Source organism: Dipodomys spectabilis, unplaced genomic scaffold (genome assembly GCF_019054845.1).
Source record: "Dipodomys spectabilis isolate Male_0828 unplaced genomic scaffold, ASM1905484v1 ptg000095l, whole genome shotgun sequence".
Classification (NCBI taxonomy): Eukaryota; Metazoa; Chordata; class Mammalia; order Rodentia; family Heteromyidae; genus Dipodomys; species Dipodomys spectabilis.
This window is the reverse complement of record NW_024870772.1, coordinates 29,398,620-29,542,798: the sequence shown is the minus strand read 5'-3', so window position 1 is coordinate 29,542,798 and position 144,179 is coordinate 29,398,620. Positions and strand designations below refer to the sequence as shown.

Here is a 144,179-nt window from a genome sequence, read left to right as displayed (position 1 = left end):
AACACCTAAACTTATGGGGGGCCCATGAATAATAAATCACACTGAGTAAGAACTCTTCACTAATAAATGCATTTAGTCTTCCGTTCAAGTATTTCTAATTTAACAAAAGAAAAATGGAAAGTGTATAAAATTTGATGTATTATAAAACTAGTAACAGATCCATGATTTAGACACAACAGAGTATTCTAAGACACTGGATAGCACCCCAATAAGGAAGTCCACTTCTCTTCTCTCTTTAATCATCATAATGATGGGCAGATTCTGGAGAAAAGCCAAGAGAATCAAAAAGCCAAATCAGAAATGATGTTCTTGGGCAGTTCAAATGAGTAAATCTCCACTAGCACTGTCTTCCTCCAGATCTGCTATGTACCATAAGAAATCTAATGCGTGTGTGTGTGTGTGTGTGTGTGTGTGTCTGTGGGTATGTGTGTGTGCTTAAATTTGTCTTATGTTAACTGCTGAGAAGAACTTAAATATTTAAAGCCCTGAATTCAAGCCCAGTACCCCCACAAATGTTTGTGCACACAAACTCTCTCTCTCTCCCTCTCTCTGTCACTTAAAATACACCTAGAAGCAAACCAGAAGGTTTGGTCTCAGCTGTCCTGTTAGCCTCGGCCAGTCAAAGTCACTGGGTTCCTGTTTCCCCTATAATTGGGCCACAGTAACAGCTCCTACTCCATTTGCAACATCCCTGACACTGCTGGCTCACAGCAAGTGCTTAGTAAATGTTAGCTGTTGTTAGTATTTGCAAATGACACTTAGATACTCATAAAGATACTGCACCATTGTGGCTATTGTCTAGAGTATACTCCAAACCTTAGTTAAATCAGTTGAAAATTAAACTGTTCAGTCTGCACAGTTCAGTGTCAAGGTCTCTGCTCAGTGAGTGAAGGGTCTTGGGGGTGATTGCCAGCACCAGCCACACACACACTCACACACACACACACACACACACACACACACACTCTCTCTCTCTCTCTCTCTCTCACACACACACACACACACACACACCCAGAACAAAGCCACCACATTAATTCACACAAAACTGCATAGAACACATACAATAGATATTCCTAGATTGATTCATTTGCTAATTCCAAGACCTAGGGATGATATTTTGATTACTGTGCTTTTACCACACCTTCTTGAGTAATGTATCTGGGAAAGAACAACATGCGGCCACAATATACCAACAGCACAAGGACCTGCACATCTATCTTAATTCTCAGTTTTGAAGGAGGAGTGGGCCCTGTCACTGATCAGGAAGAGCCCAGGACACAATCCAATCTTCATAGTTAATTTCAAACCGGTTAACTGAGAGAAAAATATGAAATCTTGCACAAGTTATTTCATTTAACTGCTTCATAAGTGGCTTACTTATCCACAAAATGCCTATAACATTGGGTGTACATAATGTTAAGAACTTGGTAATACTTTTAAGATGCAGAAAACAACTGTAGGTTAGCTTGTAAAAGTCAAAGTAAAATATTCTCTCTGCATGTTTATCCCTAGAACGAGTTACAACCTATCAACTGTGCAAGTTATAACCCTGTTTTAGGCTTTCTAATTTCCCTTACTAGTACAATTTCCCTTAGCAGTACTATTAACTTGGTAACAATTTTATGTTGTTATTTATGTAAGCATCATTAATATTTTCAAATTTCACAAACCCCATGAACATACTGTAAAAGCATATTTCAATACATTGGGACAAATTATGCACTTAGGTAAATGCAACTCCAAAGGAGTAATTAAAAAAATCCATCACTCATTTCCTTCCCTTTATTTCAGGGGAAGAGTACAATAGTGGAGATGGAACCTGGAGCTTTGCACTTGTACATGGCAGACAAATGTCCCACTCCTGAGCCACATCCCAAGCTTCTCCTTTCTTTTCTAAATGCTACCTAAATGAACTCAGAAATGAACCCCAAGGCTTATGGCTACCTAATCTTTGACATGGGAGCCAAAAAAAAAAATGGGATGGAAGAATGAGAGCCTCTTCAGCAAATGGTGCTGGCAAAATTGGTTACACACCTATAGGAAGCTAAAGTTAGATCCTTAGGTAACACCCTGTACCAGAGTCAACTCCAAATGGATCAGAGACCTCGAGATAAAAGCAGATACCCTGAAAACATTACAGGAAAAAATAGGAGAAATTCTAGGGCTTCTTGGCACAGGACGAAATTTTCTGAATAAAGACCCAGAAACACAACAAATCAAAGAATGGTTGGACAAATAAATGGGATTGCATGAAACTGCAGAGCTTCTGCATGGCAAAGGACATAGCTAGCAAAATCAGTAGAAAGCCCATGGATTGGGAGAAGATCTTCACTAGCTATGCAACAGACAAGGGCCTCATACCTAAAATATACTTAGAACTCAAAAATTAAATCCCCCAATGACAAACCCTCCAAGAAACAGCTACCCCATTAAAAGTGGGCTAAACACTTAAAGAGGAAATAAGAATGGCCAATAGATACATGAAGAAGTGCTCAACTTCTCTGGCCAGAAAAGAAATGCAACTCAAAACAACCTTGAGATTTCACCTCACCCCACTTAAAATGACTATAAACAAGAAATCTAATAACAACAGAGGCTGGAGGGGATGTGGCCAAGAAGGAATGTTACTGCACTATTGGTGGGAGTGTAAACTTGTCCAACTACTTTGGAAAGCAGTATGAAAGCTCCTCAAGAGACTCCACATAAAGCTCCCCTATGACCCAGCAATCCCACTCTTGGGCATTTACCCAAATGATCAAAACAAGGCCACACTAAAGCTACCAGCACAACTATATTTATCCCAGCATTATTAACCATAGCTAAGAGAGGGAACCAACCTAGATGCCCCCAGTAGATGAATGGATCAAGAAAATGTGATACATATACACAGTGGAAGTCTATGCTTCCATTAGAAAGAATAACATTGCTCCATTCATAAGGAAATGGAAAGTCTTGGAAAAAATTGTATTAAGTGAGGTTAGCAAGACCCAACGAAAAATAGGTTGCAGGATTTCCCTCATTCGTAACAACTAAAATATGTCTATGATATTCTCAACAGGAGATCTCAATAACCCAACTGCTTAGTGCACAGAACCATATATAACGAAGCATATCAACATGAACTCCAATAGATGGAAACAAGAGGTTCTTATTAGGCCCCATATGTAGTTTATTGTTTTTGTTTTGTTATTTCCTTTCTCTTCGTTCTCTGTACCTTGTGTCTTGTATATAAGATTATTCAATATGTGGAAGGGAAAGGGAATCACAGAAACAGCAGGTCAAAGGATGAATCAAAGCAACACTGATACTCACATGACACTATGTTGCATATGAACATTACAAGTTGGGGGAGGAGGGGCACAGGGAGAACTAAGCAGAGAGTTAATGAGGGAGGGGGAAACAATGATCAAAAACAAATGTACTCTCTGCTCTCTCTGCTCTTTTCTATCTCTTCTCTTTTCTAGCTATTTTCTCTCTTTTCTAGCTCTTTCTCAGCACTTTCCTTTCTCTTCTCTTTCCCAGGTCTTTCCCAGACCTTTCCCAACGGTGTGGAGGGCCAAGATGGCCTGATGCCAGCCAGGACAATGAATAAACCTACTCCATACTCGTATACCACATGTGTGGTGCAGTTCTTACTCGGCTACCTCTGTTTAAAAACCTGACAACAACAACAACAAAAAAAGAAAAACAAATGTACTCATTACCTTACTGATGTAAATGTAACCCTCTGCTCATCACCTTTTCAATAAAAATAAAATGTATTTTTAAAAAATGAGTGCTGCAAATGTTAGTGAAATACAAAATATGTCAAGGAATATAAACTTTCAGGATAACAAGGACAGTAACTTTAAAATAAACCAGTACTTTCATTAAATGGACATGAAGATTATTAATGAAATCATGAGGTGGTCAGACTACATTTACAAAACCAGAACTTGGGTGTGAAGTTCACCAATACTCAGCTGAGGCCAGCTGAGCAAAACATAGGGCTTATGGTTTACTTACAACAGTTTTCTGTTTTGAGTATTTCATTGTAAGCAATAAAAACAAATATATGTTGGTGTTGCTCAATGGGTAGAACACTGGCCTTGAGCAAAAAAAAGCTTAGCAAACAAAAGCAAAAGGTAATGGGTTCATCCCCAATCAAAAGTAATATAGTTTGTCAATGAAAATACACTTTTTAAAAAAAAATCATTTTTCACTCTTAAGGAAAAACAAAAAAGGCCAAAACCGATTTGCCTCTGATCATATAGTATTCATTTGAAAAAATGAAAAAATATATGTACAAAAAGACTTATAGTCGAATGGTCCTGTAGGTGCAGTAGCTTACCTCTATAATCCTAGCTACGACACAGGAGGCTGAGAAAGACAGTATTGTGGTCCAAGGACAGACAGCACAAGCAAAGTATTCCCAAGATTTCAGCTCACTAAAAAGCTGGATGTGGTGGCTCACGTCTGCCATGCCCGCTCTGTCAGAAGCACAAAGAAAGAGAGTTGAAGCACAAAGAAAGAGAGTTTAAAAAAAAAAAAAGAATACCGCATGAATTTTGTAGTACTGAACATGTATGTTTCTCTAGTGTGTGCGGGCAGCTGTGTCTGCACCAGTAGTGTTGAGGCTTGAACTCACGTCTGGGCATTGTTCCTCGGCTTTTCAAACTCAAGGCTGGAACTCTACCACTTGAGCTACATCTCCTATTCTGGCTTTTCCTTGATTAAGTGGTGATGAGTCTCAGACTTTCCTGCCCCAGCTGGCTTTGAACCTCAATCTTAGATCTCAGTCTCCTGAGTAGCTGGAATTCCACGTGGGAGCCCCCAGCACCCAGCTTTCTTTTCTGTCTGATAGTGCTGTACCCAGACAGCACTGACTGCCTTCAAAACATGAACAGGCTGCTAGCTAGTGGCTCTTGTCTGGAACCCTAGCTATGCAGGAGGCTGAGAGCTGAGGATGGAGGTTCGAAGCCTGCCCTAGCAGAAGCGTCCATTGAGATTCTTATCTGTAGTTAACTGAAGAGGAGAAGGGAGAAGGGGGAAGGAAGAAAAAGGAGCAGAGAAAAGAGGCTAAGACAGGAGGAGGAGGAGGAGGAGTGGGACTGGAGGAGGAAGGAAGAGGAGGGAGAAGCGGGAACACAAACTACCGGGGCCCGCCCGAGCCAGGCCCAGGGGACCCCAGGCCCAGGGGGCCCACGGCGGGGTGCGGCGCCTCGCGTGGACACGCAAGGCGGGGGCCGTTGGGGAAGCCAGGACCTGGACTTGGCCGAGTCTTGCCTTGTGCTGAAGAGAGCGTGGCAGGGAAGACGCGGCATCCTCCTAAGTCTACCCAGAACCTCAGGTAACAGACATGAGGGCATGGCGGTTAGCAGCTGAAGAAAGCCAAGCCGCTGCTCCCGCCATCCTCCACGCAGAGAGGGCGTGCCCCAGGGCGCGGGGGTGGAGCCGCATGCCTAGGGGCGGAGACAGAGCGGCACAGCCCCAATGCCAGGGCCTCTCCTAGGCCGGGTGAGATAGGTCCTGCCAATCACTGGAGGCCATCTGGAAGGAGCCTAGAGGAGCTGGTGCAGCTGTGCTCATCTCCCAAACTGTGTGTCTGTGTTTGTGTGTTTGTGTGTGTGTTTATGTGTGTGCCTGTGCGTAGGTGTGTTGTTGTGGGGCATGAAATTAGGGCCAGGGCTCTGTTCTTGAGCCTTTTTGGTCGATGCTAGCCATTTCCAGCTCTTTGATGCTTAGGAAAGTAAGTTTCTTAAGAAATTTCCTCTCAGATGCTGCTGGGTGAAATATTTGGTATATGTCTATTATATCTATTTGATCTATGCAGTTGTTTAGATCTGCGGTTTCTCTGTTGAGTTTTTGCGGAGTTGATCTATCTAGTGGGGAGAGTGGTGTGTTAAAGTCCCCAACAATTAATGTCTTTGGATCTATGTGGGATTTGAGGGAAAGTAGTGTTTCTTGGATAAATTTGGGTGCTCCTTTGTTTGGCGAAAAGATATTTAGAATTGTAACATCCTCCTGAAGGAGAGATCCCTTAATTAGTATGTAGCGACCTTTTTTATCTCTTCTCACAAATTTTAATTTGAAGTCTATTTTATCTAATATTAGGATTGCAACTCCCGCCTTTTTATGGGGGCCATTTGCTTGGTAGATTTTGTTCCAGCCTTTAACATTGAAAATGTGTTTGTTTTTACAGGCAAGATGTGACTCCTGAAGGCAGCAGATAGAAAGATCTTGTTTTTTAATCCAACTAGACCATCTATGTCACTTAAGTCCGTTAATGTTAAGAGATAGGACTAAGAGGTATTTGGGAGTTCCTGCCATGTTATCCACCTTCTTGGGGGCTGCGAAAACTGGGTTCTTTCTATGGTTCTTGGATTCTCAGTTTGGGTCCAGTTTCTTGGCCTTTATTGTGGTCTTGTTGGTTTTCTATGTGTAGGACGTCTTTAAGAATCTTTTGTAGGACTGGTTTGGTGGAGATGTATTGTTTCAATTTTTCTTTGCTATGGAAGGTTTTTATTTGGCCTTCAGTTATGAAGGAGAGTTTAGCTGGGTACAGTATTCTTGGTTGATAGTTGTTTGTTTTTAGGGCATGGCATACATCATTTCAGGCTTTTCTTGCTTTGATTGTCTCTGCTGAGAAATCTGACATGATTCTAATTGGTTTCCCATTATAGGTGATTAATCTTTTCTCCTTGACAGCTTTAAGGATCTTTTCCTTGGTCTGAATTGATCCTGTGTGGATTATAATGTGACAGTGGGATGTCCTATTCTGGTCTGGTCTATTTGGAGTTCTAAAAGCTTCTTGTATTTGAATAGGCCTATCTTTTTGCATGTTTGGGAAGTTCTCTGCTAGGATCCTGTTAAACAAATTTTTCCTAGACCATTAACTTCTGTTTCTAGGTGCTCCTCTACACCCATTATCCTTAGATTATGCCTTCTGATGGTGTCTTCCAAGTGTTGGATAGATCTCTCATATTTCTTGGATTTATCTTGGATGGTTGTATGTTCTTTCTCTATAATGTCTAGGCTGTCTTCAATCCCCGAAATTCGATCTTCTGCATGGTCTAACATGCTGTTGAGACTTTCTACTTTGTTTTTTTATTTCTTTTCCTTCTAGTTGGTCAGCTTTGATGGCTTCAAATTCTTTGTTGAAGCTTTGTTTTAGATCTTGTATGAACTTCTTTACTTCCTTAATTTGGTGTTCAGTGTTTATTCTCAAATCACTTAGTTGATTGGTTATGGTTTCCTTGGACTCCCATTCCTTCTGTTGGTTTCCATTCAGCATTCCCTTTGTGATCTCCCTGACTTCCTTCAGCTTTTTGTTAATGGATTCCATGAATGCCTTTAGTGATCTTTGTGTATTCTCATCCTGCTCTCTCAATTCCTGTATTACTCTTTGATTAGCTTCCTCCGGTTCGTGCGATTCCTGTAGTTCTCTTTGAGTGTTCTCAGCCTGCTCACACCATTCCTGCCTTTCTCTTTGAGTATTCTCAAGCTGCTCACGCAAATCCTGTATCAGTTTTTGAGTAGCTTCCTCACGCTTATAATATTTCTGTATAAACTTTTGGATTGCCTCCTCTCTCTCCCTATCACGTTCATACAGTCCTTTGTATGTTTTCAATCTTTTCATTTATCATGTTTGCCAGCAGTGTTTGTAGAGCTATTTGGGAACTCTCCTCTGGATTATTCATTATCTGTTCTGTCCCCTGGTTATCATGAGTGGGAGTTGAGATACCCGGATTTGCCATTTTTCTTGTGTTTTTCCGGCTTACTCTGCCCATTTAGGGTGAAATTAACACCAGTTTTGTGCTAGAACACTATCTTAAGGCAAGCATTAACCAAAGTCTGTATTTGTATGAGTCAAGCAGAAAAGGTCAGATAAGATGATGTTAGGAAAATGAACCCTAAGATATGTATTTTAAATGTTTTTTTGTCTTTCTTGCATTTGTTTCTAACTCAATTAGAAGATTATTTCTTTCCTTTATATGTCCCTCCCCCACAGTATAACCCCTGCTTTCACTGTATTTGATGTCGGTATAATTTGTGGAGGGGAAGGGGAAAAACAAGTCGTTTAAATAAGGATACAGGTGGACCTGTTGCAACAATGAGAAGAACAAGTTGTCATGTCAAAAACGAACTTTACAACTTGGGGGGGAGGATTGGGGGGAGGGAGGATGGGAAGGGATGGGAAGGGTAAACAAAGGAGGAGGCTACAATCCTTGATAAGAAATGTACTCACTATCTTGCCCATGTAATTGTAACCCCTCTGTACAGTGTTTTCACAGTAAAAAAAATTGCACAAGCACAATGAGAACTATGAAATAAATTTAACAAGGGTACTAGAAAAAAAAAAAAAAGAAATTTCCTCTCAGGGCTAGCTTTAAATCACTATCCTCACAATCAAGCCTCCAGACTAGCTCTGATTACAGGCAAGAGCCCTGGTGAACTGGATATTGGACATTTTTAACCAAAACTACTTCTCTCAGTCTTCCTAATAAAGGCTTCAAACTGGGAACAGGGATGTCCCTATTGCACAATGGGGGAAACTGAGGCACAGATAAGGGAAATAACTCATGTGGCACTGCCAGGTAGAGATGAACAACTTTGCTTCTATTAAACCTGGTCTCTTTGACTTCCTGCAGGCTCTGATCCAGCTCCAGATTGATCTGTGGCCTTCTGTTCCTGCACTCCCTTGGTGGGGTACCCGTTAACACTGTGGACACTGGGGTGGGATCCTTCTCTGAGAGGTTGTCATAGGCACTGCAGTGTGCGGAACACCATCCAGGGCCTCCATCTTCATGTAAGAAGCACCTAGCCCTAGGTGTGGCAGCCAAAGTGTCCGCAGATGTGGCCCAGAGGCTCACATGAGTTCTGGGTAAATCTATCCCTACATTAACAAAGGGAAATTGGACAAAAATATCTTTTAATATGCAACCAATGATGTCTCCTATAGAAAGAATGTTATAATATGATCTCAAAGTAGCCTTAAATAATAATAGCAGGAAGAATGTGTTGGGAGAAAAATTTTATAAGAAAGGAATTTGTTCTCTGAGCCTAAGGTGGAAGTTTGGAACCACCTCTCATTTGCTGAACAAACTATGGTTTTACATGCTATTCTTCCAACTACTGTGTAAAATTAAAAATAGTAAGCAATGTAAGTAAAATATTTTTTAATAAGACTAGATAATATCTAGAGTGACATAAAATGATTATTGCTTAGACAAGGAGTACACTGCAGTATGATAGATTATAATGCAACTTCATGTATAGGGCACATTCCTATCAATGGTATGTTAAATCCTCTACTTCAAAATTAACATTAATATTATTAATATTCACAAAGTTGTTATAAAGAAACAATCACTTTAAAGGATTTTTTCCACATGTTCATTAAGTTCACAAATAAAAAAAATTGCATTGGATAATAATATTTGCTTAATATATAAAAGATATACATATATAATTATAAAAATAATAATTCCAGAGTTAATGATTAAGGAGTATATTCAATGATAAAAAATGCTTTCTCTGAAATCCCGTTAAAGTTAATTAGAGCTGGAATATTTAATATTAATGTGGCAGTGGTTTTGCTTTACTCACAAGCAGACTTGCATCATTATTACATCCTAAATTCAGCAGGGGAATACTGAAGATGAGGAGGCAGTGTGCAGACTTAATTGTGGGCCTTTGTGTGAGAAACACATGACTGCAGTTAGTACATTGGGAAGTGCTTACAGTCTACAATTGTAGAAAATTTCCATCATCTCTTAAATTCTACCTCTTCAATACCTTTCATCTTAACACCAGAGGGCAGAAATTAGGACTTTCAACCCATTTGAAACTTTTGGTACAGTGTGCACATTTGGTTTCTGTGAGCCATTGACTAGGTGCTTATTGTTACAAGACCGATAATGTGAAGGTAGTAATTGTCTTAACATCTGGAAGATCTTTTCTTATCTTCTAAAATGCTAAGCACATTTTCTCCTCTGACTTCAAAATAGAACACAAAATTCTACCTCTTTGCAAAATATTTACTAACAAGAAAGAAAATTTAAAATATGGCTCTTATGTGGTTAAACACTCACATTTAATTGACTGATGTGGTTCACTGACCCAGATTTTAAATAGACAATTTTTAAAGCTGTATTTTTTAATTCTAATTGTTTTCCAAATTTCACCTTTTGTGGAAACACCTTTTTTTTAATTGTGAAATACTGTACAGAGGGGTTACAAATGCATGGGCAAGATAATGAGTACATTTCTTTATTATTATTATTATTTATTTATTGTGAAAATACTGTACAGAGGGGTTACAATTACATGGGCAAGATAATGATTATATTTCTTTCTTTCTTTTTTTTTTTTTTGGGTCCAGTCGTGGGGCCTGAACTCTGAGCCTGGGCACTGTCCCTCAGCTCTTCAGCTCAAGGCTAGCACTCTACCACTTGAGCCACAGCACCACTTCCGGCTTTTTTCTTTTTGCTTATGTGGTGCTAAGGAATTGAACCCAGGGCCTCATGCATGCAAGGCAAGCACTCTACCACTGAGCCACCTTCCCAGCCCCAATGAGTACATTTCTTATCAAACATTGAAGCCTCCTCCTTTGTTTCCCCTTCCCATCCCATCCTCCCCCATCCCTGACCCCCCATATAATCCTTCTCCCCCAAAGTCGTGAAGTTCGTTTTTGACATAACGACTTGTACATCTCATTGTTGCAATGGGTCCACTTGTATCCCTACTTAAACGATTTGTTTTTCTACTTCCTCTCCACAAAATATACTGACATCAAATACAGTGAAAGCAGGGGTTATACTGTGAGGGAGGAACATACGAAGCAACAAAGAAATAATCTTATAAATGTGTTAGAAACAATCGCATGAAAGAAAAAAACATTTGAATACATATCTTAAGGTTAATTTCCCTAACATCAACTTATCTGACCTTTTCTGCTTGACTCAGACATATACTAGATATTGAAAATAAGGGAAACCATGGCACCTATGTTTCTTTGGGCCTGGCTTACTTCACTTAATATAATTTTTTCCACACCTTTCCATTTCCTAACAAATGGGGCAATGTCATTCTTTGTGATGGAGGCATAGAATTCCATTGTGTATATATACCACATTTTCTTGATCCATTCATCTACTGAGGGGCATCTGCGTTGGGTCCATATCTTAGCTATAGTAAATAATGCTGCAATAAACATAGTCATGCTGGTAGCTTTAGTGTGGTCCTGTTTGTGAACAAATTTGGTAAATGCCCAAAAGTGGGATTGCTGGGTCATAGGGGAGCTCTATGTGGAGTCTTTTGAGGAACCTCCATACTACTTTCCAAAGTAGTTGAACAAGTTTACACTCCCACCAACAATGCAGTAAGGTTCCTTTCTGTCCACATCCCCTCCAGCATCTGTTGTTATTAGAGTTCTTGATTTTAGACATTCTAACTGGAGTGAGGTGATATTTCAATGTTGTTTTGATTTGCATTTCTTTTATGGCTAGGGAGGTTGAGCATTTCTTCATGTGTCTATTGGCCATCCTTCTTTCCTCTTCAGAGAAGTTTCTCTTCAAGTCTTTAGCCCACTTATTTATGGGGCAGTTGTTTCTTTGAGGATTTGTTGTTGAGGGATTTAATTTTTTGAGTTCCAGGTATATTTGAGATATGAGACCCTTGTCTGTTGTATGGCTAGTGAAGATCTTCTCCCAATCCGTGGGCTTTCTATTGATCTTGCTAGCTATGTCCTTTGCCATGCAGAAGCTCTGCAATTTCATGCAATCCCATTTGTCCAACCTTTCTTTGGTTTGTTGTGATTCTGGGTCTCTATTAAGAAAATTTCGGCCTGTGCCAAGGAGACCTAGGGTTTCTCCTATTCCATCCTGTAATGTTTTCAGAGTGTCTGCTTTGACTTTGATCCATTTGGAGTTGATTCTGGTGCAGAGTGATATGTAAGGATCTAGCTTTAGTTTTCTACAAGTAGTTAACCAATTTTGGCAGCACCATTTACTGGAGAGGCTGTCTTTCTTCCATTCTATTTTTTTAGCTCCCTTATTGAAGATTAGATGGCTATAGGTCTGTAGGTTCATTTCTGGGTTTTCAATTCTATTCCATTGGTCCTGAGGTCTGTTCTTGTGCCAGTACCAAGCTGTTTTGATTACTATGGCTTTGTAGTAGAGTTTGAAATTTGGTATTGATATTGTCAAATGTTTTTTCTTTCATGCAATTCTTTCTAACACATTTATAAGATAATTTCTTTGTTGCTTTTTATGTCCCTCCCCCACAGTATAACCCCTGTTTTCACTATTTGATGTTGGTATATTTTGTGGAGGGGAAGGAATAAAATAAATTGTTTAAAAGGAATACAGGTGGACTCATTGCAACAATGAGATGTACAAGACATAATGTCAAAAATGAACTTAACAACTTTGGCCGGGGGTGGGGCAATTGGGGGGGGGTAAATGGGATGGGTAGGGGAAACAAAGGAGGAGGCAACAATGCTTGATAAGAATTTACTCATTACCTTACCCATGTAATTGTAACTCCTCTGCACGGAATTTTCACAATAAAAAAAAAACTATACAAATTTATCAGATATTGGAACCTGTCAGTTTTATTACATTTAGAGACTTCTCTGATGAGATCCCTGGAGTTGTTAATGAATGTGACTTTTTGAAAGTATAGAGTGAAATATGTCAGACTTTATGAAACCATGAATATATTAATAGACCGGTGTATTTCAAATGATCACAACATAATTATAAAATATATGAATAGAATATCCATTCTATATACATGATCAAATAGTGAATGTTAGGATGGTGAAAGTATTAATACTTCATTGGTATGTTTGCAGATTTCACTATGCCATGCAACAATGAGCATTTGTTGATTTTGTTGTTATATAAAAAGTGACTATCTACAGTCATACTTAAATATTAAAGAAATTTGTAAAATATAAAATGTTATCAGTACTCATTTAAAAAATATATTATTCATAATATTATGGAGATATGTTAGACTGTAATGAGTTTATACTTATCAATTTAAATAAATTCATATTTGTGTAAATCTTAAAGTTCATTTTGTGTGTAAGCATTCACTATACAAAGCAGTTACATTGTAATATTTCTACATATTTTACATATAGACATATACAACTATAGACTATATGTATATATATATGCACACATATATAATACTGTGATCACAGTCTTAGTCTCTCTTAGTCTCAATATCTGCTAAATATTTTAAAAGCAATTAATGGAAATTATTCTATTTTCATATATACCTATAAATAACCATTACCATATTTAACCCACATATCCTTACCCCATGACACCCTCTCCTTAAAATTTTTATTTTTTTCTGTCTTTTTATGATTTAAATTTTGCATAGGATAAAAGAAAAGTCATGTTGTATTTATCTTTCTCAGTGTGACTTATTTCACTTAACATTATAATGCCTGAAAATAATGTAATTTAACTATATGGCTGAATAAGGTTCCATTGTGTATATGCATATAGACATATGTATATTCATATATATGTAAATAGATAAATATACCTATGTATATGCATACATACATGCATGCATGCATGCATTCTTGCATGCAATGATATTTTCTTTATCCTCTCCTAACTTGCTGATGGACACCTAGGCTGATTCCATTGCTTTACTATTGTGAGTGTGTAAACTCCTCTATTGTACATTGACTGACACATCTATAGACATATGCCGAGGAGCATTAGAGCAGGATCATTACTTTTCATCTTAGCATCTTGAGGCACCCACTTTGATTTCCATAATAGCTGAACTATCTTACATTCCCAGTAACAATGGATAAGGCTTCCCTTTTCACTTCATCCTCACCAGCCAGGATTGTTTGTTTCCAAACAGATTGCTATTCATTCTGGGATGAAGATGGAAACTCAATTTCCTACTAATTTGTCTTTCCCTTATGGCCTCTTTCATTTCTTTCTAAAGAATTGTGTGCTCAAACATTTTACACATTTGTAAACTGGTTTATTTCTTATTTTCATATTTTAATTTTTGACCTTTGCATCTTCCATTAATCCCTTTTCAGAAGAATAATTAGCAAAGATTTTCTCCAATTATGTAGAGAATTACTCTATTGGTTGTTTTTCCATGCACATACAGAAGCCTTTAAATTTGATGCAATTCAGTTTTCAATTCTTGCTCTTCCTGAACTATTGCAGTTGTGTTTGCCTTTGTTTTGCTTTAGTAGCATGAAAGTTTCAGGTCTGACATTCACGTTGTGTGTGTTGGTGTAAGCAGTGTGAGAATCCCTTCACACAACTCTCCCACTCACCATCAGAGACATGAAAGAGTTCCAACTAAAGAGAAAAACCTATGTACATAAGGTGTGAATACCTTCTCTGGTCTAAGCACCTTCCAAATCAAAGATGATGGAGAGAAGTCATATGGGAGTAAGTAATATGGGAAAGAATTCACTCCTTGCCCTTCCCCATGCATTCTTAAAAATTCTTGAAATTCCCACTTCGAGAAACCTAATATACGCAGTTTGGGGGGCCCTTCACTTGTTTCAATTCCCTAAACCATGGCAATCTACACACTGGAGGGAAAGTGACTGGAAGCCTGGAGAGAAAGCTTTCACTCATATGCCTTCTTTTTCCTCAGCATAAAAGAATTCGTGCTGTACTGTGATCATATCAGAAGACTTTTCCTTCCCAACACTCAGGTAAAGGTGTTGTGTATAGATCTTTAGTTTTTCTTTTGGTGCCAGTCCTGGGTATTAGAACACAGGATAGTGCCCTATCCTCAGGGTCCTCCTCTTATTTTTTATTTTATTTTATTTTTTCCAAGAGGCAGAGCAGGCACCAGAGCACAACACAGGTCAGTCATCACAGAGCTGCTCTCTTCCTCTTGTCTGGGCCTCTTCTGAAATAATGTATTGGGCAGTAATCTTTTCAGATAGCAAATTTTATTTACTTGGTTATTTGTGTTATTGTTATTGTAAAGGTAATATACACAGGGGTTATAGTTATAAAGTCAGATAATGAGTACATTTCTTGTTTTCTTTTGTGATTTTTATCAGTCATGGGGCATGACCTCAGGGTCAAGGGGCTGTCCCTGAGCTCTTCTTTTCAAGGCCAGCAGTGTACCACTTTGAGTCTCCACTTCCAGATTTCTGGGGGTTAATTGGAGCTAAGAGTCTCCTGAGCTTTCCTGCATTTTCTCAGATTTCAGCCTCCAGAGTAGCTAGGATGACAGAGGTGTCACCATTAGTGCCCAGCTGTCAGTGCATTTTTTTTGGACAATGCTACCCCTCCCTTTCTAATTCCATTTATGGTTTGTGCTGACATGTGTACTTGAACTCAGGCCTTTGGTGGTGTCCCTTAGCTTTTGCTTTCAAAGGCAGTGCTTCACTCCTTGTGCCAGAGCTCCATGTCTGGGTTTTGGGTATTTTGGACTTAAAATTCTCATGGTCTTTTCTGATGGCGGGCTTCCAACCACAATCCTCTGATCTCATCCCCCTGAGTAGCTAGGATTACTGACACCTGGCACTCTGGAGAGCAAATCTTGTGTCAGTAGCATGGATGGGCAGAGGGGAGAGAGCCCCTCTTTCCCCCTGGGCCTTGGTGTGGCCAGTCTAGGGAGGTGGGCTCCTGAGTGGTGTTCACCTGGGGCCAGGGCACCAAAATGCACCTACTCTCAATGCAGAAGGCCCTCTGGACCACATCTGCGGACACTTTGGCTGCCATACCTAGGGCTAGGTGCTTCTTACATGAAGATGGAGGCCCTGGATGGTGTTCCGCACACTGCAGAGCCTATGACAACCACTCAGAGAAGGATCCCACCCCAGTGTCCACAGTGTTAACGGGTACCCCACAAAGGGAGTGCAGGAACAGAAGCCCATAGATCAATCTGGAGCTGGATCAGAGCCTGCAGGAAGTCAAAGAGACCAGGTTTAGTAGAAGCAAAGTTGTTCAACTCTACCTGGCAGTGCCACATGAATTATTTCCCTTATCTGTGCCTCAGTTTCCCCCATTGTGCAATAGGGACATCCCTGTTCCTGGTTTGAAGCCTTTATTACGAAGACTAAGAGAAGTACTTTTGGTTAAAAATGTCCAATATCCAGTTCACCAGGGCTCCCGCTGTAATTGGAGCTAATCTGGAGGCTTGGATGTGAGGATCGTGATTTAAAGCTAGCCCTAAGAGGAAATTTCTTAAGAAACTTACTTTCCTAAGCACCAAAGAGCTGGAAATGGCTAGCCTCGACCAAAAACGCTCAAGGACAGAGCCTTGGCCCTAACTTCATGCCCCACAACAACACACATATGCACACACACGTGCGCGCGCATACACACACACACACACACACACACACACACACACACTAAGACACTCAGTTTGGGAGATGAGCACAGCTGCACCAGCTCCTCTAGGCTCCTTCCAGATGGCCTCCAGTGATTGGCAGGACCTATCTCACCCGGCCTAGGAGAGGCCCTGGCATTGGGGCTGTGCCGCTCTGTCTCCGCCCCTAGGCCCGCGGCTCCACCCCGCGCCCTGGGGCACGCCCTCTCTGCGTGGAGGATGGCGGGAGCAGCAGCTTGGCTTTCTTCAGCTGCTAACCGCCATGCCCTCATGTCTGTTACCTGAGGTTCTCGGTAGACTTAGGAGGATGCCGCGTCTTCCCTGCCACGCTCTCTTCAGCACAAGGCAAGACTCGGCCAAGTCCAGGTCCTGGCTTCCCCAACGGCCCCCGCCTTGCGTGTCCACGCGAGGCGCCGCACCCCGCCATGGGCCCCCTGGGCCTGGGGTCCCCTGGGCCTGGCTCGGGCGGGCCGCGGTAGTTTGTGTTCCCGCTTCTCCCTCCTCTTCCTTCCTCCTCCAGTCCCACTCCTCCTCCTCCTCCTCCTGTCTTAGCCTCTTTTCTCTGCTCCTTTTTCTTCCTTCCCCCTTCTCCCTTCTCCTCTTCAGTTAACTACAGATAAGAATCTCAATGGACGCTTCTGCTAGGGCAGGCTTCGAACCTCCATCCTCAGCTCTCAGCCTCCTGCACAGCTAGGGTTCCAGACAAGAGCCACTAGCTAGCAGCCTGTTCATGTTTTGAAGGCAGTCAGTGCTGTCTGGGTACAGCACTATCAGACAGAAAAGAAAGCTGGGTGCTGGGGGCTCCCACGTGGAATTCCAGCTACTCAGGAGACTGAGATCTAAGATTGAGGTTCAAAGCCAGCTGGGGCAGGAAAGTCTGAGACTCATCACCACTTAATCAAGGAAAAGCCAGAATAGGAGATGTGGCTCAAGTGGTAGAGTTCCAGCCTTGAGTTTGAAAAGCCGAGGAACAATGCCCAGACGTGAGTTCAAGCCTCAACACTACTGGTGCAGACGCAGCTGCCCGCACACACTAGAGAAACTTACATGTTCAGCACTACAAAATTCATGCGGTATTCTTTTTTTTTTTTTAAACTCTCTTTCTTTGTGCTTCAACTCTCTTTGTGCTTCTGACAGAGCGGGCATGGCAGACGTGAGCCACCACATCCAGCTTTTTAGTGAGCTGAAATCTTGGGAATACTTTGCTTGTGCTGTCTGTCCTTGGACCACAATACTGTCTTTCTCAGCCTCCTGTGTCGTAGCTAGGATTATAGAGGTAAGCTACTGCACCTACAGGACCATTCGACTATAAGTCTTTTTGTACATATATTTTTTCATTTTTTCAAATGAATACTATATGATCAGAGGCAAATCGGTTTTGTGCTATTTTGTTTTTCCTTAAGAGTGAAAAATGATTTTTTTTTAAAAAGTGTATTTTCATTGACAAACTATATTACTTTTGATTGGGGATGAACCCATTACCTTTTGCTTTTGTTTGCTAAGCTTTTTTTTGCTCAAGGCCAGTGTTCTACCCATTGAGCAACACCAACATATATTTGTTTTTATTGCTTACAATGAAATACTCAAAACAGAAAACTGTTGTAAGTAAACCATAAGCCCTATGTTTTGCTCAGCTGGCCTCAGCTGAGTATTGGTGAACTTCACACCCAAGTTCTGGTTTTGTAAATGTAGTCTGACCACCTCATGATTTCATTAATAATCTTCATGTCCATTTAATGAAAGTACTGGTTTATTTTAAAGTTACTGTCCTTGTTATCCTAAAAGTTTATATTCCTTGACATTTTCTGTATTTCCCTAACATTTCCAGCACTCATTTTTTAAAAATATATTTTATTTTTATTGAAAAGGTTATGAGCAGAGGGTTACATTTACATAAGTAAGGTAATGAGTACATTTGTTTTTCTTTTTTTGTTGTTGTCGTTAGGTTTTTAAAAAGAGGTAGCCCAGTAAGAATTGCACCACACATGTGGTATTCAGGTATGGAGTAGGTTTGTTCATTGTTCTGGCTGGCATCAGGCCATCTTGGCCCTCCACACCGTTGGGAAAGGCCTGGGAAAGACCTGGGAAAGAGAAGAGAAGGAAAGAGCTGAGAAAGAGCTAGAAAAGAGAGAAAATAGCTAGAAAAGAGAAGAGATAGAAAAGAGCAGAGAGAGCAGAGAGTACATTTGTTTTTGATCATTGTTTCCCCCTCCCTCATTAACTCTCTGCTTAGTTCTCCCTGTGCCCCTCCTCCCCCAACTTGTAATGTTCATATGCAACATAGTGTCATGTGAGTATCAATGTTGCTTTGATTCATCCTTTGACCTGCTGTTTCTGTGATTCCCTTTCCCTTCTACATATTGAATAATCTTATATACAAGACACAAGGTACAGAGAACGAAGAGAAAGGAAATAACAAAACAAAAACAATAAACTACATATGGGGCCTAATAAGAACCTCTTGTTTCCATCTATTGGAGTTCATGTTGATATGCTTCGTTATATATGGTTCTATGCACTAAGCAGTTGGGTTATTGAGATCTCCTGTTGAGAATATCATAGACATATTCTAGTTGTTACGAATGAGGGAAATCCTGCAACCTATTTTTCGTTGGGTCTTGCTAACTTCACTTAATACAATTTTTCCAAGGCTTTCCATTTCCTTATGAATGGAGCAATGTTATTCTTTCTAATGGAAGCATAGACTTCCACTGTGTATATGTACCATATTTTCTTGATCCATTCATCTACTGGGGGCATCTGGGTTGGTTCCCTCTCTTAGCTATGGTTAATAACGCTGGGATAAACATAGTTGTGCTGGTAGCTTTAGTGTGGCCTTGTTTGTGATCATTTGGGTAAATGCCCAAGAGTGGGATTGCTGGGTCATAGGGGAGCTTTATGTGGAGCCTCTTGAGGAGCCTTCATACTATTTTCCAACGTGGTTGGACAATTTTACACTCCCACCAACAGTGCAGTAACATTCCTTCTTGGCCACATCCCCTCCAGCCTCTGTTGTTATTAGATTTCTTGCTTATAGTCATTTTAAGTGGGGTGAGGTGGAATCTCAAAGTTGTTTTGAGTTGCATTTCTTTTATGCCCAGAGAAGTTGAGCACTCCTTCATGTATCTATTGGCCATTCTTATTTCCTCTCTAAGTGTTTAGCCCACTTTTAATGGGGCAGTTGTTTCTTGGAGGGTTTGTCATTGGGGGATTTAATTTTTGAGTTCTAAGTATATTTTAGGTATGAGGCCCTTGTCTGTTGTATGGCTAGTGAAGATCTTCTCCCAATCCGTAGGCTTTCTACTGATTTTTGCTAGCTATGTCCTTTGCCATGCAGAAGCTCTGCAGTTTCATGCAATCCCATTTATTTGTCCAACCATTCTTTGATTTGTTGTGTTTCTGGGTCTTTATTCAGAAAATTTCGTCCTGTGCCAAAGAGCCCTAGAATTTATCCTAGTCTTTCCTGTAATGTTTTCAGGGTATCTGCTTTTATCTCGAGGTCTCTGATCCATTTGGAGTTGACTCTGGTACAGGGTGTTACAATAAGCATCTAACTTTAGCTTCCTATAGGTGTGTAACCAATTTTGCCAGCACCGTTTGCTGAAGAGGCTCTCATTCTTCCATCCCATTTTTTTTTGGCTCCCATGTCAAAGATTAGGTAGCCATAAGCCTGGGGGTTCATTTCTGAGTTCATTTAGGTAGCATTTAGAAAAGAAAGGAGAAGCTTGGGATGTGGCTCAGGAGTGGGACATTTGTCTGCCATGTACAAGGGCAAAGCTCCAGGTTCCATCTCCACTATTGTACTCTTCCCCTGAAATAAAGGGAAGGAAATGAGTGATGGATTTTTTTAATTACTCCTTTGGAGTTGCATTTACCTAAGTGCATAATTTGTCCCAATGTATTGAAATATGCTTTTACAGTATGTTCATGGGGTTTGTGAAAGTTGAAAATATTAATGATGCTTACATAAATAACAACATAAAATTGTTACCAAGTTAATAGTACTAATATGGGAAATTAGAAAGCCTAAAACAGGGTTATAACTTGCACAGTTGATAGCTTGTAACTCATTCTAGGGATAAACATGCAGAGAGAATATTTTACTTTGACTTTTACAAGCTAACCTACAATTGTTTTCTGCATCTTAAAACTGTTACCAAGTTCTTAACATTATGTACACCCAATGTTATAGGCATTTTGTGGATAAGTAAGCCACTTATGAAGCAGTTAAATGAAATAACTTGTGCAAGATTTCATATTTTTCTCCCAGTTAACTGGTTTGAAAGTAACTATGAAGATTGGATTGTGTCCTGGGCTCTTCCTGATCAGTGACAGGGCCCACTCCTCCTTCAAAGCTAAGAATTAAGATAGATGTGCAGGTCCTTGTGCTGTTGGTATATTATGGCCGCATGTTGTTCTTTCCCAGATACATAACTCAAGAAGGTGTGGTAAAAGCACAGTAATCAAAATATCATCCTTAGTTCTTGGAATTAGCAAATGAATCAATCTAGGAATATCGATTGTATGTGTTCTATACAGTTTTGTGTGAATTAATGTGGTGGCTTTTGTTCTGTGTGTGTGTGTGTGTGTGTGTGTGTGTGTGTGTGTGTGTGTGAGAGAGAGAGAGAGTGTATGTGTGTGTGTGTGTGTGTGTGTGTGAGTGTGTGTGTGGCTGGTGCTGGCAATCAACCCCATGACCCTTCATTTACTGAGCAGAGACCTTGACACTGAACTGTGCAGACTGAACAGTTCAATTTTCAACAGATTTAACTGAGGTTTGGAGTATAGTCTAGACTATAGCCACAAAGGTGCAGTATCTTTATGAGTATCTAAGTGTAATTTGCAAATACTAACAGCAGCTAACATTTACTAAGCACTTGCTGTGAGCCAGCAGTGTCAGGGATGTTGCAAATGGAGTAGGAGCTGTTACTGTGGCCCAATTATAGGGGAAGCAGGAACCCAGTGACTTTGACTGGCCGAGGCTAACAGGACAGCTGAGACCAAACCTTCTGGTTTAATTCCAGAGCTCAGGCTATTAACCACTACCCTGGTTTGCTTCTAGGTGTATTTTAAGTGGCAGAGAGAGAAAGAGGGAGAGAGAGTGAGTTTGTGTGCACAAACATTTGTGGGGTACTGGGCTTGAATTCAGGGCTTTAAATATTTAAGTTCTTTTCAGCAGTTAACATAAGACAAATTTAAGCACACACACATACCCACAGACACACACACACACACACACACACACACACACACACACACACATATTAGATTTCTTATGGTACATTGCAGATCTGGAGGAAGAGAGTGCTAGTGGAGATTTATTCATTTGAACTGTCCAAGAACATCATTTCTGATTTGGCTTTTTGATTCTCTTGGCCTTTCTCCAGAATCTGCCCATCATTATGTTGATGAAAGAGAGAAGAGAAGTGGACTTCCTTATTGGGGTGCTATCCAGTGTCTTAGAATACTCTGTTGTGTCTAAATCATGGATCTGTTACTAGTTTTATGATACATCAAATTTTGTTCACTTTCCATTTTTCTTTTGTTAAATTAGAAATACTTGAACGGAAGACTAAATGTATTTATTAGAGAAGAGTTCTTACTCAGTGTGATTTATTATTCATGGGCCCCCCATAAGTTTGGGTGTTGGGTTTTAGTCCATCCAATGGAAGACAGACAGGGTCCAAGGAAAGGTAAGTGTACCGCTTGCGGGTTTCCCCAGCCTCCCTTAGCTGGGGAGACAGTCAGACACAGCAAGGAGTCAAGTCAAGCAGTGTTTATTACCACACAGCAAGCACTTTCATTAAAACAAAAAACTGCTTGGCATGGAAAGGGAGGAAAAGGAACCAACCAATCACTGTAGAGTTCCCCCTATCATGCGCCTAAGCTTTCTATACTTTCCCTGCTGCCCCCTAGCTGTTCACGCACTGATGTCACTTTGCCTGGTTGTGGAATCCAGTCAGATTTTAACATAAACACCTTGGGCTCTGCCCACTCAACTTCCTCTCAGTGCCATCTTTGCTGCCCCTGTGCCCCACATATAGGTATTTTAGTATTTTTATGAATAACTCTTTAATGTAGTTGTTGAAGTATAGTAATAAATTTGCTCTTCTATTCCACTGAAATATGTTTTTCCTTAATTTTTAGTGTGTGTGTGTGTGTGTGTGTGTGTGTGTGTGTGTGTGTGTGTGTGTGCATGATCTGTGCTTTTTGGGTGAAGGGTAGTGTTCTACCACTTAAGCTACAGCTTCACTTCTGGCTTCTTTGGGGCAGTTAATTGGACATTAGAGTCTCAGACTTTCCTGCCCAGGCCGACTTTGAAGTGTGATCCTCAGATCACAGCCTTCTGAGTAGCTGGGATTGCAGGCATGAGCCACTGGCACCCAGCTGAAACATCTTTTGAAAATCTTTTGTTCATGATCTTTAAGTGGTACAAAAGGGTTCCAATTCAGCATGTCAGTTTATGAGTCTAATGCATCTTTTTTTTTTTTGGGTCTGGTCGTGGGGCCTGAACGCTGGGCCTGGGTGCTGTCCCTCAGCTCTTCAGCTCAAGGCTAGCACTCTACCACTTGAGCCACAGCGCCACTCCAAGCTTTTTTCTTTTTGCTTATGTGGTGCTGAGGAATCGAATCTAAGGCCTCATTAATGCAAGGCAAGCACTCTACCAGTGAGCCACCTTCCCAGCCCTCTAATGCATCTTGATCAGTGCCACCCTTCCATCATTCTTCCTCATCTCTCCCAGCCCCATTATCTCCTCCAATTACCTGGGTCCATTTTGACATAGTACATTAGATGTTGTGACTTTATTTCCCACCTCACCCCTTCCTCTTTTTGCATTTATTAATTCTATGTAGGGCATCTGGGCTGTTTCTAGAACTTGGCTATAGTAAACAGTGCAGCAATGAACATGGAGGTGTAAGTATCTTTATTGTATGCTGATTTTCAAACTTTTGGATAAATTCCCAAGAGGGTTTTCTCAGGATCATAGGGTAGATCTAAAAATATCTATCTCATCTGTGACCTATTTTTAAAATTTAAGAACATGTCACATAGTGTGTTAAAAGTAAATCAAGTGTAGAATATTAGTGGTCGAATGATGTAAAGTGTACATGCATGTATACTTTATGATGTAAAGTATGCATGCTTTATATTTTAAGAATCCTAGGGCTGGGAAGGTGGCTCAGTGGTAGAGTGCTTGCCTTGAATGCCTGAGGCCCTGGGTTCGATTCCTCAGCACCACATAAGCAAAAAGAAAAAAGCTGGAAGTGGCACTGGGGCTAAAGTGGTACAGCGCTATCCTTGAGCTGAAGAGCTGAGAGACAGTGCCCAGGCCCAGAGTTCAGGCCCCACGACCGGACCCCCCCAAAAAAAAAAAAGAATGCTGAAGGAAAGGTTAGACAGGGAAGCAAGTAAATGAGTATTGTGCTAGTATTTTGGAGACGTAAAATTGGTAAGTTCATAAACTAGCCAATTCAAGATTATGTAATGTGTGTAGATGTTTCTATCTGCTTTAAAAGGAACACATATATGCAGATATTTTTGTTTTGCCAAGAGAAATTAATTTGAGAGTCATGAACTAAAGTAATGCTTTGCCCTCTCAAGATTCCAACACAATGGCCAGATTTTGTACTCCCAAAGTCGCTCCCAGAGTACATGCACACAAATTCTGGAAGACAAGCAACATAAAAAAAAAACCAGAGTGAAACTGCTGACATGAAGAACAGGACTAGGTCAATCTCCCAGTAACATCATTTCTTTCCAAATAAAAGGGAGGAAAGAAGAGTGCTAATACAAGTCGCACTGATGGCTTGATGATAAAGCATTCCCGTTAGATGGCTTTGTTTCTTCTCTGAACTGAGGCTCCAGCTCATCAGCTAGAGGAGCACAAGCTGAGCACAGTGGACAAGTAGTCCTGTGTAGGGTGACACACAGGCTTGAGTACAGAGACATCATGTCAGCTCCAGAGGCAGGAAGCTTTCTCTGGTTTTGCCCAAGTTATGTACCTACCACATGGCTGTTAGGTATTTACTATATATGAAATGAGTGAAGTGGATAAACACCTGATTTCCACATGACTGTGGTGCTAGTAGCATTGCTGTCTTATATGCTGCAGTATTAAAGGCTGCAGTATTTCCTAAAGGATAGTCTGGAAAGAGGCAGGATTTGTATTTGCCTAGGTAGGATTATGAATAGAATAGGGTGGAGATATCTAAAGTATTAGTGTGTGTTCGTTGGGTGTATGTGATGCTTGCTGTTGCTTGATATATTCCCTCAGTGGTGCTCTACCACTAGAGCCACAACCAAACTCCAAAGTTTTTACTGGTGAGTTGGAGGTAAGAGTGTTACGGGTTTGCAAGCGCTTTTTCAATCCTTAGTCCTCAGATTCAGGCTCCAAAATAGCTAGGATTACAGGCTAAAATCTCAGTTAAAAAAGTGTCAGGTAATAACAAAGTATTCAACAAAATGAGTATCAGGAAGCTGAAACTTACTTGGGGGAGGAGGAAGAGAAATGTGTGTGAACATAAATGGAAAGGAGGGTATTAGGGTGAGCAAATTCCATCAACATATTCAATGTAGCAGTTTAAGTAAGGATGGTAGGGATGGGAGGGGAACGAAAGGAGAGAATAGTGTAAAGGCTGGCATTGACCAACATGAATTGTACATAGAACCTAACTTCTAGAGTTGTAACTGTGTGTGTGTGTGTGTGTGTGTGTGTGTGTGTGTGTGTGTGTGTGTTTGAAGTCAGAATAAAGAAATCCTTTTTTTTCTTGGTGAGGCCCAAGATACACCCCCAACTACCTTCTACATTGAACTTGTGTCCTTCAACAGTTTTCTCAAAGAATTATGTTCTTCAGCACTACTGTTTTGGTTGCCTGCAGTCATTGCTCCATTGACCTCTGAAAATGTCCCTTAAGCTAAAATAATTTTTGCCATTTCTCTCCTGTAGGTCCTGTTCTTCCATGCTATGTGGTAAAATGGGTGGAATTTGCCTATGACTGGCTGACTACTTAGTGGATTGTATCAAATGTCGAATTCAGGTGCATTCAGGCCCGATTTGTTGCAAGCTTTCTTAGTGTTTTGAAACCTGAATGTGAGTGTGCTGAGTGCAGAAGCACACTAGGTGCACATAGTTGACTGGTTATTTTGTTTTTGTTCTTCTCAACTAAGTCCTCACCTGTTGGCCAGGTGCCTTGTATGACCCTTTGTTCTAAGGAGCCTAAAAGGATTTTTGAAGATGTGGACTTCATCCAGAGAAGTACATGGCTTAAAGGTAGCGTCACCTGCTCTGAGGAAGTACTGAATCTCTCTCAAGGGTCCTCTCGGCTCTAAAGAGCATAAAACATCCGTACTGAGGACATTCCTGTAGTCAGAAATGAGCAAGTAGCTTCTGAAGGTGACTTGCTACTGATGGTTAGAGTTTGACAGGAGGATGTTGACTTTTAAGTGATGCTTGTTAGAAGCCCACCCTATGGAATCAGAGAAAAAAAATGATCCTTCTAACAGCCACTGAAAACCTTAGGTTAAGGCCCAGCACATCTATATTACCTCTGTAATCATCGCTTAGGAGGCTGAGATCTGAGGCATGTGGTTCAAAGCCAGTCTGGGTAGGAAAGTTTGTGAGAATCTTATCTCCATTTCCCTAGCAAAAACCTGGAATTGGAGCTGTGGCTCCAAACCTCTAGCACAAAAGCTCTGAGATAGCAACCAGGAACTGAGTTCAATTCCTAGTACTGGCAAAAACAAAGAAAAAGCACAACCCCTCCCCTGCCCCCAAACACTTGGGTTAGCAACCTTTGTTTTTTGATTTCAAGAAAGCACAGAGCAGAGACAAAGTTGCTTAATTCATATCCACAATACCACACAAACATCTTTGTATTATTACTAACTCTTGACATCGATAAATTTGCAATACAATTTGTAGTTTTACAGAGTGTGCATGCTTCCCTTCTCCAATTCATCCTCATAGCCAGCTGGGCAGCAATTATACTAGAAATGGCCCTGCCTCCATTGTTGGTGCTCTGGCTGTAACCTCTGGCTACACAGTTCCCTCTTTCTGGCCATGTCAGGCTCTGGCACTGGTCAGTCCATATCCTAGGAGTTTAGTAGGCATGGAAACTGTTTGCTAGCTGAGCAAGGATCAGCTTTTCCAGGAGGTCTGATATTGTCTTGTTTTGGCTAGTTGACTTAAGGATCCCTGGAAGTAAATTCTTCCATCACTTGTTGGGTTTTGTACTGCTGTTATCTGGATTTGTAAGGACAAATCTTTCTACTCTGTGTAGCTATCCCCACTGAGAAGGAGAATGTCAGGGTCTTTTGTCTTCTAGGAATAAGGTTATGTTCTGGATCAAAGCCCACTATGATTCAAGGAATCTCTGCCAATCGCTCACTGTATTTTGGCCTATGAATATAGAAGGACATTGATGATGAGTCAGTCGGAAGCACACTGAGGAATTCAGGGGAGCCTAGATTCATGCACAGTCATTTGAGAAGTACTGTTCATTTCCTGGTTTTACAGAGCACAGTAATAATGTAGAATTAACTTGATTTCTTAGGAATTTTGTCTATGTCCTCCCTTCTTCTGCCCTAAATCTTAAAAGTTTTGGCAAGAACCTCTATGTTACATAATAAAATTTGTACAAACAACTGTACTGCAAGAGAAAACTTGCCACATTTTGTTGCCCTTGATGGAATAAACAATGTATATGGTGGCCTGATCCACCTACCTGAAGGGCCAGATACACTTCTAACAGGGTGTGATTTCTGAATCAAGGTATGTTATAAACTCATGCAGTTTGCATAGGTACGGACCGAGAGAAACACCTCGGGTTCATTGTTCTCATTGTAAACAGAAAAAGTGGCCGAAAACCCGGAAGTGACCATTTTTCATGCAAAAGGTTATAAATGATTGCTTTACCAATTCTAGAAGTAAGGTCCTTTTTACAAATTCTCCTGAACTCACCCATGTACTAACAGGTTACTGTTTTTATGATGGAAGTAAAATAGGCATCTAGATTTTTCAGAGATTGTGTCTGAACCCTTGGAGTGGTAGGCCTGCGGATTATCTCCAGATTTTGTACTCTTCAAAATAGTAAGATTCATCTTGTAGATGCATTCTGAATGGAGTCTGCAGTCTTGACTGGATTGCAGGCTGTGGCCCAGCCATGTGGTCTTTGCAAGGCAGGCTAGCTCTCACCAGCTTCCTTTCTTGTTCCTCCCCCAAAGATCTTCACTGCCCTATGCTGTGGATTGAGGAAGTTGCACAGAGGCTGAACAGGCTGTGCGGCAGTGCTCTGATGGAGACCTACATGACTGCCAGCCAGCTGCTCTTATCTACGTAGTTCCATTATCCTCATGAATTCTTTATAGAGTGTACTTTCTGCAGTGCTGAGGTTTCAGGATTAAGTGGCTTGCTTACATGGGTTTCTGTCAGTGGGGGGCCGTGCACGATGGTGGTCCTCTGGGATTTATTGCCTTGTGACACCATAGCCGAGGTCATTTATGCAAACCCATCCTGATGTTTGCACAGCGATGGAATCACCTAGTTGTTATTGGGACTTAGAAGGTGCCCCGGTGAAGCAATGTTAATGAAAGCAAATCGATTCAAGTAAGAATATCATTCCAGTCACATTAACATAGAACTGTTTTCAAGGGGAATCATGGGCTTCAAATAGTGGCCCTGTGAAGGGACTTAAAGTGCCAATCTGTACTATAATGAAAGTAATGAAGACTCTATGTGTCCACATGGCTAAGCACTGTTTATACATTAGTTCTTTACAGTGTTTCTGAGGCCTGTGTGCAGTTGGCTGCGAGCAGAGTTGATCGAGTTTCCCATAATGAATCTAGATGACTCCATATTTCTTTGAATTGATTTCTGATATTACGAAAAAGCTTAAGTAAATGAGATGTATTCTTGTGTCTCAAAATCCCTTTGCCCTCCCATGTCTGTGTCATGTGTAACCAAAGAAGGCTTGTCACATAAAGCCCTTGTGTAGTGCCTCATGTTGGGGTTGAGTAAAAAGGGTGTAAACCATCTCTGTCCTTTGGCTTTAAAACTTTCCTGCTAATCTGATGTAGGTGAAGAGGTTGTTTGTGAATCACACAGTTAATCTGGTCGTAAATCAGACATGTCCAACATAAAACAGAGCAAAGAAAATTAGGTGTGTAAAAACAGAGGAGTGCACGCGTAGTGGTAGCATCATAAATTTCAGAGAGCTATAAGCTGTTTCAAAGTTCTTAAAACTTGTTCCGCACTGTTCCTATATATGGTGCGTTCCCAAATGATCTCAATAGTAGACAGTGACAGTGTGAAGCGCATGACTTCAAGAAAGACAACAGGGAAGCTGGGCCCTGCTCATTCATACCTATAATCCAAGCTACTCAGGGGGCTGAGGTCTGGAGGCCAGCGGTTCAGTGCCAACCAGGGAAGAAAGATACTCCGGACTGTCTTCGTGAATAAACTAGCAAAATGCTGGAAGTAGAAGCATGGTTCAGGTGGTAGAGCATCAGCTGAAATTAAGGGTCAGAGTTCAAGTTGCAGAGCAAGCATGCGTGCACACACACACACACATGGGCAGATAACAATACGTAATTTATTTAATATGTACAACACTTAAACTAATAGAGGCATATAGAGGTGGTTTCTTATGAAAATACTTCTTCAAAGATAATTTCGACAGCAAAATCGGGACGATATATACTCCAGTTGTTTTTGTTATGAGGATTATCCAACTCATTCCTTGTTAAATAAAGTCTAAGGATAGGAAGAAAAAGCGTTACGTTTTAGTTTAGGGCTTACAGAAAAGTCATTCAATAGAACACTCTTGTTTAGAAAGAGACTTGCTGGCTGCAACCAGGATCTAAGCCCCACTTGTTTTCATTACTTGGCCCATTCTAGCTCTTTGGTATGACCTACAATACGTTAATCTTCAGGAAAGAACATATCAGTCACAACATGCCTCTTAAGGAATTAGTGACACTGGTTTGAGCAAACGAAGTGTTTATAATTGAAAAAGTTACCAGCACGAAATACATTGGGCATATGATGACAGCCAGTAATTAAATACTATTTTGTTTCTTTTGTGTGGGTAGTGGGGGTAGGGGTTAGTGGGCCTTGTGGTCTCACTTGGCTTTTACTGCTCAAGCTGGCCCTCTATCACTTGAGCTCCAGTTGCATTTCTGGCTTTTTCACTGGCTCATGGGAGATGAGAGTCTCACAGACTTTTCTGCCCAGGGTAGCTTCATACTATGATCCTCAGATCTCAGCCTCCTGTATAGCTAGGATAACTGGCCATTGAGCCAGTGGTGTCCGGCTATATCTCCCTTATGTGATGAAGTTGCTATTTTTGTCTAAACAACCACCTCATCATTGTGAAACAGCTTTACAAAAGCAAGGTATGAAATGATACCAGTTTTTCCAGAAACATATACCAAAGTTGGATCAAATGTTCTTATAATCTGTACTGGGATCATGGTGGTAGAAAGGACAAAGTTATGCTTTAACAAGAAGCAGTTTGACAGGTAGCAACAAGTAAAGGCCCTATCTTTGTTGAGGTCTTAGCTCCTCACACACTTTGTATACAACTAGAGAAATTGGTTTAAAAAAAAAAGTTCCCATAAGTGCAGAGTTTACTTTTTACCAAGTCAAAATGTTTGTGAGTTGCAAATCTGTAGAAGTGAGACTTTCTTGGTGCTGTCTTACTAGACTTGAAGTATTATTAGGCCCAGTGTCGATTTGAAGAACAGAGTGACGCTGGATGTAACAAGTAGTATCATTCACACATAGATGAGGACACAGTGACAGACACTTCATCTCTGATCTGAATGATCTTGAAAGTGTTTTTTTTTTTTATCACCACAGGACAAATCCTCCTGAGAAGATGAGAACTTGCAGGTTCAGGAATGAGTTTCTAGGTAATGTAGTAGGTTCTTGGCAATAATGAATCAATTCAATCGTTAGAGAATGGATTTCTATGGGAGGCTATCTGATGAAGGCTTTTGTGCCTTGTTAATGCCTATCAGGTCTTAAAACTTCTGTCCTAGATGGAAATATGCCAATAGCAGCTTGAAACCAGCTAATGCCTCCCTAGGCCAATCATACCAATCATGTCCCAGTCAATTGGCACCTCAGAGGACCTGCCATATTCCCGGAACTGAGCAGATGTGCACTTGCCTGAGAGAAATTGATCATCCCTACAGTTAGAGTAACTGCATTTTAAGTGACACATTGTCCTATTGTAGGGGCTTTGAGGTGGTTGCTCAGGAGTTATGTTTGTAGAAAATGAACTGAGGACAGTGGGCAAAAAGATTTGCCAATATACCTTAGAAACAGACATGAGAGTGAAACAGTTTCTATTGGATTACATTATAGCCTTACCTGTTTCCCTCTATCATGGAAGCGTGGAACCAGAAAAAGAAGGCGCATTCGTCGTAGTGGTTAGGAAGATTCTTAAAAACACATGGTTAAAGATAAAGGTGATTTTTATAACAAAATGGATACCACCAACTAATGATTACAAAGGTATTGAAGTTCCCTCCTTATTCCTTTATGTATATGTCAATTGCAGCATTGTGTTACAAAGCACTCAGAGGCTATAGGAGAAATCTTTTCACAAAAAATAGAAAGTGTCAAAATTAGTGTCATGAAATATAAAACATGCTCACTTCTATTTCATAAAAGACATGATCAGAGTGAAAAAAGAGCATCAGAATGGAAGGAAATATTTGAAAATCTTGTATCTGGTGAACATCTTGAATTCACAACCCTTTTGATTCAAAAACCAAAGCCAGATAAAAACATAAGCAGACCAAACAACTCCAAGGGTTTGAATGGACATTTCATTTCCTCAGAGAATATATCCAAATGGTGGCAAGATTGACTTCTAATGTCACACGCATTAGGATCACCATGAAAATTAAGGTAAACCACCAAGCACTGGAGTCCCTCAAGCCTTGCTTACCCAAATGCTAAAAAAAAAAAACCCAAGTCATGGAAAAAGGTCTGGTGGTTCCTCAGGAAATTCAACATAGAATTACCATACGGCACCCAGTCCACTTGTTAAATGTTTTCCCCATGAAAATATGGATTAGGATCTTCCAATCTGACTGCACAGTCCTAAGTACCAACTAAAGACCTGACCTGGACACACCCAAACATATACTGGTGAATTCTTCATCGATTCTATTTCCTCTCCATTCATTTTGAATGTATGATAGACTGGCATTGCAGAAGCAGGACACAGCACCCCCAACTGTTTCTGACCCACATATCTGGCCTCTGCACCCATCTTCTGGTGACCAACTCTCCATGTGACAGCAGATACAATATACTTGCTGTAGTGACCCCATGTTCCCAGGGACCTGGGAAGGTTTATCCTAGTGACTACCTGTGTTTACAGCACTAACCAAGGTCTCCCCACCACTGGTCAGGTATCAGTTTGTCCTGGGTGGCTCTTTCCACTGGCCATGGGAGATACGCTGCCCTGTCTTTTCTCTGTCATAAACTGTTTCTCTTATTTCCTGTGTTTTGTTGTGCGGTTTTATTGGTGCCTTATCTGACCAGCATGCACACCTGCCCTGTTTTCAGGAGTTTTCTAGAGTGATCACTTTGTTAGAAAGAAAGTAAAAACACAACAAGGCAGAGAAGAACCATTGGTCATCTGCCAGCACAAACCAATTTCCTGTGAGAAAGTCGAATGGTCACCACCAGTGGGGCACTTAGGCATTAAACTACTCGCCACCAGGGTAAACAACCATCCTATGAAAGACACCTGTACAGCATCCACAACCATGTCACCTGGAGCCCCATCAGAACAAAGCTAGAATTTATGATCGTTGTCCAGAAACAGTCCTTGAGACTATGCTCAAAGAAATAGAAGACACATCTATTTCTCTAACCAACAGCTACTTTGAATAATGAACCATCGATATTAATGATAGCTAGCTACTCAAGAGGCTGAGTTCTGGAGGGTCCAAGACAGCTTGGACAGAAAACTCATACTTTGTTTCCAAAATTACCAGTAAAAAGCAGGGCTGGAGGCATGGCTCAAGTGATAGAGATTAGCCAAGCAAGCCAAGCGAGCAAAAGTGTGAGGCTTTGAGTTCATAACTCAGTATGACCCAAAACACACCAAAGTGAGCTAAAAATTTCTCAATTGTTACAAACGTGCCTTTACATCTTAACCCTTGATCATCACTAAAACTAGTTCTTCCCAAGGTTCCCTGACCCAGGGAAGAAATCACAGTTTCTGCTTAGAGACCACTATCTGAGCAAGATTTCACAGTGGTTCTCTTATCCAAGGGACAGCATTCCAGTAGAGTGACTACCCCCAGTGGTCACCTGCTTCCGCATATTTGCCATCTCAATACCCTTCAGTAGTGGGTAAGCAGGTAATGAAGGAGGCATTGAGAATGAAATTTAAGTTTCTTACTGTTAGTTGTGACAGATGACTTCCTAGAGAGTCAGTACAAACAGAAGAACAGTCATGGCATTTTACTTGTGATCAATAGAAATTGCACACTGTTATAATAATGAAACTAATAGATAATGATAGCACATATCAACTCACAGGAAAGTAAAATGTCTGTCACTTTGGGGGATGTGTGCACACTTTGATCACAATGGGTTTAAAAGATACACAGTATAACTGTTCATATTGCTGGGCAGTGGAAACAATACCTTTTTGTTTTTAGCATGTTGGTTTTGAAACTTAGATATCAATTACATACACTTCAGAAAAAAGTGAAGAAAAGTATTTATGTGTAGTAGAAATGGTGATAGTTTTGATTTTGTTTTCCTCCCCTTCTCTAGAAATGGATTGTCCAGAACTGCAGCAAAGGCAATCTTGAACCAAAATCATTCAAAAGACCAGACGACAAGAGAATCAGAGAATTCTTGATGACTCACCATTGACAGAAACCTCACTTTGACATCATTTTGTAAGTCCGGGCAGTTGGGGACAATAAATATTGCCCTGTTTTTTTCAGGATCATGTAAAACCTATGAATGAACACATGGAATTAGGAATGATCAATGTAGCTGTTGATAACTATTCATTTTCCCTCATCCAAGCATCCTAAAACCAATATGTACTCTTAGTTTCACAGGCCAGTCATTTCCTATAGAAATAAGTGGTAATGATTTTTTCTGACATTGTAAAACTATTGTTTACATAAGCTCTAAATGTCTGAGAGTTATATTAGAGCACAGCTGAGAAGTTTTTCTACTGGGGGTTTTACCTAGTGAACAATAGAGTTGACTGTGAATTATTGGATTTTACCTTCTTTCAAGAAGGCACTTTTATGTTCAATAGTAAAGATTATTTTTTTCTTTTTTCTTCTTCTTCTTATTGTGAAAATCCCATACAGATGGGTTACAATTAGAGGGGCAAGATAGTGATTACATTTCTTATCAAGCATTGTTGCCTCCTCCTTTGTTTCCCCATATTATCCCTTCCACTTTCCACCCTCCACCCCTACACTACTCTACCACCCCCTTCCCCGTACCCCTCACTCGGCCAAAGTTGTAAAGTTCGTTTTTCCACATAACATCTTGTACATCTCATTGTTGTAATGGGTCCACCTGCAACCCTATTTAAAGAGTTTGTTATTTCCCTTCCCCTCCACAAATTATATCAACATCAAATACAGTGAAAGCAGGGCTTATACCCTGGGGGAGGGACATACAAAGCAACAAAGAAATCATCTTATAAATATGTTGGAAACAAATGCAAGAAAGAAAAAAAACATTTGAGTACTTATCTTGGGGTTCATTTTGCCTAACATCAACTTCTCTGACAGTTTCTGTTTGTCTCAGACATATGCTAGTTATTGCAAATAAGGGAAGCCATGGGACCTCTGTTTCTCTGGGCCTGGATTACTTCACTTAATGTAATTTTTTCCAAGTCTTTCCATTTCCTAACAAATGGGACAATGCTGTACTCTAACTGAAGCCAAACAGGAATCAATAACAGTTTTAAAAGTGCCTATGAACCCAGATACCAGGCTCATGCCTGCAATGCCAGCTACTCAGGAGGCTGAGCGTCAAGATTCAAAGCCAGCCTAGACAAAATAGTCTATAAGATTCTCATTTCCAATTAAGCTCCAGAAAGCCAGAAATGGAGGAATGGTTCAAGTGGCAAAGCACTAGCTTTGAGCACAAGAGCTCAGGGACAGCAGTTATGCTCTGAGTTCAAGCTCCAGAACTTTGTGTGTACGTGTGTGTGTGTGTGTGTGTGTGTGTGTGTGTGTGTGTGTGTGTGTGTGTGTGTGTGTGTGTGTGTGTGTAGAGACCTTATAAGAAGAACCTGGGAAATATTTTTTAAACTTTTGGTTCCAAAGGAAACTTGCTAATTTCTTCCAGGAAAGGTCTACAGTATTGATCATTTCTCCAACATTTCAGTTAAACAAGGTTTCCCCTTACTTCTGGAGGTAAAGAGGTATCTCCTCAGTCCATATGCTGTCTCCCAATGTCTCAAGGTGACATCCTACAGAACATCTGAGTTAGAGTCCCTGATGACATACATTACTGAGTGGAGGGTTTCTGCATCCTACTTTGGAGTTACAACATTCCACTTTTACAAGTGCCAAGGTGATCTTCAAGAACCCTAAATTGGAGAATCAGAGCTATCTAAAAAATTATTTTTTAAGAAGATCAAAAGGAAGATAATAGAGCAAATGCTAACCAGATGTAGGTATTTAAAACCTTGATTGGTTCCTGGGTACATTCTTAGCATTTGTGGGCAAGTGAAACAAAGGAGCACTAAATGGAAACATAGTTTGAGAAATGTCTTACGTGAACTGTTTGGAACTAGGCTCTGCTTTGCATCTGAACTAAGCAACTGCAAGTTGGATGGTGACCAGAAGGCAGCATGGGTCTGTTTGTGGTGAGTGATGGTTTGGGTTGGTCAGCATGCCTGTTGGACTGGGTGCTTTGCAACAAACACTAGACTTCTCAGTTCATGTGCTTTTGCTCACCGTGCATGTTTGTAGAGTGCAAGTAAGCACAGTCCTGTGCTGACGTACTATTTCAATATTCAGGTCCTTCCCGTCTCCTTGTCCTATCCCTGAATAAAAGGTTAAAAAAAATAGACCTGTTAGAGTACAGAGCAAATTGTCTTGCCAGTTAACAGTATGGACTAAAAAGAGAAAACAATGCCAGCTCACATTAGAGAAGATGAGAGAGAAAGAGACAAAAACATACATGTTGCATGTTCAGCTTCTGAAAGATAAATTCTTACTGTTTCAGCTTTCCGGAAAAAAGGAAAAACATATAAGGGAATTACAAAGATTCTCACTAATGAGATGCTTTCTTGAGACTTGTATGATAGTAATGTAAGTTCCACTTGCCCTAATTTAAGTCCACTTTCTAAATCCATCTCTAGAAAAACGGAGGGCAAGTATTCAGAGCAATAGTCTTATGGCCCTTTCTTTCTTTTTTCACCTGTATTTTTATTATCTTGAAGCAGTTGTGCAAAGGGGTTACCATTACCAAATCAGTTTATTAGTGCAATGCATCTTGATGGATATCAACCACTTCATCATTGTCTCAAATCCCTCCCAACCCATCCTTCTCTCAAGTTTACTAGTTTCATAGGGCACACATGAAATATTATGACTGTCTTCCCCTCTACCTGTCCTCATTCCTCTACTCTCCTCCTTTCTACCTCCCCCCCCCCCCCCACACACATGCTTTTCAAGAAACTGGTGTTTCCTGGCATTCACGTTGTTGCACCATGAGCTCATTTTTCTAAGGAATTACACCATTTGAATTCTATCATGCAAATACTATACTTCCCTTAATATGTTTGTGTGCACATGTAAACAACCTCATATGCATTTACTGTTGATTTATAAGAGATCTAGCTTCTCCATGTGAGAGAAAACATGCATAATTTGTGTCTTTGGACCTGACTTACTTCCCTTGAGTAGGACTTGAGCTCAGGGCCTCATGTTTTCAGTTGTGACTGCGAAAAGGTGGAACTTTACCAGTTCTACCTCCACTTTGGACTGTTTACTGATTAACTGGTGATAAGAGTGGTGTCTATATGGGTTGGCTTTAAATCACAGTCCTCAGATCTCAGCCTCCTGAGTAGCTAGGATAACCAGCTTGAGCCAACAGTGTTCAACCTATGCCTTTTTCCTCAGTTAAGATGGCCCCGCTTCCTTTAGCATTTCCTCCAAGACCTGGTTTCAGATCCCACAATTCACTTTTTCCTTTCAACCCTGCCAATTTCACCTTGACACAAAAAGGCCCATTAACCATGCTTGATTGCTCTTCTCATTTTGTCTGGTTTTGGTTTCTGTTAATTTCATTTGTCTACCACTATGTGAATGAGTTTTAGAAGGAAGCAAAATTTTATGTTGTACTTCCCTCGCTCCTGTTTGGTTGCACAACTTCTTTCTATCGATGTGATGTCTACTACCAATGAATCAAAAGTAGAACTAAGTCCAATTCTTATTGCATAATAAGAACGTGGATTTAAGCTCTTAATTTCCCCCATATGTAAACAATTTTAAACCACATAAATGTATTTCATCATGTAAAAGGTAGAAGGAAAAAAATGAAGTGACAATTCTGTGTCTCACCCATCTTCTACCTGTTTAGGTCTTTGTCCCCAAAGCAATAACCTCTCTCACTGTTTTTCTAGGCCAGCAGGGGCAATGTGAGACTTGATCTCAACAATAGCTAGAGTGGATAAGTATCAGTGTTTCATGCCTGTAACCCTAGTTGCTTGGAAGGTTGAGTTTGGGAAGATTACAGTTTGAGCTAGGCCAGTGGAACAACTTTGTGGACATGGTGCTAAGTGCCTATCATTCCAGGAATAATGAGATGCCTAAACTAGGCAGCCTCATGATTTTGAAAGTAGGCAGTAACTTGTTGGTAGGTAAAGGACTCTAGTAAAACACCACTTTCTCCCAACTCTTTCCATATTCATGGAGATTCAGGTGTGGAAAGGGGGTGAGTACAAGTGCTGCCCCTTAGGAAGCTTCTCTGCAGTACCTAATTGTGTGCTTGGAAATGATGTCTGACTTTTCCATTTCCTGTTGCCAGAGTTTGAAGTCAAGGCTTTGAGCTTGCTCAGCTTGCCTAGCTGACACTCTTTCACATGAGTTATATCTCCAACTCTACTTCCTTTGCTTGGAAATGGAAACTCAGATTTTTCTGCCTGGGCTGGCTTTAATCTGTGATCCTGAAGATGTCAGCCTTCTGAATAACTAGGACTTTAGGCTTGAGTCTTAGGAACACCTAGCTTTTGAATCTATGCACTTATATCTCTTTTCTGCTGACAACCCACGGTGAATGCTAGCATATATCCTGGCCTTATGTGGCAACAAATAAAGTAAAACGTCTTGATGGAGGTGGTAGTGATGAGATGTCTGGAGGAGGAGGAAAGAGAGAAAAGAAAGATCAGAGTGCTTAGAAGAAATCTTCTCTGGAAGGAGTACAGGAGAAAATGATACAGGGCCTGCATTGCTGAGATGAATTAGGAATGAGAAGTTGGTCTGAGAAAGAAGCAATCGATAGCGTTCATGAGTCTTTTCTCCTGTAAAGGCTCCACCTTGAAAAGTGTAACTTAAGTTGAGACCAGGAACAGTGAGAAGAGAAGGTAAGGAGATGGAGCCCTCCCCTCAAGTGGAAATGGGCAAGGGAAGAAGGGAAGCATCTGAGAGTAGCTGTCATGGCAGCTCCAGAGGGAGGAGTTCTCCCGTGGAGAAATTTACACAGCTGTGAGTTAGGATCATCTATGTACATAACCATGAGCAAACTGCTCTCAAGTAGTAGAACATTCATCCTCTCAACCCATCCTATCATTTTAAATTAAAGTGCTTACCTTGAATGGAGTAAATGACAATCTTGGTAATTTTGAGTATTTTCTTCAATGGTAGCTGCCAATTACATACATTTCGGATGGTTTCGAAATAACCAACATATCGACTCTGTAAAGCAACCAGAAGCCTCAATTGCATTGGAATGCAAGGTTAAAGTCAGTATTCTAGTCTCTCTCTGTTACACCATGTCCAGAGCAATAAGAAATGAAGAAAACATTGATAGTGTGCCATTACATAATCAAGAGTCTTTTTTATTTGTCTCCCCATGAGTAATGAGCTCTATGGAGAAAGCACTGGCCTCTGACCTGCAGGGAGTACCATGGAAGGAGCTAGTCCTTGCTTATAGGCTTGCTTTTGACCATGAGAATAATAAAGGTGCTAAAACAGCTATGGCAGAGTCTGATGCCCTGGGTTAGAGAAAGGACTATGTTTGCTTCTCAAGGGAATGAGACTGCCACACAGAGCTGCAGTAGATGATTATATGTCACTTTTGAGGGGTTCCTAAGAGATAAGTGTTTCTTCATCTTCCCTTTTCTCAAATATATTTTTGCAAGAGAACCTTGCAATTCTCTTAGTCTCCTATTCCCCTCGATAGCAAGTTGCTTACAAGGGCTTTCTTTGGAATTCTCGTGGTGCAACTGAAGAGTCCTGGTGATGAACCAACGGGGAAGAGCTGATGGAGTGAGCTGCCACAGCTCCACTTATCAAAAGTAGGTTTGCTGGATGCTAGTGACTCATGTCTGTAATCCTAGTTACTCAGGAGGCTGAGGCTGAGAGGATTGAGGACCAAAGCCAGCCAGGACTGAAAAGTTTGGGAGAATCATATGTAACCAGTAGGCAAAAGTTGGGCCAGAGATGTGGTAAAGTGTTTGTTATGAGCAAGTAAAGGCTACCGAGCACAAGGTCCCAGAATTCAACAGATGAAAGGGCAGTGGTGAGAAAGACTCCTGAAAATTCTTGCCTTTCAGTTGCATGCACTGTGACAAAAAGAATGTCACAATGGTGGGCAGAATGTGGCATTGTGTAATAAGGACCTCCAAACCAAGGGGACTCAGTGCTGCAGCCTTGCCAACACCTGCCTTGCTTTCCCAGTGAAACAAAAGAGCTTTAGCCCATGCTATGGTCAGGTCTGGACTGAAATCAGGGAAACTGTGTGACTGCAGAAGTGAGGAAGGGAGATATATGGAGACATGAGAAGGAGATGCCGTACAATCCCCTTAGCTTCTGCCATCAGATTCTCCACTTCTATACATGGAGCCCTTCAAGTTGCTTCTGCTCTCACTCTTCCTTCTCCTGACGCAGCTTAAAGCAACAGAGGCTTCCTTATATATTAAGACAACTGACACCTAGTGAGCACATATTCAGTTACGGAAGACACTCTGCCACCTGGCAAAGTACTTTGGGATGCAAAGGGTGGGAATTTCAGCAAGACATGGGAATTGCCTTTAAGGGGATCCATATACTGCACTTGAAATGGCTACAGAATGAATGGCATAGTTCCTCACAAGTCCTCAAAGGGCTGCAAGACCTGAAATGGGCAGAGACTACTATATGCTGGGAATGGAAAGGGACTGTAGGCTAAGGGGCCTGTGTGAACAAAGGCTTGAAGGGACGAAGTGTTGGTATGCTGGGAAGCAGTAAACCTTCTCTGTGTAGTAGACTGTGGGATGTATAAATGCACAGAATGAGAGAAAGGTGTGGGAAAATCACATTGTAGAAGACTGTAAGTTCAATTCAAGATACTTTGTTTGTTTTAGAAGGGAGCCAGTTGGTTGCAGAAGGAAGCCATTGTGGATGTTAGCAGAAATGACATCATTAGCAATGGGGTTTGCTAAGTTCATAGGTTTAGACTCCATAGCTACATTTTTTTCTCTTTTCTGGTGGGGTCACTTGGACAAGGGGGAAGTATATCCATGGATAAGGCTGAAATTTTGTTGGCTGAACTGGAGACCAGTAGTTAGTGGACTGTTCACAAGGCCAAAATGCTGTTCAAATCTATCAACTTCTGCCATCGAAAACTTCCATTCACCACCTCACCCTATCTCTAGGCATTCCCCACAAACTCCTACATGGTTTGAAGGGAAAAGCAGACAAGACTGTGTGGATGAGCAGCTATGCACAGCATGGGAAATGATGGACTGTGACTCCAACAGATCCAGATTTGAGTGCTTGGTTCAAAATGTTAATTTCTCTCAACTAACCTTAACTACCCAATTTGCATAAAAGTGCTCTCCCATAGTGGTCCACAATAATAAAGGAGACAATGAATAGGAAGTCCTCAGATGGCTTATGAAAGTTTGGAATGTAAACTCTATGATATAAATACCTTGGTTTCTTCAGAAAGTAATTTATGAAAAAAAAAGAAACCAACAAACTTTAACAGAATTGTTGTGATTATGAATGAAATGTGTAATTTTGTTTAGTATTTGATAGTTATATGTAGAATGGAAATTAATGCTAAATAGGCAATATTAAACTACAATATTTGTGAATATAATCAATAATATCAGCATTGTATTTATATATGTGTGTGTGTTTGTGTTTGTGTGTGTGTGTGTGTGTTTGTGTGCATTCTGGGATATGAACTCTGGGCCTATGTACTAACCCTGAGCCTTGTCCTCAAGGGTAATCTTTCTACCACTTGATCACAGCTCCACATCTGGCTTTTTGTAATAAATTGGAGATAAGAGTGTCATGAATTTTCCTGCCTAGGCTGGCTTCAAACCATGATCCTCAGATATGAGCTAGAGGCAACCAGTAGTTGGATTTGTTGTTTTCTTTTTCTGTTTTGTTCAAGGCCAGTGCTCTACCACTTCAATCACAACTCCATCCCCAGCTGTTTTGGTAATTGATTGGAGAGAAGTGTCTCACAGGCTTTCCTGCAAGCAAAGCCACCCTCAAATCTCAGGCTCCTGAGCATCAAGGAATACAGACAGGTGTGAAGCACTAGTTCCTGGCTAGGTGTTTTATTGGCTTATTTTTTAAGAGTACATATGTTGGGTGTCATGCCAAAGTACTTGTGAGATAAAAGGATTGGATGTATAGAATTTCCTTCAAAGTATTCCTGGTTTAGGAAAGAAAGGGTAGGAAGGGGTACCCAGGAGGAGAGTAGGGAAGGAATGCATGTAGCATGATTGGCTATAGGTTGAGAGGATGATTGAAGTATAGACTGTGTAATTCCATCTTGTGTTTTAGAGCTTGGATATGAAATGTGCTCTTCAAAGGCTCATATGTGAAAGGCTTGATCTCTAGTGTACCAGCGTTCAGAGGTAAGGTGTCGGGAAGTAATTGTTTCACGAGGCTTTTGACTTCAGCAGTAGCCTAATCCATTGAGGGCTTCATACATCTATAGTATTAGTAGAAGGTGGGAAAAATGTTAGGACGTGGGGCCTCATTGGAGAAAAGAAGTCACTGAAAGGATGTATCTTGTCCCTGCCCCTTCCTGCTACTCAGCTTCCTGGCCACCTCCAGGTGAGCAGCCTTGCTTTACAACACCTTCCTTGACAGAAGTTGTCAGTCTCACCTTAGGCCCAAAGCAGTGGGATCAAGTGGCCAAGAAGTTAAACCTGAAACTGTGAGCCCAAATAAATCTTTTCCCACTTGAAGTTCTTTTGTCTGGTATTTGTCACAGTGACCAAGAGTCTAATGCAGTATGTTCGGAAATTTTCAGAGGAAAAGCAGGATAATAGTTCACATGAAGGTTTCAAGTATGGAATAAGAAACATGAGTATGCTAGTGTCTGCCCTGACAGGATTCTAAAAATATTCCTTTTCCCATTTCCTTCTTTTTCATTCATTTCCTGTCTCAGTGTATATTTATGTCTAACTTTTGGTGTGTGTCTCTCTCATTCTTTCCCCTCTCTGACCTCTTTTTAGCCACACAGGGAGAGTGATCAAGAAACAATCCTGGTGATGTTCTAGAGAGATTGAATTGCTCATTGTCTTTCAGGGGTTCCTGAAAGATTCAATCCCTCTTTTCAGAGAAATCAAGGGCTAGTAGATTTGAGATCATCCTCAAGAGTGAGGAAAACCTCAGGCAAAAGACCTTCCTTCTTGTGGAGGGGAAACAACTCCTGAAGCTGCACAAGTAATAAGGAATATGAAATGGAAAGTAGAATGCTCTGGCCTGAACCAAGCCTAGGCAACCCTAGAGGCTACAGAGTTGAGCCTCTAAAGAGATCAGGGAAGTGTTACAAATCACAAGTGCTCTTACTGAATTAATTGAGTGTTAGAGAAGGATTTCAAATGCAGCCAAATTGAAGCTGCCACTAATCCCTCCCTACCAACAAACTCCTGGTGAAAAGAGAAAACTTACTTGGGAAGGAGTTTCAACACCTTGAAATTTCTTGCTGAAACTTGTGTCGGTTCTTCTATCCCCAAAGTACTTCAGGCTTTCCTACAGAAAAGGAGATGATACAACTACAGTTCACCTTCACATCAGCAATCTTTGGACAGAGCTACTCAAAACAAGAAAGGGAAGAAAGCCATGTCAAGGACTTTTCCTAGTTCAAGATTCATAAAGACATGGAACTTAAGAGCTAGAACAACCTTAGAAATCATCTGGTCCAACTCTTCTTCCTATCTTCCATTTTAGATATGAGAAGACTGAAATCCAAAGAGAACCCAGAGACCTGCAGTATAGCCAGTGAGAGGCACACAGCCTGAAGCAGAGGTCTTGCATTTTGTGTTTGGGACTAGGATGCATACAAATACGCCTAGGACACACACACACTCAGACACACACACACACAGACACACACATACTCAGACACACACACATACTCAGACACACACACACACTCAGAGCAAGACAAAGAATCCCAAAACTTTTCATGTTTTCTCTTCTGTTCTGTTCCTTCCCATTAAAAAAATTCTAGTCACAATTTAGTAAGCTGATTTTAGAAATCACTGGTTATAGTTTGGGAAACATTGTCCTTGAACAGTCATTTTGTTTTTTCTTCTTCTCCCCAGGTCCTTGGGCCCTAGGTACTAGTCTAACCAGCCCAGCCTGAAGGTAGATATGGTATATCCCATTAGCCCCTGAGAGCATGGGGAACAGGGGTACAACACCCATTTTCCAAGTCTGTGTGTCCCAAGTTAGGAAAACAGAAGGATTGGACTACAGAGCTGGATATAGTGCTAAATCCATTTCTTCTTTTGTCTAGACTGTAGGCCAAGAAGTGAGCAGGGCTCTGTGTCCTACAGGTGTTAGGTCCCCAGGAGGAGCATGTCAGTAGAACTGTACCCTCCTTTACAAGGTCATAACAACCCACCATGTCTCTGCAGAAATTCATAAAGGCCACAGATCCCCCATTTATTGGCTATCAGAGATAAGAAAATAGAAGACTGTGTTCTCAGCTGAAAAGTGGCAACTTGTATCAAGTTAGCAATTCAAATTCTAGTTCATCAGGATCTTATTTTGAGGAAAGAAGTGGTCACATTATTGGGAAGGTTTCAGAAGCATCTGATTACTGAGGGTTTTGTTTTCTCTTTGTGTAGAGCAACCTACACTGTACTGGTAGATTCTTTCTCCTGAGTGCTAGGATCCTAGCATGCAGCACTATGGCAGACAAAATTTATTTTGCACTGGCTCAAGTTGGCTTTACTCATTTTACCTTCAAACTTCCCCTAGGGGTTCCGGTCTTTATTGAAAATGATGACATCTCAAGCAGAAAAGGTCAGATAAGGTGATGTTAGGGAAATGAACCCTAAGATATGTATTCAAATCTTTTTTTTTCTTTCATGCGATTGTTTCTAACCCATTTATAAGATTATTTCTTTGTTGCTTTGTATGTCCCTCCCCTACAGTATAACCCCTGCTTTGACTGTATTTGATGTCGGTATAATTTGTGGAGGGGAAGGGGAAAAACAACTCATTTAAATAAGGATACAGGTGGACCCATGAGAACAATGAGAAGTATAAGTCATTATGTTGAAAATGAACTTTACAACTTTGGTGGGGGAGAGGGGCAGGAGGATTGGGTGGAGGGCGGGAGGAGGATGGGAAGGAATGGGAAGGGGAAAAAAAGGAGGAGGCTACAATGCTTGATAAGAAATGTACTCATTATCTTGCCCATGTAATTGTAACCTCTCTGTACAGTATTTTCACAATAAATAAATAAATAAATTTTTTTAAAAGAAAGAAAATGATGACATCTGCCAGATGCTAGTGCCTACATACTTGAAAGGCTGAGAACTAGAGGATTATGATTTGATGTACCTGTCATCTTAGGTAGGAGAGAAAGAAAGCAGACCATTGGCAAATGACAGCCTATCTCAAAAATAGCCAATGTAGAAAAGAAATGGAGACATGGATTATGAGAGCACCTGGGTAGGAAGCAGGAGGTCCTGAGTTCACATCCTAATGCTACATACACACAGAAGCTGACATTAGATTGTTTGTTGGTTTTCCTGGTAGTACTGTTCGTTTTTTTAAAAACTCTGAGTCTTATGCTTGCTAGGTTGGTGTGATTCTGCTAAGCGAGGCTCTCATGCTTGTTTTTTGCTGGTTATTTTTATGATTAGCTCTTTCTTACTACTCAGGCATGCACCTAAGCCATGATCTGTCTACTACAGGTTTCTTCATCATCACTGGGATGAAAGCTGCTTGCCACCTCTGTGGAGCTGGAGTCTTATGGACTCTTGTACCAAGGGTAGCTGGGTATGAGATCCCCTCAATCTCAGCTTCTCATGTAGGGTGGGATGATAGGTGCATCCAGCAGTTAAGAAGGGGTCTCATGAGCTTTTCTGCTCTTTTGTTTTTTAATTTTCTAACTGAGATTAAGTGATTACAAAAACTTCACAAAATTGTGGGAAAGTGCTACTTAGCCAAATTCACAAACACATTTTAGCCTTCATAGTTTTCATTATCATGGTTTATAAAGCTTGTGATCTCTATAAACTTTGACAATACAACTCTATCTTCCAAATAGGGTGCTTAATGTAAGCTGTTCCCTCTTTCTCTCTTAGTCCCTCTCTCCCATCTCTGCCCTTGAGCTGCTTAGTTCACTATCATCAATGTCCAGTGCAGCTGATGTATTTTTCACTCATTTCCTTCTGATTCTGTCCCCTCCTCCTAGCTTCCTCATATGTTTACATATATATATGTGTGTGTGTAAATATATAAATATATATATCATATGTGGGATCAAAAACATTTTTATATACATCTAATTTGGGGAGGTGAAGGAGAATAACATCCATGTTAATATTAAATGACAATACCCCTGTTCTCAGATTCTCAAGTAACTAATATTATAGGTGTGTCATTAATACCCAATTTTTCCTTGATTCTTTAAAACAATTGTATTCCTATTACTTTTTTTTCTTTTTTTTTGGTCTTTTGTGGGGCTGTCGCTCAGCTCTTCATCGCAAAGCACGCACTCTTCAACTTGAGCCATTTCCAGTTTTCTGAATGATTTATTGAAGATAAGAGGCTAATGGACTTTCCTGCCCAGGCTGGCTTTGAACCACAGTCCTCAGACCTCAGCCTTGTGAGTAGCTAGGATAACAGGCATGAGCCACCAGTGCCCGGCTTATTAATACATTTACAAATTCTTTATAAAGTTTCTGTAAAGAAGGGGTTACAGTTCCATAAATCCGGTATGAGTCATTCCTTTTTAGATAATGTCAGATTTCTTTTTTTTTTAATTTTTTATTGTGAAAATACTGTACAGAGGGGTTACAATTAAGTCAGGTATGAGTACATTCCTTTTTAGACAATGTCAGATTTTTTTAGTATTGAATTACACCATCATAAAATTCAATACATATCCTCCAAAATTAAATTGAAGGGAGGAGTGGGGCTGGGAGGGATGGAGAAGAATGATAAAAGAGTGACATTGCTCTCAGGGTGCTGTATTTACAAACTGCTTTGTTGAATGGCAGCTATGCACAGATAGTAGAAGTATGCCTTAAAAATGCTGTGTATCTTATTCTCAATTTTGCCATTCCCTTCCAATTGCGCATCACTGCTGTCACTGTTGTCCTTGCCCAGAACAAGGGTTCCAGGCCACTTAAATTAAGCAAGACAGCACGAATCTCGGTTTTCAGTGAATCACCACGAGGTAAGACATTTCTTATCATTTTACCAGTGATGTTTCAGAACCAGCACATTCAGTGAATATAAGACAGAGTATAATAACCTTTTTCCTACCTTGGCGGTTAAAAATGTGCCAGTTGCAATTAGGCAGACACAAATCATGGTCCCCGTGCGCCCTAGAAAAGAGCCAAAATTAGTTCAAGAAACCTGTGTTCCATGTGTAGTCTTTTGAGGAATTTCCATACTGCTTTCGAAAGTCATTGGACAAGTTTACTCCCCCACCAACAATGCAGTAGTGTTCCCTTTTGGTCACATCTCCTCCAGCATCTGTTGATATTAGATTTGTTGTATATAGCCTTTCTATCTGGGGTGAGGTGGAATCTCAATGTTGTTTTGATTTGCATTTCTTTTATGGCCAGAGAAGTTGAGCATTTTTTCGTGTGTCTATTGGCCATCCTTCTTTCGTCTTCAGAGAAGTCTCTGTTTAGAAGAGAAGTCTTTAGCCCACTTATTGAGGCGGTTGTTTCTTTGAGGATTTATTGTTGGGGGATTTAATTTTTTGAGTTCTAAGTATATTTTAGACATGAGACACTTCTCTTTGGTATGGCTAGTGAAGATCTTCTCCCAATCCGTGGGCTTTCTATTGATCTTGTTAGCTATGTCCTTTGCCATGCAGAAGCTCTGCAGTTTCATGCAATCCCATTTGTCCTATCTTTCTTTGATTTGTTATGTTTCTGGGTCTCTATTAAGAAAATTTCAGCCTGTGCCAAGGAGACCTAGGATTTCTCCTATTCCTTCCTGTAATGTTTTCAGGTGTCTGCTTTGACTTCGAGGTCTTTGATCCATTTGGAGTTGATTATGGTGCAGGGTGATATATGGGGATCTAGCTTTAGTTTTCTACAGGTGTTTAAACAATTTTGCCAGCAGCACTTACTGAAGAGGCTCTCTTTCTTCCATTCTATTTTTTTAGCTCCCTTATCAAAGATTAGGTGGCTATGAGAAGACTCACTTCTGAGTCTTCAATTCTATTCCATTGGTCCTCAGGTCTCAGGTGCAATAAAATTTATAAATGCCTGGAAATTATTTATAGCCCTATGAAGAAAGTTAAAATACCTTCTCCAAAAAACCCCTTTTCACCCATAGAAAGTACTCTTGGGATTCTTTCTGCTAAATGTTAAGTATTTAAGTGTTTAAATGATTTTGGTGGGAGGGATGAGGAAGACTGTTGAAAGAGGTGACATCGATCAAGATTTGTTGTATTCATATACTTACTTTGTTGACTAACAAGTCCTTTGCACAACTACTTAATGATAAAAATGAAATTTAAAAATAAAAAAGAAACCTTCGTTGCAGTACACTCAGAAATACTAAAAAGTGTGCTTTTGGTATTGGTCCTGATTCTTTCTCAGGGTGACTATCTCAAGATTTTCAATTGAGAAATAGAAACATCTCATTTGTAATGAATGTAAGAAAAAGATAAACTAGGCCATGAATGGCAATACACACCTATAATCCCTGATACTCAGGTGGAAGTGATCAGGGGTTTGTGGTTCCAGGCCAACTCAGGCAAAACCTCCTTCTCAACCAACAAAGTGGGCAGGGTGGTTTATATCCATAAAAGAGGATTTTAGTCTGTGGCCAGCTCAGGAAAATATATGAGCCTTATCTAAAAAAATTATTGAAGCAAAACAGGGCTGGGCATATGGCTTAACTGGTAGAGTATTTGCCAAGCAGGTGTGAGGTGCTGAGTTCAAATCAGGTAGGAACCCAAAATAGCAACTAGCACTTGTAGTTCCTACTTGATTGTATTATTTGAATTGTAGGGCAAACATTTTTGAAAGATAAGAATGTAGAGAGGAATCTATAATGAATACTCTTGGGCCTATATTCCTCAGGTTCTGTAATTCTCAGTATTTTGCTGTACTGTACTTGCTTAATTTCTGCATTGGGTTGCCTGCCTGCCTTTCTTTCTCCTCTCTCCTCCCTTCTCTCTCTCTGCATCTGCCTCTACTTGTGTGTGTGTGTGTGTGTGTGTGTGTGTGTGTGTGTGTGTGTGTGTCTGCATCTGCCTCTACTTGTGTGTGTGTGTGTGTGTGTGTGTGTGTGTTATAGTGTTTTAAAGCTCACCCTTGACTTCCTTCCTGCTTCAAATCACTCATCCTCAAAAATCCCTTCCTTGGATGACAGATGTATTTAGGTTTGAAAAAATGTTGTCTTTTCTCTTTCTATAATCATCTGTAGAGTTTAACTTAGTTGCTTTTATTCAATTCCTAACATACCCATCTTCCTGAGAAGCATAATATTTTTGACCTATCTCTTAAACATTTTATAATGAACTCAACTTCTCCACCAAGTTTAAAGAACAGTATTCTAACCAAGTACTTCCAAAGGGAAGTTAATGCCACTTGTAGCTACAAAGATGAGACAAAGCTACTTCCTGCTAAATAAGAATGCTGACTATTGCTTCTCAGCTTCACTGACTGTAAGCTTGTCAGTTCTGGAGAACAGCTCTGGGTCTCCAAAAGAATGATCTTTTCCCATTGAAAGGAAACTTGTAAAAAGCTCTTTTTCCAAGTCTCTATACACCATACGGGGCAGATGCATGTGCCTGTGCTGTGGGTAAGTACAGCTTCAGCATCACTATGTGTCCTCTCAGCCAGGTGAAACAAGAAGCCATGAAGAAGCTGTTCTTCAATCATTTGTCAAGCATCTATCACTAAGCCTCTCCCAGGTGGAGTTCTTTCTGGAAAAGTCAGGCCTGTTGTATAAAGATTATCATATCATCAACAACCTGTCATTTCCAATTGGCCAGAGAAATCGAGGTACAGAATCCTACACTTTTCTTCCTGGAAGCTTTCCCTCACTGTTTGCTAGTGGTCTTCCTTGAATTGGATTTAGCTGTGATAATATATACCATCAGTCAACTTCATGGAATCTTCCTGAAACACTCAACTTGGTCTTCATGACATTAAAATTCATTCTGTTCAGATTGATATAGTATTTGATTGCTTGATATAATTATAGTAACAAATATAAATATCAGTCCCTAGAGAAAACAGCTAACACTTACCTACTGAGTCATAGACCACATAATCTTTATAGGTCTGTGAGGAATGTATGTTGGCATTAGGAAGAAAAACTGAGGTTCTATCAGTTTCAGAGACATGTGGCACTCACTCACGCTGGTATAGGGGCTGCAACTCATGAACTTCATTGAATGCTTCTGTTCAGAGAAGATGTTCTACCACTTCAGTCATACCTCCACTTCTTGCTTTTTGCTTGTTAACTGGAGGCAACTGTCTCATGCATTTGTTGCCTTGGTTGCTACTGCACCATGAGCCACAAATCTCACCTTCCTTGAGTAGTTAAAGTTATACGAATGAGCCACCAGTATACCTGGCTGGGATGTATATATAGTCAAAAACAAAATATCTTAAATGTCAAGTGAGACTCAGACTGAGACAGTTCTCAGAAGTAAAAATGGCCATTAGATAAATGAAGTTTGCAAGTTCGTTAGCCATAAAGATAATATAAATAAAATCTGCACTAAGGTTGCATCAACCAAATCAGATGAGCAAGCATGCAAAGTCTGGCAAGGATGGAGGGGAAAGGCAAGAAGTAACTTTGGTATCCTGTTGGTGGGATTTAAATTAGTCCATCCGCTGTGGAAAACAGTATGGAGGTTGTTCTTCAAAACACTAAGAATAGATTTGCTTTGTGTTATTTTTTTGTTTTTGTTTTTGTCGGTCATAAGGCCTAAACTCTAGTCCTGAGCGCTGTCCCTGTGCTCTTCAGCTCAAGGCAAGCACTCTGCCACTTGAGCCACAGTGCCACTTCCGGTTATCTGGTAGTGAATTGGAGATGAGTCTAATAGACTTTCCTGCTCAGGCTGGATTTGAACTGTGATCCTCAGATCTCAGCCTCCTTAGTAGCTGGGATTACAGGTGTGAGCCACCACTGCCTGGCTGTTGTAACTCTTATAGGCCTTATAAGTTACAATGTAACTTATAAAATAGATTATTTTGTTTGGAATTTTGGGTGTAGGAAATAGTGTGTGTGTGTGTGTGTGTGTGTGTGTGTGTGTGGTGGGGGTTCATAGCTATTATTATATTTAAGAGTTTTAACAAAGGGCTGGGAATGTAGCTCAGAGGTAGAGCGCTTGCCTTGCATGCCTGAGGCCCTGGGTTCGATTCCTCAGCACCACATAAGCAAAAAGAAAAAAGCCAGAAGTGGCGCTGTGGCTCAAGTTGTAGTGCGCTAGCCTTGAGCTGAAGAGCTGAGGGACAGCGTCCAGGCCCAGAGTTCAGGCCCCACGACCGAACACACACACACACACAAAAAAAAGGGATTTTACCACAGATACTGGTGGCTCATACCTCTAATCCTAGTTACTCAGCAGGTTGTATAAGTTACAGTTATTTTGCCACCAGTGCATGGCTAAGACTGAACTCTCATAGCTTTGAGAAAGAATAATACTGTTACACAGATTCACCCAGAGTATTAACAGGAAAAACATGGTCTTATGAAGTTGAAAGTGAAAAAGAGAAATGTGAGAAAGGAAGAATTACAGCCAATTTCACTTAAGACATTGATAAAAAAATTATTAACAACTGGAAGTTTGAGACTGTCCTGGCCTATATAGGGAAATCCTGTCTCAAACAAAACAAAACAAAACAAAAGACAACAAACTGAAAGCCAGGCAAGGTGACTCACACTTTAATCCTAGCTCTTCAGGTATGGCAATGGGGAGGACTGTCATTCAAGGTCAGGCAAAAACATTCGCAAGATTTCATCTCAAGTCAAAAGTTGTGCATCACAGAGTATGTCCATTATCCCACCTATGTATGTGAAAAATGTAAAGTGGGAGGTGCACAGACTAGGCGTTCCTGGAGGCAGCATGAAAAGTGAGCCCTTAGGTGAATAATAACTAAAGCAAAAAGGGATTAGGGGTGTGTGAGGCTCCAGTAGTAGAGTGTCCTAGGAAGTATGAGGCCCTGTGCTCCAGCTGTAGTAATGGCAACCAAATCACCCGGAAGTCCCAAGAATGAAAAGGAGGTAGGAGGTAGGGTAGGACAGAGGATTTGGAAAGACATTTCTGAAAAGGAAACAGGCAAGTGGCTAACAAGTGTATGAAACAATGCTCAATGTCTCTAGTTAACAGGGAAGAGGAACTTAAGGGCCCAAGGAGAGAATGCATTTGTTAGCTAGCTTCAAGATTCAGCTATTCCCCAATGTATATTTGACAGATATAAACTGGAAAACCCAAAGGGAAGAAACTCAGATCATGGGTAATTTAAGGGAAAATACACTCAGCCTTCCTTAGTGCTTGTTCCTTTCTTCCTTTCTTCTACTTTCCCCTTCTCTAGTTTGCTTTTATCCTTCTTTCCTTCTTTCGGCATTCAAATCACTATTAAAATGTTAGCAACTATTAATCTACAGGAATTTCTTATTTGAAGAATTCCAGTATGCGTCTCTGCTAGTCCTTCAATATTTATTTTCAATTATTTTTAGCAAATGGAAACAGAAAGGAAAACATTGTTACCTTTTCCTCCTTTGCAGTGAATCACAATGATGTTCTGAGGATCCTTGGATAGCCAGGCAATGACTTCTTTTGAAAATAAAATCATCTCTCTGGTTTAAGAAAGAATTTTATTTAATTAAAACTCATTCCCCCAATTTAAGCCCAACGAATGTAGTGCTTTTCTGGCAATCAGTGTGGCATAAAACTTACTCGAGAGAGGGAACATTGTGATCATCTATCATTATTCTATGCATTCGATGATGAAAATACTTTGGGTCATAAGATCGTTCGCCTGGAAGAAATGATGTATGTGTCAGAGCTCTATGCTTAATGAGATAAAAGTGAGGCATGAAGTTTAAATTTTCCATAAGGAATTTCTTATGTAGCTTCAAAAGCTATCTGGGAGGCTCCAGTTGTTCTAAAATGATACTTTTAAATTTAATTTTATTGTCAAGTTAATGTGCAGAGCACTTATGGTTATAAATAAGTAGAGAGTACATTTCTTGTCAAACCCGTTATCCCTTCTCTCATTTTTCTCACACTTTCCCATCTCCTAAGTCATGTAGATTCTTAAGATCAACAGCACAATGTTCCCTAAAGAGGGAGGCAGGCAGGCCAGTGGAGCAAAGAGCAAAGGAAAGGGCTTTAAGGACAGATTCTAGGATAGTAAGTGGCTTTTTCACCTTAGGTAATCTCAACTCAATTTGTTGTTTCATAGTCCTCACTTTTAACATCCCAGCAGCCTGCTCATTCTATTATGGTACTTGTGTACCATGAAGCAGAGGTCAACGGCACTGTCTAAATGCTCAGTCCCTGATTACGGTCATTAATGTATAGGCAGGATTTAATGTATAGACAGGAGTAAACAAAATGCAGACAGACATCACTAGAAACTGGGTGTATACTCTGTCTTTGACTTTTTGTCTTTGTTTTTGTCTTTTCTCATCAAGTGCTTTGTTCTCATCACCACCCACTTCTGGTAAGTCAGAGAACATACCTGCTGAATTGTATTCAGCACAACGTGGCACCAAACACAGGAACACCTGCATAAGCCTAAGAGCCTGAGCAGGACTTTCCTGAATGCTTCATCGCCAACTCTGCATCTTTGCTCTCACTGGCCTGTCTCCCCCTTAGGGTACAATGTGCCACCAAGCTATCTTTTCCTACCAGAGAGGACCAGCACAAAATAGAGATTTCTGATCTAACTCCCCACCACTAAATATTTACAATGAGATGAAACATTGAAGAAGTCATTTTCTTACATGTTTTCTATCTATAGTACCAAAAATATTAAGTCATGTACATACTACAAAGGTTGTATACAAAATAATGTTCAGCATGTCTGCTTTCCAAGAATCGAGTCACCTCCTAAAAAAGAGAAATATATTCATAAACTGTTTTGTTGAATGTAACTCCTTTATACAACTATTTAGAGATACTAGGAAAATCTGCTGTCTACTCTTGGAAAGCCTTTTTGTGACGGCCTTAACCTCCCGGTCTTCTTCAATTTGCCAGAGGCTTCTTTCTGCCCACTTAGAGCTCATAGTAGCTTTCCCCTTGTTTTGAGGGGCCAAGAAAGGAAATGTTTTCACATGGCAGCTATGCTTTCATGGCTTCTACATCCTAGCCATCTACAGATAGGCCTTCAGATTAAGCAGAAAGGTATTGGAGGTAGAAAGGTAGGCATGTAAAATGGATCCCAAGTCTGGGCCTGATTGACAATTAGCTCAGCCTGGAGGCCTGGCCAGTGGTCTATAGCTCTCTGTTGTTGTCTTCAAGATGACAAGAAGGCATTGTGTGAGATGCCTTTTGTCACAAGTTGATTATTGTGAATCCTGTTCTTGCTGGAGCCCTGGGTGACTGTGAATTGACTGCAGAAGAGCTTGGCTCAGATGAAGAACATAGATGCAAAGTAGAGGGGTTGGGTGCCCAACAGTTTATTTCCCTGCAAAAGAAACTTTACCTTGACTTAGAGACCAAGGTATATTGTGTGCTTGCATGAAAACAGTAGTGGCCAAAGTTATTAATATGCCCTCATTTTGTTGTTTCTCCAGTAACTGTGAGTGGGTCCCACACATCTGCACTTTGACCCTCTCTGCCTTATCTGTTCAGTGTTGTTCAAAATACAATCTTGAAAACTTCCTCCCTTTGAAGGATCCTAAGGAACATGTGGCCTGCTTAACCACTTCAGGAGTTAAGAATGTGCAGAGATGAAGGTGCACTTGAGTGGACCTTGACTTGAAATTGTTTACTAGAGATTGCTTAGCTAGTCATTCCATAACAAGGATATGCTGTAGTCATTGAACATGGACTACTGAAGCAGCTCTGTGTCCTATGTTCCAGTCTGCCTGGGAACTGCACAAAATAGCTTAGCTTTGAGACTCCACTCTGGCAAACGTGAAAGACTTAACTCTTAATTCAGTCAGTGGATGTAAGCTTTGGGTGGTTCATGGTTTATAGATGTTTATGAAGATAGATTATTTTTAGATTCTTTGATTACAAGTCATAAAAGGATCAGTGATCTATCAGGATATTTGTCAATAGCCCAAGTAGATAAGTAGTGGATAACTGAGAGAAAGCAATAGTCTAGAGCTCATTCCAGGAAGAATAATGTCTTTGTTTTGACTCACATGAGAAATGAACTTGGGCCCAATCCTAAAACATTATTGGCCCCATGTTAGGCAGGTGGTAATTAATTCAGTTTTCACTTCAACCTATTGACAACACAATATCACTGATCACAGAATGCTTTACCCAGAAAGATGGGAAGTGAATTAAGTATTGTTGAATATGCTGCTTTGACAATGAGTGTGCTGTTTATTATGCACAGATCAACCCACAGCACAATGTATAGCATAAATATTTTCAAACTCCTATATTTAAAGTTGTGAGCTCTATGTTACCAGCCAAAAACTTTTAGCTGCCAAATTTGCATCTCTTCCTTCAGCTTTACTTTTTTGTTTGTAGGTTCTCCTTTCTGTCAAGTGGATTTTCAGAATAGAATGAGTTTGCTGACTCTTGGAGCAGTATATAACTATATAATTGCTGTGCACAGATTATCCATAGAGCAATTAATATTAATTCTGTTTTTAAAAGAATAACCAGGGCACAAAACTATTGAATAAATCTGACAGAATTCATTTTGCACCTAGGAAGTCAGTTACAAAGCAGGTATTATATGATTCTACTATGAGAAATTCAAGAATGATTAAACTCATCTGTGGTAATAACAAACTTTGTTGAGGGTTTGGGTAGTGACTAGAATGTACCAAAAATACTGAACAGTTTGATAGAGGTGTTGGTTGCACGTGCTTATCCATAATTGCATTGACAGATATATTTAAGATGAGTGCAGTTTGAGTATACTTCAAAATAAGTTGAGTTATATAAGCATACATATTCTACATTATTAAATAATGATGATTTTCATTTTAATACATTTTGTTCTGTATTGATACATATGTAAGCATAAAAGTTGTGCATATTTATAAGTACCACATGAGATTCTGAGTCACACAGAGCTGGTATACATATGTGTGTGTGTGTGTGTGTGTGTGTGTGTGTATACGTACATAGATACCCATATATGTATTTAAATCAGGTTAAATACAAGTATTGTGTGAAGTATTCATATAATATCAAATCCTTTATTGTTAATTTTTGAAATAGATCATAAAATGCTGTTCTTGTAATCACCCCGCTGTGCAACAGCTCAGCAGTCAGTTGACTCTTATTTTACTGCAGTTTCTCACTCATTGATTAACCTTCCTCCAACCTTTCTCCCTTTGACCTTCCCCAGGTTTTGGTAGTCCCTATTCTATTCTCAATTTCTTTGAGATCAATACTTTTATATTCCACATACTACATTCTAGCCTGTAGGCTTATTTTACTTAACAGAGAACTTCTGGGTTGTTAACAAAAGCAATATTTCATTGTTTTATGAGTGAACAATACTCTCTCCTGTATATGTGCCACACTTCCTTTATCCATTCATCTGTGAATGGACACTTAGGAGGTTGTTTTCATCTCTTGGTTATTCAGTCCTGAATAGTGCCGCTATTAACCAGGGGTGCCTGTGTCTGTGGCATATACTGAAGTCTTTATTTCACATCAATGCCCAGTCGTAGTATTACTGGATCATAGGATCATTGTATTTCTCTTTTTCTGGAAGAACCCCCACATTATCTTCTACAATGGCTGTGCTAATTGATTTTCCCACCAAGAACATGCCAGGGATCTCCTTTCTCAAAATCCTTGCTAGTTTGTGGTATCCCTATGTATTTGAAAACTGCCAGTATTTTGGGGATATTGCAGTGTGATCTCCTTGTGGTTTGGACTTGCATTTTTCTGATGATGAAGGTGCTTGCCCATTTTGTCTTGTGTTGAGGTCTTATGTTGGGAAAGGACCATTTAGTCCTGAGGCTAATTTTGGATAACGGGTGGACAGCTTATACACCAGTAGTCTTATATGATGAGGCTGCTGAGAAGTCCTCTAGCTTTCTTTAACTACATACATTGTTGTTCACTCAGCGAGTTTTCACCCAACAGAACATTTCCTGTCATGAAGTGACAATCGAATGTATTTATGTATATGCATCCACATACAGATCTGTGGTTACATTTTATTAAGGGAGAACAGGGTGAATTACAGAAGTATACATACATACATATTTCCTAAGCCAAAATTTATCTAATTTCATAGTAAGTAGCTTCATTTTGTTAAAATTAGCTTAGTCATCTAGAGACTTTGAAGCAGATTTCCCTTATAAAAATTTAGGGGACTTTATGTGTAAGAACATAAATTTTTATACTTTTTTTTCCTTCTCCCCAAAAGACCACATACATGGCCATAGTTCCTCTCATCTGGAATGGAGTCTATTCTCTGCTCTTGATTCTGGACTGGTTTTGTCATTCCTTTTGTGTAATAGAAGGAATTCAAGGCCACACAATGTTCACTTCAAGCCTTAGCCTTGACGTAATTCCATTCATTTGCTTGCTGTTCCTGAGACCACTTCAGCTGACCTAACTGCCTGGGAGAAGAGACATCCTAGGAGGCACCTAGCTAAGCCATATCAGATTAGCTAGTCCTCAGATGGCCAGCTAGGCTCAGAGATAAGCCCAGCAAAGTAGCCAATCCTGTACCTAATCATTTGAACCACTCCATGAACTCCAATTCATATTTACAAACCCCGTATCTTGAGTGAAATAAAGGCCTACTCTTACCAATCAGTAGATTGGCAGTGGTTTGCATAAGCAAAAGCAAGTTGGTACCCGTGCTAGCTAGTATGATTTTTCAGCTGAAAGAATAAGCTTGCAGAATACTGCCCCGCCTGGGTCAACACTAAGCTCTTGAGTTCATAGTGTTCTGTACTTGTTGCATGAATAGGCTTACCTCCATGGGATTCCTATAGAATGAGTGTTTCCCAGAGGATGGAAACGACATAGCAATTAGCCGTTCTGGAAATCAAAAGAATCACTAATATGAATGTCATTATAGATGGAAAATATCACAGAAATTAATCTACATCTACCCAAATTCTTTTCTTGAAGACAAAAAGAATTTTGAGGATAAAAGCTGACATAAACTAGATGATGTATTCAATTATGCAATAGAATAGAAGTTAAAGCTGGCCCGTTAATCCTTGGGGTCAACTGGTGCTTAGTGCTTTGTAGCCCTCTTAGCTCAGCAAACCTGAGCTGATGAGTAGTGACCGCATTCTCTAGGATATGAGAAGACAAGGCCTCTATTGGATGCTTGAAATGGAAGAAATTCTAAATGAAATGCCAATGAAGCCACCTGAAACATCTGTGCCACCTCTTCTGTAGACACCAAGTAGTCTTGTTTAGAAATGCATGAGATTTTTGTGTCCAGAGGTAACTTACCGATATATTACCCTAACACAGTAGTCTGTGTCATCATAGAGAAAGACTATTTAGAAAGAGAATGGGAAGGAAGGAAGGAGAGAAGTAAAGAAAGAAAGGAAGGAAGAGAGAGAGTGAGAGAGAAAGAAAGAAAAAGGCAAAGAAAGGAAGAGAAAGCACAAGAAGGGCATATAGTGAATGGAAAAAGTGTAGGCATGTTGGCTGAGGCTTGAAAGTTCAACTACTTGGGAGGCAAAAATCAGGAGAACGTTGCAGACTTCATCTCAATTAATGGCATAGGAGTAGAAGAATTTTGCTTAGAAAAGCTGGGACATACAGCAATAACCATTACTAGTAGTGTGTCCTGAGTGGTAGAGTACCTTTCTGGCAAGCACAAGGCTCTGAGTTCACTACCCAGTACCACCAAAAAAAAAAAAAAAAAAAGCAACAAATCAAAAACCAAAAGCACAAACCAACAGGGCTTAGATATAAATATTGTAGTTTGGGACAACTTTCAAAAAGAATATAATTACTGCTAATTAAAATGTGAAATGAATGTAAATCAACCATGTGTTAAACTTCAAAAACCAGTAATATAATTAATATAAGTAAATCAACAGTTAAAGTTTCACAAACCAGTGATATAGGTGAGATCTAGATCAAATCCATCCTTTTCATATCGACGCTTGTTACCAGACACCTGGTAATTAAAACAAAAATGATTAATCTGTAAAAACAGAAATATAACCAGAAAAATTTTTATATTGCTATGGAAAAGTCTTACGTGTATAGGAAGAAACCATGATCTGCCCACTTACCAGTCTTCTGATTACTCTTTCTAGATGTCTTTTCTGATTGGCAAGATGGAATATTCGCATAAGTGTTACAAGCCTCAGTAGTCGAAAGAACACAGACATTCTAAATAAATTTATAGATAAAGTTGAAAAGATTCCTTTTTAGTTCAGAAATAGAAGAGTTCCTCCATGTGGAAGTTAAATACTTATGTCTTTATGTGTTGCTATTCATCCACACCATGGCTTTCGCAGGCTACACTAGTGCTCTACAAGTCAGCTCTACTCCTATGCCCAGAGGACATTTGGTAACATGTGGACATACTTTTAGTTGTTACAACCAAGTGGATGCAGATGCTAATCAGATCTAGGAATGCTGCTAATGGAAATTGAGGAAGATTTTGAGAATTTTTTCCCTCCCGTCCGTTGCCGCAGTAAACATTTGTCTTGTCTAAAATACAAATATACTCAAGTTGAGAAATTACAATCTAGAGAAACAGTAATAAACCCATTGGAATTTGTAGACTAAATATACGAGTTTAAGATGAGCACATTTTATTTTTCCCCCCAAATGAACTAGTTTCTTGTATACTTGTGTTTCTCCTTCAGTAACATCAGTAGCTTCCCTACAGCTACTCCATGCATATCAGGCAGGCAACAGACTGAGATAGTTCCCGAGCATATTGGCTGGTGTGGACATGTACAAACAAGAGTCATCTGGGAGGAGTGGTTAAACCACAGGTTGCAAGTCCCAGTGGCCAAGGGTGGAGCCCAGAGTGTTTTCTTGCATGACAACAAGTGATGTTGAGGTGGCCCATTGGAGAACCCTAATGACTGAGGTTATTTTCAAGCTCTCAAGCCTATCACATTACATATTTACTTGGGGATCACATTGGAGCTCTGGGAAAGTAAGGTAAAAAGGAATCTACTTCTTTGACTTCTACTGATACAGCTAAAAGACCCCTAACATCAATCTACAAATATACATTTGTACTTTTCTATCTCATTTCTAGAGAGACAGTGACAGAGACAGAGAGACAGGCAGACAGACATCAACCCCTCATCCACTAAAATTTCACTATCTAATACCTTCCTGCTTTAACTTTGCCTTAAAATTCTTCATTTTTAACCAGAATCACACTGCAAAATTCATACTTTGGGTTGCCGTATATGTCACTCTCCTGGTTTCCAGTTCCTACTTTTTAGAGAATTAGGACTGGAGTCACTCAAACTTTACACATGTTCATGTCAATACACTCATGATTATGGAAATGCTCAGATTGGTAGAGCTTCAAGAGTAATGAGTTTGTAGTTGAAACACAAAGGGGAATTTTGGGAGAGTTTCAAAATGATGCTCCATCTTCAGTATCCAAGTGAAGGTACTTTAGTGAATACATCTTTTCCTGGCCGTAAACTAAATGCTGTCATCCTTAGGTTTCCCAGGGTATGAAAATGTAACAACATTTTCCTTTTTTTTCATGTTTTGTGGTACTGTCATTTGAACTCAGGTCCTCACACTTGCTAAGCAGGCCTCTACCATTCAATCTATGTACCATCTCTAAATATTTCATTTCAAAGAGATTATTAAGTACCGAATTTAAGCAGTAAACTGTTCAATATACAGAATTAAAGACAAGAAAAATAAAAATAAAGAAACCAAATTTAAGAAAGGAAAGCTGGCAGTTATGTTCCCTACCTTTGAATATCTTTAAAAAATCCAGCATAAAAGAATATGTATGTGACATCGATAAGTAGAATGATTCCTATGATGATGGCATCTAAGATGTTAAGTATGTCAGAAAAATAATGCTTGTTCCTGTAAAAGAGAATAAAAATGGTTATCTTCTCCAAGAGGATAAAGGAAAATCTTAGGAACAAAAAATTTCCTGGATTCCACTTCATTAAAATCGGTACTCTACTAGATTCTTTAAATGCATTGTCTAGATTAGATGATGGTAAAATATAATATTTGTGGAAAGTTTTCAAGTAGTAAATTTGTATTTATTACACACTTGCCTAGAATATGGCAATTGAAACTTAGTAAGTGATCTACCCACAGTACTGGACAAGAGACATGCACTGCCTTCCCCTATGTAGTTGGGAGAAGAAAAGTGCAAGTGTACATTTCTGTTGAGCTCAGTTCCTCATAATATCCTTAGAGCAGTAGGCTCTGAGTATATGAGGAGCTTATGAGAGGGGTAGGAGCGGCTCTTGTGAACTCATGATCTGGCCTTGCACCCATCCTGCATTCCGAAGGGCTACTGGAAGAAAGACAGACTTGCATCTGCCACATGCTCCTTTCCAAGACTGGCTCCTGCACAGGTGAGCATAGTCCTCCAGGGAAAGCATCCTCTCACTTTGGGGCAGCCTTTTGCAGGCTCTGACTATCCTGGCACTGAATCACTTTCCTTAGCTCAAAAGCATAAGGAGAACAAGTCGTCAGGGAAAGAACACAAACTGCCTTCTGAAAAGATCTGGAGAAAGGAAGGCTAGGAGGTCCAGTCCCTGACTCCCACAGCAGCCTATCTCTAAGGCTTGTCTCACATCCCCACCTTCTCAGAAATCCAGCAAGCAGGAAAGGGAAAAAGCAATTACTGTCCTGCTATACCACATCTCACTAATGAGATAAGCATTCCCCAGATCACCTCTAGATGGTTTCAAAAGTTTGCCTTTTAATGAATTTGGGATTATGCAGGATCTAGTATCTAGTATTTCATATACCATCAAATCTTAGTGGAAATTCAAGTCACAATGAAGTTACGAATAAAGAGACCTCACATACATGTTCCTCCTGCTTAGTGTACATGTTGACACATTAATTAATTTCTTAGCCCCTTTCAAAATCCTTTAAGCTTTAACTGTTGGGTACTTTCTAAAATAGACCAGGGGAGAGTCTGTTGCAATATAAACCAGATTAAAGCTGGTCAATGAGAACTTGGATTTGGACCATGACTCCAAGAATAATGTTGAAAAGGTGCACATTTGGTTGGGTGGACCTGCTAATTACTGTAGTATTTTTAATATTTTTAGTGTTAAAGCAAGGAGTTTAATAGGAGTTTACAGAACACAGTTAAGGGGAAGAGTGGGCCTGAGCTACTTGGTTGAAGAAACAGCGTAGGGTTATAAGAGCACAATTTGGATTTAGGCTCAAGAAAAGAATAAAACTTACCCTTTTACATAGACTTGAAGAAGAATGTCCACAAGAAAATAGAGAGCAATCACAAAGGAGATGCTTCTATATTCCAAAGGAATATAAAGCTTGCTTGAAGTGACTGCAATATCCGTAACCATCAATGCAAGATCAACAAAAATGAGCAATAGTCCCAAGAGCCTGAAGTAAATAGAGACATAAATAGAGTTTTCCTTACAGTTTCACAATTATTAAAGCCAGGTCAGATGGGAAAATGTTATTATTTAAGATTATGATGGCCAGTGGTAGGAAGGAGGATAGTACATAGGAATGTCCAAAAATGACTTGGTTTTTATCCAACAAAAGCATTGATGAGTGAATAACATTCCCACCAAATCAATATACTTCATGTTATATAGGTACCTCCAAATAACACTGCAAGTTAGAACAAAGTGGAAATAAAATGACAAGCCTGTCAGTGTAATCGCTTTAACTTTGAGAATTTCTCAAGATGCATGTATCAGTAATTGCTTCAGAATATAATAGTTAAACCTCAGTGAAGGCATGACTGACCTAAGTCCCTGAAGGACCACTTGGGATGGGTGCGGTGCTGCACGGCTGTAATGGTAGCTACTCATGAGACTTAGGAGGATCACAGGTCAAAGCTAGCCCAAGTAAAGAAATTCTCAAAGCCTATTTCAACAAGACAAGCCAGGTGTGATGATCTGTGCCTGTTCTTTCTGCTAGCTCAGTGAGGTGACTTCCAAGGATTAAAGGCCAGGCCAGTCAGAGCAAAGAGTGGAACTTTATCTCAAAAATAACCAAAGTAAGAAGGGTTAGAAGACTGATTGTGGTAGTAGAACGCTTGTCCAGCAATCTTGAGGCCACAAACCTATTAAACTCCACTTTGAGTGTAAGACTTTTATTGATGAGGTTTTCAACTAGTAGGTGATTATATATTTCTACGTACAGGAATGGGCACAGGAAAAAGAATTCAGTTCCATAAATATTTATGGAATTGCACTCTTAAGTACTTTGAAGTCTTTCTCTCACATATGTTAAGCAAACTTCAAATTAGCAGATTGTATTATTTACTATATAATCAAGGAATGAATTGAATAGGTTTCAAGGTATTGTTAGAAAGTCAAATTAAAATATTATTAATTTTTAGTAGTGTAAAGCACAATATAAAATCATTTTCTCATGTAGAGAGGAAGCCTAAGTAGCATGTTCCAGAATTAATTACATGTTAAAGGGACTTAATAGAATGTACCCTATACATCCAAATTTAAAATTCATTGTTCTGTCTTGTGTTATTCCTTCCTTCCTTCTTTCCTTCCTTCCTTTCTTCCTTTCTTCCTTCTTTCATTCCTTACTTTGTCTCTCTCTTTCTTTCTTTCTCTCTCTCTTTCTTCCTTTCTTGGTTGCTTTGTCTCTGTCACCTTCCTTCCTTCCTTTTTTTCTTCTTTCCTTCCTTCCTTCCTTTTTTCCTTCTTTCCTTCCTTCCTGCCTTCCTGGCTTCCTTGCTTCCTTCTGTCTTTCCCTCTGTCTTTCTTTCTTTTTCTGGCCCTGGAGATTGAATTTTGATCCTAGGCACTGTCCCTGAGCTTCTTTTGCTCAAGGCTAGCACTCTACCACTTGAGCCACAGTGCCAGTTCTGGCCTTTTCTGTGCAATTTGTTAGAGACATTCCTGCTCAGGATGGCTTTGAATGGTGTCCCTCAGATCTCACCTAGGATTGCAGATATGAGCCACCTGTGCCCAACTTATTTTTATAAGTAGGAAAAACATAGCAATATGCCATTACATAGACTTGGTGAAATGTCATTTCTTTGCAAGTTTGAAGACTAGTTGAACTCAGTTTTCCAAGGTAAGTTGGATTCTATTATGAAGGGGCACATAGGTTAGTTTTCATCATCTTGACAGTAGAAATTGGTTTTGTTCTGTTTTGACTTTCTCAGATGCTTTTCCCTTCAAATAGTGATGCTAAATGTCATGTACATGTTTTATTTCTGAAGTATGCTGAATACCTGAATGCTATTGATGACACAATTCGATTTGCAATTTTCTTGATGTAGCTGCTGTAAAAAATTAGTAAACATAAAATCAATCATATTTTGTTTCTCTAGCATGTAGTATGAGTATAGCCAAAAGCAAGGCCTTTATACTATCAATTTAAAAGGACATTAATAAAATAGTAAAAGGACAGTCTTCAGCAGTTTTACAGTTAGGTGGTTTCCATGAATACCTGAAGTGTGTACATTTCTGATTTATGAGATTTTCACCTTCGCATCCAGAATATATGTGGTAACAACTCTCTCTCTTTTCTCCCTCTTAAACACACACACACACACACACACACACACACACACACACACACCAAGGTTTGGCTCTTTTGTAATATTTTCCTTGGACATAAAATTATTACCCTGACTTAATGGTAAAAGAAGACTTTAAGTCAACAACTAAACGAAGCACATATGGTATGAGGGAGCTGTCTACCAATGCCAGTTCTTCCAGGAACAACTGGCATCCTGGGCAAGTCATTATAGCTTGGCCAGCGTAGTTCTTACAGCAATGAAATGAGAGACATCAGGGATGAACATGGGAAGTAAATTTCGTGTCTTTTAATAATCATCTCTTGACATTGACATCCAGCATATAATTAGACAGAATTTTGTTTCAGGCTGCAAACATACCTTAAAGGTAAGATATTTTAGTGAAACATGTTTCAAGTTAAAAAGTCTGGGCTGAGAATGTGGTTTCAGTGCTAGAGTGCTTGCCTAGCATGCATGTCACCCTGGGTTGGATTCCTCAGTGCCAGAGAAACAGAAAAAGCTGGAAGTAGCACTGTGGCTCAAGTAGTAGAATGCTAGCCTTGAGCAAAAAGAAGCTCAAGAACAGAGCCTCAGGCCCTGAGTTCAAGCCCCAGTTCCAGAAAGAAAAAAAAAATCCCCTAATATCCAGCCTTTTCTCATTTATCAAAAGAGAAAGAGCCTGGCAAGTAATACCTTGTTTTATCCTATAGGTGGAGCCACTGGAGAGCAGTTTCTTACTCTGCTGAGGCTTCCATCAAAGCATCACATTGTTTTGGGTACTACAATAAGTTAGGAGTAACATGCATTCTTAACAGTTCTCTTTTCAGACAGCTAAAATAGAGATATTACAGCAAAAGAATCTTAGAAAAAATCACAAAGACCCTGCATTGTCATCAATACTTCCAATAAAGTTCTTTAATCTCAATAACTTTCTTTTCTTTTGAATATGCTTTCTTGTGTGTCTGTATTGACATACATATAGCTATGTATATAAATCACATAGGTGAGAGTGTATGTGTATTTAGAGCTCACCTTTCATTGCTGTTTCCTTCCTCAAGTCCTGTTGTGGGATCAAATGGTATATCACTAAAGGATGAAAACAAAGCATATTGTCAGACATTTTCAAGATTTTCTAGACTTGATTACATATTCCTCCTTTCTTCACTAACACACGAATCATTCAAAAGTGTTTTGCTCGATCTCCACGTATTTCAACTTTTTCTGTAGTTTATCTTGCTGTCTATTTCTAGTTGAATTCCACTGTGGTATGATGACATGCAGTAATAGAATCTTTTCTTATGCGTACTTATTAAGACTTCCTTTATACTCTACAAAGAAACTCTTTTGTATAATTACTCTATAGTACTAATAGAGAAAGAAAAGAAAATGAAAAAAGAGGACACTACTGCCCCTATGTCCATACTATTTCTTTTGGAAAACGCTTCATGGGTTGCTAGATGATATTTATTCTGTGCGTGTTGAGTGAAATATCCTGCAGGTGTCTTCTTCCATTTGTTCTATGTCATTACTGAAATCAGGTTTCCTTGTTGATTTTAGATTTTGATTTCCTTGTGGATTTAGGAAGGGTCTAAAATGATTGGGGTCCATCTACTCATTTATGTTCAGTGGTGTTTGTTGCATGAAATTGGGTGCATTGATGCTTAGGTGCCTTTTTGTTTTCTATCATTACATTGTCCTTTGGCAACATGAAGTAACTTTTATGTCATCTGATCTTCAAGTTGTCCTTGAAAGATAGGAGTACCTTGACATCTTCTTATATTTGGGTTGCATTCTTGGAATTTCTTTTTCCATCCTTGCACTTAAAACCTGTGTTTGTCTTTGTGCTAGGGAGGCATATGTCTTTCTTTTTGTGTTTTTGTGTTGGTGCTACTGAGGCTTGATTTTAAGGCCTGGCTGCTCTCCCTTAGCTTCTCCAATCAAGGCTGGAAGTTAACCGGAAATAAGAATTTCCTTGACTTTCCTGCCGAGGCTAGGTTTGAACCATGACCTTCAGATCTCAAGAGTACTTAGAATTATAGGCATGAGACACTAATGCCCACAGTCTGTCTCCTTACTTGAGTGAGAAAAGAAGTAACAGCTCATTGAGGTGTCTAGTATGCACGAGCAAACTAGTGGCCAAAAATATATAGGGGCAAAACCAAACAAACAATAAAAGGAGTCATTGTGTGAACCTCCTATCTCCTCGACTTTTATCACTTGATTTGATATGAGACTGTCCTTGAGTTGGCTCAAGAAAGACAATCCCATTGAAGCGAGCATAAGGTATCAGTATGCAGGAAGCAGAGGTGACTTCCAGCAGAAAACTGAATGCTACAAGTGTTCCTCACTGTAACACAGTAATGCCACTGTGTGAGGCAGGTGTCCCAAGCCTCAGTCCCTTCCTCAGTCTTGATGGAGCTGGTCTCAGAGCTGGTCTCTTGAGAATGTCTTCCCAGAGACGGCTTGAATTCAGGGCCCTGGCACTGTCTCTGAATTCTTTGCTCGAGGCTCAAGCTCTACCATACAAGCCACAGTTCCATTTCCCAGACTTTGCAGGTTAATTGGAGATAGGAGGCTCATGAACTTCGTAGGCAGGTCTGGCTTTAAAACACAATACTTACATCTCAACCTCCACCTGGTTTGAAACTTGTTATTTTTAATTAAAAAAAACTATTAATGATAAAGTAAGAAAACTCAAGACTCACGCTTGTGGTGTTCACAACCAAATCAAAGGACAGTGGCAACAGTGATTAGTCCTTTCGATCAGCTGCACTTTGGAGGTATGACCCCTCTCAATCTGCCTAGATTCCTGATTCTTTCATCATTCCTCCATTCCTCACCATCACCTTAAACCTGTCCTTTCTGCTCTCAGTTAGGGTTCAGAAACCATAGCTGTGAGGCAGGAGCTCCATCCAATCTGCTGAAGAGGGTAGAATTGAGGCTCTCACGTGGTGTGGTAGAAGCACCATGGGAGAAGCAGTTTGGTGGGATAATGTCTCCTAGGAGTCTTAGTTTCATTGTTTTCTGCTGAAGGCTTTCAGAAAACTGTTTCTTCCTACATCCTGTTACCTCTGAATAATGTAACTGAATTGAGACCTCTTTGTACAGGTAAAGAGAATGAAATGTTTTTCAAAAATAATCTTCTCCCTCAGAGAGTCCACATGCCGTAACTAAGTGGCAAATTGTAGGAATGATGATTCTCTCACCAATATCTGCTTCCCCTCTTCCCTCCTCCCTCTTGTCCTCTTCCTGCACTGGCCTTCTACTCCTTCCTCCACGTCTTCCACCTTCTTTTCTTCTTTTCCTTCTTCTTCCACATCTTCCCTTTTCTTTTCCCTTTCTCTTTCTCCTTCACTGTTTTGGGGATTGGACCTTGCCTGTGCTAGACACCTAATTGAGTTGTTACATATCTCCTGTCTGAACAGTATTGAAGGAAATCTGTGTTCACTTGGATGCCACTGCAGTGTTCTCTGTTTGCTCATGTCAAACACACACACACACACACACACACACACACACACACAAACACACACAATTTAAATTTTATCTTACATTTTAATTGTTAATCCACTTAGAGGTACTTGTTTTGTTTCCACTGCAGTTTTGCTAAAGGATTAAAAGAAATGCAAAAGAACGTATGTCAGTTAGGGTTCAAATTAGTTATAATTACTCATGTCAAATTATTTATATTTACTAACTGACAAGTTAATCTTTAAAACTTTAAAACTTACACACTCATTCAGTGGGAATCCAACCTGTCCTTTTCCTAGAATGTGATTCTAATAGGACATATTAATTCTGTGAAAGCAATATTTCAAGTTGGTTATAATTCTGCATGCCTATAATTCCTGCATGCTGAATGCTGGGGAAGGAAGACCATTTGCAGAGAGCTTGGAGTACATTGAGACTGTGCATTTACAATCACAAGGAAATGCCTAAAGATTGATCACACTCAATGTTTTTGAAGGTTCGGTCATGGGGCTTGAACTCTGGGTCTAGGTGGTGTCCCTGAGTTTTTTAAATCAAATGAGCGCTCTATCCCTTGATCTATAGCCCCACTTCTGGATTTCTGGTGGTTAAATTGGAGATAAGAGTCTCAATGACCTTCCTGCCCAGGCTGGCTTTGAAACTCTATCCTCAGATCTCAGCCTCTTGAGTAGTTAGAATTACTGGCTTAAGTTATGGGTAACCAGCCACAATATCATATATATATATATATATATATATATATATATATATATATATACATATACATATATACATATATATACATATATTTATATATACATATATATTTTTAAAAATATAGTACAGAGGGGTTACAGTTATATGAGTAGGGGAATGAGTACATTACCTATCAAGGAATGTTACCTCCTCCTTTGTTTTTCCCTTACCATCCCTTCCCTCCCCACCTCCCCAACTCCTCTTCCCCCAACATTGTCAAGTTTGTTTTCAACCAAGTGTCCTGTACACCTCATCATCACAATGGGTCAACTTGCATCCCCATTTAAGCATTCTGTTATATCCCCTGCCTCCCCAGATTACAAAAAAAAATGTATGTTCAAAATGCAGAATATTGGGGTGAAATACAGTGAATACAGGGTTGATACCATGGGGGAAGAACAAACAAAAGAAACAAAAGAAGCACATAGTGCATTATAATTACATTGAAAACAATAGCAAGTAAGAAAAAAAATACTTGTGCACTGTCTTGAGATACAATTCCGTTAACATCATCTTTTATGGTCATGTGTACATGGCCTTTGAACTTCTCTGCTTGCCTAGACATGTACTAGTCATTGCAAACAAAGGAAACCATGAGACCTATGTTTCTTTGGGTGTGGCTTATTTCACATAATATAATTTTTTGAGGCAATGTCATTCTTTCTGATGGAGGCATAGAATTCCAGTATATATACATACGTACATACATATGTACATACATACATACGTACGTACATATATAACATTTCTTGATGCTGAGGGGCATCTAGGTTGGTTCCATATCTTAGCCATGGTGAATAATGCTGCGATAAACATGGTTGTGCTTTGGTATGACCTTGTTTGTGATCATTTGAGTAAATGCCCATAAGTGGGGTTGCTAGGTAATAGGGGAGCTCTATATGGAGTCATTTGAGGAACCTCCATAGTGCTTTCCAAAGTGAATGAACAACTTTATACTCCCACCAACCATGCAATAGGGTTCCCTTTTGGCCACCTCTGCTCCAGCATTTGTCATTACTAGATTTCTTGATTATAGCCATTAACTTCTCTAGCCATATCAGAAATGCAAATCAAGACATTGAGATTCCATCTCACCCTAGCTAGAATGACTATAATCATGAAATCTAGTAACACACACATCTTTTTTTATTAGATGTGGCACTTTACAGGCTAGTAATGAGTATCTCAGAAAATAGTACTGTGTTTAGAGTATTAAAGTATTTTAATACTCTTTGTGTAGTAGCATTTATTTAACTTCCATTTTCATCTGAAGGTCACATCCTTCTTAATGCCTGATTCCCTATTTTCTCTGCCAATTCCACATTCATCTATCATAGTTTCATTTCCCTCAAAGGAATATGGTGAAGAAGCTATGGTGCTGAGGTAGGGGCTCCTTCTAAGGTAATGAGGGGACCAGGCTGGGAGACTAGCCTCAGCCTCACATAGTGGCAAGCTGTCTTGGAAGTGAGAGCTTCATTGTTTTCTGCTGATGTCTCCTCTGCTCTGTCCCATGGTTACCTCCTCCTGGTTCCCAACAGAAATCTTCCCTTTTTTGTTAACTGTACCTGACATCTCTATGTGCCAGCTAGGGGTGAAAACATCAGGTTTAAGAATGCTTCCCTCAGTGACTTCTTCTTTCTACTATATTTTAAAAGAAGACAACTACATTCTATACAGTGACTCATAATTTTAAAGCCTATCATTTTAAAGAGAATTCTGGTTTAAGCAGAACCCAAATCCCAGTCTCTGAGTGCTATGTGGGTAAATGAAGTTATATACACATATGTGTATGTGTAAGTGTGTGTGTGTGTGTGTGTGTGCGTGCATCATTCATTTTTATCTAACATTGATTGAGTGATATTACCCGAGGCTTTCAATTTTAACTGGTGTGTGTGTATGCACACTACCAAAAGGCCTGAAACCCAGGAGCCTCACTCTTGCTTGTGCTTGAGCTACTTGCTTGTGCTCTATCACTTGACTCTCTCCCTCCTGTTCCAGGATTCAACTTATAAAAGAAGTGTTTATTTTGTAAAAGCATATGTAGTAAGGCAATGTACTTTTTAAAGTTCTCATCAGTTACTCATCATTTTATAAACTGATGGACCTCATTCATTCACCTGGAAATTAGTTATTTGGGGTCTGATATGCCCTTTTCTCTTGAAGTGATGATTTTTGTGGTGGTAAAGAGTATTTTGGTCTAATAAAAAAACTGCATGAAACTTAATGATTAAAGATTCACTTGAGCCATAGCTTACTTTGAGCTCTTTGTTGTGAAAACCAAAAGTCAAACCAAAGTCTTGGCATTATTTTCTGAAATCTCCATCCTTAGATCTCAGGCTCCTAAGTAGATAGAATAACAGGTGCAAGGCACTGGGGCCCAGCTAAATTCTTTTAAAATCTTAAATCTGACACAGTATGTGACAGGCTTTGCAGGGTAAATTCATTTCAAATTCACTTGAGTTTGTCAGTACTTAGCCGTTCAGTTCCATCTGAGAGCTTGCTGCTTCTTCACCCACTCTGATAACTCTTCCTGTTCCCCCATCCTGGCTGTCTTTTATACATATCAAATAGTCTTTTAGCTGCAGGCCTGAGGCAGAGGCTCCACCCCAATGGAACAATGGGTTTGGATCTGCAACATTGGCCTGAAATAGTGCTAGAACTCAGATGATTAGGGACACATCTGGCTCTTTTATTGCCATTCTCTTCCTACTAAGGGCTTCCGTGCTTTCCATTCATAGCTACCTCCTCATTCCAAAGAAGATTTTCTTCTCTTTTGCCTCAGTGTAACAAAGTTTCCACACAGAAAACCCAGTAGCTTTCTAAGAGATGCACTAAGAAACAGACAAATACACAAACAGAAGAAGGCCACCATACTCTGCCGAGTCCTTTAATCACCTCACTGCGCAAGAACGCAAGCTACAGACAGTAGCCACCTCGACAAATGTAAAAATCACGTCAAAAGGAATGACGTCCGGGCTTCGTTAGGGCTTCAGGAACAGTGAAACAATGTGTCTTGAATGTATGCTTTAAGATAATGTGTTTGATGTTCCTCAGCCCTGACTCCTTGCAACTACTCTAAAACTGAGTATGCCTGTGAATACTGGTGGCACAGTGTACACAGAATTAGTTGTTTTGTTTGTAGTGCTGCTGCTGGGTCTTGGAGCTAAAAGCCTAGGCACTGTCCCTGAAGTTTTTGTTCAAGGCTAACACCCTACCATTTGAAGCATAGACCAATGTTCATCTTTTTTTGTAGTTAACTGTAGGAAGAGTCTGAAAGGCTTTTCTGCCAATCTTGGCTTCAAACCATTGTCTTCAGATCTCAGCCTCCTGAGTACCTAGGATTAGAGGCATGAGCTAGCAGCATCAGGCTGTTTTGTGTAAATTCAAATATTTATCATGTGGAAATATTAGGTAGCTTATTTTGGAAATAAACCACCTAAATTAGGTTTCAGATGCTGGCAGTACTGGAGCTTGATCTCAGGCCCTTGAGTTTGCTACTGAAAGTGCACTAACACTTGAGCCATGTCCTCTTCCCTCTTTGCTTTTCTTTATTTCTCCAGTAGAGTTACATGTTTGCCTCAGAATGAAGTCTTCCAACCTACACCTCCCCTGTAACTGGGATTACACACTTGTACCACACCATGTGCTGGCCTGTTTGTAATTATCAGGTCATGTGTAATTTTTACTTAGGCAACCAGAGAACTTGATCTTGCCCATCTCCACTACCTGAAGGCCTAAGACATAGGTGGCACTACACTCAGCCTTAAGGAAGACAACTAACAAATGTTAGTATTACTATTTTGCTGAGCAGCCATGATTCACACATGTAATCCCAGGTACTCGGGAGACAGAGAACAGGAGGGAACATGGTCTGTGGGTAACCAAAGAAATGAGTTTGAGAGACCCCCGTTTTTCTTTTTGGCTGTGCTCTGGGACTTGTGCTTGCTAGACAAGCACTCTATGGCTGAGACATGCCTCAAGCCCTCTCTTCTACCAGACATTTTTGAGATTGCAGCTTTCATCCTGCTTGATACATGCATGGACTATGGTCTGCCCAAATGAGGGTTCTTTGTCTACCATGGATGATAGATGTGCATTACCATGTTTCCATGCTCTGTTGAGATGAAGTCTTGCAAACCATTCTACTGTGCACAGGTCTGGAACTACAATCCATATAATATCCAACTCTCACAAATGCATACTACAGTGCTAACTCCTGACTGAGCATGGGTCTGGGGAACTTTTCTCCCTGGACTGCCCAAGATGCGCATTCAACCCAAACTTAGACACCCAGGTAGGTAGGATTACAGGTGTGAGCTACTGCACCCAGGTTTCTATATAGACTGTGGGCTACTATATATCTCACATTGTACTAGTAGATCCAGCACTAGGTATTGTTGAAAATGCATAGGTGGAAGGGTCCATAAGATTAACAGATGCATATAGTCAGACATCACATGGTTTCCTAGATTGCTCATTCTGATTCAAATTACTACATAGCTTAGAAACAGTTGTAATTTTATTTTTGTACAAATAAATTATTCTGAAACTTGTAAAGCACTTTCCCATAGGAGTGATTTTTGGAGACTTGGAATGGACATGCTTGGTTTAGTAAGTACTTAACTTTCTATGCAGGTGTTTACAACTAAATTCAAGCTAGGTGCACATACTGTATTGTCTACAGTAAGTAATCTACAGAAACTTAACTACAGATCTCTCTGTAGGTTTAGATACAAGGTCAAAGATCTTGTAATATCAAGGTATTCCAAATAAAACTGAATTTATGCCCCCATGCAGGTCTAGCACTCTTCCTCATTGTGAATCATTCCTGATTTTACAGACATGAAGATATGGACTATTAATATCTAATGCTTTGATTCTAATTTCAAATGTATCTGTGAACATAAATATATATCTGTATCATCATCGACCTCATTTTATGTGATCTAGTTACATCATGGACTCATTTTATCTACCATAGTAGATTTGTCATCTTCTCTGGATTATTCTTCCAGTTCAATTGTATTGTCTTAAGCACAAATCCCTTCTACACTGATTTTAAGCAACAACTCCTGAAGATCACTATCTGTGGTGTCTTCAAACTCTACCATAAGATTAAGAAACTACAGGCTGCTGTAGGGGCTCTAAACAATGGACGATGGGTTTGAGTTGATAACCAATGTCTTATGGTAGAAGAGCTCCACATAATGAGGATTAGGCCACCAGTCTCACAAGATGACCTAGCTCTGGATAAAGAAGAACTCATGTGTGATCTTTGATCTTCCTATTTAGATCTCCACTACTTGGCTCCAAAATATCCTTTGGTTGTTTGACTCCATTGGTAAGGAGTTGGGATGAAGAGTAACTAACCTACTGACTAGAAAAAGATGCTGCTCATGACCCATTCCTCTCTTACCCTCTTTACTCTGTAGAAGGAAGAAAGATGTCCACAGAATTCTCAGTGAAAAGATTGAGATATAGTGTCAAAGACTCAAGGGACTCCAAAAGGTGATCACACATCTCCTTCCCTTTTCCTCTCTCCCCCTATTTTGTTCCCTTCCTTTGGTGAGTACAGGGGTTTGAACAGTGGTCAATCTGATTTCTGGCAACGTTTTTCATGTTGAAGCAAAAATCTCATTCCTTCTGTGTTTGATATAGTGTTTTCAGTAGTGTTTTCTGCACTGACCAGGTGTGGCACCAGACCATGATATCCCTAGCTATGTCTCCCAGTAGCTGGGATCACATGCCTGTGCCATATTGCTCCCCCTACCTCTTGTTTAATATTTTGATATCTGTTTGTGTATGCACATATATATTTCTTTCCCTCATTCTGCCTTAGAAATATGTGTGAAAATGTATATGTTATGTATTTACAGATACATTTAGAATCTCCGTGGTTTTTGACTCACATTTCAATATTAGATCCCACATTAGGGGCTACTGCCATATCTTTCAGGATAGGGAAGTGTTGGAATATATAGGCAGAGATAATGCTTTTAGCATACATTTTCAGCGAAATAGCTCTCTACATTATACCTGAACTGATCAATTTTCACTACTCATGGAAGATTGCTACTTCATATGACAGTGTACATATTAGTAGTTAAAATCAGATGATAGATGAAGTTAGGTCATCAATTTGATTAAAATGAAATGACATAGTTTAGTACTGACTGTGTAACTGTCCCCCATTTAACAACATTTCCTTAATATTACAGTAGACCTTCATGATGGCATTAATTTCAAGTTGAAAGTTAGCTTGTCGGTACTGGGACTACATATATTTGACTGACTATCAAGCCTTTTAGTACGATCCTTTCTGTCACTCATTCGGTTTTGTTATTGCCAGTCATATAGCGTAAATTTCTAAGTGAGATACACAAAGAAGAAGAGAACCAGTCCAGTATTGGCAGCTGTGGAATGGCCAGGGAGGACAGAAACAAGGACCCATGAAAAGAGAAAAGAAACAAGGATATATAAAAGAAACGAATGGGAATGTGAGCATTATGCCTGTGGTGATCCATCAGAAGCTTAGTGTGAAATAGATTATTCTCTCCAGTGAAAGATGCAGATTTTGTTAGAGGATTAAATTTGAAAATCCCTGACCCAGTATATGCTGTCTACTAAACACCCATTTCAACAGTAAGGATGGAATGGAAAAATCTCTTACTGGAAAACATTCCAAAAGCGATGACAAGCTGCTGTGATTATGAAAGAAAAACAGACTGCAGCATACACTGGAAAAAATGTCAAGAAGGGCAGAAAATTATGACAAGTGTATCAAATAAAAAAACCAGGAATAGAAATTTTAAAGATACAGGTACATACTACCAGAAAACACTCTTCTGTAAAACCCAAATCCTTCAATCTATAAGGTGACATACACTTGAGCACAAGAAGTAAGGCACATTCATATCCGTTGCTAGCAAGGAAGGATCATTCAAACAAAAATGTCCATGAGAAAACATCAGTGTTTTTACTCCAATCCAAATTTGTCGAGGAGACACTTAGAAACATTTCATCTTCTAGCTAAAGAAATAAATCTTCTTGGGCTGGGAAGGTGCCTGAGGCCCTGGGTTCAATTCCTCAGCACCACATAAGCAAAAAGAAAAAAGCCGGAAGTGGTTCTGTGGCTCAAGTGGTAGAGCGCTAGCCTTTAGCTGAAGAGCTGAGGGACAGTGCCCAAGCCCAGAGTTCAGGCCCCAGGACTGGACTCCCCCCGCCCCAAAAAAAAGAAAGAAATCTTCTTTCAGAAGATCATCGGGAAAGCCACAAACCAAGTCCCAAGACACTGAGAAAAAAATTTTATTCATCAATCAATCTTATTTTTACAAAGAAATAGAACTACAAAAAGAAAGAGGACTTTAGAAATTATAAGAATGCATGAAAGTTAACTGATAGGCACTTGAACTATCAGAGGATTGATAACCAATAAGGAACTTTAAACTTATTTGAAGCAAATGTAAACCAAATGATGCTATTGTGACGCACACTAACTTTGATGTGGTAACTCAAGTTGATATTCCAGAAATACAAGATAGAATGGTGTCATAGGGTGAGGTGTTTGTGGTGTATTAGGTACAGGAGTTTGTGGTGGAGTCCCACAGAAGGAGTAACCCCTAATGTTTTACACCTCCCAGTGAGAAGAGCTTGTTGAAATGCTTCACTGTTTTACATTAGCCAGTACTGTCTGTTTGCCAGCTAGGCAAAGGCTCTACCACCTGAGTGGTGGCCAAAGTCCTTTTGTGCTTTAGATATCCTTCCAGGAAGGTCTTCCTTCCATTTAGGCCTGGAAGTGACCTCAGACTAAGATCTGATTACCTATGCTCCTGATAGGGAGGAATACAGCTGTGAGCTTCTTCATCAGTATCACTAGTTGAGATAAGGGCCTCAATAACTTGTTTCCCAAGCTGGCTTCTAAATGAGATTACATTCAATTTCCACTTAGCATGTAGCTACGTGGTAAAGGCATGTGTGGCAGACAGCCCCTTCCTGATACATATTTCTTTCATCTTCCTAGCAGTACTGTTGTTCCAACACAGCGTTTTTCACTTTCTGCCATGTACTCTATCACTCACGCCACCTGACTTTTAATTGTGTTTCTTCAATTGTGTCCAAGTGTTCAGTCCCTGGCAAGTGTATGTGCATTCATATGTGTCCGTGTGTCTGTACATGATTATTCCTATACAAATATATGCATGTGTATACATGATCATTAGCATAATCTTCTACCTATATACTTGTCTATCCGTAGATTTTTATGGCTTAATTTGTATTTTACCTTTCAGTAGCACTGCCATCACCATGTGCTGAACAAAATTCATATGCTGATGTGCTATAGGAATGAAAAACACATATAGTCAGATATCACATGAATTCCTAGATTTCATATTCTGGGTGGAATTATTCTGCAGTCATACAATAGAGGACTGTGTTTTTTTCCCCTATAACTGTTGGTTCGCTTCTCACCCTTGACTTGGAATAATGGCAACATTACATTTTCATATCATTAAAGTAATACACTTGGTGATCAAATATTGATGATAAGCATGAACTACATTCTAAAAGTGAATAATATGACGTAATATGTCTATCCTTACCTGGTGTATAATGACCTCTTCCTATTTAAGTTCAACTCACTTCATAGGAACTCAAGAATTCTGTACCATGTATGTTTCCACACTGCAGATGCTGTCTGTTTCCTGCTGTCTTTCTGGTCTCCCACATAGGGACAAGGAACAGCAGTGTAAAAGGGCTCCCGCTCAGTGTGATTGGGAGCCTTTCAGGATGGAAGTATTCAAGAGAAGGTAGCATCAATTCAGGATTGATGAGCTCCTTTCTCCTGGACTCTATAGCGTGCTAAGACTTCCTTTTTGTTTCAGAAAGTGATTGCCAGCTCCCTTGGCTCATGTTGAGTAGCTGACCAGGATTTTGGGTGCTAGAACTTGAGTTCACAGCACACCACGAGGTCTTTTGACCTCCTCTCTTATTTTCTACTTAGCTTCAAAACAGATCATGATGACGTGCAGCTATTGATAGGCATTCCTGTGTATCTGAATAGTCACCATAACTCCAAAATGGTTTCTTGCTCAGATGACCAAAACCTCAACTCACCAATTAGAGATGTTTTCATTATCTTGAACAATAACGGCTGTTAAGTTGCTGTCCTCCCTGTGGACATATCAAATGCATAGAAAAAATTAAGTGGACAATGTGGGAAGAAATTACACATTTTTCTGACATTACTAGGCAAGGTAACTATGGCCTTATGTATGCTATACAGGTGCTCTGCCAATTGGGCTACATGTCTAGCTCTTCTGTCCCTGCCACACCCTCTCTCCAGTACTGAGTTCTCAACCCAGAGCTCTGTACTTGCTGCTACTGTGCTCATGGTAAGGTGATCCTTTATGCCTAGGCTTGCCTATTCAATGATACGTCTGAGTATGCTATCACCATAACTTTGGATGGATGTGCATGCCTTTGGCTCTAGATATAATGCTATAAATAGAGGATGCAAAGACCAGAAGGTATCAATATGAAGCCCTCCAGGGTGGAAATTTCTGCAGAAGTCCATCTGCAATTAATCAGCAAAATGGTGTACTGCGAGTGTGGTTCAGGAAGCAGAGCTTTAGTCATAAGCAAGAAAGCAGAAGATTCCCAAAGCCCTGGGTTGAAGCCATAATGTCACTGCAACCCCCAACACATACTACACCCTCTCTCTGTGTCCAATTTCTTTCATTTGAAATGTGAATTTATTAATGAACCCCATCGTTACTGATGTGAGAAGTAAGGAACTCGTCCTCATGCCATAGATTTTTGTTTACTAAATATAAATGGTGCCCACAAAGTATTCATAATGTCAGAAAACTTAGAACCACAGTATTAAAAATTTGCGCAATGACAGGATTATGCATAAATTCAGTTCAAGACCTAGACAACCAATGTACCCATCAAAGAACTGTATATAACCAACAAACTATGGAAAAGAGGTAGACAAAAGATCCTTACACCCTTCAAAATGAAACTAACTTATACTCACTCTGCCATGAGACTTCCAATTCTTAACCTGTGACAAAACTGTTATGGCAGGAACAAAATGCATGGGATTGGGTGTCATTGCAGTCATATCAAAGGAACACAACTAATTGTAGTAGGCTCTCATACACAGGTTGTGTGGGAGTTTTCTGGGAGTTTTTCTTCACAACTCACTAGAAGAATTCAACAATTTCTTGAGACTCATTTCTCATTTATCCAATAAGAATGGGAAAGGAGTGATATTGCAGACATAAGCTGCACTGCCAATACTTTGAAAATAGTTCCTAGAAGCTCTATGCTTAATCTCTGTGTACATTTCCATATGGTTATCTGCATACAGATATCTGACCTTTTATGAAAGGATCTTTCTGTCATCCATTCTGTTGCATTTCCTTGATCCATGCTAAAGGATTAAATGGTACACAGTCAAATACCATGTGCATTCATAAATAGTTTTTCATTCAAATTAGCTACAGCATCCCTCACATAAATGGGTAGATATGGAAAGATTTTATATACCTAGCTAAATGAAGAAAGGTATTTCCATTTTTCCCTAGAAATGAAATTAATTTCTTGAGATAATTGCATTTTTACCTCTGCAGAAGAAAGCTTTTCTACACAATTAAAGAATTTTTTGGGGCTAGGAAGGTGGCTCAGTGTTAGAGCACTTGCCTTGCATGCCTGAATCCCTGGGTTCAGTTCCTCAGCACCACATAAGCAAAAAGAAAAAAGCCGGAAGTGACGCTGTTCCTCAAGTGGTAGAGCGTTGGCCTTGAGCTGAAGAGCTGAGGGACAGCGCTCATGCCCAGATTTCAGGCCCCACGACCGGACCCCAAAAACAAAAAAGAAAGAAAGAATTTTTCTACAGGCCCATATCAAGCACTGGAATAGAAACAGCCATAAGAGACCTCCCATCTAAGAACAGCCCAGGATCAGATGGTTTTACAATTGGATTCTACAAGGCCTTTAGAGCCGAGCTCACACCACTACTCCTCTAACCCTTCCATGAAATTGAAAGAGAAAGTTAACTACCAAACTCTATGAAGCCATCGTATCCCTCATCCCAAAACCAGCCGCATGTAGATAAATCCATTTGCATTCTTTGTAGGTTCTACGTTGTAAGAGTTTTCATGCCCTTCATACAATGGCCAGAAAATATAGGCCTGAAGCAGGGGCTTTGAACAATGTGTTCAAGGTTTAGTTGCAGGCCAGCCTCCCTGGAGCAGAACTCTGTATTAAGTGGGGTTTGGAGCACCTGGCACACAAAGCTCTGGATATATCCTTCATCTCTGATTTCATCCAGCCTCTGGCTCACCTAGATGATGATATTTACAGGGAGGGCTGAGACTAGATGGTAGGAATTGGAAGACACTCGTAGTGGAAATGTCTTTGAAAGGCCATTTCCAATTCACCAAAAAAAAATCGGCAACAAATGTAGAGCTCAAAAGTGAAAGCATCAGTCAGGAAGATAAAAGCAGAAGGTGCTCAATGCCAATTTACCAGGCCTCACACCTGCCACCACACACACACACACACACACACACACACACCACCACCACCACCACCACCACCAGAACATACACTCTGTAATTTCTTTGATGGATGTTGTGCTTTCATTAGAATATCCAATCACTGCTCATTTCAGGAGTAACACTCATGTCTTGATGCCATAAATTTAAGCCTTTACCCAAGGTATATGTTGTTTGAAACCTTGGATTCACATTTCTGAAAAAATTAGCATGAAGTGTACAGAGGGCCATGTGCAAAATGAGGTAGAAATCTAGACAGTGAGTGGAAAGGCCAAACACTTTTCCACAGCCAGTAAAAGAGGAAAAAGGTGACTGTGCGGAGAGACTCTTTTCTACAGCCTTGGCAAGAGCTAAATGGCTGCAGGCACTTTGATTTGAGGCCCATATCCCCCAGTGCCATGAGGTAAATTGTTAGTGCAGAAGCTACTTTGTTTGTGTCACGTGTTCCTGCACTCAATGAAAATGTGAACAACCCCTGTGAGCAGAGTCACATGCACAATCATTCTGATCATTGTATTCTAAGAGGCCTCTTCACTGCTCAGCAGGACTACAAGAACTCCATCTCCTCACTGGTGTCTCAGTCATTCAGCCAACTCGCAGAAGGACAGAATGGCAAAGAAATGACTGCACTACTGTGACATTCCAAAGAGTTCCCACAAACTTGGTGCTTAGTCTCTGTACATCTTTGTACACATGCCTATGTAAAGTTGGGTCTGACCTTATATGTCCGGCCTCTCCAAAAATCCCTGTATTCTTCTCCTGGTCATGAACATTGAAAGATTAAATGATATGCAGAAAATCACGGTGTGAATTCATCCATTCACATTTGCAGCCAAATTAGTTAGAAATCACCTACCACTATCTTTCATATTGTGTATACAAGATGGTAATGCCTGCCTTTTCCTAGAAATGAGGATTTTTGCTCAAATTCAGTGCTCATCTGTGCAAAACAAAGCTTTTATGCAAGGCTGACAAAGAAGTCTTTCCTGGTGAAACTTCACCAGTGTTTACTGTGGTTTAGTTAGGTTTCTTATGTTCCACTGTACTCTCTCCATAGGAACTCAAGCTGCTATGCCATCTGGATTCCTGCTTCCATGTCTCCTGTGTTCACTCCTTGCTGGCACTCCTGTTAGCTGTGTGTCCTGCCTCTCTGATTGAGAAAAGGATCTGCAGGCTGCAAGGAGGACTCCCATCCATTGTGATGGTGGGTTTTCAAGGTACCAGAGATGTGGGGAATGAAGAAGTGAGGGAGGCTACCTTAGCTATTTTTAATGAGAAATGTCTTGAACTACCTCCAAGAATTGTGAGTTGCATACACGCACGTTGACTACCTTCCTTTAGCCTTGTAGTTCCTACTACTTGACTTGAAAAGAGAACAGGAGTTGGGGCTGGAAATGTGGCCTCTTGGTCGAATGCTTGTCTAGCATGCAACAAGCCCTGGGTTTCATTCCTAATCACCCCATAAACAGAAAATGCCATAACTGGTCCTGTAGCTCAAGTGGTAGAGTGCTAGCCTTGAGAAAAGGATGCTCAGGAACAGTGCTCAGGCCTTGAGTAAAGTCCCAAGAATGGCAAAATCAGAGAGAGACAGACAGAAAGACATACAGGCAGACAGACAGACAGAGTAATAGAGAGAAAGAGAGAAAGTGAGAGAGCGTGAACAGAACCAATTGTCTCTTGACTTGTTCCAATGTTGCCTAATTAGTTTCAAATCTGGAAACAAGGACATCCTGATACCGATAGCCTGTCATGGATACTGTTGATTGATCCAAGTCTCTAAATTGTTTAACACTCAGATGACAAGTAGGTGGACTCACCAAGTTTTTGGGTCTAGACCGCATCCGATATCACTGTAGAGAAATTAGACACATAAGACAAATTTTTTTCTGCAGGTTGTTGGGAAAAAAATCATAGTTTTTGTTTCGAGTGCTGGTAATTGAAACCGTGGCCTTCTGCATGCTAGGCACACAATTGCTTATCTGAGCTACATGTCCACCTTTCTTATCCTTGCCATGTCTCTGTGCAGTACTGAGGTTTGACTACAGAAGGCTAGATGAAGCTGCTTAAGAAAGGTCGTGCTTTTGACTATGCTGGCTCATAGTGTTGTACTCTCAGATGTCCAGGAAGTGACTGGTGAGCCTCTGGCTCACCTTGATGGTGGTATTCACAGGGAGGGCTGAGACTAGATGGTAGGAATTGGAAGACACTCGTAGTAGGAATGTCTTTAAAAGGCCATTTCCAATTCACCAAAAAAATGATGGGCAACAAATGTAGAGCTCAAAAGTGAAAGCATCAGTCAGGAAGACAAGAGCAGAAGGTGCTCAATGCCAATTTACCAGGCCTCACACCTGCCACCACACACACACACAGAAACACACACACACACACACACATATCACCACCACTAACACCACCACCACCAGAACATATACTCCGTAATTTCTTTTATGGATATTGTGATTTCATTAGAAAACCCAATCACTGCTCATTTCAGGAGTAACGATCATGTCTTGATGCCATAAATTTAAACATTTACCCAAGGTAAATGTTGTCTATACAATATTCATCAAGTCAGAAACCTTGGGTTCACATTTCTGAAAAAGTTAGCATGAAGTGTACAGAAAGAATTTCATGTGCACAATGAGGCAGAAATCTAGAGGATGAGTGTAAGGGCCAAACACTTTTCCACAGCCAGGAAAAGAGGATAAAGATGACTGTCAGAGAGATTATTTTCTACAGCCCTGGCAAGAGCTACATGGCTGCAGGCCATTTTGATTTGAGGCCCATATCCCCCAGTGCTGTGAGGTATATTGTTAGTGTAGAAGCTACTTTGTGATCTTGTGTTCCTTCAATAATAGGAAATGTGAGCAACCCTTTTGAGCAGAGTCCCACACACAGGCATTTTGATCAGTGTTTTTTAAGAGGCCTCTTTACTGCTCTTTAGAACCACAAGAACTCTTTCTCCTCACTGCTGTCTTATTCAGCCAAGTTGCAGGAGGACAGAATGTCACAGAAAAAACTGCACTCCTGTGACATTCCAAAGAGATCCCACACACTTTGTGCCAAGTCTCTGGACATCTTTGTACAGATACCTATCTGAAGTGGGTATCTCTCCTTGCATGTCCAGCTCTCGCCATGGCCCTGTGTTCTCCTGGTCGTGAACACTGGAGCATTAAATGCTACACAATAAAAGACCGTGTGAATTGATACATTAATTTTTTATCCAAATTAGGTATAATTCGCCAGCCACTAACTTTATACACTTTATATGCAAGGATGTCTTTCCTGGGTTTGCTAACATATGAGTGTGCTTGCTCAAATCAAGTGTTATCCTCTTCCAAACACAGCTTTCATGCCAGATTGAGAAAAATCTATGTCTCAATGAACCTTCGCCATGTTTACTGTGATTTCATTGCTTTCCATATTTTGCATTCATTGGCTATTTAGGAACGCATGATGATGTACCATCTAAATTTCTGCTTCCATGTTTACTCTTTTCCATTTCACAAATTAGAAGGAAACTCAAGGTGATATAGCACATGAATTCTTGGTTCCATTTTTTTCTCTATTTACTGTTCACTTGCTCTATTGTTGGCTTTCTGTCCTGATTCTCTTATAGGGAAAATGATCTATAATTTGGAAGCAAGATTTCTATCCAACATGATGTTGGGCATTTCAGGTAGAAGAGTAGTGGTTTATTGAAACATTCATTAGCTCCCGTAGCTACTTTATATCTGAAATCCTCCTCACTTCTAACTACTTATTAGGAGTTGCATGGTCAGTCTTAGCATTTTAATTTCTAGTAATTCACTTCACAACAGGGTCTGAGCAAGTTTCTTTGTTCTCTTCTCTTGAGTATTTATTTTCAAAACTGGAAATAATTAAATAATTAAATAATTATACTGTTAGGCTCTCATAGATACTGTGTATTGTTACTCCAAAATGACAAGTAAATCAGATGACAAGTAAATCAACTCACCAGTTATTCATATTGGGATCACCAGCTGCCGCTGGATAGCCACTTACAGGTTCTCAGACGCACCCGTCACACTGTCCCAACTGTAGTACTATTAGCAGCAGGAAGTCTGGGGGTGATGGCACAAGTCTGTATTCCTTGCTGCTGTACAGCAGATCTTACATTCGGACTTGGCTCTAGCCTCAGCTAGAAGGTCTCTGCAACGAACAAACAGAAAAGTGAAAATGTGTATTCGATGTTGGTATAATTTGTGGAAGGGAAGGGAAAAAACAAATCATTTAAATAGGGATACAGGTGGACCCATTGCAACAATGAGATGTACAAGTCGTTATGTCGAAAAACGAACTTTACAACTTCAGGGGTGGGAGATGGGAATGGATGGGAAGGGGAAACAAAGGAGGAGGCAACAATGCTTGATTAGAATTGCATGTCCATCCCCCAGGGCATAACCCCTGCTTTCATTGTATTTGATGTTGGTATAATTTGTGGAGGGGAAGGGCAATAACAAACCATTTAAATAGGGATACAGGTGGACCCATTGCAACAATGAGATGTACAAGTGGTAATGTTGTAAGACAAACTTTTCATCTTTGGCTGGGCAGGGCAGGAGGGAGCGGTGGTGGAGAGGCAGGGTGGAGATCAGAAGGGGAAACGAAGGAGGAGGCAACAATGCTTGATAAGAAATGTAGTCATTGTCTTGCCAATGTAATTGTAACCCCTCTGTATGGTATTCTCACAATAAAAAAAGAAAAAGAAAAAGAAAAGAAATGTACTCATTACCTTGCCCATGTAATTGTAACCTCTCTGTACAGTATTTTCACAATAAAAAAAAAAAGTGGAAATGGAGATGTGGTGCGACGAAGCATTAGAACATGAGCCTGAAGCAAAGGAGCTCAGGCACAGTGCCAGTGCCCTGACTTTAAATACCGTGACCTCAAAAAGAGAAAGAAAAACCACGGTACAATACAAGGTCTATAATTTGTGAATGTGTTACCTATAGTTTCCATATAGTTTTCATTTATTAATAAACAAAGTATAGGTATATTCCCAATTTTGTCAACCAAGCTTGGCCCTTTTACTTATTATTTAGCGTCTTTGAATCCTGTGACTTACATATTAGATTTGTTGTGTGTCAGTATTTCTACAATATAATCCGGAGAAATCTGTACACTGAATTACTGGGTAAATTGACCTAAGAGAAGGAAAACACATAAAAATTTCATGCTGATTGCGTTGAAGAATCTTAATATACTGAACATTAGGGGGAAAGTCACATGCACTTGGAACTTTTTAGGTAGTACTCAGCCTTGTAAAATCTATGAAAGAATGAGATCTACAATTCTTTAGATTTTACCTATCCTGTGAGACATACATTCTGTAATTACTTTTCATAATTCAGTTACAGAAACAACAGAAGAGGAATTTTTGAGTCTTCAGCAGACATTAACTAGAATATAAGACACCTTAAGAGAAAATGTATTTGCTGCATAGGACCTAGAAATTTAAAGAAATCCAGTGTTAAGCTAAATTTACCTCATGGTAAGTATGCTTGTCCAGTTTTGAAACATTTTGTAATAGAAATAAAAAGAATGAGTGAGGAAGTGGCACATTCTACAATATTTCACAGAATGGATATATGTTAGGTAAGAACAGGAAGGAAAGGAAAGGAAGGAAAAAGACATTGCCTAGCATTTGACACACACACACACACACACACACACACACACACACACACACACATTGCCAAATACATAAGCAATTTAATAAGTAATTATGGGATTTCTACACCAAGGACAGCAGAGATGTGCAGTACGGTCTTACACACTTCAAGAGAAAAAAGTAATATGAAAATAAATAGGAAAATACTTCTTGTAAAAATATATAAATAAGTACAGTTAGGTAAAATTTTGGTTCTGACTTTTGGACCTGGAGCAGACACTTGTGTATTGCATTGCATCCCGCTAACCCAAAACTCCCAGTGCTCACAGTCCAGCACTTGTGGCCCAGAAATGTGAGCTAGATGAGGCCACGAAAGAGCAAGAAGATTGGCAGCCAGCCCTGCTTCTGCTGTGGGAGCTGTGACACGGAAGAGCCTGGGGATAGCCGGAAATGGTTAGGCAAAAGGCCTCAGCCTGTCTCCAATCTTTCAACTTATGTATGGTTAGACACAGAGGAGGATCTAACTGTGGAACAGATTTAGATCATAGCTGCTTCTCCTACTGTCTTTTAGGCTAAGAAGTTTCTGGGTTTTGTTTACTTTTCATTCTTTTTGGTTCCTCATTCCCCCTAAACCCAGCTGGTTAAGACTAATCTTCAAGGTCAATGGGCTCCAGTGGTCTGTTCAAAGTCAGCAGAAATCTCAACTATTCAGGTGCTGAGATCTGAAGACAGACATTCAGAACCAGGCTGAAAAAAACCCAGGGGACGCTAATCTCCAAGAACCACCAAAACTTTACGTGGGGTTGTGGCTCAAGTGGCAGAGTGCTAGCTTGGAGAGGAAAAAAACTAAGGGTCAGTGCCCAGGCGCTGGCTTTAAGCACCATTTACAGTACACACACACACACACACACACACACACACACACACACACACACACACACACACACACACAGGGTCAGTGCCCAGGCGCTGGCTTTAAGCTCCATTTACAGCACACACACACACACACACACACACACACACACACACACACACACACTTTACTCAGCTAACCACAAAGCAAAACCTTCATATTTAGCAGCCTCATAAAGCGCCAGCCAGCCCTCACTCCTCCACATCCCCTCCTCACATTATCTCACAAGCCCTCCCTCAGAAAACTCATTCTTTTTTTTTAACCCCTGCTACAGATGTGAGGACATGTCCAGCTGACATACAGGGCACACCGTAAGACTGCTCTTGCTGAGACCCTTACCCTATGTCTGTATCCGTTCAGACTGAAAATATTCCTATGCTCATGGCAACCCCAAACAGAATGTACTGGTAATCGTTATATCACTCTAGAATGAGGAATGGAATGTTGGAGAATTAAAGGCATAACTATTCTCCTTAAAGACTGCAGATTGAAAGTGGTAAGGACGTACTGAGGTCAGATGCCACAGTATAATTATACATCTCAGCACACAGACTACCTTGTCCTTTCTTTTGATACAAAAGATCCCTGAAATAAAAGGTTTGACTAAGCTCTTACAAATGCTAGCTAAAAAGAAGAGTTGGTACTGGCTCAAATTCCCTACTGAGAGTGTGACAAGTAACAGGAAAGTTGCCCACCCAAGAGAGAGAACCAGAGTATCAGGGGACAATATTTTACACTGAACCTGTATTAGGTATAAACAAAAAGGAGAGCATAACACAAAGCCAGGGCTGGTGGGGCGTGGTGGAATCCTGAACAAGATGGTGGTCCATAGAGAAATTTGCTCCTACTTGACTGGTTATAAAGGGGAACACAAAGTTCTTGGTAACTAAACCAGGATTCAGGGAATCAATTGAAGCATTTTCCCCTTTAGTTTAGCTTAAAGCTGTGGTTGTACTCTGCTTCTCTCTTTCGTGCTCCATCCTATGGCCATTAACTTTGGATATCTCAGAATCTTCTTATCACATAGTATATATTCTGATAAATGAGATTACATGGATCTTTTGCCTGCCACTGGAGGTTGGACACAATGACTAGGGGGCTGGATGTTTTCTAAAGAATACTAAATTTGGGTCCAGAAGGCAAGAGTGATAGAGAGGACATGGGGAAAGTTGATGAATCATTCAAACCATCATTTCAGAGAATTGAGAGGAAATAGGGCTGGGTATGGTGGCTGAAGCTTGCTGTCTTATCTATGAAGAAACAGATTGGAGACTATGGTTCAAGGTTAGCCCAGGAATACAAGTTCATGGAAGTCTATTTCATCAAATTGCTGAATAAAGCAGTACACAGGTGTTATATTAGCCACAAGGGAGACACAATGGCTGGGATCGGTGGTGCACATCTCTCACACCTAGCGATATGAGCAAAGCATTAAATAGAAGCAGTAGTGCACAAAGCTCAGCTGGACCAGACACAAAGCATGAACTGCCCCCCTCCAAAAATGAGAGCAAATAAGTCTTTTTAACACTTAACCCTCTTGCCCATATGTATGTTTGAATACCACTCAGAATAAAATTAATGAAATAAAACTTTGAAAAGGCACTGGAAATGCCTCCTTGCTGATTTCCATTACAAATTTATCATAATGCCAGGTGTCAGTGGCTCACACCTGTAATCCTAGGTACTCAGGAGGCTGAGATCTGAGGATCTGGGTTCAAAGCCAGCTCAAGCAGGAAAGACGGTGAGACTCCTATTTCCAATAAACCACTAGAAAAGCAGAAGTGGTGCTGTAGCTCAAGTGGTAGAGCACTCGCCTTGAGCTGAAGAGCTGAGGGATAGCGCCCAGGCCCAGATAACTGAGAAAAAAAAAATTTTAGCAGAAAGGGGGACAATCTGAATAACCCAACAAATGGGCAAATAAACTGAAGAGACATACCTTGAAAAAAGTATGAGCATGAAGAAGTATTCAAAAATCCATTGCCATTAAGTAAATTCAAACCAACACGTGAGATTTCATCTAACCTCAATCAGAATGGCCATCACCCAGAACACAAATGACCGTAATACTAGTAAGGATGCACTGTTAATGGGAATATAAACCAGTACAAGCACTATGGAAATTGATATGGAGGTTCCTCAAAAATCTGAAAATGGAGCTGGGCAATGGTGGCTGATGCCTGTAATCCTAGCTACCCATGAGGCTGAGATCTGAGGATCGAGGTTCAAAGCCAGCCCAGGCAGGAAACTCCCTGAGATTCTTATCTTCAATAAACCACTAGAAAACCGGAAGTGGAGTTGTGGCTCAAGTGGTAGAGCACTAGCCTTGAGCTGAAGAGCTGAGGGACAGCACCCAAGCCTAGAGATCAAGCCCCACGACCGACCAAAAAAAAAAAAAAAAGAAACAATCTGAAAATAGATTTACCACACAATACAGTGATAATACTTTTGGGCATGTACCTGAAAGAATGTAAATCAGCATATAATAGAGGCTCTTGCAAATCCACATTCTTGTAACACTTCATAAGAGCTGAGCTACAGAAACAGTTGGCCCCAAACCATTGAATGAATTGAGAAATGCAGCATATATACACTATTGGGTAGTACTCATCCATTAAGATGAAGTTATATTGTTTTCAGGCCAGGTTCACGAAGGAAAAGTCATGTGTTTGCTCTCATGTGTGTGAAAACATATGCAAAAAATACATGGGATCATACAGATATGACATTTTTGTCATTGTCAGATTGTTTTATGAGATCAGGAGGTGAGAAAAGAGAGTGTTTGATGATGCAAATTCCTGTAATACATTTTCTCTGTCAATGAATAGAGTAGCATGGACTCACTAAAAAAGTGCTGTTGAAAAATGCCACGTAGAAGAAGAGTAAGAAAAAGCGGGTCAATCTAATTCAAGCATAGTGTATGCATGTGTGAAATACACTGGTGAAGTATGAAGGTTCTAAAAATAACTACAAATAGACTTAGCTTAAGACCCTGCCATTGTTTTTAATGTACTATGTGATTTTTTTTCTTTTGTATGTTCTTCTCCCATGGTACAACCCCTGTTTTCACTGTATTTGATTATGGTGCCCTGCATCTTGTATATACATTTTTTAATCTGGGGAGGGGAAGGGGAATAACAAAATGCTGAAACAAAGATGCAGGTTGACCCTTTGTAACAATGAGATGTACAAAACACCTTGTTAAAAATGAACTTTACAACTTGGTGGGGGTGGGGTGGGGGGGGGAGGAGTTGGGGAGGTAGGGCAGAAAGGGATATTAGGGGAAAAACAAAGGAGGGGTAACAATGCTCCATAGGAAATATCCATTACCTTGCTAATGTAACTGTAACCCCTCTGTACAGAACCTTTACAATAAAAATACATATAAATAAAAAGAGACCTTGCCACATTACTATTTGGGATATATCTCAATAATCAATATACAAAAAAGACTCATGCATACTCATGTTTATTCCAGCTTTGTTTAGCACAGGCAAATGGTGGATTCACCTGAAGTGCCAAGAAACTGAAAAATAGGTAAAGACTTGTAAAACAAATATACCTTAGAATATGACTCCATTATAAAGAAACTGAAATCCTATCATGTACAATAAAGCAGATAAGGCTGGAGATGATCACGGTGACTGAGGTAAACCAAGTACAAAGAGCAAATATCACATTTTCACTTACTGGTAAATTCTGTACATTAAAGATATATATATATATATATATATATATATATACACATACATAAACATACATATATATATACATATAAATATACATATATGTATGTGTGTGTCTATGTGTGTGCTCCCACATAGAATTTGTTTCCATTTTGGGGGGTTTGAAGAGATCCAAAAGGAAGAGATGGGGAAAAGACTAATGATGGGTAAATAAATCAAAAGATAGCAAATAAAAAGCTTGTTAAACAACAGAGGAATGGAGAATAGAGCAATGGACTAGGTTTTTCATTAAAATTCAGTGTATGCACATGACAAATATCATCCATATACTGCTTGTTATAGTTAATTTTCACTTAAAAATTAGGTTTTCAATTCACAATACTCTGAATAACCCTCAGTAATGATTGGAGGGGCCTACTTTATCCAATTATAAAGTCTTCAAGAAATGGATGAAGAAACTAGAGAATGGAAAATTGAGTTGGCAGAATTAATAGTAATTAATCACTAATATTAAGGGATATTAATATTAAATCATTAACATGCTATGAATGACTGTAGCATTTGAACGGTCCTCTGTGTTTAGGTCCAGTGAGTGCTGGGAAACTGTGCATGGGGAGATATGAGTCACCCTGTGAAAGGAATGTTGACAGGTAGATTATCTCTGTTACAGACACAGAGGCTTAATTTCAAGTGAGAGTGGCCAGGTATCACCTGAGGTCTAATTGATAGTAAATTCCACTTGCACTGAGAAGGTGTCTGGGAAGCGGTGTCAAACCATGATGAGCGATGCTGCTTCTGTGTTGATGTGAAATGGTTTAATTCATGCGGTTTGAAAGATAGGAATGTGACAAATACATTGATCTTTTGGGTTGCATGCTTATGCCTGCTTGGGCAAAGAATCCTAAGGCGTGCTTGCCTTTGTGTATTTGGGGAATGGAGGAAAAGGCAAGCTTGTAGGCAGTTCTCTGAGAAGCCTTCTGAAACCAGGCGTTTGTTGTCTGCTTTTGCTTTTGTAAGGTGGTTATTTCAGGAACTGGAAAGCCAACAAGCCCTATGACCAAGGTAACAGATGTAACTTTTCTTGCCGTCTGGTTTGTGGGAAATGCTGTCCTGCTTTTCTTTCCTGACAAGCTCTCACTAAGGCCAGCTAGCTCTCTTATTTGCTTGACTGCGGGGACTCAATTGAGTGGAATGGTAGAAATTATTTTCTCAACTTGGTTATTTGTCTAGATTATGTCTAGGATAGATTTAAGCCATTAAAAAATTGAACTGACCAATACTATGATTGACTGCCCATTTTTTGTTTTAATAATAGAATGGTTATCAGACTTACCTAAGGAATTGTGGGCCAAATAGACACATGAAGAAATGCTCAACCTCCCTAGCCATAAAAGAAATGCAAATCAAAACAACATTGAGATACCACCTCACCCTAGTTAGAATGGCTAAAATCAAGAACTCTAATAACAACAGATGCTGGAGGGGATGTGGACAGAAGAGAACCTTACTGCATTGTTGGTGGGAGTGTAAACTTGTACAACCACTTTGGAAAGCAGTATGGAGGTTCCTCAAAAGACTCCACATAGAGCTCCCCTATGACCCAGCAATCCCACTTTTGGGCATTTACCCAAGTGCTTACAAACAAGACCACACTAAAGCTACCATCACAACTATGTTTATTGCAGCATTATTTACTATACCTAAGATATGGAAACAATCCAGATGCCCCTCAGTAGATGAATGGATCAAGGTATATATACATAATGGAATACTATGCCTCCATCAGAAAGAATGATATTGCCCATTTGTTAGGAAATAGAGAGGCTTGGAAAAAATTATATTAAGTGAAGTAGCCAGGCCCAAAAGAACATAGGTCCCATGGTTTCTCTTATTTGCAATATCTAGTGTATGTCTGAGTCAAGCAGAAAAGGTCAGATAAGGTGATGTTAACCCTAAGATATGTATTCAAATGTTTTTTTCTTTCATGCAATTGTTTCTAACACATTTATAAGATTATTTCTTTGTTGCTTTGTATGTCCCTCTCCTACAGTATAAGCCCTGCTTTCACTGTATTTGATGTCAGTATAATTTGGGGAGGGGAAGGGGAAAAACAAATCGTTTCAATAGGGATACAGGTGGACCCATTGCAACAATGAGATATACAAGTCATTATGTCGAAAATGAACTTTACAAATTTGGTGGGTGGTGTGGGGAGGATTGGGTGGTAGGGGGAGAATGGGAAGGGATGGGAAGGGGAAACAAAGGAGGAGGCTACAATGCTTGATAAGAAATGTACTCATTATCTTGCCCATGTAATTGTAACCCCTCTGTACAGTATTTTCACAATATAAATAAAAAAATAAATAAAATAAAAAGAATTGTGGGCCATATCCAGCGCTTTTATTCCTGGAATCTATTGTGCCTAGAGTTACCATAAAAATGAAGCTTTCTTCGTTTTAAAAAAAGGTACTCCTGGAAGATGTTTTTCAGGGTCATTTTGATATCATGTGTTAAATGACTTATTCATGGTTTCTGAAGCTTGCTTGAAGGTTGGCGCCCTGATGGCATGGGGTTAAGTCTGGTCCTGTGAGGGCTCTGTCCATGTACATCAGCAAGAAGAGGACCAGTTGAGTGATGCAAATCACTCACCATGGCCTTATGTGTGTGTGACGTAAGACTCAGGGAGAACCACAGTGAATCTGTTCCCTCTTGTCTTTGTTCCCTCTGGAGCCATGTTAGCCCCGACCCCACACATCCGTGGGATTCCAGGTATGTACCAAAGCTCCTTCTTAAGACCCAGAGGAAAACTATTATACAGCATGTCTAGGAGGGTTTGTACTTCTAGGAACGTGTGCAGCTTGAGTGTTGGCTATGGTGATTGACTTGAAAGAAAGCACTGGAAATTGTGGAACGTGCCCTTTCTGCCTTCTGTTTCCAGCTGTCCTTATCTTGAGGTCTGTCTCAGAGACCTGTGCCTGGATTTACAAACACTCCTCCTGCCCACTATCTGTAACCCTCATGGCCAGAGTGGGCCTTGCAGCCACTTTCAACAGACAAGGGCTTTAAACAGACCTACCTGCCAAGCTGATAGTGAAATTTTCACCTACAAGTTTATCATATGCCTGGAAGTTGTGTAATGCTTTACTTATTCATGCCTGCCTGCCTCCTCCTATCTATTCATTCATGGATATTCATGGAGCTCTCACTGTTTGCACAGCCCCAGCCAGCTACTAGAAGGGAGCAGAATTGTTGGAATGCCTGCCCTAGAGCAGGTCAGGGTGAGGAGCAGGAGCAGGGAGAGAAACCAGTCCACACAAATGATAGGATAGGCTAATAGATCTGATGTAGGACCATGCAGAGAATCATGATTGGACTGGTGGAGTCACTGTGGTGTGTGTGTGTGTGTGTGTGTGTGTGTGTGTGTGTGTGTGTGTGTGTGTCAGAGAGAGAGAGAGAGAGAGAGAAACAGAGACAGAGACAGAGAAAGAGGAGGAATATACAAGAGAGCTTTCCTCTGTCTGGGCTATAGATGTCTTAGTCTCTCAGGGTTGACTCCTTTAAAACTCTTAAGCATTATAGTAACTCAATAGGAAACCAAAATTTAGTAATTTTCCATGAAACATGGCCAACTTTTTTGGCAGTAGTACAATTTGAATTCAGAGACATGTGCCTGCTAAGCAGATGTCCTATCTCTCGAGCCATGCTCATGACACTTTCTGCCTCCTCTTACCCACTCTCCAGTCCGGCTTTTTGCCTAGGCCAGCCTGGTCCATGATCCTCCTATTTATATGTTATGCATACTAACTGAGGTAACAGACACACACTATTGTGCCCAGCTTTTTGTTGCTTGAAACAGGGGTCTCACAAAGTTTTTAGCCATGATGGCCCTGAACCATGATCCTCCAATCTCCATATGCTGAGTAGGTAGAAATACGCACAAGCTTCTGTAGTTGGCTCAACCAAACGTTTTTGAGAGCTAAACCTTCATTTATGAAAAGTACTCATCCATGCAGAACAGCAAATTCCCTGTCTAGACCCGCTGAATGAACCCTTCTCAGCACCCCTCCTAACAAGGCCCTTACTTGGGAAAGCAATTTCACCAAGAATTACTCAGAATTGATTAGTTTTTTTTTTCCCTTAGGTAGAGCAGGAAATGGGATGGTGAGTAATAGGCTCACATTTCCTCTTCTTCAAGACTTTCAAACAAATACAAAAGCTCTTCTTTATTAGTGTTAATGTTCTTTGGAGATGAGAGGCATGAAGGTGGTTATCCATTCCTGATTGGGGCGTGACAGATTACTCCCCTTTGTTTGGTTAGACAGAAATGGAGCGTTGAAAAGCACATGTTATGTAATTGAGGTAAGAAGCTTTCTCTCTGGAGAGTGGCAGCTGGTACATTGAGGGAGGCTCACCCTTGAAAACTGAAAAGTAGATCTGTTAAGAATACCTTAAGAAATGATGAGATACCGCCAGGGGCCTCAATTGAAAAGCATACTAAGAGTTTCAATGATGGGCTACTTTTGGGGTGCAGGGGCTTTCAGAGGGCTGTGGGTTGAGTAGCAGGGCAGAAAAAAGAGGAAGGAAGGCCCAGCCTGGGGCATTCTGGTTTAGTGCTGTCACAGAGGCCATCTGAGGCGGGATGTAGGGGTATTCCATACCTGTCTCCCAGGTTTGCACTCTATGTTCTTAGCTCTGGGGAGCCACAGGAAGTTTCTGAGCAGGTGAGTGACATGAAAACGGTGCTTAATTTTAGAGGATCTTGTTTGGTAACTCAGTAGGTGTGACCAGAGGTGTCAGACACACTCCTGTAGGATGTTGGGGTCACTTCTGCATCCTGTCATCCACCATGTTGGAGTCCTGGGCTGTGGTGGTAACGGGTGGTCAGGGGCATGGCTCCATTTCTGATGAGCCCTGAAGTTTTGCCTGTCTTGGGTGTGGGTGGGCATAGCTAGTTACTGGGCAGTCATTAATCTCTGTTCCTTTGCTGAACTTTGAACAACAGGGTTTCATGGAGCTGTCACTTAGTTAGTGTCAGTCATCAGTCATCAGCTGCTTCCTAGGCAGAGAGGAGCAAAGTGTTCACCTTGGGCTCCAAAATGAGGTCTGGAGGGAGTCATTGGTGTGCCCCAGCTGTCAGCTTCAGGTTCTCAGGGGGTTCTTTCAGAGTTTAGGGTCTAAAATCGTGTCTTTCTGTGTTGCACTGATGTAATGCTAAAACCTCACAGTAGGGATGGAAAGAGTTCAAAATTGAAGAGAACCATGAGGAACTCAGGTGCCCGACTTCCTTTGTGTAAAGTCCATAAGGAAGAGTGTGTTCCTGCAGAGAGTGTCAGGCAGGCTTCTGGGATGGAGGGAGTGGTGGATAAATGTAGACCATATTTCTTCCCCGCAGGCCCCTGGATGGACCTCTGCCACTTTGCCCTGGGTGGTGGCTTCTCCTGTCTCCTTCCTGCAACCAGCCTAAGGCCTGGCCAGGCTAATGCTTCTTCCCATGGCAGGTCCTCTGTTCAGCTGGAGATTCATAATGCTCAATAAAGCTCCGGGACATGTTTAACTGTGAAAGCACTTTCCACCTGTGCATTCCCAGCTTTGCCTTTGAACTACTGTTGTTTATTTCTGGTAGTACTAGGGTTTGAACTCAGTGCTTCACACTTGCTAGGCAGACGGTCTATGCTTGAACTGCATCTCAGCCTTTTGTTTTGAAGTGGAAATTTTAAGATAGGGTCTTGTTTATTCCCCCTAACAACCCCCCCCCCTCTGCCGCAGATCTCAGCTGTGATCCTATCTTTGTTTCCCACCATGGCTAGGGAGTAGGCGCATACTACCATGTTAATTTTCAATGTTGAGATGAGGTCTCTTGAACTTTCCTTTCTGGGCTGTCCTGAAACGGTGATCCTCTTCCCTCTCCCAGATTCCCAAATCACTTGGATGACCGGCATGAACAATTACATTCAGCTGTTGAGACAAGATCTCACACAATTTTTGCTTGGGCTGGTTGTGAATAGTTATCCTCCCAAGTTCTGCCTCCTGAGAAGCTAGGATGATAAGCGTGAGCCACCAGTGCCTAGCTGGAACATTGATTTCTGTGTTGATTTTGCACCTTAATCTGGGTACCCAGAAGAGGTAATGTAGTATGTGTCAAGTGTAGCCTTGGGCCCTAGAGTGTGATTCCCAAGGTTTAGAACTTGATTATCGGTAACTATGTGGTTTTAGACAGTCATTTCAACTTCTCTGATACCAAGTCTTCCAAGGGGAAACTCAATGCTGATTTACTTTCCACAAGAAGCATTTGAGAAGATGCAACAGATTAATACTCAGGGCTTGTGGCATGTTCTCTAGGAGTGATGGCTTGGCCAGTAGCCAATGTCTTCCATACCTTCTCTGCCTCTTACTTTTAGCTGCCTCTGTGCATGGCTTCCCTCCTTCCCCAGTCAGGTATTTGTTCTCTTTCTTTCCTGTGTGTGGACCCCCCCCCCCCCCCAGAGCTGAGGTACTCTGAAGTTTTGTGGCCAAGTTGGGCTAGAGTTGAAGAGGTTCAGATTCTTAAGTGTCTTCATTTATTCATTCATTTCATGAGTAGCTCCTAGGCACATGGTGTGGATAATAGACAACACTAAGGAAAGAGCCTCTGTGGCATATCCCTGGCTACCAGTGCTAGCACATCCATCGGTCCCTAGGTATAGAGTGTGGGGGCTGGGCCAATAGATGTTAGGGAGGGGTGGGAACTGGGGTCTAGGCTGGCCTGCATTTGAACAGGTGAATTTGCTCTAGTGTAGCAGCAGTGGTGTGCTTGGGCCATGACTTGGCCTTAGACATTCTATGCCTTTGATCTGTCCATCTGGATCCCAGGAGCTGCCAAGTGACAGTCCCTCCCGACCACCCATGATGACAGAAGTGTCACATTTCCTCTCACCCTCTGAGGGAGTTGGCTTGGTGAGGACTGTTATCCATAGAGCCCAGAGTGGGAAGGAAGATATTATTTATTGAACCACAATTGTAAAAAAGATGAAGAGCTTGCTTTGGGGATTTTCAGAATGGGTATTGAACAAAGTCCAAAGTTAGTTTTTTTAGGAAAAGAAACCTGAAGCTTCCTCATAACATTTCTGTTGTGGAAGCAAGCTTTTTAATTGATGGTTGTTACACTTGGTGATTGGAAAAGGCAATTGCTGTGTGTCCATGTGTATAAGGCCTACCTTACCTTAACATGAAATCTGGATCATATGAAGACAACTCGGGGCATAGAACGCAAAGCAGCTTAGGATCTCTAGTATAACCATGTTCCACTAGGGGACCAACTCACTCATTTCTTTGGGTATGGAAGTTTTCTTCTTGAGCAAAATGAAGTTAGGAAGAAAGAGCTGATGAGACTTAGGGTGGAAGAGATTTGAGACAAAGTAAATGCACGATGTAGACACAGTGTGTGGCACTGTCATTAGGATTGCCATTTCTCCTTCTAGGAGAACACTGGTCATTCTTGCTGAGCAGCAGCTTGTGCTGGTGATCTTCAGAGCAATGTAGAAACACTTAGGAACTGATTTCTAGAGAAAAATAAAGCCTAGAGAGTCAGAGGTCCTCTTCTCCCATCTCGTGTGCTTGAATGGAGGAAGAAAATCCTTGACCTTTTTGACTCCCAATCTATTATTCCAGCATTCCAGCAAGTCCCGATCCTGACCACAGCCTTGGATTGTGTGGGCGCCACAGTTCTACAACTCAGAAGGAGAAAATGCTTCCCATAGCCTGGTTGCCTCTGGACCCTGAGCCCAGAGGATTCCTGCAGCTTTGACATTTTGCTGAGGTTTTAAAGGAGAATCGGGAGAAGAAATTGCATTTTTCAAAATTATTCCTTAGAAATGATTTTTCCCCCTCTAGATGAACATGAAATGTTACAGGATGAGTTTAATAGAAGCCTCACATATCTGTAGCCTTTCTCTTAAGGTGGATTTAAACCTCATCTCTCAAGGAGCCTCTGATTTGCATTCATAAGGCCTTGAACAATTCATTTCTTTGTTCCCAAAAGATCCTTCCCCAAGCCCTAGAGCTATTGATTCACAGAGGCAGCCGGCCTGTTGTGTGGGTATCATGTTGATCATCTCCTGTTATTTTCATGTTGGATGGGTGGCTCTCTCCCCCTTTACCTTTCCATGTGGTTTCTGGAAAATGCTTTTTCTATCACTATTCTGCTTAGTCACATGCACCCTGCTCTAGGGGCCAAGACACACTTCTAGCCACATTAGCCTCTGCTCCACCACAAGCGCTTCTATGGCTGGATTCTGACAATTCAGTTGTTTCTGTTTGAAAAAATATGTGGAGTATGACTTTTAGAAGTTTAAACTCAATGCTGGCAGAGAACACAGAAGAGGGAATTCTGATATCACGGTGTCCCTGCCTAAACCCGTCTCTCTGCTTTGAAGCCAGATTGAGTTCATAGTTTTCTCTTTGGCTAGCTTTCCCAGTTTGCTTATTTAAGAGTAATTAAGCATCAGATGTGTAAGAGTGAAATCCCATGGTTGTTAGTCTTGGTCTTGGCCTTCTTTCTCTTTTCTATAACGATTATTAATTTACTTTTGCATCCATGTCTAGAAACTGTTATATTTTGTGTGTGTCCACACAATGTTGCCCTAAGGTTTTTGTTTGTATGTTTGTTTGTTTTTTGTTGGTCACAGGGCCTGAAAGCTGATCCTGGGCCCTGTCCCTGAGCTCTTCAGCTCAAGGGGAGTGATCTACCACTTGAGACACAGCACCACTTCTAGCTTTTTCTGCTTATGTGGTGCTGAGGAATCGAACCATGGGCTTGCAAAGCAAGCACTCTACCATTGAGCCACCTTCCCAGCCCACCCTAACTTTTAAATACATATGTATGTATGTATGTATGTATGTCTACATGCATGCATGCATGAATGCATGCATGTTCTGGAGCTTTACTCAGAACTCAGACCCATTCTATTTGGTGGCTTGCTCAACTGGCACTCAATTACCATGCCATCAGCCATGCTATTTTGCTAATTTGTTGGCTTTGCAGCCCAGGGTGGCTGTGAACCTTAGCTATGATTAAATGTGTGAATACCAGTACCCAACTCGAAGTTATATGATTTTTTCGTTGTGGTTGGTTGTTGTGGTGGTGATTGTTTTTGATCTTGTGCTGGTACTGAGGCTTGAACTCAGGGCCTCATGTTCTCAGCTTTCTTGCTCATGGCTGGTTCGTGGCTGGGGATCTATCACTTGAGCCATGCCTACATCTAGTTTTTTGCTTGTTAACTGGAGGTGGAGTCTCACAGATTCTCCTGCCTGGGCTGGTGTCTAACCTTAGTCCTCTAGACTCCTCCTCCTAAGTAGCTAGGATGACAGGTGTGAGTCTCCAGTGCCTAGCTACACATGCAATTATATGACATAAAGGGCATTCCTTGGTGGTTCCTGACACATTTGCCATCTTGAGAGTTAGGTTCAGGCAGCATGGCTTTCTTTGTGGTTTCTCATAAAGGAAGCCAAACTGACAAATTGGGAGTCTAATGCTCCTATTTGCAAGGTTATAATTTAACTAATGAGGTATGAATCAATAAAACCAGTGGGATTAAAGGGATCTTTTATCCACCAGGGTGGAGAGGGAGATGGTGGATAAATGGGGGAAAAACCAAAGAAAAGTTTCTCCTCTCACAGAGTCTTGCAGGACTCCACAAACGTGTCCCAGGATTTAAAAGGCTCAGGCTCGGACCATGGTGATCCTTTAACTTGCTGAACACTTGACTTACTCACACCTTCACTTTGTCACCTGCAGGCCAGTAAGACAAAGGTCTTGTCAGGCCTTTGTAATCCAGTTCACCAAGGTACCAGGTGTTGGTATGATGTGTGTGCTTTCTTTGTTGTTCTGTTTCAGTCCTGGGGCTTAAAATTCAGGGTCTGGGCTTTTCTTGCTCAAGGCTAGTGCTCTACCATTTGAGCCACAGCTCCACTTCTGGCCTTTTGATGGGTAATTGGAGATGAGAGTCCCACAGACTTTCCTGCCTAGGCTGGCTTAGATGAGCCACCATGATCCTCAGATCTCAGCCTCCCTAGCTTGGATTACAGGCATGAGGCACGGCCCCTGGCAGTGAGGTGAGGTCTCAGTCAGTGTGCGTTCCTTCCAGCTTGGTCATTTCTACCAGGTGCAATGATGTAAGCTCTGTTTCCTCTGCATGTCAGGAGCAAGCCTGGGCATTACAGATTCTGGCATTATGCTGGCTTCTCAGAGGACTCTGTGGCCCCTTTTCCCTAGAGCTAAGAGGAGGAGCTGTTCAGGTGGCATCTCCTGTTGGGGAGTTCTGGGGATCACAAGAGTAATGTAACTCACCATGCGGTTATGGGCTTTCTGTCTTTGTGTTAACGGGGCTTTAGGCAAGGTCAATTCACCTTTGTTACCATTTTTCCTAACTCATAAAATGTGGTGATAGTTTTGTCAAAAGAGAAAAAATTTATCTGCCATTCCACTTGCTCAGAAAAACAACATTCCCTGAATTAATTATGGAGTATTTGTGAAGTTTTAATGAACCAGCTTGGGTTTAGGTAAATTCTCAATAGGGGAACACGTATCAGCTGAATTTTCTTATTGGAGATTGTGGATCTGCACATTTCCCTGAAGGGAGAGGATGGCTTCCAACACATTGCCGAGCCCCTTTCTGGCCCAAGCCTGAGAAAGGAGGGCTGTGCTCCCCAAGGCCATCAGTGGCCTTGTGTGGAAAATCCTGGCTGGAAGGCGGTGTGCATTTGTCCAGTGCCCAATGACAATGTGGCCTGCCAGGAGGCTGCTGAACAGTGTCAGGACTTGGACTCCATTCTCTTCTCACCAGTTTGGTAGCTCTGTGTGCCAGGACAGGTGCCTGACTTCCCTGAGCCTCAGTTTGCTTATCTATTAGACACAAATTCAGACATTTACCCCTTTTATCTTTCAGGTCTCTCTTCCCTCTTCCTACCTTTCCAAGTAGAGCTCCCTCATCTACTTTTATATCTGTTCTCTTGTTAAATCCTGATTCTCTTCATGACAGAAAGCATACAGTATTTCTCTTTTTGAATGTGGCTTAGTTTGCTAAACATAAGTATTTTCAGTTCTGTCTATTTTCCCACAGATGATGTGATCTTGTTCCTCCCTATGGATGAATAATATCTCAATCTGTATACATAATATGCTGTCTTTATCCATTCATCTATTGATGGACACTAGGGCGAAGAGTACCACACTACCCATGGCAGCTATACTATACATGGCACATGGGAATCTCTATCGTGGTTCCTTTAGATATATACCCTGGTATGGTATACCAGAATCTTAGAAGAGTTATATTTTTCCTACTTATATGTTTATGTTATCTTTGTGCAGTACATGGATTTGAACTCAGGGTTTCATGCTTGCCAGGCAGGCTCTCTAATACCATGCCATAGTTCCAGTCTTATTGTTAATGTTTTTGAGGGATCTCCATACTGATCTCCATAGTAGTAGCACTAGCTTGTATTCCCACCAAGCGTGTATAACAGACCCTTTTCTCCTCTGTCCTTGCTTACATTTGTTTATTTCCTTGATGATGGACATTCTGACAAGTGAACCGGAATATCAGCATAGTTCTTTGAATGTTGACCATTCCTTCATGTAGTTATTGGCCCTTTGTAGTTTTTTTAATAAATGGCTCTTCAATGCTCCTTTCCCATTGAGTAATTGTTTATTTGGATTTGTAGTTGTTTGTGTATTCTAGATATTAATATCCTGTCAGATGATAGCTGGCAACTATTTTCCTCCAGTGTTTATGCTGTTTATTCTGGTAATTTATCCTTTGCTGTATGAATCTTCTTAATTTGATAGAGTCCTACCGATCACTTCTTACTCTCATTTCCTGAGCTACCTAAGTTGTATTCAGAAAGGCCTTCCCAATACCTATATCTTCAAGAGTTTTCTGGTAGTAGTTTTAGGTTTTACTTTAAGGCCTTTGATCCATTTTAATTCATTTTTGTACAAAGTGAGAGTTTGGGATCTAGTTTCATCCTCTTACACAAGGATACTCAGTAAAAATTATTAAATTTATTGCCCTGAGGTTGGGTTTGCAAACCGATCCAGACTTACCATAAACAACATGATATGGAAGCAAGCCTTGGTCATAGATGGACTGCCTCTTCCTCATCATAAACAATGCAATAAGGAACGAAGCTTTGGCTGAGATGGAGGACTGAAGTTTCATTTTGAAGTCTGAAGGATCCTAGCACTTTTTGATGTGTTTACTTATTCCATCAGAGTATAAACTAATTGATCCATTAATCATTGGGCCAGTACTTAGAGAGCACGGATGCTGCTCTGGCTGTAGTTTACATAGTGGAGAGAGAACCACAGGAAATGAAATCAGCCAGAGGCTGTGCTTGAGGTGCCCAGAGAGGAACATCATCATGGTATGGCTAACACTTCCTGAGTGAAGGTCAAGACAAGGATCCAGGACTAATCTGAGGATGGTTGGATGTCTGGAGGTGGCTTGCCGGCTACATGCAATAGAGAAAAATCCTCTCGAATTTTAGGGTGGCAAATGTGAGACTGGATAAGCCTGTGGTCACTCAGGGCTCCTGTAGTAAAATGCCAGAGACTGAGTTATAAATAGCAAGCATGTTCTCGCAGCACTGGAGGCCACATGTCCTCGATCGGTGTACCAGCACGGCTGGCCTCTGGAAAGGGCTCTCTGCTTTCTTCTGGGTTGTATGTAGTAGCTCTCTCCACATGTGCTCACATGGAAGAAACAGAGTCAGAGCATTGTCCAGAGTCCCTTTTATAACATAGTAGTGCCACTTGAGAAGTTCTCACACCTCTCAAAAAAGTACCTCCTAATACCATCATTTTGGGGATTGGGATTTCAACATCTGTATCTCCACTCCACATAGATAGGATGCTGCTTTTAAAAGTGCACCTGATAGAGATATGAGATATGGCCCACGCCTGTAACCCTAGCTACTTAGGGGGCTGAGATCTGAGGATTGCAGTTCAAAGCCAGCCCAGGCAGGAAAGTATATGAGACTCTTATCTCCAATAAGCCACAAGAAAACAGAAAGTGTCACTGTGGCTCAAGTGGTCGAATGCTCACCTTGAGCTGAGGACCTGCAGTACAACCCCCAAGCCCAGAGTTCAAGCCCCACAACCAACAAAAATATAAAAAGAAAGAAAGTGCAGTACACTAAAACGTTGGCTGATGCACTTCCCATCTGTGTCTGACGAGTTCAGATGTGCACTTTGTGGGGCAAAGGCAGCTTAGTACCAGGTTCAGTGCGTGGGGGGGTGGGTTGTGACAGCGTGCACTGCTCCTCCTCCCAAGAGAAGACCCAGCCCACTCCAGCCACATGTGCTAGGCAGCAGGAGAACTTCAGATTGCTCAGGAGTAGCAGGAAATGGAGATGCTTTCATGTGCTGTATAACTGGACCTAGTGGTTCCTAACAACCAATCGGGAAAGGAGGCATTCAATTGTACCTCTCAGGGAGTTGAAGGCAGGCAGCTGATCAGGAGAAATGCAGACATTCTTGGTACTGAGAGCAGACTGCCCTCACTCAGGGGCCTCAGAAGAGGGTGTGCCAGGGCTCTCTAGTCTGTGCCAGTATCTGACAGTGACAGAAGTCTCCCTGCACAATATCTCAGCCTATAACAGCGCAGAGTGCCAAGCACAGTTGTTTCAGTTGATCCAGTAATACTGAGTACACAATCTTCTAAAGGTCTGGCCTGACACACAAAGAAAATTGACAGCCTGGAGAAGATGGTTGCCTGTACCTCCATCAGGGAATAATCTCTGTTGCTTCAGTAACTGTTTAGCAGGGAGAACAGAGAGTTCTAGGTTTTTCTGGGCAGGGACAAGGAGAAAGGATGCTCTGTGTTGTCAGTTTGGAAGCTACTGAGTCCACTGTCTTCAGCCAAGTGGCAGGAAGTGCCAGGCCCTCCATCAGAGCTCATGCCAGAGCATTCAGCCCTCACATAGTCACTTCTGTGCTCAGCGCAGGCCAGCGGGGCATGAAGAACATCCACTTTCTCCTATAAAGACCATAGAACCCTGGGCTGTTGCAGGGAGCTGTCCAGGGTCCTGCAAGTATTTCCTTAAGGGCATACACATGCCCACACACATTTGCCCATTATTTTTTCAAATGTGAACAGATTAAATCTGCACTTTTTATTTATTTTATTGTAAAGTAATTACTAAATTTGTGTTGCATGAAAATATAAAAAAAGAAAATATGGGAAATTTTTTATTGTGAAAATATCTTACAGAGGGGTTACAATTACATGGGCAAGGTAATGAGTACATTTCTTTTTTTTTTTTTTTTTCTTTTTTTTTCTTTTTCCAAATTCTTTTTTTTTATTGTGAAAATACTGTACAGAGGGGTTACAATTACATGGGCAAGATAATGAGTACTTTTTTTTTAATTTTTTAAATTTAATTTTATTTGTGAACATACTGTACAGAGGAGTTACAGTTACATGGGCAGGATAATGTGTACATTTCTTATCAAGCATTGCAGCCTCCTCCTTTGCTTACCCTTCACCTCCCTTCCCAGCCTCCCCCCTCCCCCCCTAATCCCAATCCTTTTCCTTCCCCCCCTTCCCCCCCTTCCCCCTCCCCCCCCGCACCAACGTTGTAAAGCTCGTTTTGGACATGACAACTTGTACTTCTCATTGTTGCAACAGGTCCACCTGTATCCTTAAACAACTGGTTTTTCCCCATCTCCTCCACAAGTTATACTGACATCAAATATAGTGAAAGGGGTTATACTGTGGGGAAGGGAAATACAAAGCAACAAAGAGATAATCTTTTAAATGTGTTAGAAACACATGCATGAAAGAAAAAAACATTAAAATACACATCTAAGGGTTCATTTTCCTGACATCACATTATCTGACCTTTTCCGCTTGACTCATACATATACTAGATTTTACAAATAAGGGAAACCATGGGACCTACGTTTCTTTGGGCCTGGCTTACTTCACTTAATATAATTTTTTCCAAGTTTTTCCATTTCCTAACAAATGGGGCAATGTCATTCTTTCTGATGGAGGCATAGAATTCCATTGTGTATATACACCACATTTTCTTGATCCATTCATCTACTGAGGGGCATCTGGGTTGGTTCCATATCTTAGCTATGGTAAATAATGCTGCAATAAACATAGTTGTGCTGGTAGCTTTAGTGTGGTCTTGTTTGTAAACATTTGGGTAAATGCCCAAAAGTGGGATTGCTGGGTCATAGGGGAGCTCTATGTGAAGTCTTTTGAGGAACCTCCATACTGCTTTCCAAAGTGGTTGAACAAGTTTACATTCCCACCAACAATGAAGTAAGGTTCCTTTCTGTCCACATCCCCTCCAGCATCTGTTGTTGTTAGAGTTCTTGATTTTTGCCGTTCTAACTGGAGTGAGGTGATATCTCAATGTTGTTTTGATTTGCATTTCTTTTATGGCTAGGGATGTTGAACATTTCTTCATGTGTCTATTGGCCATCCTTCTTTCTTCTTCAGAGAAGTTTCTCTTTAAGTCTTTCGCCCACTTATTTATTGGGCAGTTGTTTCTTTGAGGATTTGTTGTTAGGGGGTTTAATTTTTTGAGTTCCAAGTATATTTTAGATATGAGACCCTTGTCCGTTGTATGGCTAGTAAAGATCTTCTCCCAATCCGTGGGCTTTCTATTGATCTTGCTAGCTATGTCGTTTGCCATGCAGAAGCTCTGCAACTTTATGGAATCCCATTTGTCCAACCTTTCTTTGATTTGTTGTGTTTCCGGGTCTCTATTCAGAAAATTTCGGCCTGAGCCAAGGAAACCTAGGGTTTCTCCTATACCATCCTGTAATGTTTTCAGAGTGTCTGCTTTGAGTTCAAGGTCTTTGATCCATTTGGAGTTGATTCTGGTGCAGGGTGATATATAAGGATCTAGCTTTAGTTTTCTACATATAGTTAACCAATTTTGCCAGCACCATTTACTGAAGAGGCTGTCTTTCTTCCATTCTATTGTTTTAGCTCCCTTATCGAAGATTAGATGGCTATAGGTCTGTAGGTTCATTTCTGGGTTTTCAATTCTATTCCATTGGTCCTGAGGTCTGTTCTTATGCCAATACCAAGCTGTTTTGATTACTATGGCTTTATAGTAGAGTTTGAAGTTTGGTATTGATATTCCTCCAGCAGTGTTCTTTCCGTTGAGGAGCGTTTTTGCTATTCGGGGTCTTTCATTGTTCCATATGAATTTTTGGATTGCCTCTTCTATTTCCTTGAAGAATGAGGTTGGAATTTGGATAGGTATTGCGTTGAATTTGTAGATAGCCTTGGGAAGTATTGCCATTTTCACGATGTTAATCTTTCCAATCCAGGAGCATGGGAGGTTTTGCCATTTTTTAAGTTCTGTGTTGATTTCCTTTTTCAAGATTTTAAAGTTTTCATCATAGAGGTCCTTCACTTCTTTAGTTAAGTTAGTAACTAGGTATTTTATTTTTTGTGGGGCTATTACAAATGGAGTTGCTTTCCTAATTTCAGCCACACTTTTCTCATTGTTGGCATACCGAAAAGCCATTGATTTTGGGGGGTTAATTTTATAACCTGCTACTTTGCCAAAGTTTTGAATCAGCTTGAGTAATTTGGGAGTGGAGTCTATGGGATTCTTTAAATACAAGATCATGTCATCTGCAAAGAGGGAGAGTTTTGTTTCTTCTTTCCCTATTTGGATCCCCTTTATGTCTGCATCTTGTCTTATTGCTGTAGCTAGGCATTCTAATACTAGATTGAAGAGAAGAGGAGAGAGTGGACATCCTTGTCTTGTTCCTGAGTTAAGAGGAAATGGCTTTAGTTTTTCACCATTGAGTATAATGCTGGCTGTAGGTTTGTCATATACAGCCTTTATTGTATTGAGGAATGTTCCATGGATTCCTAATTTTTCCAAAACCTTCATCATAAAGGGGTGTTGGATCTTGTCAAATGCTTTTTCTGCGTCTATTGAGATAACCATGTGGTTCTTATTCTTGCTCCTGTTGATGTGATGAATAATATTAATTGATTTGCGTATATTGAACCAGCTTTGCATCCCTGAAATGAATCCTGTTTGATCATGGTGTATGATTTTTTTGGATGAATTGTTGAAGTCAATTGGCCAAAATTTTGTTGAGAAGTTTTGCATCAATGTTCATCAAAGAAATGGGTCTATAGTTCTCTTTCTTTGATGAGTCCCTGCCTGGTTTTGGGATGAGGGTTTTGATGGCTTCATAGAATGTGTTCGGTAGTGAGCTTTCTCTTTCAATTTCATTGAAGAGTTGAGGAGTATTGGTGTGAGCTCTGCCTTGAAGGCCTTGTAAAATTCCGCTGTAAAACCATCTGGTCCTGGACTTTTCTTAGCTGGGAGGTCTCTTATTGCTGTTTCTATTTCAATGCTTGATATGGGCCTGTTAAGATGGTTTAACTCATCTTGGTTTAGTTTTGGCATGTCAATATTTGCTAGGAAAAGGTCCATTTCTGTCAAGTTCTCAAACTTATTAGCATAAAGTTTTGAGAACTATTCCCTTATAATGTTCTGAATCTTGGTTGTTTCCGTGGTGATGTTTCCATTCTCATCTCTGAGTTTATTAATTTGGGTGTGTTCTCTTCTTTTTCTGATAAGATTTGCTAAGGGTCTGTCAATTTTGTTAAGTTTTTCGAAGAACCAACTCTTTGTTTTGTTGATTCTTTCTATAGTTTTTTTGGATTCTAATTCATTTAATTCTGATTTAATTTTGATTATTTCTTTCCGTCTACTGGATTGGGGTTTATCTTGCTGCTCTTTTTCAAGGAGGTTTAGATGTGTCATTAAATTGCTAGTTTCAGATCTCTCCAATTTGTTGATGTAGGAACTCAGAGCTATAAACTTGCCTCTGAGTACTGCCTTTGCTGTGTCCCAGAGGAGCTGGTAATTTGTGTGTTCATTTTTGTTGAATAGCATGAACATTTGAATTTCCTTTCTAATCTCTTCCATGACCCACTCTTGATTCAGCATTGTGTTGTTCAGCCTCCATGTGATACCGGACTTTCTTTGGTGGCTTTTGGTGTTGAGTTCTAATTTTATTCCCTTGTGGTCAGAGAGAATGCAAGGTATAACTTCAATGTTTCTGAATTTAGACAAGTTTGCTTTGTGGCCTAAAATGTGGTCTATTTTAGAAAACGTTCCATGTGCTGCTGAGAAAAACGTGTATTCTGATGCTGCTGGGTGAAATGTTCGGAAGATGTCTGTTAAGTCTAGTTGATCTATGCAGCTGTTTAGATCTGCGGTTTCTCTGTTGAGTTTTTGCCGAGTTGATCTATCTAGTGGGGAGAGTGGTGTGTTAAAATCCCCTACAATTAATGTCTTTGGATCTATATGGGATTTGAGGGAAAGTAGTGTTTCTTTGATAAATTTGGGTGCTCCATTGTTTGGCAAATAGATATTTAGAATTGTAATATCCTCCTGAAGGAGAGATCCTTTAATTAGTATGTAGCGACCTTCTTTATCTCTTCTCACGGATTTTAATTTGAAGCCTATTTTATCTGATATTAAGATTGCAACTCCCGCCTGTTTATGGGGGCCGTTTGCTTGGTAGATTTTGTTCCAGCCTTTAACATTGAAAATGTGTTTGTTTTTACGGGCAAGATGTGACTCCTGCAGGCAGCAGATAGAAGGGTCTTGTTTTTTAATCCAACTAGACAGTCTATGTCGCTTAATTGGAGAGTTCAGTCCGTTAACGTTAAGAGATAGGACTGAGAGGTATTTGGGAGTTCCTGCCATGTTATCCACCTTCTTGGGGGCTGCGAAAACTGGGTTCTTCCTATGGTTCTTGGATTCTCAGTTTGGGTGCAGTTTCTTGGCCTTTGTTGCGGTCTTGTTGGTTTTCTATGTGTAGGACATCTTTAAGAATCTTTTGTAGGGCTGGTTTGGTGGAGATGTATTGTTTCAATTTTTCTTTGCTATGGAAGGTTTTTATTTGGCCTTCAGTTATGAAGGAGAGTTTAGCTGGGTATTCTTGGTTGATAGTTGTTTGTTTTTAGGGCATGGCATACATCATTCTAGGCTCTTCTTGCTTTGATTGTCTCTGCTGAGAAATCTGAGGTGATTCTAATTGGTTTCCCTTTATAGGTGATTAACCTTTTCTCCTTGACAGCTTTAAGGATCTTTTCCTTGGTCTGAGTTGATCCTGTGTGGATTATAATGTGACGGTGGGATGTCCTATTCTGGTCTGGTCTATTTGGGGTTCTAAAAGCTTCTTGTATCTGAATAGGCCTATCTTTTTGTATGTTTGGGAAGTTCTCTGCTAGGATCCTGTTAAACAAATTTCCTAGACCATTAACTTCTGTTTCTAGGTGCTCCTCTACACCCATTATCCTTAGATTAGGCCTTCTGATGGTGTCTTCCAGGTGTTGGATAGATCTATCATACTTCTTGGACTTGTCTTGGATGGTTGTATGTTCTTTCTCTATAATATCTAGGCTGTCTTCAATCCCTGAGATTCGATCTTCTGCATGGTCTAACCTGCTGTCAAGACTCTCTACTTTGTTTTTTATCTCTTTTCCTTCTAATTGGTCAGCTTTGATGTCTTCAAGTTCTTTGTTGAAGCTCTGTTTTAGGTCTTGTATGAATTTCTTTACTTCCTTAATTTGGTGTTCAGTGTTTGTTCTCAAATCACTTAGGTGATTGGTTATGGTTTCTTTGGACTCCCATGCCTTCTGTTGGGTTCCATTCAGCATTCCCTTTGTGGTCTCCCTGACTTCCTTCAGCTCTTTGTTAATGGATTCCATGAACGCCTTTAGTGATCTTTGTGTGTTCTCATCCTGCTCTCTCAATTCCTGAATTACTCTTTGATTAGCTTCCTCCCGTTTGTGGGATTCCTGCAGTTCTCTTTCTTCCCGTTTGTGTGATTCCTGCAGTTCTCTTTGAGTGTTCTCAGCCTGCTCACGCCATTCCTCCCTTTCTCTTTGAGTATTCTCAAGTTGTTCATGCAAATCCTGTATCAGTTTTTGAGTAGCTTCCTCACGCTTATGATATTCCTGTATAAACTTTTGGGATGCCTCCTCTCTCTCCCTATCACGCTCATACAGAGTCCTTTGTAAGTTGTCAAACTTCTCATTTATCATGTTTTCCACCAGTGTTTGTAGAGCTATTTGGGAACTCTCCTCTGGATTGTTCATTATCTGATCTGACCCCTGATTATCAAGATTGGGAATTGAGATACCCGTATTTGCCATTTTTCTTGTGTTTTTCCGGCTTACTCTGCCCATTTGAGATGAAAATAGCACCAGTTTTGTGCTAGAACACTATCTTAAGGCAACCATTAACCAATGTTTGCATTTATACAGTCAATAGTCTACAGATACAAACTAGTTCAACAGATACATCTATTCAACATCAAACAACTATATGTTAATGGGCTTCGAACCGCAGAGAAGAATTTGGAAAACCAGAAATTTTTAGGGTTAGGGAGAGATGTGGGTAAAAATTAGGAATAGATTGGTGTGGGGAGGCACAGGGAGAGTTAACTATGTCCTAATCTCAATGCAGGAAATAGGTTGGGTAGGATGCAAGTAGAGAGGGAGAGAAAAAAGAAGGAAGGGAAAGGGAAATGAAAAGAGACCAGAAAAAAAATTAGAAACGTAAAAATTAATATAGTTATGGAGATTGAAAGACCATCTATTTAGAGAGGAATGTGAATATAATGAGAAAACAGGAGGGAGATAGAGGAGATGTGAAAAACTTAAAAAATGCTTAAAATATTATATAGGTATAAAGATGTGAAAAACTTAAAAAATGCTTAAAATATTATATAGGTATAAAGAGGTAGTACTGCTATTAAGGAATTTAAGTCTCAGAGGTTTTGGATTGAGTAATAAATTTGTGGATTAAGTGTGTACACAATGGGGGATAGGGTCTACTAGTTAACTATGGGTTTATCTGAGGATGTGCAGGACAAGAGTTAAGTCACATACAGAAGAACAAAAGAAAGGAAAAGGTGAAAAGGATAAGAAAGGGAGAATAAAAAAGATCAGAAGTTCAGTAGTGCTAGACAAAAAACAAAAAGATAATTAAGAAAGAAAGAAAAAGAGAGAGAAGACAAGAAAAGAAAGGAAAACGTACATTCACGTATTCCTAAAATAAAAATTATAAGAGGGAAAAAAAAGTTACTGGAAAACAATTATTTTTTCAAAAAAGGCAAAAATTAAAGATTAATAAAAGTTTTAGAAAAGGAAAAAAAATTTTTTTATACATATAAGGTACCAAAAATAAAAAGAAAAAAGAAAAGAAGAAAAAAAAGTTCTTTGATTTTTGGGGAGGGGTGGGAAGAATCCTGTATCTCCCTTTTGTCTGTAACCAGCCTCTTGTTGGAGTCTCTGGTCAGCTTGAGGTCCTGCGGCTCGATTGGTTTCTTAAGTCACTTTTTTCGAACAGGCAGAAAAATGCTCTGCTTTACCCAAGATTTTGAGATCCCCCTCCCAGGTTAGTTTAATGGGAGGGTGATCTGCTTTGAGAATCACAAAAGAGGGGTGATGAGGCTAGGTTCTGGTAGAGTTGAGGCCTTTCAACAAACAGTAGCTTTTCCCTGGGGCTATTTTGTGAAAAATTCACAGAGCCCACCCTGGAGCCATTCTCAGGGTTTCTGTTTTTTAATTGATTGTGGAGGCTGCTAGAGGGAGGGGCAGCCTCTGGCTCTGGTTACCCAGTGAGGAAAGCCACTCCAATGGCTGGTGCCTGAGCTGGGTGACTTTTCCCTGGATGGAGCTGAGTCTGGCAGGTCACTTCGCCGTTAAGTTCTTGTGACCTGTTAAATGACTCGTTTTATTCCAAGGCCTGAGTTGGAGCTAGCAGCTCCTCCGAGCTTTGTCGGTATCCAAGATGGAGATCACCAGTGCTGGGGGGGGAGGGGTGGCCTTCCCTCCTCTGCTCCCTGAGAAGGCGTGAGGACGTCGGGCTTCTACTCACGCCGAGTCTTGGATCCTGGGCCGTCTCTGGTCTGCAAACTGCAGGCTGAAGATGTCCGCTCCTTGTCGGTTCTTGCTGGTGTTGAGTAGAATCCTCTCGCCCGCTGCGTCTGACTCCTTCGTCCCGTACTCTCTGTGTGAGCGCTCAGGTATGGCCGCGCTGCTGGCAGGCGCTCAGATGTGTCTCCTTGTCTTGGCTTCCCCTCTCTTGTCTAACTCTCTGTCCTGTGATGGCACACTTGGTGTGATTCTCTGGCTTAGGACTGTTCACTGGAACTCTATAACTGCTTTCTATGTGAGAGCTTGTTCAGATTCCAGCTTCTCCTCTGCCATCTTATGAGTACATTTCTAATGAAGCATTGTTGCCTCCTCCTTTGTTTCCCCTTACCATCCCTTCCCATGTTCCCTCCCATCCCCCTCTCCTGCTAAAGTAGTTTGTTTTTCGACATAACGTCTAGTACATCTCATTGTTGCAATGGGTCCTACTGTATCCCTATTCAAACAATTTGTTTTTTCCCTTCCCCTCCACAAATTATACCTATACCATATACAGTGATCACAGGGGTTATACTGTGGGGGAGGGACATAAAAAGCAACAAAGAAATGTCTTATAAATATGTTAGACACAATAGCAAGAAAAAAATTCAGTCCTTATCTTGGGGTTCATTTCACCTAACATCAACTTATCTGACCGTTTCTGATGTCTCAGACATATACTAGTTTTTGCAAATAAGGGGAAACCATGGGACCTATGTTTGTTTGGGCCTGGCTTATAAATTAGAAAACTTGTAAAATTCTCAGCCACCAACTGAATTGGTGGTCCTGAATTGGTGGCCCTTTGCAAAGGTGAAGGGTGTATGTGTGCAAAACTCATGTCTTTTTTGTACAATAAAAGGAGATCCTCATCACAGAAGAGCTATACATGTAGTAAAAGCCTAGAGAAATAGGAAGTTATTTTAGAGCTTTTATTCCATGGAAATGTTATGACATCATTTTTTTTAAAAATACCCTCAGAAAACATACTTGAGATGATTAATTTTAAGCCACATCTCTGATCTAGTTAAGATACATTATTTCTTAAGAAAACTCTCCCCTTGGGTAAAGTATAATTTTTGGATATAAGCCGTATAAATGTTGGCAGGCATATGCTAATAATTAAGATTTTTTTACTCTTAGTGAGGTTGCTCCTCTGTTGTTTTTTATGTGTTTAGTCAGGAAGAGAAATTCCCAGCTTGTAATGGTGAAGTTAAGCTGTCAGATTAGGGAAGCACATTCATCATTCTGCTTTCATAGCAGGGCCCAGACTTTTCCTTCTGAACTGCTTTCGAGGGCAGGTTTTCCAGGAAGGGGTGGGAGGAACACTGAAGGGGCTGGGCAGGCCCTGGTACCAGGCTCTCAGGGCATCCAGTTCCAGCGGCTGTGCTTGGGTCTTCTTATGACACTTCAGAGTAGCTTGAAAGCCAGAGAGGCCTTGGTTCCACCCAAGAGCAGCTTTTGAGCCCCGTGGCCTGAGGTAGGCTGTCCTGGGGTGTTGGGGTGGGGACTGGGTCACCCTTTGGGAGTGTGCACAGGTCATATTGGGTTGGCCTCCTAGGTGTATTGAGCAATGTTCTGACTTGGTGTTTGTGTTGTTCCGTCAGACAGGGCGTCTGGGGACAGGTGCTGATTTACTTTATGCAGTGATTCCTCATGGAATCCGCCCCCCCCCCCCCCCACCTAGCTTGTACATCTAAAGTGCATCTTTGCAAGACTAAGAAGTGAATGGGTCAAAGTCTCATAGTTACTGGGGGAAAGGAGACAGAAGGATCTTGAGTTCAAGGTCAGTCTGGGGAAAATTAGCAAGACCTTAAGACTCAAAAAAGTAAAACCAGAAGGGCTAGAGCATAGATGAGATGGGGTCCAGTGCCCAGTACTACAAAGCAAAGCGCCATTCATTGCAGCCAGGAAAGAAAGGTAGATAGATCAATAACTGTGTAGAGAGCAAAGGTGGCCTACAGTCTGTTTAGTGCTTCAGATTATGAGCATGGAGCTACCCCGTCCCTCCAGATGGCTTCCATTGACTTTGGTAAGAATGATGGGAGTAGCCAACCCTGGTGCCATTGTCTTGCTAGAGCTGCACTCACCAACATTATTTTCCAAATACAGTGAAAATTCTTCGGTGTTAGTTTCCTGGGAGAGATTGGCATCTTCTATCAAGGAGGAGACATATTTGCAGTATGTTCTGGACCTTGAGGAAATAGGGGAAAGTCATCATCTTTGCACAACAGCTGCAGCAGACCTGGAGGAGAACATGAGCCTGGCCTGTGTCCTCCAGGAAAGCCCCAGTCCTAACAGTCCATGCACCCATCCCATCCCAAAGGGTAGAGTCCCCTCCAGGGATTATATGTCCTGCCCCACAGGGTACAGCAGTGCTCTTGCACAACCATGTCATGTGGCTTCCTTGTTGGAGAAACCTAAAGTGCATGTCAGATGAAATGTGATTTATGTTTTACCATTTCAGGCACTGAAGAAAAGACCCTACAAATAAAGACCCTCTCAGATAAAGGAGGGGTATGACTCTTCAACTAACCAGCAAAAAGCTAAAAACAGAGGTGTGGCTCATGTGGTAGAACATCATCTTTGAGTGCAAAAGCCAAATGAGAGCCAGAGGTCCTAGTTCAAGCCCTAGTACTGGCACAAAAAATACCAACAGCAATAGGTCATCAATATGGGATGTGAGACCCTTTTGTCATCTAATCTCCAGCAACATTGATTGGAAAGTACAGGTTTTTTTCTTTTCTTTTTTTAGGGCTGGTTATGGGGCTTGAACTCGGGGCCTGGGTGCTGCTGTCCCTGAGCTCTTTTACTCAAGACTAACACTCTACCACTTCTAACCACAGTTCTGCTTCCCATTTTCTCATGGTTAATTGGAGATAAGAGTCTGAGGGATTTTCCTGGCTGGGATGGCTTTGAACTGTGATCCTCAGATCTCACCCTCTTGAGTATCTAGGATAGGCATGAGTTACCTGCACCCGGCATCAGGGCTATTTTATATACTACTAAAAAAAAAAAATCTTGTATTCTGCTAATGGTTTAAAAAACTACCATTCTGGCTTCAGTGTTAAAATCTGAAAATTAATATTGCAAATGTAGCAAAAAATAAGCATTGGTAAATTTGGTCTTCTTGGCCTTTCTGTGGAATGGGGTTAATTCTGCACTCATTTAAAGGGAGGAAACCTAGCCTCAAATCAGTAGTATTGGGCAGAGTTATCTGCAGTTTTTCTTCTGCAAAAGGTCAAGTAGTAAATGTCTTAGGCATCTGGGCCCATGCAGCCTTTATTGCAACAGTTGAATTTGGAATTGGACATAGGAAACATGCAAATGAGTAGAAGGTCTGGCTGGATTCCAGTGAAATGTTACTTGTGGAAAACGAAATTTGAATCTCATTTCATTTTCACAGGTTATAAAATATTGTTTTAACATTTCAAGCTATTTAAAATGTGAAAATTATCCCAGCTCATGAGTCACTCAAAGCCACTCACAAACCAAATTCAACCTGGCTTTGGCACTAGACTGTAGGTTGTTGACCCTTGGATAAGAGCCATGAAGGGTCTTGGTTCAAATCCAGGTGTGTCAACACAACCATGTTCATTCTTCACTAGATTACACTGGTTATAATAAGGAGAATTGTCAGCTTGTTTATTCTAAGAAAAACAATACACTAGAGTATGACTTGCTTTAGTTGAGAAGTTTGTCAAGACTTTCAAGGGAGGACTCATTTTATTTTTTTCTGAAGTTGTTTCATTTTTTTAGCTCAGCATTAATTATAATGTGGTGATCCATTTTTTTGTCAGATGTTGGGCTTGAACTCTGGGCCTGGGCACTGTCCCTTAGCTCTTCAGCTCAAGGCGAGTGCTCTACCACTTGAGCTACAGCTCCACTTCCAGTTCTCTAGTGGTTTATTGGAGATAGGAGTCTCACGGTCTTTCCTGCCCCGGGCTGGCTTTGAACCGAGATCCTCAGATCTCAGCCTCCTGAGTAGCTGGCGTCTGGCAGTGGTGATCCATTTTGACTCCTGAACTGACAGCTTGGAAATGTAAAGTTTTCTTTAAGTATAACAAACATGTTATTAAATGAAATGTCAGGATGTTCACTTGTTCATTCTCTTTATTCTATAATTTATCTTCTTGAAGTAGAAGTGTGGCTCAAGCAGTAGAGTGCCCAGCCTTGATTTACAAAGCCAAGTGAGAATGTAGGGCCCTGAGTTCAAGCCTCAGTACTGGTACAGAAATACCTAGAATTCATCTTCTCATTGACAACACTATTGATAACTTCTACATCATTATGAAAGTTTCCTAAGTGAAAGCAGTGTGTATGGACTCTATTTGCTTTTGAATTCATGTTGACTTTTACTTTTATCGCTGTTCTAATGTAATTTAACTTAAAGAGCTCATCATGTGAAATCACTCATCAGTATATAGCATATTCCATATTTGGCCTAGCTGGAGTTTGCACTTAGCACCTTGCACTTTCTAGCAAGTACTCTACCATTTAAGCCATGCTCCCAGCTCTTTTGCTTTAGTTTTCAGATAGATTCTCATGTTTTTGTCTGGCTGGCCTTCGACTGTTATCCTCCTACTTCCTCCTCTTGATTTACAAGGATTTCAGGCATGAATGCAGCATACATGGCTTGTTTTTCAAGATAAGTTTCACTAACTAGTTGAAGAATTTTCCCAGTCTAGGCTACAATCCTCCTATCTCTGCCTCTGAGTAGCTGTAGCTGGTATTAAATGTGTGCACCAACACACTGGCAGTGTATTATTTATACATTATAGTATACTGAGTGATCTTTAAGTATAGCTATTTAACATTAGTTTTTGTTGGTTGTGGGCCTGAAATCTGTCCCTCAGCTCTTTAGCTCAAGGCTACTGCTCTACTACTTGAGCCACAGTGCCACTTCCAGCTTTTTCTGCTTATGTGGTGCTGAGGAATTGAACCCAAGTCCTCATGCATTCAAGGCAAGCACTCTACCATTGAGCCATCTTCCCAGCCCCTAACATTGTTTTTATTGCTGAATTTGAGCTGGTTCTAGATTTTAGTTGTTATTATAATGGCTTACACAATATGTGGTAGTTAAATCTATCATACTTTGAGCACAGTTATGTAGGGTATGTCGCTAGCAGTGAAACTACTGCATTAAAGGAAATGTACATATTCTCTATATTAGCATATGTTCACATAAAATTTCAAACCAGTTATCTGCACAGGGAACAGCATTGCTGGTGGGAAGCGAGCCCTGTCTTGTCCCTGTGATGCTTCCCAAGGTCTGCGATGTTCTGTTTGGTGAGAAAATGCGTTCTCTTCCATCCTGCAGTTTGTAGAGAATTAGTGCATTGTGGCACTGAGGTTTGGGGTCCCAGATCTCATCTACTTAAAGAACAGTCCCTTTATGAACATAAGAAAAACGTGTTCTGGGTCTCCCTGGCAGGAAGCAACATCTGCCTGTGAATGTGTTGGCTAATGTCCCTAAATGTCCCGCAAAGCTGACAGGAGGGCTGAAAGTGGCTCTAGAAACAGCTGGTGTCCACTCACTTTGGGGACTGACACTTACATGCTGAGCACTTTCTGGGAGTCATCTTTGAATTTTCACAATGACCTTATCAAGCCTGGAACTATTCCCCTCCTGTGTTGAGATGAGGAAATGGAGAGAGGCCCAGAGCTAATAAACATGGGTCATAGAGCAGCTAAATGGTAGAGCCAGACTTTGAATCCAGAGCAGAATTGGAAACTTCTTTTCTTAATCAGTTCTAACATTTTGTAAATATCCCAACATTTTATAACAACCATCTGTTTCATGTTCCACAATACTCAGTCACTTTAAGGAAGATGCAGAGTGAGATGCTGTTTCTACCTTGTTTCTCAGGCCTTAATACAAATGCCTTTCTAGCAGAATAGGAGTTCCAAGGACAGGATGGTGAGTTACTCAGACCTAGGATGTTGCATGGAGAGGTACTTGGACAGTGTTAGTTAACTTAATGAATTCAACAACTTCACATAGAAAGAAGGTCATCAAGACTGTATCATCAGGAGCTCAGTAATGGGGAACGAAGGTTAAGATGGTGAAAGTCTTGAAGATTGAAGAAGACTCAGGGGGTGTGTCTTCCGTATCTGCTCACCCAGTCATGAGATCAGAAGAACAGCAAATTCTCAATATGTTAAAACTGTACTCGATACCTTATCCTGAGCCTCCAAATTTGTATTAAAGAAACATTAGGGGTGTGTGTGTGTATGTGTGTCTGTCTGTCTGTCTGTCTGTCTGTCTGTGCACAGATGCATTCATGGGTGTGTGCTGTGAACCTACCCTATAGTGATGATTGGTTGTGTATTTGAAATCCAGTCCATTTTCTAAAGATCACAGACAAAACCCACCATGTCCATGTCATAGAATGAGGTAGGTCCTCACTGTACCACAGCCATAGTTTCCTCATGGACAGTGACCTCTGAACCAAGGGAGAGTCGGAACCCCATGCACTTCACATTGATCTCAGTGGCTCCTCTAGGTCGGTTGCAAATCAAGTTTGTTCTACTCCAGGCCCTGGGCGAGGCAGACAACCCTTCTGAGTATACTTTCCTTGTCTCATCGTGAGCCCTGCAGGTTTTTTTCTCAGAGCTCCTTCATGGCTCTTCTCTACTGCCACAATCCTTCTTCCCTCTGAGTCTCTTCTTTAACCTGTCCAATACCTCTTTTTTTTTATTGTGAAAATACCATACAAAGGAGTTACAATTACATGGACAAGATAATGAATACATTTCTTATCAAGCATTGTTGCCTCCTCCTTTGTTTCCCCTTCCTATCCATTCCCATCTACCCCCAAACCCCCATATCCGCCCCCCCCCCAGCAAAGTTGTAAAGTTTGTTTTGCGACATAACGACTTATACATCTCATTGTTGCAATGGGTCCACCGGTACCCTTATTGAAAGGATTTTTTTCCCTTCCCCTCCACAAATTATACCAACATCAAATACAGTGAAAGCAGGGGTTATACCATGGGGGAGGGACATACAACGAAGCAACGAAGATATCATCTTATAAATATGTTAGAAACAATTGCATGAAAGAAAAAACATTTGAATACTTATCTTGGGGTAATTTCACCTAACATCAACTTATCTGACCATTTCTGCTTGTCTCAGACATATACTAGTTATTGCAAATAAGAGAAACCATGGGGCCTATGTTTCTTTGGGCCTGGCTTACTTCACTTAATACAACTGTTTCCAAGTCTTTCGATTTTATAACAAATGGGGCAATGTCATTCTTTCTGATGGAGGCATAGAATTCCATTGTGTATATATACCACAATTTCTTGATCCATTTCATCTACTGAGGGGCATCTGGGTTGGTTCCATATCTTAGCTATGGTAAATAATGCTGCAGTAAACATAGTTGTGCTGGTAGCTTTAGTATGGTCTTGTTTGTGATCATTTGGGTAAATGCCCAAAAGTGGGAGTGCTGGGTCATAGGGGAGCTCTATGTGGAGTCTTTTGAGGAACCTCCATACTACTTTCCAAAGTGGTTGAACAAGTTTACATTCCCACCAACAATGAAGTAAGGTTCCCTTCGGTCCACATCCCCTCCAGCATCTGTTGTTGTTAGAGTTCTTGATTTTTGCCATTCTAACTGGAGTGAGGTGGTATCTCAATGTTGTTTTGATTTGCATTTCTTTTATGGCTAGGGAGGTAGAGCATTTCTTCATGTGTCTATTGGCTATCCTTCTTTCCTCTTCAGAGAAGTTTCTCTTTAAGTCTTTAACCCACTTATTTATTGGGCAGTTGTTTATTTGAGGATTTGTTGTTGGGGGATTTAATTTTTTGAGTTCCAGGTATATTTTATATATGAGACCCTTGTCCGTTGAATGGGTAGTGAATATCTTCTCCCAATCCATGGGCTTTCTATTGATCTTGCTAGCTATGTCCTTTGCCATGCAGAAGCTCTGCAATTTCATGTAATCCCATTTGTCCAGCCTTTCTTTGATTTGTTGGAGAGATCTGAAACCAACAATCTAATGACACATCTAAACCTCCTTGAAAAAGAGCAGCAAGATAAACCCCAATCCAGTAGACGGAAAGAAATAATTATAATTAAATCAGAATTAAATGAATTAGAATCCAAAAAAGCTATAGAAAGAATCAACAAAAAAAAGAGTTGGTTCTTCGAAAAAAATTAACAAAATTGACAGACCCTTAGCAAATCTTATCAGAAAAAGAAGAGAACACACCCAAATAAATAAACTCAGAGACATCACCATGGAAACAACCAAGATTCAAAACATTATAAGGGAATACTTCTCAAAACTTTATGCTAATAAGTTTGAGAACTTGACAGAAATAGACCTTTTCCTAGCAAATATTGACATGCCAAAACTAAACCAAGATGAGTTAAACCAGCTTAACAGGCCCATATCAAGCGTTGAAATAGAAACAGCAATAAGAGACCTCCCAGCTAAGAAAAGTCCAGGACCAGATGGTTTTACAGTGGAATTCTACAAGGCCTTCAAAGCAGAGCTCACACCAATACTCCTCCAACTCTTCAATGAAATTGAAAGAGAAAGCTCACTACCGAACACATTCTATGAAGCCATCATAACCCTCATCCCAAAACCAGGCAGGGACTCATCAAAGAAAGAGAACTATAGACCCATTTCTTTGATGAACATTGATGCAAAACTTCTCAACAAAATATTGGCCAACCAACTTCAACAATTCATCCAAAAAATCATACACCATGATCGAACAGGATTCATTTCAGGGATGCAAAGCTGGTTTAATATATGCAAATCAATTACTATTATTCATCACATCAACAGGAGCAAGAATAAGAACCACATGGTTATCTCAATAGATACAGAAAAAGCATTCGACAAGATCCAACACCCCTTTATGATGATGGTTTTGGAAAAATTAGGAATCCATGGAACATTCCTCAATATAATAAAGGCTGTATATGACAAACCTACATCCAGCATTATACTTAATGGTGAAAAACTAAAGCCATTTCCTCTTAACTCAGGAACAAGACAAGGATGTCCACTCTCTCCACTTCTCTTCAATCTAGTATTAGAATGCCTAGCTACAGCAATAAGACAAGATGCAGACATAAAGGGGATCCAAATAAGGAAAGAAGAAATAAAACTCTCCCTCTTTGCAGATGACATGATCTTGTATTTAAAGAATCCCATAGACTCCACTCCCAAATTACTCAAGCTGATTCAAAACTTTGGCAAAGTAGCAGGGTATAAAATTAACCCCCAAAAATCAATGGCCTTTCTGTATGCCAACAATGAGAAAAGTGTGGCTGAAATTAGGAAAGCAACTCCATTTGTAATAGCCCCACAAAAAATAAAATACCTAGGAATTAACCAAAGAAGTGAAGGACCTCTATGATGAAAACTTTAAAATCTTGAAAAAGGAAATCAACACAGAACTTAAAAAATGGCAAAACCTCCCATGCTCCTGGATTGGAAGGATTAACATCGTGAAAATGGCAATACTTCCCAAGGCTATCTACAAATTCAACGCGATACCTATCAAAATTCCAACCTCATTCTTCAAGGAAATAGAAGAGGCAATCCAAAAATTCGTATGGAACAATGAAAGACCCCGAATAGCAAAAATGCTCCTCAACGGAAAGAACACTGCTGGAGGAATATCAATACCAAACTTCAAACTCTACTATAAAGCCATAGTAATCAAAACAGCTTGGTATTGGCATAAGAACAGACCTCAGGACCAATGGAATAGAATTGAAAACCCAGAAATGAACCTACAGACCTATAGCCATCTAATCTTCGATAAGGGAGCTAAAACAATAGAATGGAAGAAAGACAACCTCTTCAGTAAATGGTGCTGGCAAAATTGGTTAACTACTTGTAGAAAACTAAAGCTAGATCCTTATATATCACCCTGCACCAGAATCAACTCCAAATGGATCAAAGACCTCGAAGTCAAAGCAGACACTCTGAAAACATTACAGGATGGAATAGGAGAAACCCTAGGTTTCCTTGGCTCAGGCCGAAATTTTCTGAATAGAGACCCGGAAACACAACAAATCAAAGAAAGGTTGGACAAATGGGATTCCATAAAGTTGCAGAGCTTCTTCATGGCAAAGGACATAGCTAGCAAGATCAATAGAATGCCCATGGATTGGGAGAAGATCTTTACTAGCCGTACAACGGACAAGGGTCTCATATCTAAAATATACTTGGAACTCAAAAAATTAAATCCCCCAACAACAAATCCTCAAAGAAACAACTGCCCAATAAACAAGTGGGCGAAAGACTTAAAGAGAAACTTCTCTGAAGAAGAAAGAAGGATGGCCAATAGGCACATGAAGAAATGCTCAACTTCCCTAGCCATAAAAGAAATGCAAGTCAAAACAACATTGAGATACCACCTCACTCCAGTTAGAATGGCAAAAATCAAGAACTCTAACAACAACAGATGCTGGAGGGGATGTGGACAGAAGGGAACCTTACTTCATTGTTGGTGGGAATGTAAACTTGTTCAACCACTTTGGAATGCAGTATGGAGGTTCCTCAAAAAACTCCACATAGAACTCCCCTATGACCCAGCACTCCCACTTTTGGGCATTTACTCAAATGTTTACAAACAAGTCCACACTAAAGCTACCAGCACAACTATGTTTATTGCAGCATTATTTACCATAGCTAAGATACGGAACCCAGATGCCCCTCAGTAGATGAATGCATCAAGAAAATGTGGTATATATACACAATGGAATTCTATGCCTCCATCAGAAAGAATGACATTGCCCCATTTGTTAGGAAATAGAAAAACTTGGAAAAAATTATATTAAGCGAAGTAAGCCAGGCCCAAAGAAACATAGGCCCCATGGTTTCCCTTATTTGCAATATCTAGTATATGTATGAGTCAAGTGGAAAAGGTCAGATAATGTGATGTTAGGAAAATGAACCCTTAGATATGTATTTTAATGTTTTTTTTCTTCCATGCATGTGTTTCTAACACATTTATAAGATTATTTCTTTCAAGCGGAAAAAGTCAGATAATGTGATGTTAGGAAAACGAACCCTCAAATATGTATTTTAATGTTTTTGTTTTTTTCATGCATGTGTTTCTAAGGCATTTATAAGATTATTTCTTTGTTGCTTTGTATGTCCCTCCCGCACAGTGTAACCCCCGCTTTCACTATATTTGATGTCAGTATAACATGTGGAGGAGATGGAGACAAACAAGTCGTTTAAGGATTCAGGTGGACCTGTTGCAACAATGAGAAGTACAAAATGTCATGTCAAAACCAGCTTTACAATGTCAGTGTGAGGGAGGGGGAAGGGGGTATGATTGGGTGGGGGGGAGGGGGGAGGCTGGGAAGGGAGGTGAAGGGTAATCAAAGGAGGAGGCTGCAATGCTTGGTAAGAAATGTATGCATTATCCTGCCCATGTAATTGTAACCCCTCTGTACAGTATGTTCTCAAATAAAATTAAATTAAATTAAAAAAAAAAGATTATTTCTTTGTTGCTTTGTATGTCCCTCCCCCACAGTATAACCCCTGCTTTCACTATATTTGATGTCAGTATAACTTGTGGAGGAGATGGGGAAAAACAAGTCATTTAAGGATACAGGTGGACCTGTTGCAACAATGAGAAGTACAAGTTGTCATGTCGAAAACGAGCTTTACAATGTTGGTGCGGGGGGGGGGGGGGGGAGGGGGGGGAAGGATTGGGTCTGGGGGGGGAGGAGGGAGGCTGGGAAGGGTTGTGAAGGATAAACAAAGGAGGAGGCTGCAATGCTTGGTAAGAAATGTACGCATTATCCTGCCCATGTAATTGTAACCCCTCTGTGCAGTATGTTCACAAATAAAATAAAATAAATTAAAAAAATAAAATAAAAAAAAAAGAAAGAAAATTTCCACCAAGGAGACCTAAGGTTTCTCCTATCCCATCCTGTAATGTTTTCAGAGTATCTGCTTTGACTCAGCAGTCTTTGATCCAGTTGGAGTTGATTCTGGTGCAGGGTGATATATAAGGATCTAGCTTTAGTTTTCTACAAGTGATAAACCAATTTTGCCAGCACCATTTACTGAAGAGGCTGTCTTTCTTCCATTCTATTTTTTAGCTCCCTTATAGAAGATTAGATGACTATATGTCTGTAGATTCATTTCTGAGTTTTCAATTCTATTCCATTGGTCCTGAGGTCTATTCTTGTGCCAGTACCACCAATACCCATGTATTTTTTTGGTCGGTTGTGGGGCTTCAACTCTGGGCCTGGGCGCTGTCCCTCAGCTCTTCAGCTCAAGGCGAGCGCTCTACCACTTGAGCTACAGCGCCACTTCCAGTACCCATTTTTTTTTATTGTAGTACTATTCCCAACATCTAGGCTGTGGCTCAGCCTAAATGACCAACAAACAATGAGTGCATAAAGAAAATGTAACACTCAGAAGCAATGGAGCAATTCACATAAAGAAGAGTCAAAATATCGCTGTCTGCAGGCAAATGGATGAACTGGAATCATCATGTTGACTGAGATAAACCAAGCTCAAAAAGGCAAATATACAGCATGCTTCCATTTATGTGGAATCTGGCCCTGAAGTAATTAATGATGATAAATAATAGTAAAAATGGGATAGCTGTGGTTAAAAAAAGGACTTTCCTTGTGGTTGAGTGGGAGAGGGAGATGGAAAAGAGAGTGTGAGAACATTGAGTATGTTTTGTACACAGTCACATACATACAGGTAGCGTGATGAAACCCAATAACTGGAAAAAAGGAGTTAAAAGGAATATAACTGAAGGAGAAACTCACTCACAGTTCAATATACCTGTATATGATTGTCTTAACTAAACCCTTTAGAACTATTCATAAATGCTAATAAAATAGTTAAACATTACAAAATTATAATTATGCAAACAAGATTAGTAATCTCACAATAGGAAAATACAGAAAACAGCCTTAATACCCAGGAAAATTAAAATGGTTAAGTCAATATTGATATCCACTTCAGAATTTATTGTAGTTATTTTAAGTAATGTGTAGCTGGAGTAGACATAAACATGACTTCTTAATTTTAAGAAGACTGCCATGGATGGAATGAGCTGATGAGACCACTATAATGTGAATATATATGGAATATTACACAGCCACAAAAATTAAAAATGCAAGAAAATGGATGCAATTAGAGAACAATTTATCATGTGGAAAAGCTAACTCAGAAAAATTATTTTCACTCATATGTGAAAGCAAACATTAAAACGAATATATATTCATATATATCCCTGTCTCTCTGCATAGACAGACAGACAGACAGACAGACAGATAGATAGATAGAGACATCCATTTACATAACTGTTTATATGGATAAACAGAGAACAGGAATCTGATCAAAGGACTACTTAAGAAGAAATCGAAGAGGATGGGAAAAATAAAAATAGTTGGTAAGCAATATTGAAATACCTAGATTGTTTGCAACAGTTACAACAGAACAAGGAAACCTGTTGAAAAACTTTGGGGATAAAGGCAGATTGATTGGAACGTATTGTAAACATGTATGCAAATATAGCAATAAAATCCTTCTCACAACAAATGTAAGATAATCTAGATAGACTTTTTGTGTCTCGATATGCACAGCAACATTTAGAAAAGAATCTATCCACGTATTATAAAAAGTTTTCAGATTCTCTGTACTATACTATTGAATGGAGATAGAACTCAGAATACTTCCTCACAATGGAAGCATTTCCAGTGCAGATGGTGGTACTCAAAAACACAGACAATAATGAATGCTGACAAGGAAAGTGGGCAAGAATTGGGAATGAGAATATAAAAGGATGGAACTGCTTTGGAAAATTCATGTAATTTTCTGGCAGATCTTCACAGTTGTCATATGACTCAATATTCCTTTTGTGAGATATTGTACATATGCAAAAGAAATGAAAGCACATATCCACTCAGTGGCTTGTACACAAATGATCACTGCATTATCACTCAGCCAGTCAAAAAGTAGCAACAACCCAAGTAGATAATAGAAATGTCATGTGTATCTATACGATGGAATATTGACCATCCAAAAGAGTGTATTATAGATATAGACAGGTACTACCACTTGGATGAACTTTGAAAACATAGTAAGTAAAACAAGCCATGAAAAGTCTGAATAAGCACATAGAAAAATACATTGGTGGTTGTCTATAGCTCTGGTAGAGGGTCAGGAAAAGAACAAGAAATATGACTAATACTAAGTATGGGGTTTTTCTGGATGATGGTGAGTGATATCTCCCTAACTCTGTCAGTGTAAAGGAAGGACATTAATTTGCATATTTTAAAAAGAGTGAAATGTAGGGTAGATGAATTGGATCTCAATAAATATCTTGAAAAACCTACTTTTCCTCCACTTCTAAGGAAGGTAACTACAGTTGCCATCTTATGGGGCAAGTGATGCATGCTAGGCCCTCCATGAATGCAGAATTTATCAATACCTGAGGTTTGGAAGTCACACATTTTCTGTGGCAGTAAGCAGCCTACTGCTGGGAGACACTACAATGGCCCTGGAAATGTGGCTCTCAAGTTTACAGCAGGTGATCCTGTTCCTGTTCCTAATGGGTTGCCTTGTCCTTGAACCTGGGTTCCATCCCCTTTCCTGCTTGCTTAATTCAGGACTAATATTAGGAGCTGGGGCTGGGAAGGCGGCTCAGTGGTAGAGTGCTTGCCTTGCACGCATGAGGCTCTGGGTTCGATTCCTCAGCACCACGTAAGAAAAAAGAAAAAAGCTGGAAGTGGTGCTGTGGCTCAAGTGGTAGAGTGCTAGCCTTGAGCTGAAGAGCTGAGGGACAGTGCCCAGGCCCAGAGTTCAGGCCCCACGACAGGAATAATAATATTAGGAGCTGCACAGCCAGCGTCAAATCTTCTGCTAGCAAATCCAGGCAGCAATGTGAATCTTCTCCACATTCTGGATACAGGTGAGACAATCTGGGATTCTTGCGCTTCACCAGGAAAAGAAGAGGAGCTGACATCCCTTGACTCCCAGTCCTCCTTGACCCTTCTGGGTGTTTCTAGAACACTGGGGCTCTTGGGACCATGGAATAACTTCAGCTGGTCCACCGGGTAAATCCTCCAGTGTGGCACTGCCTAACGTGACTTTATTCTCACTGCACGCCGACCCACTGGGTTAGGCAGGAACCAACAGAGATCCATGGAACATAGCCAGTCTGGGCCATTGGCCCCACCACTCGGCCAAGCCCCAGCAGACCGTGTTAGAGGGAGGGTCTGTAAACAGCAGCCAATCTTAACCCTCCGTGGCGCTCTGATAGTGGATGTGGGTGTGCGGGCAGAGCCCCCCACGAAGGCTGCGTCCAGGTGCGCGTGGGCTCCCAGGCCACTTCAACCATGGCGGCACGAAGGATGCGCTGGGTGGAGGGAAAACCTGGCAGGGCGAAAGGTCCACCAGGCAGAAAGGTCCACCAGAAAGCCCCTCTTTTGAGAGGGCCCCCACTTCTGGCCCCAGGAAAGCCATGAAGACAGAAGTTAGTCCCCTCGAGTGAAACCTGAGGACATGGCCCTCAAGATTCCTGAGGTGAACTTGCCCGAGTTCACCCCCCAGCATCCGCTGTGCCTCCGTCCTGTAACTTTCTGTGCAGGTCCACGCCCACTATAGGTCCAGCCCTCTGCGTAGACGGGCCCCCAGCATGTTAGAGAGCAGGGCAGGGGGGCCAACACCACATCTGTGCCCAGCAGAGAAAGACAGTTACTCTGAAGGCCTGACTGGTGTGACCCCTCCAGAGAAGAGCCTGAGGGCCTCGGAAGCCTTGCTCCATCCGATGGCTGCTCCCTTCCATGTCCATCTCAAACTGTGACTCTCCACCAGTCCCCTGCTTTCCTTCTGGGCTGTTGGGCAGGTGGCTTTGGCTAGCTTCCACGGGTGGTTCTCACCGGTGACCCCAGGAATTGTTGGCAAGTCCCTCGGGGGAGTTCGGACACTCCATCAGTGTGGAATTGGTGGTTCTAGATGATCCTGGTGCCTCCCAGGATGGTGCTGTAGTCCCCAGGTGGCAGCTCACACCCTCATCCAGGACCCTCGGCCCGTGGCAGGGGCCGCCCCGCTCCAGGTCTGGTTACAGCTGCTGCCCCCAGACATGTCTCCTGCATGTGGCCCGTCGACCCATCTTCGGCCAGCCTGCACCTCCGCCCATCAATGTGGGTGTTTTTCTTCTAGGTTTGGTGCCTATCAGTGCCTCAGTTTAGCCTTGAGTCGCTCCAAAAGATTCATCCTTTTCATAAACACGGCTGGGTTTTACTGGCCCCACAAGTAACCCGGGCTCTTGTATTGCACAGGGTGGAGCCCTGGAGTCATCCATAGCTATGATGGACTCTCATTCTGGTAGGGAATGATATTTGCAAACTCCTAGGTGGGTGTGGTGTTAGGTGTGCTCAGAGTAATACAATTCTAGACAAAACGGATTTGCTACCGACCATTTCCCCCACTTCCCTGTATTTTCTATTCCTTATTCCCTACTGACTACCTTTTGCTCAGCTTCCTTCTCCCTTCCTCTCCTGCTCTTCCCCCTAACACCTTCCCCCTTGTCCGGCTCTGCTTCCTTCTTGCAACAACATTTACCATTTCAGTGTAATCTGTTGCACTTACAAAGACAAGAAAACACCTGCTTTTGATACTCCATTCCCTTTCCAGTTCTGCTCTGATTTTCCCTTTTTCATCCACTCTTTGGAAGGAGAGTCTATTAATAAGTACTTTATAAAGAAAAAAGGAAGTAAGAAAGACAAAAGAAGGAAAGGAAGGAAGGAAAAGAAGCAAGGAAGGAAGGAAGGAAGAAAGAAAGAAAGAATATAACTAGCAGTTTTTATATTTCTTTGTTGTAGGCTTCTTTGCACACATTGAAATTGAACAGTTAGGACCATATACACACACATTTTATTTTCTTCTGTTATAGTGATTGATACATGTTGTAAATGTAAATGTTTCTTTAAAGCTAATAATAAATGATTTACATATAATATAAATAACATTTAATAATATTATTTAATATTTTAATAACAATAAAACCAACAGTGTACCAAGGTCCCTTTCCCCCTCCATCCCTTAGTATTTGTTGTTACTCATCTTCTTGAATATGGCCAATCTTCCTGGAGGGAAATGTAATGTCAATGTTATATTGATTTGCATTTTCTTTATGACTAGGGATGTTGAGCATTGACTCATGTGTTTATTGGCCTGACTCATATCTTCTTATATCTGCTTCTCATTTGCCCGTTTATTCAGTTGGTTTTAAGGGGCTTTAGATTCTTGAGCTCATTGTGCATTCTTGATATTAGGTGTCGTTACTGTATAATAGGTAAAGATCTTCTCCCATTGTGTAGGTTGTCTTCTTAGCAATTATGTTTGTAACCTTCCTCAATGTGTCCAGGCCCTTCTGAGGGAAGGAGAAAGTGTGAATGGGTGATGTTAAGAAGGGTGTCAGGCTGGTCATGGTGGCCCATGCTGGGCTGCCAGCTCTTGATTACCTGACTCCTCTGTCTGCCAGGTGAGGACTTGGGGAAATGGAGTCCCCAAGCAGAAGCTTCCTGGAAGCAACTTTGAATTCCAGAGGACCAGGGTTTATGTTAGCTATGGCAGGTGGTTGACAGTATATAAGTGAAGATGTCCACTTTACTAAAATGAAAGCAATGATCCTTTCCTTTACCAAACCAGGCTTAAAAGATACTGGATTGGAGCTAGGTTTGTTTCCCCAAAGTATAGAGTTCCTCAGTTACTGTCTTGCTTGGGAATTCCCAGGGTCAACCTGCTGCTACCCCACAGCATCCTCTCCTTTGCCTTCAGCCTGATAACTCGGACAATGTGACCTCTATTGCTCTGTTCCTTGATAAAGAATCAATCCATCAAATAGGGCGACTACCTATGATCATAATCTGTTCTGCCTCTTCACTACACACTTTTGATGCCCACCCAGGTTTCACAGCAGTAGGAAGCCTCCCAACAGCTCTCACTGTAAACGTCCTTTCAGGCTGGTTAGTGACATCATACACTTCCTTAGGTTCCATCCTTTGGTTAGTAATTGGATACAGGATGCTCCTGTGTGACCTGCTTGTATTCCTCTCATTTACTCCCTGGGCCTTTGGCATGTTAGACAAGGATTCTACCATGAAGCCACCCACCAGCCCCACCCAGTCTCATCTTTGCATCAATAAAACCACAGTTCACTGGGTGCTAGTGGCTCACACATGTAACCCTAGCTACTCAGGAGGCTGAAATCTGAGGATTTGGGTATGAAGCAAGCCCTGGCAAGAAAACCATGAGACTGTTATTTCTAATTATTTTTTTAAGCCAGAAGGAAGCTGTGGCTCAAATTGGAGAACACAAACTGAATGATCAATGAAAGGATCAGCCACATCCATGCCAGGGACCTCGCTGAGGCAGATGGGCAAATAGGAGAAAGATTATTACAAGGTGTATTAGAGGAGCCAGATTTCTCCTGGAGAGAGAACACTTGGCAGCCTCCACCATCTAGGTAGCAGCAGGGGTATAAGAAAATGAGGTAGATGGGAGTTCAGGTGGGTCTGGGTGGAGGGGGGGGCAGCAGGTCTGGGTAGAGTTGAGGACCAAAGGTGGGCATAATGCTTACATTCCCCACTCTGTTTAATAAATATAGTGGGTACCAGGCTAGGGGGTATGGGCGGAGGTCGTATCTTCTGGAGCTACTTCCTGTTGTAAAGGGGAAAGTAGTCAGGGGGCCCTGCTTCGTTGCTAAGTCAGGTACTGTCCAAGAAGCACCTGCTTGACAGTGGTTGGTACAGGTCCTCCTTTTTCCATGGCAATAATTATCTAAAATGCAAGACACAATTAATAAAAGGCAAAAGAGCTGTTTAGCAAAAATTGCTCTTAGCAGCCCAAGAGAAGAATATGCCATGGGAGGACTGATTCACAGAAGGGGCCATCAAAGACCTCAAATTACCTTTTCTGTCTTGGATTGGAGACATAGCATGGTACCTGACTCCCAGCATCCTGGAGGAGGGGGAGGAAGACTTTTCCTGCTGTAGGTCCACAGTAACCTGAGAAGGAGGTAGCAGAGATACTTAAAGGTAACAGAGCCAAGGGGTGTCATGGGCTCTTTTGGCTCCTTCCTGCTGGCCTGGGAGCATCAGGGAGTACCTGGAGCTGGAGTTTTTAGGGTCTGTGCTAAGCAAGGCAGGGCAGTGTAAAGGATGTCTCTGGTTGCCTGCAGGATGGCCTTGACTTGTTCCCAAGTAGTATTCTGAGTGGGGAATGTCATCCTGTTGAAAGAGACTTTTGGAAAGATCAGGCAAAAAGCTGACAAGGTCAGTTAACAGAATGACATAGGAGAATACACACTGGCCATGGGCTAGAAAAGTTCCATTTGGAGTATAAGCCCAATTGCAGCCCTTTATAGGGAAGGAGGAATAACTGGACTTGGGGCAAGGAAGGCAGGAAGGGGTGTCTAGAGTCTTTGGGGCAAGTGGGTAGGGGAGAGCGTAATGGACTGGTTGGGAGTACCAGTCAGAGGCTATGATAAATACAAATAGCAGGTGACAATGGTAAGACTGTTAACTTTTTGTCAGTTAGAAGGTAGACAGGTCTGGACATTAGGTGGGCAAGCAACTATTTCTCTTGATCTCCCGGCTCTGATTAATTTTGAAAGGGAGAGCATAAAGTGTCTCCATTTAGGATGTCATCTCCTCTTACTCCTCTCCATGGTTTTCCATTGTCAGGACTGACTTTGTCCTGGGGGGTCTCAGCATCCATTGCTGGGATAGCTTTTCCCAGCTGGCATTTACCAGGTTTGGACTCAAGGCCTGGACACTGCCCCTGAGCACTTCTGCTCGAGGCTAGTGCTCTACCAGTTAAAGAGTCACAATGCCGCTTTCAGCCTTCGACTGGATACTTAGAGATCAGTCTCCCACCATGCCCCCAGTCTGGCTCAGTGCTGATTAGCTGGGAGATGGAGTTTTAGAAGGATTCTTTTGTGCCAGGGATGGTTTTGAACTGTGGCAAAAGGAGTCTTTGTTACAAAAGCCCTGTTTTATTTCCAATTAAAGCAACAAGGAGATCAATGAGATAGAGGTTACCAATAACTTGTCAACAATTGACTATCAATTACTTGTTAGAGGTTTGTTTTTTTTTTTTTTTAATATTTGAACTAGAAGTTTTTTTTCCTTTATTTAATTGTGAAAATAACATACAGAGGAGTTACAATTACATGAGCAAGGTAATGACTACATTTCTTATCAAGCATTGTTGCCTTCTCCTTTTTTTCCCCTTCCCATCCCTTCCCATCTCCCTCCTCCCTCCCCCCCAAAGTTGTAAAGTTCGTTTTTCCACATAATGTCTTGTTCATCTCATTGTTGCAATAGGTCCACCTGTATCCCTATTTAAACCATTTGTTTTTTCCCTTCCCCTCCACAAATTATACCAACATCAAATACAATGAAAACAGGGGTTATACCATGGGAGGAGGTACATACAAAGCAACAAAGAAATCATCTTATAAATATGTTAGAAACAATAGCAAGAAAAAAAAAAGCCATTTGAGTCCTTATCTTGGGGTTCATTTTGCCTAACATCAACTTATCTGACCGTTTCTGCTTGTCTCAGACATATATTAGTTATTGCAAATAAGGGAAACCATGGGACCTATGTTTCTTTGGGCCTGGCTTACTTCACTTAATACAATTTTTTCCAAGTCTTTCCATTTCCTAACAAATGGGGCAGTGTCATTCTTTCTGATGGAGGCATAGAATTCCATTGTGTATATATACCATATTTTCTTGATCCATTCATCTACTGAGGGGCATCTGGGTTCCATATCTTAGCTATGGTAAATAAGGCTGCAATAAACATAGTTGTGCTGGTAGCTTTAATACAGTCTTGTTTGTAAATATTTGGGTAAATGCCCAAAAGTGGGATTGCTGGGTTATAGGGGAGCTCTATGTGGAGTCTTTTGAGGAACCTCCATACAGCTTTCCAAACTGGTTGAACAAGGTTATACTCCCACCAACAATACAGTAAGGTTCCCTTCTGTCCACATTCCCTCCAGCATCTGTTGTTAGTAGAGTTCTTGATTTTAGCCATTCTAACTGGGGTGAGGTGGTATCACAGTGTTGTTTTGATTTGCATTTCTTTTATGGCTAGAGAGGTTGAACATTTCTTCATGTGTGTATTGGCCATCCTTCTTTCCTCTTCAGAGAAGTTTCTCTTTAAGTCTTTGACCCACTTATTTATTGGGCAGTTTTTTCTTTGAGCATTTGTTAGAGTTTTTTTTTAAATAAAACCCAGGAGATGTTTTTAAATTGGGACTGATTGGCACTCTAAGTACTACTCATTGCCTCTGGGCAGCCTGTTTAAGGTGGCTTATATCTTGCGCTACAGCTGTGTAACCTGTTTAACACTCTGGTTTATAAAAGCATTTTTTTTGGCTGGCTGAGGAACTTGATTCAGGCAGATCTCAAAAGGGACACAATTTCAGGTCTCTGGTAATCCTAATTTATTGTTTTGGACTTTAGAAAACCTTTAAGACAACTTTAATTTTAAACTTTGTCTGGGAAGCCAGCCACTCCCCACAACTTCAGAAATGTTCACAAAGGGGATGCCATTTTTAATCCCTTTTTCTAAAATTACTTTAATCTCTATTTAAGTGCTTCATTGAAACACTGGCTACACCCTTTACCTCTAGGCCAACAATTTATCATTTGGTCATCCACCCCTTGTGGTCTAACTTGCGGGGATTAACATTACAGAAACAAATATCTAAGGTGGCTTGTGTTTGACCCCCAAATTAGCAGGCTCTTGGTCATGTGTGATGGAGTAAGGCTGGAGTCTGGGCGAGTCTGTGGCATCTGTCACTGGTTGACTGCAAATTTTCTACATATATTGGTTAAGACCTGGTTCACACTGGCTTTTGCAGGCTGGTCCTCCTGGTTTCACTCTGGTCCTTTAGGGATATTAAAGGGAGTTGATAGGTGCACAGGAGAGAAAAATGGAGAACTAAAACCTTAGCCTTAGTTTCTTTGGCTTATAATCAGGTCACAAAGTTTTAAAGCAATTTAGAGTAAATCACAGCTTCCATTGACAAAGATTTTTAGTAAGCTTTGTACTTGGTAACTTTGAAACCATAACCATTTACATATAGACAAGTAGACAGACAGACAGACATGCTTTTGCACAGATTATAGAGTGCACTTAGATTTTAAAATCAGGTTTTTTGGAATTACTTTGCCTAATTTATGATGGAACCATGTGGTCAGTTTAAAACACAAACTTTGTCAAAAACCTTTAGTAAACAGGAGACAAGAACAGACATGTGAGATGATATAATGGCGCCGTTGGTCAGGTCAGAGTGAGGAGAGTCACAGAATCAAGTTGAGGTCCGCAATAAACCGAGTTGGCGGGAAATAGCAGCTGAGCTCCCATGATGCCAAGATGGCGCATCAGCCACATGGTCAATGCTAGAGAAGGCTGAAGAGTTTGACAGCGAGGGTGCATTGCTTCTGGCACACATGGAGCTTCAGGTTCCACCCCCACTACAAAGGCAGAGGAGGGGTCCACAGAAGAGGGGATGCCTCACAGGGGAAGCCACAGAAGAGGGAACACCTCGTGGGGGAGGCCACAGAAGAGGGAGCTCCTCTATGGAGAGGCTGCAAAAGTGGGAGTACTTTGCAGTGGAGGCTGCAAAACAGAGGGGCCTCACAGGGGAGGCCGCTGCAAAGGGGATGCCTCACAGGGGAGACCACAAAGGGGGTGGGGATGCTTTGTTGGGAAGGCTGCAAAAGAGGGGGCACTTCATGGGGGAGGCCTTAGAAGAGGAGTTTAAACTTAAACTCATCCATACTTTTACCTTTAGTTGGAAGGGAGAGGGGAGAGAGTGAGAGAGAGAGAGAGAGAGAGAGACAGACAGACAGACAGACAGACAGACAGAGAGTTTTACCTGCCCAAGCATTCACATAAGTGGATTTTAAATTTGGGGCCAAATTTGATTGTAAGGAAATTTAGTTCTGTCTTTTCCATGGTAAGTGGTGGGAGCCAAAAGCTAGCTGCAGAGTGTCCCCAACAGTGCAAAGTAACTGGAACAAGGACCTACCTACCAGTGGGAAGGATCCTCACCCCTCTCCACGGTACCCCCTGGACACGGAAGGCTGGGGGGTCCCATATCTAAAATATACCTGGAACTCAAAAAATTAAATCCCCCAACAACAACTCCTCAAAGAAACAACTGCCCAATAAATAAGTGGGCTAATGACTTAAAGAGAAACTTCTCTGAAGAAGAAAGAAGGATGGACAATAGACACATGAAGAAATGCTCAACCTCCCTAGCCATAAAAGAAATGCAAATCAAAACAACATTGAGATATCACCTCACTCCAGTTAGAATGGCTATAATCAAGAACTCTAATAACAACAGATGCTGGAGGGGATGTGGACAGAAGGGAACCTTACTGTATTGTTGGTGGGAGTATAACCTTGTTCAACCAGTTTGGAAAGCTGTATGGAGGTTCCTCAAAAGACTCCACATAGAGCTCCCCTATAACCCAGCAATCCCACTTTTGGGCATTTACCCAAATATTTACAAACAAGACTGTATTAAAGCTACCAGCACAACTATGTTTATTGCAGCCTTATTTACCATAGCTAAGATATGGAACCCAGATGCCCCTCAGTAGATGAATGGATCAAGAAAATGTGGTATGTATACACAATGGAATTCTATGCCTCCATCAGAAAGAATGAAATTGCCCCATTTGTTAGGAAATGGAAATACTTGGAAAAAATTAAGTGAAGCAAGCCAGGCCCAAAGAAACATAGGTCCCATGGTTTCTCTTATTTGCAATCACTAGTATATGTCTGAGTCAACCAGAAAAGGTCCGATAAATTGATGTTAGGAGAATGAACATCAAGATAAGTATTGAAATTTTTTTTGTTTTTTTTCCTTTCATGTAGTTGTTTCTAACATATTTATAAGATGATTTCTATGTCGCTTTGTATGTCCCTCCCCCACAGTATAACCCATACTTCCACTGTATTTGATGTCATTATAATTTGTGGAGGGGAAGGGAAAAAACAAATCATTTAAATAGGGATACAGGTGGACCTATTGCAAAAATGAGATGTGCAAGTCATTATGTCGAAAAATGAATTTTACAACTTTGGTGGGGGGGGGGGGGTAGTGGGTAAGGGGAGGAGGACGAGCATGGGGAGGGATGGGAAGGGGAAACAAAGAGGAGGCAACAATGCTTGATAAGAAAAGTACTCATTATCTTGCCCATGTAATTGTAACTCCTCTGTACGGTATTCTCACAATAAAAAATAAATAAATATTAAAAAAAAAAAAAGAAATTGGAAACCCGGAACTCTGGTCAGCTGGTCACTGACCTGGGGTAGGACTTAATGAGCCAGTGTTGGGCAGCAGGTAGTGCACTCAGTCAAGAGAAAGTTACCTTGTTGGTCCTCTGGCGATCAGACTGTAGGATCTAAGGCTAGGTCCTGGGAAGCTGGTCAGACCGCAATCTGAAGTGGGGGTGGGGAGCAAATCCTCTGGGGAACCTACCCCCATCCAGCCACCAATGAATGGATCAAAGAAATGATCTGCCACATCCATGGCAGGGGACCATGCGGAGGTAGACAGGCACAGGAGAAAGATTAGTACAAGGTTTATTAGAGGAGCCATATTTCTTCTGGAAAGAGAGCCCATTACAGCCTCCACTATCTAAGTTGCAGCAGGGTCTGGGGGTAGGAAGTGAGGTAGATGGGAGCTCATCTGGGTCTGGGGAGGGGGCTGGCAGCAGGTCTGGGTGGAGCTGAGGACCAAAGGTGGGCATAATTCTTACACTAACTAGAGGGAAAAAAATGCTCAGGCAGAGTGCCCAGGTCATGAGTTGAAGCCCCAAGACACTCCCTCACACACTACACCCACACCCACACAGATACACCAACACACACAAACAAAGAAAAAGATATTTTCAGAATCCTTGGGCAGGCAGAATGGCTGCAAGCAGTATGCACTATGAGCATGGGCACACCACCATCTGGTGGCAATGTCAGGTAATTGCAGGTGGACCTGAAATGTTTCCATCCCAGAGTGGCTATTCAGGCATCTATTGGGACCCTTGCCAGAGGGTATTTCAAAACTAGGAGATGCCTTCCTATTTCTTGTATTCCTTCTCAGAGTGTTTAGTACTTGCTACAGACTTGCTGATTACTTATTTGGTTTCCCACCTCATCTCGATTATCAAATTGTTCTCACAGTTTTAGGGCAAAATGTCCAGCTCTGAGAGTCCCAGCAGATGGGATGGCTACCCATCCCATGACATCAACTAAAGAGATATGAGGTGGTGACAAAAGAGAAAGGAGATATAGCTATCCAGCATGGCCACACTGGGCAAAGAGATGAAGTGACTCCAATCCACCTTCCAGAGGCTGACAGGAACTATTTATAGAAAAGGGAGACAATGTGTGGGGGCATGCATAGCTGACAGGACATGAGCCCTGATCAGGACAATGGACTGACTGATGATTATCTCAGTTCTGGCTCTCTAGGGCTCCTGGAGGCATTTTCAGTGCTGTCATCACCTGAAGAGAGCAATCTAGTTGCCATGAGATGATTATTTATAGGTAATTGACCTCCTTGGAGTGTGATCTGTCCTTCTACGTTTGCTTTTTTTTAATTTATTGTAAAGTTGATAAACAGGGTAAGGTAATGAGTGCATTTCTTTTAAAACACTGTGACCCCCTTTCTACAGGTTTGCTATTGATCCTATCCTTTGTCAGAAAGCTGTTTTTCTATCAATCAGACTTGTCCTTCCTGAATCTAAAGTGTCTGCAGGAGAAACTCAGAAGAAAATGGTTAGAGGCAGAATTGGCCAGAGAGGACAAAGCGAGGAAGTTAGGCCAGTGACTGCCCACACCTTCACTATCATGTGGTCCAGAGCATTCTCACCAAATCTGCCACTGTTCACAGCCTCACATATCTGTGTTATCTCCTCCACTCAGGCAGGTTTTCACGATACCCAGTCTTCAAATCCTAGCACTTTTCACCAATCATTTTATGTATTTGTGCAAGTAGGAGTGGGTATTGGCACTTGAAATTAGAGCCTGGGTTTTTTGCATTCAAGGTTAGGACTCTATCACTTGAACCACAGCTCCACTTCTGGCCTTTTCCAAGTTAATTGGAGATAAGGGTCTCATTGACTTTCCTACCTGAGCTGGCTTCAAATAATGATCTCAGATCTGATCATCATCATTCAACCATAATCTCACATCTGATCAGATCTTACACTCCTGAGTAGTTAGGTTTACAGGTATGAGCCAGCAGGGCTGGCTTTTCTTTAGATACTTTGAGATAGGGCCTCCATTTGCACTGTGGCTGGTCTAGACTGTTGATTCTCCTCTTGGTGCTTCTCTACTAGGCTGGGACAACAGGTGCATGCCACTGCACCCACCCCTGGTACTTCCCTACTTTTGAGCTATCACATGTGTAAACTGTACTCAGCTATTATGTTAAATGGAATTTCATTTTCCACTCAGCTGGCTCCCAAATACAATCCCTGGATATCCATTGCCCACAGAGCTAGGATTACAGTCTGTAGCCACATTGCCCTGCTATGAAATTTACTGCTTACAGTGAGTCAATTTTACCAAAAAGGAAAGGATGTCACCAACCTAGTGTTTATTTCTTTTTTAAAAAATTTATTTATTTTTTGGGTCCGGTCGTGGGGCCTGAACTCTGAGACTGGGCGCTGTCCCTCAGCTCTTCAGCTCAAGGCTAGAGCTCTACCACTTGAGCCACAGCGCCATTTCTGGCTTTTTTCTTTTTGCTTATGTGGTGCTGAGGAATTGAACCCAGGGCCTCATGCATGCAAGGCAAGCACTCTACCACTGAGCCACTTCCCAGGCTCCATCCTAGTGTTTATTTCATATATTCTGGTTCCATAATGATAATAATGACAATATCAGCTCATACTTATGGAACAGACTATACTTAAAAGACTTAACAGTGTACAAAATTGGATTCAATGTCTGAAAGTTAACATAAGGAAGGCAATTTCTTTTCTGTACCAAGATGTTGACGTCTATCTTATTCTGGAAGTAAATCTGCTGCTAGCTCATCACCACAAAATCATCCTCATCACCTCTTTTCTTTTCTTTTTTTTTTTGGTCAGTCGTGGGGCTTGAACTCTGGGCCTGGGCGCTGTCCCTGAACTCTTCAGCTCAAAGTGAGCACTCTACCACTTGAGCCACAGCACCACTTCGGGGTTTTTAGTGGTTTATTGGAGATAAGAGTCACAGACTTTCCTGCCCAGGCTGGCTTTGAACCTCAATCATCAGATCTCAGCCTCCTGAGTAGCTAGGATTACAGGCGTGAGCCACCGGCACCCAGCACATCACCTCTTTTCTTTGCAACAGTCTGTGGTTTTTCTGCCTGCAGGACAACTGGATCCATATAGGAAGCATCTAGGTTTCAAAACAAAAGAAACAACAGAAACATGCAACTCATTAGTCTCAGAATCAAAACACTGACTCAGAGTGAAGAGAAATGCTGTCAGGTCACTGTGGGTTTGTCTGCACATGTCAAGTTTGCAGTGATGCCCAGTGACACAGGACCATCTCCCCGACAGGCCCAGGGACCTGTTATCCCTGTGGGAACTGATTGGAGAGGGCCAACACTTGCTTATTTCTTTGTTACTGCTACTTTCATAAGGTTCATTTGTGCCCAGGATATTTATTTACCTTTATTACTGGCACTGCTGTTCTGGCCACTATCTGAAAACACAAAAATTAAAAAGCACATGTGTTTAATATACTAAGCAAATATAACACCCCATTACACATTTTAAATCTGCTAGAATTAGGCAGATTGTTTCTTCTGGAAGCCAACTTCTTAGGAATGTAATTTTTGTTTGTGCTGATACTGAGGCTTGAATATAGGGTGCCATTCTCTTACTTGGATTTTTCACTCAAGGCCAGTGTCCGACCACTTGAGCCACACCTACACTTTGGGATTTTTGCTGGTTAATTGGAGGAGTGTCTCACCAACTTTCCTGCACAACCTGGCTTTGAACTATGATCCTCAGATCTCAGCTTCCTGAGTAGCTTGGATTACAGGAATGAGCCATCACCACGTAGCATAATTCTTCTATTTTTAGACTATTAACTAGTATACCCACCTTTTTTTGTAGGTCCATGGGACCTGTATTCTGGGCCTGGGCACTGTTTCTCAGTGCTTCAGCTCAAGGCTAGCGCTCTACCACTTGAGCCACGGGACCACTTCCAGCTTTTTATGCTTATGTGGTGCTGAGGGATTGAACCCAGGGCCTCATGCATGCAAGACAAGCATTCTACCACTGAACCACCTTCCCAGCCCTAGTATAGCCATCTTAGTTCTTGACACATAAGTTTCTCCAGTTGTGTCCTCTCACCTGAGTGATACAACTCTCACTAAAACATAGGATGCTCTGTCACCACTAGATCAAAGGTGAAGATAAAGCCCATAATTTGTGCCTTAAAACAATGCTTCCACCCTACCTCCCCCCACACCCAACACACATTAAAATAAAGTGATGCCCATATCTAGGTGCTGGTGGTTCACAACTGTACTCCTAGCTATTCAGGAGGCTGAGATCTGAGGATAAGGATTCAAAGCTAGCTCAAGAAGGCAAGTTCTTGAGACTCTTACTTCCAATTAACCAACCAAAAACCCAAGGTGGAGCTGCAGCTGAAGTGGTAGAGTGCCAGCCTTGAGCAAAAATCTAAGGGACAATGCCTATGCCCAGAATGCAAGCCCTGCCTCTCACAGATTTCTTGTGGGCAATCTAAGAGTAGTCTTTCTGTGTGTGTGTGTGTGTGTGTGTGTGTGTGTGTGTGTGTGTGTGTGTGTGTTTACTTAGTACAGGTTGTTTTTTAAAAAGGATCTGTGAGGAGCTGATAAAAATACCTGACCTCCTCCTAACTCCAGTTTTACAATAAAGAGCCAACCAGAATTTCAGAGTATAGGCCATCTGGAGTTTACCACAGGGAATATCTGGAATTAAAAGAGAAAATACACCCTCCTGAATGACTGGGAAGATGGCAGAAGGCAGATGGCTGGAGTCTAAACAACTTCTTGCATAGAAAGTAGTTTTAGGCTCCAGTGAACAGTCCTAGGCTATAGAAACACACCAAGTGTGCCATCACAGTACAGAGAGTTTGGCCATAGAGGAAAAATTCAGGCAGCTTGGTTAAGGAGACAGATCTGAGCACTTGCTGGTGTCAGCTGCAGCTGCTGCCGGGCCCACCATATCAACAGAGAGAGCCCGGGACAAGCCAGATGGGGTGTGTGAGCGGATTCTACTCACTACCAGCAAGAACTGACAAGGAGCAGAAATCTTCATCCTGCTGATCACAGATCAGGGATGGCCCGAAACCAAGAGACTGGCATGAGTACACCCAAGACACCCTCCCCCACCCTGGAGAAGAACTCCATCTTTGCTAATGACAAAGGCCAGGCTCGAGCAGCTAACTCCAACTCAGGCCTTGGAAGAAAACACTAGGAACCACTCAATAGGTCACAGAAACATGACCTGCCCTGCTCACTTACACCCAGGGAAAAGTTGCCCTTCCCAGTCAGAGAACCCTCTGCCCCCTGGAGCAGTGACTTTCTCCACTGGGTAAACAGACCCAGAGGCTGCCCCACCCCACTGCAGCCTAGGCCACAGACTCATCAGCAGGAGGGGTAAAAGAAAAACAATTGAAACTCAATAAATATAAATCCTGAGAATGGCTCCAGGTTGGGCTCTGTGAGTGTCTCAGGAGCTATCCCCTCAGGGAAAAGCTACTGATTGCTGATAGGCTTCAGCCTAGCCTCATCACAGCAACTCCCAGCTAGAGGAATAGAGGAAATAGCCATCTCCCTCTTTTGTGATACTCAAAGCAGATCTCCCTCCCACTGAACTAGCCCGGAAGGAGGATGACAAACTCCTGGGTAGGGCAGAGCTTTCTGCCTGCTCAAACTGACAAGAAACCAATCAAGCCAATGGAAAACCAAACACCACAAGCAAACCAGACTCCACCAAGAGACTGGAAACAGGGGACATACAAGATCCCCCCACCCCCAAACAAGAATAATAGAATTCTTTTTTCTAATTAATTTTTTTAATTTTTTTAAAAATTGTTTTCTATATTTTTTTCTTTCACAATTTTTACTTTAGGTGTGTTTGTTTGTTTGTTGTTTTTAAATTCTTTTAATATTTTGGTCCTTTTTTTTGCGCAACTTAATTGCTATTCTCCTTATCTCCAGATATATATCTGTCGTAGATTATTAGACTTTATCCCTCATTGTGTGCATACTTAATTCAGAAATTGATTACTCAATTCATAACTTCTTAGGCTTAACTCCTTTAATAATATTATTATTTCCTCATAGTTATATAATTTTTAAGTATCCCATTTTTAAATTTTTTATTGTTTTTTCCTTTTTCCTTTTTATTGCTCTCCTCATTCTATTCTTTTCTTTCATCTGTATTATTTCTTTATACTTACATAATTTTCAAGTGTTTTATTTTTTAAATTTAAATTTTTGTTTTTTATTTTTTCTTGTTTCTTTATCTCTCTCCTCCTTTCATTCTATTATATCCATTTCCTCTCTGAAATTAGGACTTGGTTAAATTCACTCTTTCCTTTTACTTCTTCACATTCCTCTAATCCTATTTTCATAACAATTCTCCCTAAACCTGTTAATTTCTGGTCTGCTGAACCCCTCTTTGACATTCTTAGCCCATTAATCCATAGTTGTTTGATGTTGAATTAGATTACATCTATTGAAATAGATTGTATCTGCAGCCATTGTGACTGTGTCAATCAATCTGTGCAACTGCAAGACTCTGGTTGACGTTTGCCTTACACTTCTATTATGAAATTGGTGTTATTTTCATATTAAATGGGCAGAACAAGCTGGAGAAACACAAGAAAAATGGCCAAGTCCAGATATCTCAACTCCCAGCCCCAGAATAGTTAATGAATAATCCAGAGGAGAGTTCCCAAAAAGCTCTACAAACACTACTGGTAAACATGGTGAATGATAAGGTTGAAAGCCTGCAAAGGACTCAGTGTGAGTGTGATAGGGAGCAAGATGAGGCTAACCAAAGATTAATACAGGTACTTCCTGAGCATAATGAGGTTAACCAAAAATTAATACAGAAATCTCATGAACATGAGGAAGCTAATCAAAGATTAATACAGGCATTGCGTAAGAAGGATGAGAATAGTCAAACAGTAATACAGGAATTGCGTGCGTGTGAGGAAGCTAATCAAAGAGTAATACAGGAATTGCGTAAGCAGGATGAGAATAGACAAAGATCATTGGAGACATTCATGGAATCCACAAAAAAATGGAAAAAAGATAGGGACATACAAACACCTCTCAGTCCTAACTCTCAATGTTAATGGGCTTAACTCTCCAATTAAGTGACATAGACTGTCTAGTTGGATTAAAAAGCAAGATTCTTGTATCTGCTGCCTTCAGGAGTCACATCTTGCCCATAAAAACAAACACATTTTTAATGTGAAATGCTGGAACAAAATCTACCAAGCAAATGGCCCCATAAACAGGCGGGAGTTGCAATCCTAATATCAGATTAAATAGACTTCAAATTAAATTTAGTGAGAAGAGATAAAGAAGGTCGCTACATACTATTTAAAGGATCTCTCCTTCAGGAGGATATTACAATTCTAAATATCTATTCGCCAAACAATGGAGCACCCAAATTTATCAAAGAAACACTACTTTCCCTCAAATCTCACATAGATCCAAAGACATTAATTGTTGGGGACTTTAACACACCACTATCCCCACTAGATAGATCAACCCACCAAAAACTGAACAGAGAATCTGCAGACCTAAACAACTCCATAGATCAAATAGATTCAACAGCCATCTACAGAATATTTCACCCAGCAGCATCAGAATACATGTTTTTCTCAGTAGTACATGGAACATTTTCCAAAATAGACCACATTTTAGGCCACAAAGCAAACTTGTCCAAATTCAGAAGCATTGAAGTTATACCTTGCATTCTCTCAGACCACAAGGGAATAAAATTAGAACTCAACACCAAACGCCACCAAAGAAAGTCCTGTAACAAATGAAGGCTGAACAACACACTGTTGAATCACCAGTGGGTCATGGAAAAGATTAGAAAGGAAATTCAAATGTTCATGATATTCAACAAAAATGAACACACAAATTACCAGCTCCTCTGGGACATAGCAAAGAAAGTACTCAAAGGCAAGTCTATAGCTCTGAGTTCCTACATCCACAAAATAGAGAGATCTGAAACCAACAATTTAATGAGACATCTGAAGCTTCTTGAAAAAGAGCAACAAGCTAAGCCCAAATCCA

At 40.8% G+C, this 144,179-nt stretch overlaps 1 protein-coding gene and 1 pseudogene across 1 annotated transcript; both read right to left on the bottom strand.

Annotated features, from left to right (window-relative positions):
* Nucleotides 1-28,983: 28,983 nt before the first annotated feature.
* Nucleotides 28,984-64,804, bottom strand: LOC122112650 (phosphatidylinositol 3,4,5-trisphosphate 3-phosphatase TPTE2-like). The gene is made up of 17 exons (XM_042685508.1): nt 64,731-64,804; nt 63,543-63,590; nt 61,553-61,714; nt 60,080-60,199; nt 58,411-58,510; nt 58,229-58,292; nt 57,123-57,187; nt 53,038-53,098; nt 51,941-52,022; nt 51,752-51,840; nt 46,324-46,385; nt 42,484-42,564; nt 38,172-38,277; nt 35,314-35,402; nt 33,245-33,337; nt 30,716-30,786; nt 28,984-29,092 (listed from the first exon to the last, which is right to left on the bottom strand). Exons 1-17 carry the CDS (start codon nt 64,802-64,804, stop codon nt 28,984-28,986), a joined length of 1,476 nt encoding a protein of 491 aa, XP_042541442.1.
* A 54-nt stretch (nt 64,805-64,858) lies between these two features.
* On the bottom strand, nt 64,859-127,921 carry LOC122112649 (annotated as a pseudogene).
* Between the last annotated feature and the right edge of the window lie 16,258 nt (nt 127,922-144,179).

Excerpts from the sequence above, each read along its gene's own strand:
- LOC122112650 (XM_042685508.1), bottom strand. The coding sequence starts at position 64,804 with ATGTCAATACAGACACACAAGAAAGCATATTCAAAAGAAAAGAAAGTT. Across the intron at positions 46,386-51,751 it reads TCACTGCAAAGGAGGAAAAG|GGCGCACGGGGACCATGATT; the intron begins GTAACAATGTTT and ends GCTCTTTTCTAG. Across the intron at positions 38,278-42,483 it reads GTGTTGAAACTCCTTCCCAA|AGTCGATATGTTGGTTATTT; the intron begins GTAAGTTTTCTC and ends GTTGCTTTACAG.